Here is a 128160-nt window from a genome sequence, read left to right as displayed (position 1 = left end):
GCTTCCTGCTGGGAACTGGCCAGAATGGGCTCCATCAATTGGGCTCCTGTGGCCTCTGGCTTCCCAGAAGGTTCAGAGAAGGGGAAGAGAGGGAGGTCAGGCTGTATGTTCTACGTGTAAGGTTGCCATTGACTGGCTGCATCCTTCCATCAAAGGCCTCAGCTGGCAACATCGAAATGGAGATATGGGGCCGGTGCTGTGGTGCAGCGGGTTAACACTCTGGCCTGAAGGGCCGGCATCCCATATGGGTGCCGCTCCAGTCCCGGCTGCCCCACTTCTGATCCAGCTCTCTGCTATGGCCTGAGAAAGCAGTAGAAGATGGCCCAAGTCTTTGGGCCCCTGTACCCATGTAGGAGACTTGGAGGAGGCTCTTGGCTCCTGGCTTCAGATCGGCGCAGCTCTGGCTGTTGCGGCCAGTTAGGGAGTGAACCATCCAATGGAGGACATCTCTTTGCCTCTCCTCTCTGTGTAACTCTGACTTTCAAATAAATAAATAAATTTTTTAAAAAAAGAAATGGATATATCAAACACACACACACACACACACACACACACCTTTCCTGGGATGAAATCAAATGAGTTTGGATTTCATACTCTTCACTTAGGTCTCTCTTTTCACCCCTTCAAAGCTCCAGATAGTTAAGTCCCCACTGTTACCTACCCTGTCCTCATGATTGCTCCAATCTGTGCCACACACTTCTCAAGACCCCTTTTATTAGACCCTCCTCAGATGTCTCCATTCAGGTCTTCCAGCTGTTTCCAGGATCCTCTGGGCTCTCATATGTCTGTCACCCCCCTGGATGGTGTCTCCATGTAACACAGAGTCACCCCCCTAGATGGTGTCTCCATGTAACACAGGGGGGATCTTTTAAAACCCAATTCAGCTTAAGCTGCTTTGTTGCCCAAGCCCTCCAATGGCTTCCCACCTGACTGCTTTAAAAACTAAATCCCTACCAAAAGCCTACAAGTTCCTATTTGACCCAAGGAAGCGGCTCAGTCCACTGATTCTTCATCCCAGCCCCTAAGAATCCTGCTCTCTGCTGTCCTCCCCTTCTTGGTGAGAAAATGAGTCTGTGCTTCAGCTAGTTACACAACCCCTTCCTCTCACACCCACCTCTGGCTTATCAGCAAATTCTATCAGCTCCACTATCACAGCACATCCAGGTGCAGGTCACTGCCTGCTATCTCCTACCACCCTGGTCCAGGCGTGACTGTGTCTCACACAGAGCCACTGCCGCGGCTGCCTCCCTGGGCTCCCTGACCCACCCCTGCCCCTCCAGGGGCATTTAAAAATATTTATTTATTTATTTGAAAGGCAGAGTTACAGAGAGGCAGAGGCAGAGAGAAAGAGAGAGGTCTTCCATCTACTGGTTCACTCCCCCAATGGCTGCAACAGCAGGAGCTGGGCCCATCTGAAGCCAGGAGCTTCTTCTCAGTCTCCCACATGGGTGCAGGGGCCCAAAGACTTGGGCCATCCTGTACTGCTTTCTCAGGCCATAGCAAGGAGCTGGATCGGCAGTGGAGCAGCCAGGACTTGAACAGGTGCCCTTATGGGATGCCTGCGCTGCAGGTGGAGGAGGCTTTACCCTCTAGGCTATAGGGCCAGCCCCCAGCAGGGATCTAAATCCCCACCAAGGTCCTACTTGACCCAAGTAAGCAGCTCAGTCCACTGAATCTGCATCTCAGTCCCTAAAGGGGATCCCTCCACTTTGTTCCAGCCCCTCCAAGGGCTTCCCATCCGGCTGGAGAAGCTCATCTCCTGTACCCCAAAAGTATACAAGGTCCTACGTAATAAGTCTTAACTCTTCACCGCCACCCCCCCCCCCCCCCGCACCAACCGCCCCACCCCCTTCCGCCATGCTTCCCTCGCCCATGCTGTGGACAGCCACTCCGGCCTCCGCTCCGCTCCCCCATATGCCAAGGAAAGTCTGGCCTCCCCCGCACGGTGCCCTCAGCCCTACAGACCTAAGTTCTCTCAGCTCCTGGTTTCTGCACGCATCTCAGGTTGTCCGAGGCAGCCCAGCCCTTGCTCTGCCTCCTTCTCCTCCACACACCCATCACCACCTGATGCCTTGTCCTAGTTGACCTGCCATCTCCCCAAACCTGCAGGAATCCGGACCTCTGCATTGTTTCCGGGCCACTTTGCAGAGGCTCCGTATGTTGTTGAATGAATATACACCTTACAGAAGTGACCCATCACCGAGGGGAGCACAGGCAGGCACTAGCACCGTGCTCCTGGCTTGGACACGGGGGCCGCTAACAGCCGCCTGCCTCTCTGCGGCAGCACCCAAAGGACCGAAGCACACGGTACCCGGTCATTTTAAAGACTACTTCTCTCCCAGTGGGTCCCAAGCTTTGGTGCTTCACCCAGCGCTGCCCCAGACCATCTTAGGCATTTCTGGTTGTTTGTGTCCCTAGGGTGCATCCCGTAGTACACACACATGAGGCTGTCAGGTCAAAGGGTGGCACGTTCGCTTATAACTCTGGGCGTTTTTCCGAGTTGTTTTACTGGCACGGTCAGCCGGTTCTCCTGCTAGCCCGTGCGCTCTGGCCCGCGTCCTGTCACTCCTCGCCACCCTGGCCAGCTGCGATGGCATCTCTGTGTCCAGCTGGCTTTTCTCTAATTGGCAGGGCGCAGCTTCGTTTCCTTGGGAACCTTGGCCCGGGTCAGACACGCCGGGACCCCCGCCCCCGCCCCCGCCCGACTCGGCTCCTTGTCCGCGTCTCCCTCCTCGCCCCCACCACGAGCCCCTGATTCCTGGAACCCGGCTCGGTGACCTCACGCCGGTGACTTCACATCCGGGACCTTCTGGGAATTCTCAGCAGCGCTTTTTCGTAAGAAATCTTAGCGGGGGAGAGGGGAGGGAGGAGCTTTTGGGGAAGGAGGGAGGGAGAGGAGCGGGCAGCGCCGGCTTCCTGCTTCCGACGCGGGCGGGTGGGGCTGGCAGGGGCGCGCGGCGCCGGGCGGCCGGCGGGGCCGAAGCGCCCGCGCCGGCCCGGGGTTCGTGTGCTCTGCCCAGGACCGCCAGAGAAGCCCTTCCCGACGGCTCTGGCTTACTGGAAGAGGTTACCTCAGAACTTAAGTCTTCCAGAAATGGCAGGATGGAAAACAGGCGGGGGGGCAGCACAAGCGAAAACTGGGGGTCCATGATGACCTGCGTGGGCTCCTTCTCCAGCAAGGAAAAGCTTTACAGTATTTTTACATCAATGGTGGCATAAAGATGCCTATGTTAAGGTTATACAGTAAAATATTTTCTTCTACCTAACATTTTTTTTTAAAGATCTATGTATTTATTTGAAAGAGTTAACAGAGAGAGGGAGACAGAGAATCTTCCGTCCGCTGGTTCACTTCCCACGTGGCCACAATGGCCAGAGCTGGGCAAGGCTGGAACCAGGAGCCAGGAGCTTCATCCGGGTCTCCACAGGGGCCCAAACACTTGGGTGCTCTCTGATTTCCCAGGCGCATTAGCAGGGAGCTGGATCAGAAGTGGAGCAGCTGGGACAGGAAGTGGCGCCTACCTGGGATGCTTAGGTGGCAGCTTTACCGCAACGTGGCTCCCTGCCTCAGAGTGACAGCGAAGGAGAGACCTTCCATCTGCTTGTTTCACTCCTCAGATGCCACCTGGGCTGGGCCAGCGTGAAGGCAGGAACTCCACCCCCACCTCCCACATGGGTGGCAGGGTCCCAAGCCCTTGGGCCATCTTCTGCTTTCCCAGGCGAATTAACACGGAGGTGGATCACAAGTGGAAGTGGAGCAGCCAGGATTCCAACCCGCGCTCCAGTATGGGTTGATGGTGTTGCACACGGCATGGCAGCTTAACCCACTGCACCACAACAGTAGCCCTGAGCTAAAGCATTTTTAGACTAGAAAAATAATAAACAGATGAGGAGATATTCAGGGAGAAGATATTGCAATGGAGAAGCCCCACTGTGGAGATGGCACTTCCGAGAGACAGCTCCGTGTTCTTCTAGAATTTTGTGCCTTCCCCATCAAAAGGCAATGTCTGACACCCCCCTTTCAATCTGGGCAGACCTGTCACTCACTTGTAAGCAACAGAATGCAGTAGATAGGATTTTAATTTTTTTGAAGGTTTATTTATTTGAGAGGCAGTTACAGAGATTTTCCATCCGCTGGTTCACTCCCCAAATGGTCTCAATGTCCAGAGCTGGGCCTATTCGAAGCCAGGAGCTTCTTCTGGGTCTCTCACGTGGGTACAGGGGCCCAAGGACTTGGGCCATCTTCTACTGCTTTCCCAGGCCCTAGCAGAGAGCTGGATTGGAAGAGGAGCAGCCGGGATCCCATATGGGATGGCAGCACCACAGGCAGAGGCTCAACCCGCTGTGCCACAGCCCTGGCCCCATTAGACAGGATTTGTTTGCGTGTGTAACTTCAACGCTGGGTCCTAAAAGGCCGTGCAGTTTCAGCCTTGTTAGTTGGATCACATGTCCTTGGAGCCCTGGAACTGCCATGCTCTGAGGGCGGCCAGGCCCTGGGGAGAGGCCTTGTGTGTCTGTTCTGGCCGACATCCCAGCTGAGATCCCAGACATCACAGCACAGAGACAAGCCAGCCCCACTGCGTCCAAATTCTGGACCCCCGGACATGGTAGAATGGTGGTTGTTTGGGGTGGTTGGTATGCAGGAATAATATTGAGAACTCACAGTAAATAAGCAAGTAAGCTAGCATGATAATTTCATGCTGTCACAGGTCCTCGGGAACATGGAGCCAGCCCTCTTCAGATAGACGCGTGGCTACTGATGTTGTAGGAGAGGTGACTGGTAGCTGGTACAGCAGCTACAAAGGCCCTGGGGCAACAATCAGTTTTCCACGTTTTATGTAGAGCAAGGGAGCCAGTGAGACCCGGATGTGAGTGAGGGGTCCGAGCCCTGGAGCTGGAGATGGTGGCAGAGGTAAGGAGGCATTCTGGCCCTACAGGCCACTGAGCAGAGTTTAGATTTTACACTGAGCTGGGAGGCCCATGCAGGTGACTTGATCTGGTCAACTCCTGATAGCAGTTCAGGAAGGAGGTGGCGCCCATGAGAGGCTAAGGCAGTGCCTCATTCCCCTGGAGAGCGGCCCGAGGTAGGGCGACAGTGGTGAAGATGGGGACTCGGCGGACACATTCCAGACACAGATGCAGGGACACGGAGTACCAAGGAGGGAGGAGGCGCCCTGCCCAGCAGGTCGGTCCCGGGCGGGGCCGAGACGTGGGTGAGGACCGGAACCCAGCATCCGTCTGGAATCCAGGAGGGAGGCTGGGAGCCAGGGCCGGCCAGGACGGCGCGTCCTGGCGTCCGGCGTCTGCAGCGTGGAGCCAGCCCCTGGCTGAGCGCCGGCTCGCCGTTTCCTGGCAACCGCCGCCGCCGCCGGACTGTTCGGAACGCGGCGGCCCTCGTGACGTCACCGTCACCCTGGCGACGGCGGTGGGGCCCCGCCCCGCGGCGCGCTCCGCCTCCGGTTCGAGCCCTCGTTCAGCCCCGCCCTCTTCCCCGGAGGGAGGGGGAGGAACGGGCCTGGCTCCGCGGCGGGGGCGGTGGCAGGTGTGCAGGGCGCGGGGAGGGGCGTCGCCGAGTGGGCGCTGCCCACCCGCCCGCTTCGCAGCCGCCCATCCTTCCAGGCTGCCACCTGCCGCATACAGGACCGGCTCCCCTGTCATTCAGGTCACCTTCCCGGGCCAGCCGAGCTAAAGTAACTGTCCACCCTCTGCTGGTGGACTGATTTTTTTTTTTTTAAATGTTCTTCACCGAATTCTCCCCGTCTTACGTGATCTGTTTACTATGCTGTCTTGCTGTTTTAAACCCGAGTCCCGTGAGGTCAAGGAGAAGTTCTGCCTTGTTCATTCTGTTCTCAGCCCTCTGAGCGGACTCTATGCATAAAGTGCTAATCAGTGTTGCTGGGATGAATTGGCAGATTTAGTCCCTCATCGCATTCGAGTTTGCATTCCTCCATTTCCCAGCTATAGAGTGCCTTCTGGGCACTAGTGATAAGCACCAGGGATACAGGAGGAATGAGACAGGGACCTCCCCCGGAGGTGAGAAAAGAGATATATTTTAAAAAGTCATTTCGATAACACATCAAGTGGACATCCTTGAGTTCCAGCCCCCAGCATAGCTTCAAGCCTGTTCGTTCAGCGTTCCCCGTAGTAGATGAAGACGAGAACTCAGGCACGACTGGAGCTATGCGCTGCTGGGCCTGGGTGACGTGTGGCGAGGGGCTCAGCCCAGTACCCGCAGGCAGATCTGGCATCTTGATTATGCAGGGACTCACACCTGCGTCTCCACCCCCACCCTCCTTCTGCTCTCTGTCTCTGTATCTGAGTGCAGATCGGATCTCTGTGGCTCCAGGGCAGTCCGCCCACATCCCCTGAGCAGGCCACGCCGGGCAAATGAAGGGTAGGTAGGGCTGAGCCCTGAGCAGGAGATGTGGTGGAATCCTGTCCGTTCACCTGAAGCAGAATAGAGGTGAGTTTCCATATACACGTGTGAAAGGCAATGCTAGTTGCTATCTTACTGTGAGTGGTATCTAGGAAACCCAGGAGCTATGTTTATGTCACTCCTAGGTTTTTGCAACTTCTGTTCCCTTTGCCTACCATACTTTTCCCTTGTGATTCACTAGCTGTTTTTTTTTTTTTTTTTTAAGATTTATTTATTTAATTTAAAGGCAGAGTAATAGAGAGAGAGGGTGAGACAGAGAGGTCTTCCATCCTCTGGTTCACTCCCCAGATGGCCACAATGGCTGGAGTTGGGCCAGGATGAAGCCAGGAGCCAGGAGCTTCTTCTGGGTCTCCCATGTGGGTGCAGGGTCCCAACCCCTTGGGCCATCTTCTGATGCTTTTCCTGACGCTTTAGCAGAGAGCTGGATCAGAATTGGAGCATCCAGGGTGCTTGTTTTGGATGCCAGCACTGCTGGCAGAGGTTTAGCCTAGCCACAGCACTGGCCCCTGAAGATTTATTTGAAAGGCAGAGTGAAAGGGAGACACAGGCACGCACACACGCACACACACATATCTTTTTGTTCACTCCCCCAATTGCCTGTAACAGCCAGAGCTGGGCCAAGACAAAGCTAGGAGCCTGGAACTCCATCTGGGTATCCTGTGCAGGTGGCAGGGTCCTTGCACTGCCTTCCCAGGCACGTTAGTAGGGAGCTGGATTGGAAGCGGAACAGCCGGAACTTGAACGGAACTCAGACGTAGAATGCTGGGGGAGGTGCTTAACAACACCGGCCCCTTGGTGGTTCTTCTTCATTCAGGCCTCAGCTGAAATGTTTTATTCTCGTGGAGCTCTCTGCCTTGGCCACCTTCTCTAAGGCAGTCACCTGTCATTTGTCAAGTGAACGCATGTTAAGACTCCTGTCCCAGAGTGTGAGGGTGGCTTACCCTGGCTCATTGCTCTATTCCGGATTTCCTGATCCAATTTTCCTTTTTTTTTTTTTTTTAAATTCACTTTTAATGCATTGTTTCTGTCTCCTCACTCTGAAAAGTCAGTTCCAGGGGGCAGGTGTTTGGCCCCACAGTTAGGACGCTGGCTAGGATACCTGAGTCCCATCTCAGCGAGGCAGGGTTCCTGTCCCAGCTCTGCTTTCCGACTCCAGCTTCCTGGTAATGCAGACTCCCTCCGGCAGGAGGTGCTGGGCCACATAGTAGAGATCCGGCCACCCACGTGGCAGGTTCTGGGGGAGGGAGGCCGCAGATGGGAGCTTTCTCTCGGACTTTGTCCCTTTCCTCTAGTGCCTACAACAGGCCTGGCACACAGCAGGTGTCCAGTGCTTTCTGCAAGGCAGAGAGGAAAGGGCCCTTCAAGTCATTCCAGTTTTTCAGGCCAGGATCTGGGCACTCCCCTTCCCAGGGGCCCTGTGCTTGGCCCACAGCACTTGGCCATCGCGGCACTGGGATTCTCCTGGTGTGAGATCCTCTCACTGTTCCAGGCCCATGTGGGCTGCTGTCCTGCTCTGGGACAGGGTCCAAGACCCCTCTCCTCTCAGGCTGACATCCAAGACATCCTGAGGTGTGTGTGTGTGTGTGTGTGTGTGTCGGGGGGACAACAGGGGAGTGGGCACGAGCCTTCTGGTTCTCAGCCAAGATGGCAGAGAAAGGGGTTTTTCCCCAGAGCCTTCTACCACTGCTGTTGCTACCAGAACGGGGTACCTGGAGGTTGTGGCTGTTTCCCCCGACGGAGGGAACACAGGCTCTGGAACAGATGCCCAGGCAGCCAGACATGCAGGGTGGAGAATAAAATGAGTTTATTCAGACTGTATCCTTCCATTTGGGGTGCAGAGTGGGAGGCAGTGAGGGGCACAGGCAGGCAGTGTGCACTGGGCTTCCGGGGATGCTGCTGATTGCTGACCCTTGTTGGGTGACCTTGGGGTAGCAGCTGAGTGATGGGGATGGAGGGGCTGGCAGCCAGGGCCTTGCGGAGCCCTCGGACCAATCCCAAACAGAGACTGGTGCTGTGTGCATTTGGCCCGGGTCCTCTCCAGGGACTGAGAGCAGATGGCTGAGAACAGTGAGACTCCTAACAGGAGAAGTAAAGGCTGAGTGTGGGGGCTTCTACTCTGGCAGCGGTGTGCAAACTCACGCGTGTCGGTGCATGGGCCAGGCCTGGGTGGGGTACGTGTGCGTGTCTGTACATAGCATACCCTCCACATGCAGCCTGCCCTGCTCAGTGGGCCTCTTCCCAGCCTTTCTTCCCCCTTTTGCAAGAATGGAAGCCACACGAGCAAGTGGCCCCCAGCAGTCCTTTCTCCTTGGCCTCACCCTGTGTGTGCTGGAGGTAGGCAGCTGCCTCAGTCCTTGGGCCCTGGACAGTGACACCCCATGACAAGCAGGAGGCTGTCATGGAAACAGGGGCTCATTGGGCAGCTGGCTGGGAGGGGCTGCGGGGCACCCAGGCCATGTCGGCCTCTGCCAGACCACTGCTGAACCCAGCAGGGCTGTGCAGGAAGTGCCGCAGCAGGGGGGAGGCGTGGCGCCCCGCATGGGAGCCTGGACCTCTGGGCGGCTCTGCCTGCTCCGTGACAGTGGTGGAGGAGGCGAGGACGGTGTTTCCAAACTGGTCCACCTCCTCATACTGCTCTGTCACGGTTCTCGTGGCTCCGTAGTGCTGGGAGCCGCCCGGCCCCGTCTGCAGCTCCAGCACGGTCTTCTGCCGCCCCGTGGACAGAGGGCTGGCTGAGGCCGGCGCAGGCCTGGGCTGTCCGGGGCACTGGCTGACCTCCTTCCTAGCCTCGGCCTGGCCCAAGTCCTGAGATGAGCGTGCGCTTTTCCCTGCGACATCAGGGCTGTCCTTAGGGTTGCAAGTGTCCGGAAGCTTCCTGGTGGCTGACTGGATGGAGATGAAGGTTGGGGAGGAGGGTGAATTTCTGCTGGAAGGCAGGACTCGAGGGAGGCCCGAATCGTCTCTCGATGTCTCCGGCCTCCTGGTAGGAGGGACGGTGGAGGCTGCTCGACCTCTGGCCTCTGTCTGATTTCTGAGCTCAGCTTGGCCCTTGGCCTCAGGGTGGCCTGCAACCCGTGCTTGGCTCTTTGTTACAATTTGACTCCCAGAGCCACTGGGCCTGGCTCTGCTGCTGGCCGTGACATTGACCTTGTGGGCACTGTGGCCCTCCTGGGGTCCCTGGGTATGGCCCGTAGAGTTAGCTTCTGGCTGGAGGCTTGACATGGAGCTAAGGGCCTTGTGCACAGCTTCTTCGATGTCCAGCAGCCTGGCCAAGGTCTGTTCTTTCAGCCGGGCAACCTCTGTGCTAACCCGTGTCAGCTCCCCGAAGGCCTGCTCCACCGAGGCCTCGGGCGTGCGGGGGGCGGCAGGAGCCTGCGGGGCGGTCCCTGCCAGCTGGGGCACAGCCTCAAAGAGCCTCCGCAGGGCCTGCACATCCACACTGCTTGCAGCCTCTTCCTCCAGGGCTTGCACCTGACTCAGGAGGCCTTGGAGCTCCTGCTGGCTTCCCCGTGGAGCCTCAGGGCTCTCAGGGGTCCCCAGGTTGGCGTCTCCGCGGGGCTGCCTTCCTGGGGGACTGGAGCCCTGTTGCGGTGGCTTGAGGTCACAGTTGAGAACGTTGAGCTTAGGGGGCTCAGGGCTCTGGGCGTTGCTTCTCACAGCCTGACTCTTGCTGGGCCTGGAGGCCATGGTGGGGAAGCCATGTACAGGGCTGGGCTGGCTGTGTCCCTGGGGGCATCCAGGGAGAGGCCTCCCGCCCTGGCCTGTCGTGGTCGCGGGAACCTGGGTCGCTGGGAGGATGGCTGTCCCCGGCTCACCTTGTCTGTTTCCTTGCTCTGGCTCTGAGGAGGAGCTGTGGGATGGAGCCGAGGGCATGGGCAGCCTCCGAGGGGGGTGCATCTGGGCCAGGTACGCAGGTTTGGGGGGCACCTGAGGCTTCTTCCGTGGAGGCTCCGGTCTGGGGGTCTCTGTCTGCGACCCCCCAGGGTCTCTCTGGCCGGCAGGGCTGCTGTGGGAGTGAAGAAGGGGGTCCGGCAGGGGCTCAGAGGCCTGCTGGATGGAGTCCTCCTCCGGACGGGCTCGGGCTGGGAAGGCAGGTCCTGTCACAGCAGCTGGGAGAGCAGGAGGGGGAGGAACAGAGGCATTATGGGAGTGCAGGCTGGCACCTGTAGCCTGGGGCCCAGAGGCCAGGGTGTGGCGGGCTAGAGGGGCAGTCTTCAGGGCGTTCTCTGGAGCTTGGAGGCCTCCCAGGGAAACTTGTGCCGTGACCTTCCCCGGAGGCCCCCTGGCCCTCTGTGTGTGGCCCTCTGGCTCCTCGTGCTGTGGCTCAAGAATCTGAGCTGGGCCTCTCTCGAGTGGGTTGGGAGGCTGGGCCCTGAGGGCAGTCTCCCTGACCCCGGGCTGGGGGTGCTCCTTGGGAGGCTGGACGACCCTGGGTGGCTCGCAGGTCCGCACAGGGTGAGCGGTGTAGATGCCATCCTGAATCCTTCCCCACCCCCCAGGCAGCCCTCTGGGCAGTGCTTTCTCTTCCCCACTGACCTTTCTGGGGGCTGCTGGGATCCTGGGGTCACCTCCAGCCACAGGCCTGGTGTTGCTGTGGGGAGCGCCAGTGGCGGAGGCTGGTGCTTGCAGGCCATCCTGGACGGGCATGGGAGTGGCTGTGGGGGCAGAGCCCTGCTTGTGCCTGTTCAGGACTTGCTGGTGCAGGCTTTGGGCCTCGGCTGTTGCCATCCGCAGGCTCTGCATGGCGGCCTGGAGGTCTGGGGCCCCAGGGCCTGGAGGAGTGGCCGTGGCTCCTTCTGCCTCTGCCACGGCTGCCACCCCCCTGTGCCCAGTGTGTCTGTTTCTCTGCTCTTCTGTGACCTTCGGTGAAGTTGGGGCTGCAGCCTTCCCAGCCAGAGGGGTGGTCTTCGCAGTGGCCTGAGGTGGGCTGGGGGTGGCCCCCGGGCCTCTCAGATGCCCCATCCCCATGCCAGGGTCCAGTGGGGGAACGTGGATGATGCTCTCTGTTGGGGGCGGCCCCTGGGCCCCCTCGCTGGCGGGCACCGCACTTGGGTCCGCTGGTGGCTCCCACCGCAGACTGTGCAGGCCACTGAGGTCTCCTTTGTCTATGCAGCTGGCCAGCAGCTGCACACTGCTCCTCTCGGGGGCCCTGCTGCTTAGCTGGGGCTGGAGGGAATAGGCGGTGAGTGCCACCAGGCCCTGCTCTGTCTCCTGTATCACCAGTCCCGTCCTCATCATGGAGGTGCCAAGGCTGCAAGCCAGCAGCTGCTGGAGCTTGGGGTCCATGTCTTCAGTACTCCCACTGCTGCCCGGAGCTGGCAACCTCAGTGGCTGGAGCTGCAGCTGCCCAGCTGGGTCCTCCTGCACCAGCAGCCCCTGCTGGTCCACGTCTGGCCGGCGTAGCACTTGGCGGACAATCCTGGGAAGCTCACCAGCCACCAGCTCCTCCTTCCGGATGTAGGGGCAGCCCTGCCCTGGGCCTGGGAGCACGTACTTGGCGAGGCAGAGCTCACCTGGGCCTCGAGACTCCATGAGGATCCCTCCATGGTGCAGGATGCCGGGCGTGGCGTGCAGAGCCCGCAGGGTCCCCTCGGCTGCAGTCTCCTGCCTCTCGGGCATCCCGTTGCCCGAGGGACTCGCGGGCTGCTCTTCCTGCAGGTTGCCCCCTCGGATGCTCTCAGCTGCCAGGGAGCCCATGGGGCAGTTCTCAAAGAGCCAGGTGAACTTGTGCACTGAACCTGCGGGGATGGGCTCAGCAGGGACCCGGGATGTTTGCTCGTCACCCTTGCCTGCCTCCAGCGCTTGGAAAACCTCCTTCTGCCGAGACACCTGCCCTGAAGGGATCTCCACCCGGCTGCAGTATCGCACGGGCCCCCTTCCGCAAGGACGGCCCGAGGCCGGCAGCGGCTCCGTCTCGAAGACGTGTCCGTCCGTGTGCCTCTCCCCAGCCTGGACCTGGCTGACCTGTAGATGCTGCTCCCTGGAGCCCTCTGCCTTGTCCAGGGGCTGGGGCTTGAACATCCAGGTGCAGGACCGTGCCTCAGCCTGGGCCGTGGGATCTGGGACTTCCAAGCCTTGCTTCTCCGCCAGCTCGCTCATGGGGCATGTCTCAAACAACCATCGGATGGTCTGCACGTCACCTTTCGGGGGAGCCTCGGGCCGGGGGCCTTCCTGCCTCTGCCCCTCCTCTTCCTGTCGCTCCTGGTGCTCCCGCTGGTGGATCATCTCCAAGGGCTGAGTCTCAAAGAGCCAGCGAGCCGTGCCGACGTCCCCGGCCACCACTTCCTGCCGGGTGATACCCCGCACCACGTCAACGGTGCTGGGGCTGCGGCCGAGTCGGTCCAGCGGCTGCGTCTCAAACATCCACCTGTAGCCTCGCACATCACCCCCGACTACCTGCTCCCTGCTGACAGAGGTGAGGGCGTGAAGGTGGCCCCTGCTGTCCTGCATGGCGTACACTGGGGACCCTGTGGCCTGGGACTGCCCAGTTTCGGCTCTGCTCTCATTGCCAAGGGTGGAAGGCTCGCCCTGCCCAATGCTATCCAAGGGAAGGGTCTCAAAAAGGTTCTTGAAGGTCTTCACGTCCCCCTTCACACCGTCCTCCAGGGGGGCTCTCTGAGAGGGGGGCTCATGCAGGAGCCCCTCCCCCTGCTGGGGCCCCACCCGCTGCAGGTGGCCCACTTGCACCTTGCCTCTGGGAGTGTCCAGGGGCTTCGTCTCAAATAGCCACAGGGTGGAGCGGACGTCGCCAGGGACCACTTCTTCCTTGGGCGGGGCCTCTGCTCCAGGCTCCTCCTCTCCCTTCAGGGTGTCCAGCGCTCGGGTCTCAAACAGATGCCGCTGCTGCTGCACATCTGGACCAGGGGGGACGAGGTCCGGGGATGGCTGGAAGTCCTTCTCATCTACCTCGATCTCCCGGATGGCATCCAGAGGCTGTGTCTCAAAGATCCAGCGCGTGGCACTGACGTCGGGCCGGGCCCCCTCCTCCAGGGAGATCCCCCGGATCACCCGCACCTGGCTGGGGTCCCGGTTGATGGCATCCAGCGGCCTGGTCTCAAAGAGCCAGCGGGCGGTCCTCACCGCGTTGCTTTGGATCTCCTCCCGGCACGCGGCCTTGACCTCGTGGATGGCGCCCTCGGAGTCCTGGATGGCACACAGCGGCTCTGTTTGGAACAGCTTCACCGTCTTCTTCACGTCGCCCTTCAGCTCCTGGATCTCTGAGCGCAGCTCCAAGGGGCTGTGTTCCTGGGTGGAGGGGCGGGAGCCCAGGCGGTCCAGCGGCCGGGTCTCAAAGAGCATCCTGGTGCCCTGCACGTCCCCGCTGGCCGCAGGCTGCCTCACGGCAGCCCCCAGGGCCTCGGCCTGGCCCAGCTCACCCAGCGGCTTTGTCTCAAACAGCCGGCGGGCTGCGCGCACGTCCCCTCCGGCCGGCCGGGGTTCGGCTGGCTCCCGGTCCGTGCTGTTGGCGAAGGAGCCTTCTTCAAACTTGCGGGAAGTGGCCTGGACGTCGCCGCCCTGCACGGGCTCCCTGGCAGCCGGCTTCTCATGCTCTCCGATGGCATCCAGCCGCCAGTTCTCAAAGATCCAGCGCATGCACTGGACGTCGCCCTCCGTGGGCTCCTCGGAACCGAGGACTTCGGCCAGATCCTCAGCCACGGCCTCGGCCAGGTTCTTGCGGAGCTCGGGGTGGATGTGCCGGTAGAGCCGGCGCAGTTCGCTCGCCTGCCGCTGCTGGTGGAACTTGGAGAAGGACTCCTTGGGAGGCGGCAGCGGCAGGTCCTCCGGGGCTGGGGGCGGGGGGAGGGGCAGGTCCTGTGCCGTCGCCGTGGGGATGACTGGGGAGGGAGCCAGCTGGGTCTGGGCGTCGGCCATCCTTCTGGGGAGAAGGGGGCAGAAGTGAGACTCGGGTTGGGGACAAGTGGCAGGGGACAGGGCCCAGGAGCAGCTTAGAGACTCCCTCGCCAGGTCAGCTGGGCCTGTACCTCACTTTGCCACCTGTATGGTTGGTGGGCAACAGATCTTGAAGTCAGACCTGTGGACCCATCCATCCAGGTGGGATTCTACTTCCCTGGGGTCACCTGGATTGCTAGGGAGCACTGCTGGCCACAAAGCTAGTTCCTTCAACCCCACAAAGGATGTCCAGGCCTCCGGCGGGAAAACCGAATATGTCTCATCCTCCCCTTTGGCAAACTCAGTTTTCCCTGGTAGATTCCCAAGGAAGTGGCCCCGGGGAATACTGACTTAAAGAGTCTTAGTCATGAAGAGGGAGTTCCCTAAACTGAGGTTTGGGCTTCCCCCACAGAGGTGAAATTCCCCTGGCAGAACACCAGAGGGCGCACTTGCCTCTTGGACCGGGAACTCTGCCCAACCTTGGCTCACAACTCCCTCCAACCTTTCCCAGACTCCGGGAGGCGGCAGCCCACGCCACAGCGGAAGCAGTGGAGGCCCAGAGAAGGGGATTGCTCACCAGATGTCCTGTGGTCAGACAGAGCCAAATTCTGAATCCCAGGTTAGGGTTTTTGTGCTGTACTCCCATGACTCAGACGATCTGGGCTTATGGGGGCTAACCAGGACCCTTTGTAATTACAGTTGGGGAAACTGGGGCCCAGAGTCGGATCCTAGTGAGTGAGTGACAGGTACTGCCGGCTCAGGGTCCCTAGACCCGATTAGGAACTGGTCCCCAAAAAGAAGGTGGGAGGTGGGAAACTTTCTAACTGGCGTGGTGCCCCTCTGTCCCCCAGCAGGTTCTCCCAGGAAAATGTGAAGGTGACACCCGAGGGGTGGGGGCCCAAGGCCCCACCCCTGGCGCGTGGAGACCCCTCCCCAGCCACGTACAAACAGGCAGCATTCTAAGGGCTCAGCTGAGACCTCTTCCTGCAGGCCTCCATCATCACTGGGCCTGCACCTGGCTCCTGGTCCTCCGCTTCCTTTCTTCCCACGTGAATCAGCTTCCACCAGGACGTGGCCTCTCCCTAGTTCTACCCCTCGGCCCTCAAACCCTCCCCTGCTCTCCATCCCACGTCTGTCTTATCAGTCCTGTGACAGGTGTCTTGATAGTTCCCAGAGGCCATTAGGGAAAGAATGTTCACCGCCCCCCCCCAACCGCCTCCCCCACTGACCCTGACCCACTGCTCCGTTCTACACTTGGTGCTAAATATAGCTGAGGTCCTGGCCTCAGAACAGCAGCCCAGGGCTCAGCCAGTGGGGACCTGGGCTGCTCGTGGTTCAGCCAATCCTCTTTGTCATCCTGGTCTCCCCAATCCTGCCTCCTGAGTGGGTGCCAGGCCATTGGCTTGCGAGTCAAGTAGTGACCTTCCCGTGGTGAAAGGGACTCGCAGGTGGAGCAGGTGCAGGGACACTGGCAGCAGGTGGGGGCGGGAGCTCCTTCTATGGCTGTCTCGGAAAGAGGAGAGGGGAAGCTGACCACTTGCCCAGCCGGCCAGCCGTGTCCAGCAGAGGTGTGGGAGCCCCTGGGGAGCGTGAGCTCTGGGACCTGCAGCTACAGTCCCACCTCAGTGTCTGCCCAAGGCAGACCTGCCCCTTCCTGTCACTCCAGTGTGGCCCGAGCAGCCACCAGCTCCACCCCGCCCCCACCCCCAGGAATCCCCAGAATGCAGGGGAGGGAGTCACACCGAGGGAACCTCAGAGGTCACTGACTCGACTCAGAGAGGGAAACAGGTCCCTGGAGGGGCAAGGAGCTGTCTGTGGGGGCTCAGGAAGGCAGAGGCAGCTTCCTGCCCCTCATCTCCTGCACCTTTGTCTGGCCTGAGGTTCCTAGGGCAGGGGAAGGGTGAGGGTGGAATTCAGATTTGGGACAAGACTTAGGGTGAGGTCGATCCCAAGAGCTATCCCAGGGAATGGGCTGCCAGGGCTCGGCTGGGCTCTCAGAACCACCCATCTCTGCCCCAGGCTTCCTCCTCCGCCCAGCCGGCCCCGGATAGCTTTACTTCTGGGCAGACTCAGAACTAGTCCCTGGCCCTGCCTCGAGCCCGCAGCTCGGCCCCCAGGGCTTTAGCACTGGGCAAGACGCTGGCTTGGGGCGGTCATCACGCCCAGGCTCTCGGCCACATCCGGGGGTTGCTGGGCTCAGTCCAGCCCAGGGAGTTATCCCTGGGGCCAAATATGCTAGGACTTTGACCCACGACAGCTGGCACAGGGCTTGTCTCAGCCCTGCACGCTGGGCCCACTTGCTGGGCCCTGTGGCCCACGCCCTCTTCCTCTCTGTCGCTGGTTCCTCCAGACCCTGGGCCCGCCTGGCACCTTCCTGCGAGGGAGTCTCGGAGGGGCTCCTGAAAAGCATTTGTGGACTGTGCCTGGCTGGTGAGGACCTATTTCTTCTGCTGGCCTGGGCCCGCGGCGGCCACTCAGAGGGTTCACGCCAGGCCCAGGTGGGCACAGCCTGATCAGAGACTCATCCGCTGCCCTACACCTACTGCCCATATGTGCCCCCCCCCACCCGAGCCACCCCTCTAACCCTATCCCGCAGGATCCACACGGGATTGCCATCTGGTAGCTGGTCCTGCCATGGAAGGACAGAGCGGGCAGCTTACTCACCGAGGGTCCTGTTTGGCTGGTGGGGGGCGTGGGGACTGTCGCAGGGTGGCCCGGGGGTCTGCCGTTGCTCTTGAGCTTCTTGGCCGGGGGCTGGTTCTGCTCCGTGGGCTCCGCCGTCAGGTGCCTTCTTGCAGCCCTGGCTCTGGGTCTGTGTCCCCTGGCAGCCCCGGCAGCTGCCTTTATCTCGCTGGCTGGGGGTGGGCCAGGGTGGGGCGGGCGGGCTATGTTCAGAGCATTAAGTGGTTCGGTTATTTTTAGGGCTGTGGAAGTCACTCTTGCATCCCGGGGAGTCAGTTACATGTCCTTCGGGCAGGGGAGGAGAAGGGGAGCTTCATTCATCCCCGGTCTTCCCCGGGGAAGGGGTCAGTGACTCAGCCTGCAGTGGGGTGGGGAGCGCCCCGGACTATTTTGAGGGAGTGAATAAGGAGGGCCGTCGGACCTGGGCAGCCTCGGTCCCTAATGCTGTGTCTCCATTGTCCTCTCTGGACTGGCCTTTGCCTCCTGCTGACTTGAGTGCCCGCTGTGCTGGGAGACCCGAGACCCCGCAAGGGGGCATCACCCTCTGTCACCCCCTGAGTGGGGCTCGGCTCTTGTTCTCCCGTTCCCTTGTGCCCCAAATCTTCTCTCCCCCACTCCTCCGTGGGCCCCACGGCTCAGCTCCTTGCAGCCCTGGGTCCAGCATGGCCTGCAGGAAGCACGTGGCGATGCCCAGGCCCCCGATCTATCCGAGAACTCCATGGAGTGGATCTGTGGCCTTGTCTCCTTCTGGACTGTTCTCTCTGACTCACGGCCCAGACTTTCTGGGAATGGAGGGGAGGGGAGGGGTGGCATTCGGGGGCTGACGGTGGGGTTATTTCTGACCCTCGAGTCATCCGCTTCCGAGTCATGGACGGAGTGTGCGTGGGGGGGAGGGGGCAGCTCCTTGCTGCCCGGAGCCCGAGGGGCCTGGCAGGCTCAAGGTCCCCGTACTCAGTCCAGGCTGGTGAGGACATCAGAGGGCCACGCACAGCGCACGTGACAGGGGCTTTTGTCCCGGATGGGAGGCCTGGCCCCAGCTCCGTGTCTAAGGGTTAGCAGGTGCCCTCTGTCACCTGGCAGGCACAGTCTTCCTTCAGTGTCGGGGGTGACACTTAGGCATGGCTCACTTTTTCCGTGCAGTCAGTAGCAGTCAGGTGGCGGCGGTGGCTGGGACATGTGGGAGCCCCGGCTCCCTGCTCTCCCCACCTCTTTCTTTCTTTCTGTCTTTCTGTCTTTCTGTCTTTCTGTCTTTCTGTCTTTCTGTCTTTCGACAGGCAGAGTGGACAGTGAGAGAGAGAGACAGAGAGAAAGGGCTTCCTTTGCCGTTGGTTCACCCTCCAATGGCCGCCGCGGCTGGCGCACCACGCTGATCCGAAGGCAGGAGCCAGGTGCTTCTCCTGGTCTCCCATGGGGTGCAGGGCCCAAGCACTTGGGCCATCCTCCACTGCACTCCCGGGCCACAGCAGAGAGCTGGCCTGCAAGACGGGCAACCGGGACAGAATCCGGCGCCCCAACCGGGACTAGAACCCGGTGTGCCGGCGCCGCAAGGAGGAGGATTAGCCTAGTGAGCCGCGGCGCTGGCCCCACCTCTCCTTTCTTCCCCGTGCTGTTGGCAGTCCTGTCCACCTGCTGCTCAGAATCCCAGGTCTCCCTCGGCGGGGCAGGGACATGGCCATTTGCCCTGTTTGATTCCAAGGGAAGGAGCCGGGCCCCTCCCGGAGCCTGGGGATATGGAGAGTGCTGCTTCCTTGGGTGGTTTGGAGAACGGTGCGAGTGAACGTGCGGCCGGGGTTTAGGATACGGCAGGACGGCAGGACGGTAGCAACACCTGTGCACAGGTTCTGATCAGGACGGTAGCAACACCTGTGCACAGGTTCTGATGAGAAGGGTGGTGTAGGCGGGCCTCACTCTCCCCTTTGCCTTCAGGGGAGAACGTTTTTCTGCCATACAGCCGTGCTGTCTAGAACACTCGTTACTAGCCACGTGGCTACTACAATTTAAATACAATAAAAAGAACTTCAGCTTGTTTGCTGTGCCCGCCACATTGTAAGTGTCACGCAGACACACGTGGCTAACCATGGCCATACTGGACAGTGCGGTCCGTTTCTACTTTTGTGGAAGGTTCTGCTGGACGGTGCTGTTGTGGACAGTAAACATCTCATTACATGCAGCATTCCCATCTTTGCCTTGGCAGCCAGGGAGCTCCAAGCGAAATTCTTAGTTTTCTTCTACTTTATGGCATAAGCCCTGTGGCCTCAGTCATCTGTTTCTGACGTCCCCCAGAACAAGGGGCTTTCAGTTTTAAAACTCAGAAAATTATTTAAAAAAAGAAAAAAAAACTCTTTATATTTACTCCCCTCCCCTGACACCAAAAAGCCTCAGAAAGTTCTGAGAAAGCCAGGACAAGTTGGCCTCTCCTTGTGTCACGTCATCATGATGTCAGCCACGAGGCTGTCACGGCACTGAGTCTGGCATTATTCACGGAGTGTCTCAGTGGTATCACAAAAGGTAAACCGAGGCACAATACATTCACAGTTTATTTATGCAAACAACATGTCGCAGATCAGCTCCCAGCTGGAAGTGTTCAGGAGCTCCACCAAGCACGTGCACACAGGAGGCTTTCATGGGCGGGACACAGAGGTTAAGGGGAGGCTGTGTGGCAGGTTGGTTAGACAGGAGCCTTATTTGGTCTGTCCCACAGGACAGCGTCCGGTTATAGGAGTTTGTTGGCCGCTTCCGATTGGTTACACTTAAGACCCAGCTTTCTTTCTTCTTCTTCTTCTTCTTCTTTTTTTTTTTTTTTTTTTTTTTTGACAGGCAGAGTGGACAGTGAGAGAGAGACAGAGAGAAAGGTCTTCCTTTGCCGTTGGTTCACCCTCCAATGGCCGCTGCGGCCCGCGCACCGCGCTGATCCAAAGGCGGAGCCAGGTGCTTCTCCTGGTCTCCCATGGGGTGCAGGGCCCAAGCACTTGGGCCATCCTTCACAGCACTCCCTGGCCAGAGTAGAGAGCTGGCCTGGAAGAGGGGCAACCGGGACAGAATCCGGCACCCCAACCGGGACTAGAACCTGGTGTGCCGGCGCCGCAAGGCGGAGGATTAGCCTAGTGAGCCGTGGCGCCGGCTACCCAGCTTTCTTTAATGTAGGCAATTTTACAAACAGGTCAGGCAGAGCCGGTGCTGTGGCTTAGTGGGTAAAGCTCATGCCTGCATTGCCCACATCCCATATGGGCGATGGTTCGAATCCTGGCTGCTCCACTTCCGATCCAGCTTCCTGCTATGGCCTGGAAAAGCAGTGGAAGATGGCCCAAATGCTTGGGCCCCCACACTCCATTTGGGGAGTGAACCAGCAGATAGAAGGACCCCCCACCCCAACACCTCTCTGTAACTCTGCCTTTCAAATAAATAAATAAATCTTTAAAAAACAAAAACAGGTCAAGTTCAGTGTCACCTGTGAGTGCAAATCAAGCCAGGATGAGGTCACTTAGGAGACCTTAACGGCTTTGTCTGCACTGGGGTTTTTCTATGTCAAACCATTTTGGGAATTAGTGCACACACTGAGGCTGATCGGTCGGTCTGAAGGAAAAGGCAGAGACTGAAGGGAGCTGTGTGCCGGGTGTGGCTTCCCAGGCACCCGGGCCCTCCTGGACCCCACTGCCTCCCCGTCTCCAGGGCGCCAGCCCTACCACACCCTCCCTCCAAGTGGGGATCCTCCAAAGTCGCAGCTCGTGCCTTCATCTCCCTCTGCTCTAAGGAGGAGGCGGCCGCCCTGTGGTTCTGGAGAGACAGCGTCCAGAGATGGTGTGAAGGCAGCCCACCTCGGTTCCAATCCACGTGCAACTGGCAAGCTTCTTTCTGTTTTAAATCGGAGGGTTATTATTTAAACTTTTTTTTTTCATTTTATTTGAAAGGCAGAGAGAAATTTCTTTTAAAAAATATTCTGTTTATTTATTTGAGAGACAGAGTTACAGACAGAAGAGACAGAGAGAAAGGTCTTCCATCTGCTGCTTCACTCCCCAGATGGCCACAATGGCTGGAGCTGGGCTCATCAGAAGCCAGGAGCCAGGAGCTTCTTCTGGGTCTCCAATGCCAGTTCAGGAGCCCTAGCACTTGGGCCGGGGCCATCTTCTACTGCCTTCCCAGGCCATCGCAGGGAGCTGGATCGGAAGTGGAGCAGCTTGGACTACAACTGACACCCAAACGCCACGCAGGTAGAGGCGTTAGCTCACTGTGCTGCAGCGCCGGTCCTGAGATGGAGAATTTGACATCCACTTTACATCCCCAAATGCGTGCACCAACCAGACTGGACCAGGCTGAAACCAGCAGTCTGTAGCTCTGCCCGGGTCTCCCATGTGTGTGGCAGGGAGCCAGCTGCTTGAGCCATCACCTGCTGTCTCCCACAGTAGGCATCAGCAGGGCGCTGGATGGGCAGTGGAGTTGCTGGGATGCCACCCAGGCACTGCGGCGCGGGATGCTGGGGTCCTGTGCAGCGACGTAAGCCACTGGGCCGAACGCCCACACTTGGCACATTTTGCAACCTGTCTGTTCCTCAGATGCCCCGTCAGTAACAAGGGAATGGTAATTGTGGCTACCGCAAAGCCTTGTTGCAAGAAACACACACAGGAGCTTCTTGCAACCCCTGGTGTCCGTCAACAGTCCTTCCAAAAGTTCCTGGAAAGGGCACATGACTTTAAATTTCTACGAATTTATTGAAACCTTCTCGTAAGATACAGAGCTTGGAGCAGGCCTGGCCCAGAGTAAACTCAATAAATGACTAACGCTGGGGCAGGCGCGTGGACTAGCAGCCGGGCCTTCCGCTTGGTGGGGCCCGTGTTCCACGCCCGTCTCCAGGTCCCGACGCCAGCTTCCCGCGGACGCGCACCCTGAGAAGCAGTGGTGCTTTTGATTGTCCACTCACGTGGGAGAGCGGGGTTGAGTTCCGGCTCCTGGCTTCCGCCGGGCCCTGGCCCCGCCCCTTACTTCCGGGTCCCAGGTGGCATCCGGGCTTCCCGCTGGCCCGCAGGTGGACGCGGGTGCCAGGGCAGGCCGGGCTGGGTCTGCTCAGCCTCTCGGTCCCCAGGGAGGCACTTGAATGCAGAGAAGGGGCTTCGTGCTCTGGGCTCAGCGCCAAGGCGAGCGCACGTGAGGGGAACGTGAGGCGGCCGCCGCCGAGGCCCCGTTTCCCAGGGGCAGCGAGTGGGGCCTGGTGTCAGCCTGCCTGGGATCCCGTTGCCCGTCTGTCCCTCGCTGTGTATCTGACCGCTGGGAGTCCGGCTTCGGGAGCAGGGTGTGGGGGGAGCCAGCGCGGTGACCTCCCCGGGAGGGGATCCCAGTGAGGGGAGGCTTGTCGCCTCTGGAAGCCGCTGCGGCTTCCTCTTCCTGGTTCCTTTCCGTTGTTTATTTATATTTTAAACATTTATTTATGGATTCGAGGGGCAGCGTTACAGAGGGGTCTGCAGTGGTTCACTCGGCTGGTTCAGGCCCTAAATGGCTGCCGCGGCTGGAGCTGGGCCGATCCGGAGCCAGGAGCCAGGAGCCTCCGCCGGGTCTCCCACGCAGGTGCAGGGGCCCAAGGACTTGGGCCATCCTCCACTGCTATCCCAGGCCATAGCGAAGAGCTGGATCAGAAGAGGAGCAGCTGGGACTAGAACCAGCGCCCAGAGGGGTGCTGGTGCCACGGGGCGGGTATTAACCTACTGCACTGCACTGCCAGCCTCCTCATTTTTTTTTTTAAAGAAATTTATCTAATTGAGCTGGCACAGTGGTGTAGTGGGAACACCCACTGCCGCCGTCCCATATGGGCACCAGTTCTAGTCCCAGCTGCTCCACTTCCTGTCCAGCTTCCTGCTAATGAGCCTGGGAAAGCAGTGGAAGAGGGCCTGGGTGCTTGGGCGTCTGCACCTCTGCCTCTCTGTAACTTTGCCTTTCAAATAAGTAAAATAATTTTTTTTTAAAAGAGCCCACCCACCCGCGCTCACTGCCCCATTTTACACCTGGGGAAACAGAGGTTGGGTGTGGCCCTGGGTGCCCAGGGTGGAGAACAAAGCTGTTTCAGGCAGGCTTCTCCCCAGTGTCACAGCTCCAGCTCCGTGAGCCTCGCTCTGTCCATCTGCACAATGGGCACAGGGCGCGTTGGCTACAAGCGGATGGGGGAGGGTGATTTAGGCAGAGGGTCGCAGGCACGACACGCGATGCATGGGACGTGGGAGCAGCTGGGAGGGCAGCAGGCTGGGCTAGGAGGGCTGAGTCCTTAGAGACAGGAGGCAGGGCCCAGAGCCTGTCGCTGCAGCCTGGTGCTGGGAGGGGTGGAGGGCAGATGAGGAGGAATTGGCCACACCTGGAAACACTAAAACCTGCACCATCTGAGTGGTGTGGCCCAGTGGGCGGGCCCGCAGGGCACGTCCCTGGCTGGCTGGCTTGGGGAAGGGGCTGGACAGTGGGAGTTGGGGGCTGGGGAGCAGGGTGACTGGTGGGGCAGGGACCGGACAGGTCGCTCTGGACGAGGTGAGCGTGAGATGCCAGGGTCTCCCAGGCGGAACTGGACTCCAGGTGGCCACCTCATCTGGAGCTAGGGGAGAAGACAGCGCTGGCGCCCTCTGTGTGCAGGTGAGAACTGAGGCTGGTAACGGGGTGTGGGCTTAGGGCCAGGCCTGGGAGAGGGGCTAGCAGCAGAGCAGCAGGAGCCAGAGAGGTGAGGAGAAAGCCTGGAGGGCTCGGGGTGAGCAACCCCACTGCTCCTCCGAGGCATCATGGGTCTAACAGGCGTCCACACAGAGGTCAGACAAATCAGCCCTTGAGGGTGTTCAGGTGGCTTGCAATGCCCACAGTGGCCAGAAGGCGGCAGCACCACACCGAGAGACATTTCATGTAGCTGCATTTCATAACACTTTGCACAGGGGCTGTGTGCTGGACTCTGGGGTGAGCACTGGAGATTTTACATTCGTACCCAAATTGTGTATCTATATATATTCTCACGGAGCCTACGTTTTAGCCAAAGAGGCAGTTAATTATTAATTAATCTCGCAACTGGCAGTGAAGTCTCCAGACTCCAAAACTTGATTGCTTTGGTTTAGAGAGGAGTCTTTCTGGAGTGTGTGACCCATGCCCCGTCCTCTTGCCCCGTCCTCCCTGAACAAGAGCTGACCTCGCATGGCAATGTGAGGAGCAGGCTGGAACTTGCGTCGCCCCTGTCAGGAAGTGCAGGGGTGGGAGGTGGTCCCTGAAGAACCTCCAAGACCTCCCCCGTGATAGAAGGAGTCAGCCTGGAACCCTGGAGGGGTCAGAGAAGTCACAAGGCGGGTCCATCAAGGGGGAGGTGGCAGCGGGCTGGGTGGGGACACGGAGGGCTGCGCTGGCCTGGCAACTCCCTGAGGAAGGGAGGTGTCCCCAGCTTCCTCTCTGTCTTCTCCCCAGGCCCCAGCACCCTGCGCTTACTCCTGTTGCCCCTGACTCATCTAGGGTGTAGACAGGGAAGCACTGCTGTGCTCGGGTGCCCTGGGGACACCACTCCCAGGCACCATCCCTTGATAAGGGTGACATAACCTCCAGCCAGCTGCTTACGGTGCTCCCGCCTGCACAGGTTCTTGTCTTGGTGGTGTCCTGTCCAGGACCCTTTAGCAGCTCTTGTCACTCTCGCATGAGAGCCAATGCTGGGGCTGCAGGCCAAGCTCTCCCCGTGAAGAGCCCCCCTTCAGACTTGGGAGAGGAGGAACAACTTTTCCCTTCTGGGATGCACGGTTAGCAGTTAAGATGCCCACATTTCCTGTCACAGGGCCTGGGTTTGGGTCCCAGCGCGGGCTCCTCACTCCAGCTTCCTGCTAGTGCAGTCCCTGGGAGGTGGTGGTGAGGACTCAACTACTGGGGTCCCTGCCACTTAGATGGGAGACCTGGATTGAGTTCCAGACCCCCGGCTTTGTCTGCTCCCAGCCCCGGCTTAAGTGGGTGTTCAGGGAGCAAACTAGCAGATGGGAACACACATTCTGTGTGTGTGTGTGTGTGTGTGTGTCTGTCTGTGTCTGTCCGTCCGTCCGTCCGTCCGTGTCCGTCCCTCTCTCCCTCCTGCCCCCCCCCAAAAAAAAAAAAAAAAAGAGAGCGGTCTTTGCAGATTCCCTCCGCGGCCTGTGCTTCCTCCATTTGCAGGTGCGTGGCAGAGATGGGCTGAAGGACTGGCTCCGGGTTGGCTGCTGGTGTGTCTGGAGTCTGCGCTTCCCTCCAGAGCTGGGGCACTTGACTGGGAGGCAGTCTCCTTGCCTCTGGGGCTCTGGCCCATTCTTTGAGGTTCTTTGAGACGGGAGAGCCTCTTGGAAAATCTCGTCCTGAAGAATGATTTTGCACTTGTGAGAATCCAGCATGCCCTTCAGGGCACCAAGCTTGTTTTAAGCTAAATAATGCAATGAATAGCGGCTGCAGGGGATCAACAGGCCCTCAGAACTGTGCCCATTTCCTTAGCGGGCTTAGCAGGACCTCCTGCCAAGTTACTGCTGCCAGAAATGCCCTTTCTGGGAGATTCACAGCCAGAAAAGAGGCCAGGTAACCTAAGACTCCATGACCTCCATTTGTTCTATGGAAGTTCTCTCCCTTCCCCCTTACCAAGTGGGTTTAGAAACCTCTGTTTTTGTTTCTGGGGAAGTTTCCTCATCTGAAATCTCCCTCACATTAATAAGTGTCGCCTTCTTGTCTGTTATCTCTCTGTCGGCAGTTAATTTGCATCTGCCCTGAACCTGCGTGGGTAGAGGAAAGACTTTTCCTCCCAACACCTCTTCCCTTTGCCACCCACGATTTTGAGTCTGGTGCTGCACTTGATCTTCCTGCCCTGCCAGCGATACTGCATGGCCAAGTTTCTTTCACTCTTTCCTTCCTTCTGGCTCATGCGTCAACTAGATCAGGAGAGACGGAAAACAGAGACCCTGTCGGAGACTTCACAGAGTTCTTACTGCAGGGTGGCGGAATAACGAGGGTACTTAAAAAGTTCGTGGGAAATGGAGTTACAAGGAAGCTTATTTTGCTGCAAAAGGTTTTGCAACCCGTGCGTGGTTTTTCACAATGGACGTTTTGAAGACGCTTCACGTGCCGTCCCGAGACGTGCCACTTTGGCACAAGGTCTGTGTTGAGCTGAAAGCAATGAAGAAGCAGCAGATGCAAGAAAGGCTGTCTGCTCTGCTCTGCTGTTTGCCTGAGAGCAGGACATAACTTGCTGAAGGTGTCCCTCCTCCCCTCTCCCCAGGAAAGACCAAGACCGAAGACTGCTTTAGACCCCTGTCAGCCTGGGAGGGCACCAGCTGAACCCGTGACTGACTCCCTCACCAGCCTCGTCTGTCGCATCTTCCCCACACAGGTGCCTTCCCACGTGTTGCCCCTGGAGGCTTGAGGTCCTTTTTCTGGTTTTGTCTTGTCACCTCTCTGGATGTGGGAACTCAATTCCAGTGTCCTGCATGGGTGGCCGAGATCCAGTCACTTGATCCTACACCTGTTGCCACCTGTGCACTTTAGCAAGAAGCTGGAATCAGAAGCAGAGCAGAACTCAGGCACTTCAGTGTGGGATATGGTCATTTTATTTTTACAGAGATTTATTTTATTTATTTGAGAGGCAGTTACAGACAGAGAGAGGGAGAGACAGAGAAAGGTGTTCCATTTCCTGGTTCACTCTCCAAATGGCTGCAATGGCAGAGCTGGGCAGGTCTGAAGTTAGGAGCCAGGAGCTTCTTCTGGGTCTCTCACGTGGGTACAGGGGCCCAAGGACTTGGGCCATCTTCCACTGCTTTCCTGGGCCATTAGCAGGGAACTGGCTTGGAAATGGAGCAGCCAGGACATGAACCGGTGCCCATATGGGATGCCGACGCTGAAGGTGGAGGCTTATCCCCAGGATGTGGTCATTTTAGTTTATGTCTTTATCACTAGGCCAGATGCCTGCGCCTAAGCCACCTCTATGAGTTACTCTTCACTTGAGTTTTCTCATATATGTGAATGCTGCAGAATTTAGAATGGTGGAGAGAAAATGATTTTTCCTTCCCTACATTACTTTTATTTTTTTAAATATTTATTTATTTGAAAGGCAGAGTAACTGAGAGGCAGAGGCAGAGAGAGAGGTCTTCCATCTGCTGGTTCACTCCCCAAATGGCGACAATGGCTGGAGCTGGGCCAATCTGAAGTCAGGAGCTGGGAGTTTCTTCCAGGTCTCCCATGTGGGTACAGGGGCCCAAGGACTGGGGCCATCTTCTGCTTTCCCAGGTCAAAGCAGGGGACTGGATTGGAAGTGGAGCATCTGGGACCCGAACTGGTGCCCACTGCACCTACGTAGGAGACCCGGAAGAAGCTCTTAGCTCCTAATTGGGGAGTGAACCAGAGGCTGGAAGACCTACCTCTTTCTCTCTCTCTCTCTCTCTCTCTCTCTGTGTGTGTGTGTGTGTCTCTCCTTCTCTCTCTGTGTAACTCTTTCAAATAAATAAATCTTTAAAAACAAAACAAAAAAACAAAGTTAATGGCCAGGATGGTGGCAGATGAGTTTGGCTTGTTTGCATTCTGTCTGGTGTAATTATATTTGAGTGCAATGTGACACAACAGGTGGCTGATTATGTAGTGACTGGAAAAAAATAAATCACTAGCCTGCCTGGGCTGCCGTAGGCAGATACCATGGATGGGTGGCTTAGACACCAGGCATTTCCTTCTCCCAGTTCTGGGGGCTGCAAGCCTCAGACCAGTGTGCCTGCTCATTCAGGCCGGGGAATCCACTGGCTCACGTGACCTCAGGAGGAGGGGTTGTTAACCCTTCTAAAGACTACCTGGAGAGGTGAGGTCACCCTTCCCCCTGTCTGCCAGCAGCTTTAAGCTGTGAGTGGGTGTCTGCTGTCCGAGCGTGAGAGAGCGCTCAAGTGCTGCTGACACTGGGGAAACCCAGCTTCCAGGCCTCTCCCCAGCACGGAACTCACACGTTCCCGCTGACCGCCGGCCTCTGCAGCTTTCACGTGGGCATAACCACCAAAGGGCCTGTCCTCGGTTTACAGGGGAGCCACTGTTCAGATGCTCAGTACTCACGGTGGACGGTGGCTGTGACATCGCATGGTGCGCTTCCAGCAGTAACTCAAACAGACACATTTCCCTGCCTGCGTGGAGCTTACATTCCTGTGGGGGAGAGAGGCAGCATGAGGCCTAGGGTTGTGCTCACAGTTTCCACTCACTGCTGGTAGCTTTTTTTTTTTTTTGGGGGGGGGGGTGCCAGAAGTTTTTTAAGATTCCTCGTGACTCCTGGTGTTCTGCAACTTGACCGTGAAGTGTGTACTTGTGTCTGTTTCCCACCCGGCCTGTTCAGCACTGGACAGGGTGTGTGGGGTCAGTTTCCCACGTGCACAGCGTGTCTTCAGTCACCTCCAGGAATGAACTGAGCCCTGCACTTGTAATCTGAGCGGGCCACTGCCAACCAGCAGACATTTCTGCAAAATTGACAGCGACAGTTGACAAGGACCAAGGTAAACAAAAAGAAAAAAAAATTCCCAGCTGGGATTGAGGGAACCGAAAGCTTTAAACTGCTGATGGGTCTCGCTCTAAATCAGTGACCACTGAAACCTCAAGTGGCCCTGAGTGCTGCCCAGCAGTCACCCTCCTCGTCTCCTCCCCGCTCCCCTAGACAATGGTTTCCGGTCCTGCTGCCCTTCTCAGGCCTCCAGCGAAGCCTCGTCCGTGAAGACTGCCTTCACTCCTTACTCCCGCGAGAAGCAGCAGGATCTGAAGGACCCTTCCATGAGTATGCACCCGCAGATCACCCAGGCTGACCCAGCGCCCACACTCTCTGTGGTCCTCACTGTCACGATGGAGTAACTATGTCCCCTCTTCCTTGAGGCTGGCTCCTGGCTCCTGGCTCCTCCTCAAGGAAGCGACCAGGTCGCTCTGCTGAGTCCTGCTTCCCTGCCCGCTGCGGCACCATTTCCATCAGCATGTAGACACAATACCGTTTTTCACATCTTAAAAAACAGCAACCCAGTGGAGGATGGCCCAAGTCCTTGGGCCCTGCACCTGCATGGGAGACCAGGAGAAGCACCTGGCTCCTGGCTTCGGATCAGCGCAGAGTGCCTGCTGGTCGCATTGCGCCGGCCATAGTGGCCATTGTGGGGTGAACCAATGGAAAAGGAAGACCTCTCTCTCTCTCTCTCTCTCTCTCTCTCTCACTGTCCACTCTGCCTGTCAAAAAACAAGACAAAACAAAACAAAGCAAAAAAAAAAAAAAAAAAACCAAAAACCAGCAACCCCACTCCAGCTACTGCCTTTGTGTCTTCAGCCTACGAAGAGGCTTCAAAACCTTCAGGGAAAATGTGTGTCATGAAAAAACTGTGCAAGGATTTCACAATGTTTTTACACCAAAAGAAACTCATCTTTTAATTCCATTTGAAATTGAAGTTCGCTTGTATTTATCTATCCTTGTTGCCTCCAATTTCTGATCCCCCCTTCTCTGTTTATCAGTGTTTTGCTCTCACAGTTCTGCAAAAGCAAATCGTGTCAAGATCCACAGTGAGCTCCTGATAAAGCCCAGAGTTACTGCTCAGGCTTAAGTTCATCTGGACACAGGAATCACTCTGCTTGGCTTGAGACTGTCCTCACTTGGCTTCTAGCTCCGCCTGCTCCCTTGGCTCCCTGTCTGCCCACTGCTGCCTCTCCGATGTTTACCCTCCCAGTAGTGGACTCTCCATTTAGCAGTTCTTGGGCCTCTTCTCCTTATCTTTGTGAGTTTTCTTTTTAAAGGTCATCTGTTCGTGGTGTCTTTGACCCTAACTCTTCTCCTCTTACCTCAGGATGCATGTGTTTGATTGCCTGTTGAATATCCTCTTCTCTCTCTCTCTCTCTCTTTTTTAAAATATTTATTTATTTATCTGAAAGGCAGAGAGGCAGAGAGAGAGCGAGAGAGAGAGGTCTTGCATCAGCTGGTTCACTCCCCAAATGGCCACAATGGCCGGAGCTAGGCCAATCCAAAGCCAGGTGCCAGGAGCTTCTTTCGGGTCTCCTATGCAAGTGCAGGTGCCCAAGGACTCAGGCTGTCTTCTACTGCTTTCCCAGGTCACAGTAGAGAGCTGGATTGGAAGTGGAGCAGTTGAGCCGGCGCCGCGGCTCACTAGGCTAATCCTCCACCTTGCGGCGCCGGCACACCGGGTTCTAGTCCCGGTCGGGGCGCTGGATTCTGTCCCAGTTGCCCCTCTTCCAGGCCAGCTCTCTGCTGTGGCCCGGGAGTGCAGTGGAGGATGGCCCAAGTGCTTGGGCCCTGCACCCCATGGGAGACCAGGATAAGTACCTGGCTCCTGCCATCGGATCAGCGCGATGCGCTGGCCGCGGCGGCCATTGGAGGGTGAACCAACGGCAAGAGGAAAGACCTTTCTCTCTGTCTCTCTCTCTCACTGTCCACTCTCTGCCTGTCAAAAAAAAAAAAAAAAAAGTGGAGCAGTTGGGACTTGAACTGGCACCCACATGAGATGCCTGCATTGCAGGCAACGGCTTTACCCACTACAGCACAGTGCCAGCCCCTGGATATCCCTTTTCATACTCATTGATGAGCACAGGAATCATATCTGTTCTTCACATGATGCATCCCATGCACTGTATGTTGTATAGTATGTCTGTTAGATATTCAGTACTTGAGGTCGAATAGTCACTTCACCTTGTTCAAGCTCTAATCATTTCACACCTGGCCCTCTGGAACAGCCCCTGCCTGCAGGAGGCAGCCTGTCCTGGCTTGCCTGATAGTCTCCTGGTCTCCTTATTTATTATTTTTGTTTGAAAAGAAGAGTTAGAGAGAGAGAGAGGAGAGAGCTCTTCCATCTGCTGGTTCATTCCCCAAATGGCCACAATGGCCTGGGCTGGACAAGGTTGAAGCGAGGAACCTGGGACTTCCTCCGGGTCTCCTATGTGGGTAGCTGGGGCCCAAGCACTTGGGCCAACTTCCCTGCTTTCGCAGATGCATTAGCAGGGAGCTGGATCGGAAGTGGAGCAGCTAGATTTGAGCTGCTGCTCTTACGGGATGCTGGCATCATGGGCAGTGCTGTAACCTGCTGTGCCCCAATGCTGGCCTCTGCTCTCCTGCTTTTCACACTAGAAGTCCAGTCTCAAGGAAATTTCTCAGCCCTGGGAAACCAGGAGACTTGGTCTCTTCAGATGATTCCTTATGTCTGGTCTCAGTGGATCCAGGGTTACCCTTTTAGAAAGCAAATTTTTATTAACTGCTTCTCTGCTCAAAACCCTTCAGTGGCTTCCCACCACCCTAATCAGAAAGAAAGCCTTCACTTTTAGGGGTCTACCAACTACAGGGTATGCAGGCTTGCAGGCAAACATTGTGTTACGGTTTGGATATTAGTTCAGGTGTCCCCCAAAAGCCATGTTAAAAGCTTGGTTGCCCCCAGACTTGTGCTTGATGGGTTAATGTTAATGGTGATGAATGAAGGTTGGAGACCTGATCCGATTATGGTGTTGTTTAGGAGGTGGGTCTAGGAGGAGGTCCTTAGGCCATTGAGGGCATGATCTCAGAAGGGTGTTCTTGCAAGATCTGGGTTCACTGTAGCCTCTCTGCTTCCTGCCTCACCATGTAACTGTTCCTCTGCACCTGCTCTGCCATCGCCAGCCTCCAGGTGGACTGCTCAGTTGTGAGCAGGCTGATACCGAGGTGTCTGTGGAACTTTCAACTGGCAATGTCCAGAACTGCAGAGAGAATCAAGCATGTCTTTTGTTTGTTAAACAAGAACAGATGGCCCTGGGAAACATTGCAAGAAAGAACTCTAAGAAATTAAAAATATTTGTTAAATTGGAAAAATTCAATGTTGGACAGAAAGATAAAATTATAGAATTAATTTCTGAGGACCCTAATGATAATGTTGTATAAAATTTAGAAATGTCTAAGTAAATATACAATGTATGTATTGCAGCCGTATGTCTCAAACACCCGAGATCCTCAGTGTGCATCTTCCTTACTGAGGACACTCCTCTGTATAACCAGTGTAGTCCTCACATCAGGAAATGAGGAATCAGCACTGGTATAACACTAATGTCTGAGCCAGGGATTACATTCATGGTTCACCAGCCGTCCCTGACATGTCTCTTTCCTGCCTGGGCCGGGATCACACTTTGCATTTTACAAATTTATGCATTTGGGAGGCAGATATAGAGCTCCCATCTGCTGGTCCACTCCTCAATGCCTGCAATAGCCAGGGCAGGGCTGGGACCCAAGCTAGGAGCCAGGAACCCAATCAGGTTTCCCACATGGGTAGCAGAAACCCTGTCACTTGAGCCCTTCATGGCTACTGCTTGGTGTCCTCAATGGCAGGAAGCTGAAGTCAAGAGCTGGAGACAGGTATGGAACCCAGGCACTCAGATATGGGTTGTGGGTTTCTTAGCCATTGTCTTAATTGCTAGACTAAACACCCATCCCACACTTTGCTCTTAACAGTCAAGTCTCTTTAGTTTTCTTCAGTCTGTAAGCATTCCTCATCTCTCCGTGTGTTTCACGACCTTAACAGTGTTAAAATTTGCAGGCCTTTCAGTCTGTAGGACAAAGCTGAGTCTGGTTCCACTGATGTTTCTGCAAGACAAGACTCAGACTTGCATTCCTGGGCAGAGCGTGCGGAGGGGACGCGGTCCTTCTCTCGCTGGGTCACATGAGCAGGCTCATGATACGCACCGTCCCACCACAGGGGATATTGGCTTTATCACCTGCTCAGTTTGGTGCCTGCCAGGTTTCTTCACATCAGCTCACTGTTTCCTGTCTGTGATTGATAAGTTGATGTTCCACATCTCATTAAACCTCTTTCCCTTGTCTTAGTATCCATTGGAAATGTTTGCCTGAAGTGATCATTGTTATAGTGGTTGCCAGAGGTGATTTTTCTATTTTTATCATTCCTACTAAATTATTAGTTGGCATTCTACTATTATTTGAATGATGCTTTTTGGCGCAAGAAAATGCTCCAGCATCATCACAAATTTCTCTGCCTTTGCCTTGGAATTAACTTTTTTCCCAAGGAATCCCAGAGTGGAGAACAATATTTGAAGACTAAAACATAGGTGCTTGGTTGCTTCTGGCTTCTGTTGTGTTGCTGATTCCAGGCCTTCTCAGTGTCCAAAGGTGGGACAAACACATGTACCTATGTGTGTGTGTGTGTACATGTGCGTGTATGTGTCACCCCCAGAGAACTGTAACTGTTCCTGTTTAGCTGTGTACATATATATAATATATATATTTAAAAAGATTTATTTGAAAGGCAGAGTTACAGAGAGGCAGAGGCAGAGAGAAAGGTCTTCCATTCACTGGTTCGCTCCCCAGATGGCTGCAACAGCTGGAGCTGGGCTTGATCCAAAGCCAGAAGTCAAGAGCTTCTTCCAGGTCTGCCACGTGGGTGCAGGGGCCCAAATACTTCGGTCATCTTCTGTTGCTTTCTCAGGCCATAGCAGAGATCTGGGTTGGAAATGGAACAGCTGGGACTGGAATGGGTGCCCATATAGAATGCTGGCACTGTAAGTGGCGGCTTTTACCCCTTATGCCACCGCAGCTGGCCACTTTATTTTTTTTTATTTTTTTAATTGTTTGACAGGCAGAGTGGACAGTGAGAGAGAGAGACAGAGAGAAAGGTCTTCCTTTGCCGTTGGTTCACCCTCCAATGGCCGGCGCACCACGCTGATCCGATGGCAGGAGCCAGGTACTTATCCTGGTCTCCCATGGGGTGCAGGGCCCAAGCACTTGGGCCATCCTCCACTGCACTCCCGGGCCACAGCAGAGAGCTGGCCTGGAGGAGGGGCAACCGGGACTAGAACCCGGTGTGCTGGCACCGCAAGGCGGAGGATTAGCCTAGTGAGCCGCGGCGCTGGCCACTTTTAATCTTTTAAATTAATTAACTTCCTCTGCTTGCACATGGCCCTGAAATAAGTCTGTCCTAACCACAGAGGTGCCCATTGTTGACTGTGGAGTCTCTGTGAGAGGGATCACCTGCTTGTCTGAGGGCAGACTACAGATCTTGGGCTGTGTCCCACCTTGGGTCTAGGTTTATTTTGGCCAAAATGGGGAGCACAGTTATAAGGGTGACTGGCGGGACTGGTGCTGTGGTGTAGTGGGTACAGCTGCTGCCTGCGGCACCAGCATCCCATATGGGTAACAGTTTGAGTCCCAGCTACTCTACTTTTTTTTTTTTTTTAAGATTTATTTTATTTGTTAGAGAGAGAGAGAGATTGAGATTGAGATTGAGATTGAGATTGAGATCTTCTATCTGCTGGTTCACTCCCCAGATGGCCGCAATAGTAGAGCTGAGCTGATTTGAAGCTAGGAGTCAGGAACTTCTTCCAGGTCTCCCACACGGGTGCAGGGGCCCAAGGACTTGGGCCATCTTCTGCTGCTTTCCCAGGCCATAGCAGAGAGCTGGATTGGAAATCTGAAAATTAAGCCTTCCTCTGGTTTCATGGGCCACTTCTTGGGAAACACTGACCCTAAATCTCACACGGTAATTTCTCTGATGAATTGACCGAGGTCTAGAGGCCACCCCAGACTTGTTCCCATCTCTGTGGCCTGTCAATGGCAGATCTGGAATTAGAAACCCGACTGGCACTAGGGTGAGACAGGCAAGATGCCAAAGATGCAGACTTCAGGAGGTCTTTGCCCTCAGGGTCACGGACATGCCCTGTGCACTCCCTTGCCTCACAGAGGCCCAGCCCAGATTAGAACTCTAGGGTCCTACTTACCAGGAGGGAGGGGGCACGTCTGGCTTGGGGAGCTCGGGTGAGGGGGACTTGCAGGGAGTTTTCTTATGCTGGTTCTCCCGAGGTGTGGGATTCCGTGGCCTGGGATGGTTACTCACCAGGGAAGCATGCATCGCACTGTACGCACAGGGCGCTGAGGGCCTCTGCAGTCTGGGTGCAGAGTTCCTTGCCTGGGTTATCTTTAACTGGTTGCTGAGGGTTGCAGTAGTAGATACTTCTCTCTTATAAGAATAGGCTTTCCCTCCAAACAGATCTGTCTCGTAGAGTTCAGATTTCTTTGTCTCTGGTCTGGTGTCTGCTTTCTTCATGTAGAACTGCTTACTAAGAATTAAGAAGGGAGAACTAGCTTTGTTGTTGGTTGGTTGAGGTAAGAAACAATCTCCAAGATGGCCAATATAAGACATAGAAGGAAGAAGGGCGAGAGGGACAAGAGACATGTCTTGAGCCACTTTGTGACTCTTCCAGTACTCTGGTAGAAAGTGCAGTCTTTTCTTAGTTGGCCTCTTGGCCCACTCTCACCCTGATCTGGTATATTTTCAACAAGGCAGCTGGAGAGATCCACTAAGTTATACACAAGGCAAGAAAATGAAAATGAATTAAAAGGCATTGGAAAGGAAGAGGTAAAACCATCTCTATTTTCAGATGACAAGATCTCGCACAGCAAACACTAAAAACTATTAGGAGTAACAAATGGACTCAGCAGAGTTTCAGGATATGTGGCCAATATATAAAAATTTATAGCAGCATCAATATGAGTAACACATTTAGGAATACAGTTAACAAAGGAAGTGTAGCACCTATATACTGAAAACTACAAAACATTACTGAAAGAAATGAAAGATGATGAAAAGAAATGGAATGGCATCCCTATTCCTACATCAGAAGAGTTAATGTTCAGATAGCAACATGTGCTCCTTGAATGATTTATAGATTCAGTATAGCCAGATAAGAATCCCACTTGATTTCTTTTAGAATTTCCAGTTGGTTTCTTTTACAAGCTAATTCCAAAATTTACATGGAAACTCAAGGAACCCAAAATATGCAAAATAATCTTGAAAAGAGTAAAAAGCTGGGTGTCTCACACTTTGCAATTTCAGAATAGCTATGAAGTGGTAGGACAGTATGGTACTGACATATGCATAGATGTATGCACCAATGGAATGGAATTGAGAGTTCAGAGATAAACCCGTGTATCTGTGGTTAGTTGATTATTTACAGGGATGCTAAGATCATTCAATAGGAAAAGAATAATCTCTGTGGAAAATGGCATTGAAACAATTGGGAAGCCACACCTAAGAGGATGAAGTTGGATCCTTATCTCAGACTATGTAGAAAAGTGAAATCAAAGTGGGCCAAAGACCTAAATATGAGAGCCTAAACCATAATCTCTTAAAAGAAAATGTAGGTGTAAATCTCCATGATCTTGGATTTGGCAGTGGGTTCTTAGACATGACATCAAAAGCACAAATTGGACTTTCATAAAAAAGACTTTTGTGTTTTGAAGGACACTATCAAGAAAGCAAAAAGACAACCTATAGAAAGGGAGAAAATATTGGCAAATCTAGAGTATTTGCTGAATGCTTACTGCTCAGTGATAAAAAGACAACCCAGTTAAGAAGACAGTGCTGCAAAGTACACAAACAGCCACTGAGCACACAAGAGGATACTAAACATCAGCAATTAGGGAATGCACATCAAAAGCACTGTGAGATAATACTTCAGATCTATTCAGGATGATTAGAATCAAAGAAAATCAGATAATAAGTGTTATCAAGGACATGAAGGAAGTGCTTTTACCCACTGCTGGTGGGAGTGTAAAATGGAAAACAGTCTGGCAATTCGACAAAAAATTAAACAGCATTACCTTTTAACCGTCCAGCAATTCCACCCTTATGTAGAAACCCAAGAAATAAAAAACGGCCACTCAAAAATTTGCATTTGAATGTTCACAGCAATATTATGCACAATAGCCCGGAGGTCTACCAACTGATGAATGGGTAAACAGGAAGTGGTATATTCATGCAATGAGATATTATTTGGCCATAAAAAGAAATGAAGTACGTGAATCATGCTACAACATGGATAAGCCTTGAAAACACACCTGGTGAAAAAAGAGTTACAAAATACTGCTGAATTCATCTACTCCCAAGGGAGTCTAAAAAGACGGCTGCTTTGGCTGCTGCTTCTTGAGGTTCAAGGTCTAGGGCCCTTGAGGTTGGAAGAGTCCCAAGATAGCAAGACAGTGCATAAGTCTGTGCCTGTGTCTGCATCTATGTGATTGCTCTCCTTAAAAAGCCACCAGGATTTCATCATGGATGCACCACCCTAAATACCGTAGTCGTCATTAACGTGCTTGTGTGACTTTGGGGATTAAATTCCTACAGGACTTTTGGAGGGCAATCTATATACCAACCACATGCTGTAAGACTTTGTTTACAGGAAATGCCCAGAATAGGCAAATATGTAGAAACATAGCAAGTCCATCAGTAGTTAGACACAGCAAGGGGAGGCGGTGCTGAGAAAATTGGGGAGTGATAACTAAGGGGTAGGGTGTTTCTTTTTGAAGTAGTGGAAAGGTTTGAAAAATGACTTTGGTGATGGTTATTCAACTTTGGAAATTACTGTAAAGCATTAAATTGTGCAATTTATGTGAGTGAGTTAGATGACATGTAAATTACATCTCATTAAATTCTGGTTCTATTTTCTGTTTGTCTACCTCTCTGTCTAATCTCATCCGTTTATCTAAACCGTTCCATGTCCTGCGCTACTGAGCACCCTTCAGGAGCTCCCATTTTATTCAGAAGAGTGCAATTCCAAGTCCTTATGATGACCTCCGAGGCCCACCAGCACCCGCAGCTAAACCTGCAGCTGTCATCTGGTTTCCTACTCCTGTGTGCCTCTTTGCTGTCCCTCTGGACTGCTTTTCTCCCCCGTGACAGCATGGTTCCTTCCTTTCCTTTCCCTTTCTCTCTCTCTCTCCCGTCTCCGCCTCCTACCTAGGTTTAATACCCAGTTTCTGACTTCAGATTCCTACTAATTTTACAAACCCTGGGAGATAGCAGGTGATGGCTCAAGAGGTTAAGTCCCTGCCACCCATGTGGGAGACCTGGATTATATTCATGCATCCCAGCTTTGGCTTGCCTCAGCTCTGGTCCTGGCAGGCATTTGTAATGTGAACCAGTGAACAGGAGCACTTGGTCTCTCTGCTTCTCAAATAAGTCCAAAAAATTTTTTTTTCTTTTTTAGCTGTAATGCTGTATTGTATGTTGAGAAGTTCTGGTGCTAATTGTACAAGACAAACAGCCTGGTTCTATCAGTCACTGAAAATGCCTAGACAAAGAGGAAAGGGAGCAGTTGCTGGTGTTAGAGGTAGGGAAGGAGTGGATTGGTCAAGACTTTGAGTTGCAAGTTACAAGCAGTCTTCATAAAGTTCAAGGAAAATGTATATTGTAAAAAAACTATACATGGATTTCAAAAATCTTTGCAACAAAATAAAGTTAGCTTTCAATCCCACTTTCATATTAATTAATTTTTTTTATTTCAGAAAGAGAGAGTGAGAGTGAGTACTCCTATCTTCTGGTTCACTCCTCAATTGCCTGTAATAACTGGAGCTGTGCTAGGCTGAAGCCAGGAGCCAAGGACTCCATCCAGGTCTTCATTTAAGTGGCAGGACCCAACTACTGGAACCCTAACCACTGTCGCCCAGATTTGGAGAGTCAGAGAAGGACACGAGTCTGGGGTGGTCCAAGGCTAGGGGTCTGGGCAGCCGAGAGGGTCAGGATGCCGTATGCTGAGTGCGAACATGGAGAAGGAGCACATTTTGGGTGGAAGTCAGGAGGTTAGCTATTGCCATGTTACCTTGAGGCATTTCTTAATGTGTAAGTAGAAGGAGATGTTAAGGGAAAAAATGGACATACAATTCACAATTAGGGGATATTTCCATGCTGGAAATTGACATTTGAAAGTCTACAGCAGACAGGTTATATTTAAGTTCATGAGCCTGAATGAGCACCTATGGAGTGGCCATAGATGGAGCCAAGGAAGGATGAAGAACTGAGCCCTGGGATGCAGGAACAGTAGAGAAAGAGGGATGAGGAGCCAGAAAACAAGGTTCAGAAAGAACAGCCAGCAGTGTCAGAGGAAAGCCAGCGGGACTGGGGAGCTCTGGAAACAGGGGAAATAGAGTATGTCCAGGAAGAGGGAGCAGATAACTGGTCCGAATACTATTTATAGGTTCAGTAAGGTAAGACCTAGGATTGACCTAGGGATTAGCAGTGTTGTAAGCAAGCTTGGTTGGGCCTGTTATGGGGATACTATATGGACAGATGTTTGGAGGGCATTTAAGACATAATGGAAAGAGAGGAACTGGACTCAATGAGTTGAGAAGGATTTGTTTTTAAAGACTTTCTATGAAGGAGAACAGAGAGGTTAGGTTGTGGTATAGAAGGGAAGTGGATATCAAGAGGTGTTTTAAAACAAGTGCTTTGTAACTATTTTCTGTCAGTTTTCTTTATTTTTTTAAACTATTTCTTAGCATTTTTATTTCAGGGTAATAGTAGTGAGAAACAATACAAGAGAGATCCCTTGTTCCTTTTACTGAGTTTTCCTAAATGGTAGCATCTTGCACACATGGGACAATATTACAGCCAGGGTTTTGACATCAGAAGTGTCAAGATACAGAACACTTTCATCACCACAGGGGTCCCTTGTGCCGTATGGACACTCCCCCATAACCCCTGGCAACTACTAACCTCTCACCCACTTCTGTAATTCTGTCACTTCAAGAATATTGTGTACATGGAATTACAGAGTCTATAGCCGTGTGGAATGGTTTTCTCTTCACTGACCATACTTTCTAGGATTCAACCAGATTGCTGCATGAATCCATAATTCATTTCTTTTATTGCTGAGTAGTATCCCATGGCACTGACACACCACATTCTGTTTAACCGTTCCTCTGCTGAAGAATAATATCTAGATAGTTTTCAGTTCTTGGCTATCACGCATGAAGCTTCTATAAACATTTGTGAATAGATTTTTTTTAAAAAAATTATTTTTACTTTACTTGAAAAGTAGACACACACACACACAAAGAGAGAAAAAGAGAGAGGGAAGATCAGAAAGAAGACAAGAGAGTTCTTCCATCCGTTGCTTTAGTGCCCAAATGCCTGTAACAGCCATAGCTTTGCTCATATCTGTTTCCTCTGGGGATTCTCTGTGTATTGTAGTCAATTTCTCCCAGCTTCCTAACACCTCCCCCATTATAAAATGAGCCCCCTGAGGACAAGAGCTAGGTCTGTTTTGTTTTTATAGCCTCAGCGCTTGGGACTACGCCTGACACAGCAGAAGTGCTTCGGAACTGCCTTTCATTGGGTGCCCTCTGAAACTGTTGCTCACCTCTGTAAAGCGCTGAAGCAGGTACCATGGACAGAGCACGGACGGACAAAGATGTGGAATTCATGTTGGAGCACAGGCTTGAGCTAGGGATGGGCTGTTTTCCTGACTCTGGCAAGAGAATATGCACAGGATCAAGCATGTCCATTCATTTTTCTTCTAGATTTCCAGAGAGAGAATGAGCCCCATGCAGTGTGGGAATTGTGCTCCTGGTCTACTTTCCCCTGATCTACACTGCTTGGATCTTCAGGTGTCACTGTGTGGACGGCCCTGAGTCGTGACTCTTCCTAGACGCTGTAAACCTGCCTCCTCTCTCCTGTTGTAGAGTTGGCACAGCCTTTGGCTGGTTTCCAGACAGCTCCCCTCTCCCCGCCTCCCCACTCCCCAAGACCATTTGGAGCAGAGAAAGGGCATACTAAGGCTGGAGGAGAGGAGAACAACTTTCCTTTTTTTTTTTTTTTTTTTTTTGCATTCTGTCCCTTGTATCTATAAACTTTGGACTCTCACTGCTTGGGTTGATCTGCCTGTGCTCCTCAATGAGATCGTACGTGACTTAGAATCTCCCTGTCAGTGTCATTTTTAGACCTTATATTACGAAGTCCCATCATCTACATCTGCCTCGATTCACCTTAAAATCCCCCTCTCTTCATTTCCCTCAATGTGGCTGCATAGAAGAGCCCTTCCCCAGTGTGGAGTTCCTCCCAACCCTGGAGAGGCTGCCTTGTTGTAACCTGCCTTGCACCAGGTCCTCCCTTGGATTCTGTGCCCTTTACTTTCTTTCCTGCCTTTGTTTCAGCGCTCACAAGATACTTGCTGGGGCAGCTTCCACAGGGAGATGCCCTGTCACCTCCTGCCCAAGGCCGCCTCCCAGTGAGGCTAGTGGGCATGTTCCCTGCCCTGTGCTTAGGACAGGACCCGCAGCAATGGAGAGCTCCTCAAAGGCAGTCTCTCACTAGCTCTTCCTCTGGATTCACACTGTGTGGAGCCTGAATGGAGGATCAGGTAAGGCAAATGCTTATTCTACCCCATCCTGCTGGTGAGAAACAGGCGGGACCTCAGGTGAGGCAGGAAGCTCTGGCTTAGGACTGGGAGAAGGGACAGAGCACTCGCTGCAGAGAGGGGGTCCTGCAGGGAGGAAGGTGGAGGACGCCTGTGTTCCCAGAGTTTTCCTCTCTCTCCAGGAAGCAATGTGATCTTTGCCAGGGAAGGGATGGGCAGGCAAGGACCACAGAGCTCTTGCTGGAGAAACTGAGCAAAAATAAATGGAAAACTCAAAACTCAGCATGTACCAAGACTAACTGAGTGATGCTGCAGGGCAGTGCTGCCTGCATTGAGACTTCTGGGGTTGTAGTTTCTTGTAAAGGGCTTGGGGGGGGGGGAGTGGTTCTATTTCCTGGCAAGGGTTACGGACCCACTGAGACCCTAGCCACAAGTGGGTGTGTCTGTCAGCTTCGAGGTGAGAACACACCCATGGCAAGAATTCTCTAGGAGCTGCTGCTCGCCCCTCGCATCCTGCGAGGGTGTGGTGAGCTGGGTGGGGTGGCCCTTGTTTGTGGGTGCCACGACTCCTGGCTGGAAGAGCTTGAGCCGCTACTCAAGCGATGGTCACAGACTTACCTTCCCGGATGAGGCTCTACCACGTAGGATAAAGGCATCAATAATGACTAATAAGTTAGGCCAAATTGACATGGAAGAATGATCTCAAGAGATGACTTCAGGGTTGTGGACTTGGAGCGTTAAAAGCATCGTCCCAGAGAAAGAATGAAGAACTGGCAGGAAGAGAGGATTGGGGCCAGAGTGGACGTTGATGGTGGCGGTGTTAGTGTGCCTGCTATGAGGAATGTGGCAGGCAGTAGGGAAGGTGGCACGGAAGTTGGGGATGGTGGTGTGTTCACAGATCCTGAGAGGAAAGATGAGGAGCTGCTCATGGAGCACTGCAGCCATCCTCAGAGACTACAGACACGAATGAGAGACGGATAAATTGTTCCCTGTTAGCACAGAGGGACCACCTATCAGCTGCTGTTTTACCTTTTTTTTTTTTTTAGCAAAAGTGAAGAAGGAGCTAACAGAGTTAGTAACTGACACATCATTTTATCTTGAAAATGTTTTGAAAACTTTATGGAAGATGGAACTAAAAGATAAGTTTTGCACAAAATGCAGAACATTTTGTGAAGTCCATGCATAGTTGGTCCATATTGCACTTTTAAAAAATATTTATGTTTTATTTATTTGAAAGGCAGAGTTACAGAGAGGCAGTGACAGAGAGAGAGAGAAAGGTCGTCCACCCACTGGTTCACTCCCCAAATGGCCGCAAAAGATTCGAGGCTGGAAATAATTCTTCCTCCTTCCCCTGCCCCACCCACCCAGTGCTCTGGCCAGAGGCTCCTCCAGTCACAGACTCTGCTGGTAAACATCCCAGCAGACAGTCAGCATCTAGGAGATTGTCATCTTTTTGTTGTTTGTCTCCTTTATCCAGAACTTTCTGTGGCTCTCTTACTGCTCTCTGAGTTGGCAGGGCATAGCAGGGCAGATCAAATCCTGAAGTCAGTCCAACACGTTCCTTCTTTAGTAGCACATCAGTGGCTTCTGCCGTGGAGAGGCAGTGGGATGTGCTGGGGAGCCCAGGGAGACCCTGCCAAGCCACACTCGGGAGTGCAGGGCCCCCAGTCCTTGTACCTCACATCACTCTGTCTCTCGGCCGTGAGTGTCCCAGCTCAGGGGTGTTGGGTTGAATTGCATTCCCTCCAAAAGATATGTTGAAGTCTTAAGCCCTGATACTTTACTTGGAAATAGGGATTTTGCAGAAATGATTAAGTCGAATGAAGTTACACTGGATTAGGGTGGCCCTATATCTGATGACTGATGTCCTTACGCAGAGGCTGTGTGAAGACTCAGAGACACAGACACACAGGGATAGCCCATGTGACAAGAGGCAGAGGTCGGAGTGACACATCAATGAGCTAAGGGACGCCAAGGATTGCGTGCAACTGCCAGATTCTGGGATAAAAGCCTGGGACCCCTTCTTCCTCCCCCAGGGCCCCAGGAAGATCCACCCCTGGTCTCTGACGCCGTGGTTTCTGCCTTCGAGCCTCCGAGGCTGTGAGAGGACAAATCACATGGTGTGGTCACTGGGTATGGCAGCTGTGAGAAGCTAATACCAGAGGTCTCCAGCTAGTTCCGGAAGAGTCCGTTCCTGCAACAGTAGCTGTGGGAGCCCCACCCAGATCTCTGCCTTTCCTTGAGCGGCCAGATGGCTGCTGACTGTTGTCACCTCTGTCCTTCTCTTGCTCTATGGAGGATGCAGCTCCAGCTGTGCCTGGCTGCTATGCCTCCTCCTCCCTCGTAGCCAGTGAGAGTCCAGTCCCTTTTCCTGGAGGCCAACAGACTGGGTGCTCTGTGTGGTGGAGAGCTCTCTGAGCCATCAGCCCGAGCGTGGACATCACTGACTCCGCATCCTAGCTTAGCTTCCTCCCCTGTCCCCGCCCTCCCCGAGCCCTTGCGAGATTCTCCTGCCAGCATCCCCAGCCCCACGTCGCCTGCACTGAGCCCTGTCTCAGACTGCTCCCAGAAGGCCTGACTTCAGATGCTTTCCAGGCCCTGCTCCTCCATCACTGGGCTCCTGGCTGTTGCAGGTGCTGTGCTGTGGGATGTCCACGTGGCATGCATTGAGAATCCCCGGGACTCTGCTGGGCACAAACACTGATGGGTGACTTGTTAGGGCAGGTGCTGATGAAGTGATGTCCTCATGAGGGCTGGTGGAGGGAGCACCATCAGTGTCAGGGTGTGGGTGATAGTGGGACCTTCCTTGGTGGAGCCATGGTGGCCTGCAGAAGGTTGACCCAGCACTCAGGGGCCCGTGGATGCCCCATTGACCTTGTGGCCCCTTGTCTTCTGAGGGGGCAACCTTCTTGGTCTCCTCTGAGGTCGTCAGAGTCTCTTCTCTCAACTCCCCCCACCCCCCGCTTCCCCTCTTATATATTTATTCACTCATCCAACAAATATTTATTGAGTATCAGCTTTGCATTAGGTCCTGTCCTAGGTACTGGGAATAGAACAGTGGGCAAAAAGACCAAGTACCTGCTCACGTGAAGCTTGGGGCCCAGAGGCAGGGACAGCTGGACAAATAGATGCGTAGGATCCTGTCCAGCCCTGGGAAAGCCCCTTCTCATTGCTGTGAAATCATTTCCTTTTCCTGTTTTTCTCAATGTGCAGCAAGTTCTCTTCTAGGGATTTAGACTATTGTGTAATGACAGCAGTAGTAATTATTATTACAACAGCCAGACTCTATGTAGGCTGTTTCTTTTTATCCTAATCATGCTACTCGATCATATGGGCAAGAGAGAAAGTGGAAAATAACAGGAAGAGAAAAGTAAAAGTTAGTATCCCAGGATATTATCTAGCAACCAATGTCATACCTATTAAATCATTGTTAGGTGTCATCTGACAGATCTCTTGAACAAGGGGGAGATGAGAGGCTATTTCTGGAACATTCCCATCTTCAGGGCTTTGGGAAGTTTACAAGAATACCTTGTATAATTGTTTTCCAGCCTCATCACTTAGAAGGTGTGTGACTTTGAGCAAGCTCCTTAGCCTCTGTGGGGCCTCAGTTTGACAAAGCTTAATTGAGTAAAGGCATAGGGATATGCCTGGCGTGCCCTAAACATCTGGGATCAGTGGAATCAGAGATGCAGATTTGGTTGGTATGTGGAGGACTCCCAGGAACCTGTATTTTTGAAGAACGTCTCAGAGTTCTGCACATTTGGGTTCCGGGATCCCTGCTGCATGGCTGCTCCTGCACTCAGTAAGTTTTGCTGAGTCACGGTGGATACTCATGGCACAGGGTTCACTATGACCTGTTTCCTGGCCTCAAGAGCACTTGGCCCAGTGGGGACAACAGACATGTAAACAAAGATGATGTCACAGGATGACCAGTGTTTTGATAGATACGTGGGTGAGACGCAGTGGAAGTACAGGGAAGGTTGTGGGTTAATGTATTTTAGGGGCGGAGTAATTAGAGTGGGCTTCCAGATGAAGGGAGAGTTCGGGTGGGTTCTGATGGAACAGGGTTGGCAGAGGTGTGAGTGGATAATTCCAGATAGAAGGAATGACACAGGCAAGTCGCAGAGGTGTTGGGTTCAGTTTCCAGGGCTGTCCTGACAAAGTACCCCAAATACTGTGGTTAAGACAGCAGAAATGTGTTCTGTCCATCTCGTGGAGGCTGGAAGTCTGAAGCCAAGGTGTCGGCATCGTTCGCTCCTCCTGAGCCTTTCCTCTTCCTCACTCCTGGGGGTCACTGGGGATCTTGGGCATTTCTTGGAGTGGGGCTGCATGACTCCTGTCTCTGCCTTCTTTCTGTGTCTCTCTTTTCATAAGCAGACGAGTCATTGGATATGGGATCCACCCTAGTGGAACCTAGTGGAACCTTACATATTACTTTAAAGATTTATTTATTTGAAAGGCAGAGTTTCAGAGAGGCAGAGGCAGAGAGAGAGGTCTTCCATCTGCTGGTTCACTCCCCAAATGGCAACAATGGCTGGAGCTGAGCCAATCTGAAGCCAGGAGCCAGGAGCTTCTTTTGGGTCTCCCACATGAGTGCAGGGGCCCAAGCACTTGGACCATCTTCTGCGTTCCCAGGCCATAGCAGAGAGCTGGATCGGAAGTGGAGGAGCTGGGACTGGAACCAATGACCAAATGGGATGCTGGCACTGCAGGCAGCGGCTTTACCCACTATGCCACAACACCAGCCCCTAGTGTGACCTTATATTAACTTGCATCTGCAAAGATCTTACTTCCAAACAAGGTCACATTCATAAGTGCTAGGGGTTAGGATTTGAGCATGTCTTTTTGGGAGACATAATTCAATCTATTGCTTTGTGAGACAATCTATTGTGAGATAACAAATATGCCATTTGTTCTACTTCTGTCATAGAGTGCGTTATAAATATTGAGTGCTGGAATAATTTAGAAACATGAATAGTAAGGCTAAGGTAACTGGGAAATTGTTTGGGAATTAGGCCTGAACTGGCTCATGCTGTTGGTTCAACCGGTTCAGCCTTTTGGGCAACACTCTTGGGCTAAACTGATCACTACACTGGCCAGAGCATGGATTGGTTGCTCTTGGCCAGTAACCCACCCATTGCTAGTTCAATCAGCTGTGGCTGGGCAGGTGGGATTCTCTGACACCTCTCTGAGAGCTTAATCACGTCCCTTGGGTTCCTCGGAACAGATATCTCTATGTCAAGTCCTAGATGATGGGCAGAGATGGCTCATAGGCAGAGAGAGCTGGAGTCTAGTGGCTATTTTAGGAGAATTGTAGGTATGCCTTCTGGCTCTCAGCTCTCTCTCCATACTGCCCAGCTGCTAGGAGCTTTGTGGAGTCATGGGCTGGGCAGGTGCCACTGGTCCCAGGAGTGGTGGGGGGTAAAGCATCCCTGGATTTTCCTTGAGCTCTGGTGGGGCAGTGAGCCGCTCCCCATTTACTTTGCCCATAAAGTTCCTACTTTGTACTCAACAAATAGAAAAATGCAACAATTCTTGCTTCCCTTGTCTTTTTTTTTTTAAAGATTTTATTTATTTATTTGAGAGGTAGAGTTACAGACAGTGAGAGGGAGAGACAGAGAGAAAGGTCTTCCTTCCATTGGTTCACTCCCCAAATGGCGCAACAGCCGGAGCTCTGCCAATCCGAAGCCAGGAGCCAGGTGCTTCTTCCTGGTCTCCCATGCGGCTGCAGGGGCCCAAAGACTTGGGCCATCTTCTACTGTTTTCCCAGGCCTTAGCAGAGAGCTGGACTGGAAGAGGAGCAACTAGGACTAGAACTGGCGCCCATATGGGATGCCAGCACCGCAGATGAAAGATTAACCTAGTGTGCCACGGCGCCGACTCCTCCCTTGTCTTTGATTGGACAGATCACATATGAGCGAAGCCAGGTGTGGCAGGGCCAGTTTTATTTTCTTATTTAACCATTGAACAGGAATATCTGAAAATGTGTTCTGTTTGGCCCTCATAGTGCGTTGTCTTAAATTTACATTTCATTTATGAGCGAGCGCTCGTGTGAGAGACCAGGCGAGCTGCCCTGCACTGGTCCACTCTGCTGTGATGCTGAGTTGGGCTGAGGCTGGCAGCCGGGAGCTCAATTCAAGTGTCCTTTGCGGTGGCAGGAACCCAGTCATTTGAATCATCGTCTGCTGCCTCTCAGGGTCTGCAGCCGCAGGAAGCTGGAACCAGGAGCCAAAGGTGAGTATCAGCATGTGGGACACAGACTCTGACCACAAGGTCACACACCTGCCCCAGTTATGTATTGTTGTGAGAACATTTATTTTTATTTTAAAAAAACTTTAATAAATATAAATTTTGAAAGCACAACTTTTGGATTATAGCAGTTTTTCCTTCCATAACCAGCCTCCTACCTGCAAACCATCCCATCTCCTACACCCTCTCCCATCCCATTGAGAACATTTAAGATCTATTGTCTCAGCAGTCTTCTAGTCTATGATACAAATCTTTTACTGTTAATCATAGTCACTGCTAGTCATAAAATTCCCTCACTTTTAAATTACTTTAATTAATTTTTGTTTCTTTTTTTAAAAGATTTATTTATTTGAAAGAGTTACAGAGAGGTAGAGACGGAGCGTGATCTTCCATCCACAGTTCACTCCCCAGTTGGCAGTCAGTTTTGAGGCCCCAAAGATGGTTTTTAAAATTTTTTCAGAATCTAAAGATGAAAAAACTTGACTATATATGTATTTTTTTCTGGAGACCTCAGCACTCTCTCTCTGTTCCTGAAGAGGGAATAATTCTTGTGCCTGAGGAGCAGAGCCGGGTGCTTTCAGCTCGTGCACACCCCAGGCAACTCCAGCCAGAGGGCTGAAAGGGAGGGCTGCCATGATGTAGAAGCACCTAGTAACACAACAGACGAGATGACTTCTCCTTTCAGTTCCTAATGTCTAGTTTTGGACCTTAAGGAATGGCAATTTCCAGATTAAAAACAGCTTCTTGGAAAGAGGGGGCTGGGTAGAACATTATGCTATGTGGACCACTCGCCACAACAGGGCAGTGAGGATCTGCAGAAGGTCCATGGAGAATGCACATTATCAAAAACTCTGCATGGCTTTAAAAAATTTTTGCAGCCTGATAAACTTTTTTTTTTGACTTTTATTAAATGAATATAAATTTCCAAAGTACAGCTTATGGATTACAATGGCTTTTGCCCCCCCCCCCATAACTTCCCTCCCACCTGCAACCCTCCCCTCTCCCGCTCCCTCTCCCATTCCATTCACATCAAGATTCATTTAAACTTGTTCTTTTTTATTTATTTATTTTTTTTAAGAGTTATTTATTGGCCGGTGCCGCGGCTTACTAGGCTAATCCTCCACCTGCAGCGCTGGCACCCCGGGTTCTAGTCCCGGTCGGGGCGCCGGATTCTGTCCCGGTTGGCCCTCTTCCAGGCCAGCTCTCTGCTGTGGCCTGGGAGTGCAGTGGAGGATGGCCCATGTGCTTGGGCCCTGCACCTGCATGGGAGACCAGGAGAAGCAGCTGGCTCCTGGCTTCGGATCAGCGTGGTGAACCAATGGCAAAGGAAGACCTTTCTCCCTGTCTCTCTCTCTCACTGTCCACTCTGCCTGTCAAAAAAAGAATTTATTTATTTATTTATTTATTTGAGAGGCAGAGTTACAGACAGAGATCTTCCATGTGCTGGTTCACTCCCCAAATGGCTGCAAGGGCCAGAGCTGGGCCAATTCGAAGCCAGGAGCCAGGAGCTTATTCCAGGTCTCCCACATGGCTATAGGGGCCCAAGTCCTCAGGCCATCTTCTACTGCTTTCCCAGGCCATAACAGAGAGCTGGATTAGAAGTGGAGTAGCCAGGTCTCAAACCAGTGCCCAGAGGCACACTGTGGCCGGTGCACCGCGCTGATCCGAAGCCAGGAGCCAGGTGCTTATCCTGGTCTCCCATGCGGGTGCAGGGCCCAAGCATTTGGGCCATCCTCCACTGCACTCCCGGGCCACAGCAGAGAGCTGGCCTGGAAGAGGGGCAACCGGGACTAGAATCCAGTGTGATGGCGCCGCAGGTGGAGGATTAGCCTAGTGAGCCGTGGCACCGGCCTAAACTTGTCTTTAATTCCATCTTTCTGCCAATTTTTGACATCCCTCATCCATAACAATGATGATGTCACAACCAATATTCATGGACTGTGTGCTGTGTGCCAGGTCCAAGCCTAAGAACTTCACAAATATAATACATTTAATTCTGGTGACACTGTGAGGTGAGCTGTAGTTCTCACCTTCACTTTGCAGAGGAAGAATTATATTGCCAAAAGTCTCATAGCTGATGGTGAACTAGCTGAGATTTGTACCAGGCAGGGACCTCTGGAGGTCTCCTGGGTCACTGCTACACTGTATTGTCCTTCAGGCTGATGTAGGTTGACCTTCCTGAATTGGAGTCTGATAGCTTGGTTCTACTATTAGAAGTCTTCCTGGATTTAGGATGCACCCAAGTCCAAGTTAGCCAGCATGGCCACACTATCAGGAAGAGTCATGATAGAAGGGAACTGGCTGGTGGTTGGGTTTTGAGGAGGGGATGATCATGTGCATGTTGACCATTGAACACACCCGACCTGAGTGTTAACTTACTTTAACAAGGTCATCTCCCTTATGATTGGGGATTCCAGATGAGATATCTACAAGGACAATCAAGTATTTGTTTATTGATATTTATCAACTTGAAAGAGAGAGAGGGAGAGATCTTCCATCTGCTGATTCACTCCCAAAATGTCTGAAATTGCAAGGGCTGAGCCAGGCTGAAGCCAGGAGTCTGGAACTCCATGTGGGTTTCCCAAGTCCTTGAGCCATCATCTGCTGCCACCCAGGATGCATTAGCGGGGAGCTGGATCAGGAGTAGGCAGGACATGGGCCAGTGCTTGTGACTTAACCCACTGTACCACAATGCCTGTCCCAGGGGCAACTCTTGAGGGAGCCAACCCTCCTGCCCAGTTGGGAGATCTTTGAGAAGTGATGAAATGAAATTCCATCAGATTCAGTTCTGGGAGGCAGATGGGTCAGCCTGTGCGTTCCAGTTTAGATTAGCTCTTTGAGGATTTGTGCCTGAAATTCCTCCTTGTGGAACTCTGATGCTCACTTAAACTCTTTTCCAAGCCCTCCTCCCCTCATCCATGGATAGCAGGAAGGGAACAACCAGAGTGGACACGATGGTCTCTCTGCTGGAAGGGGGCCGGTGCAGGGGCCAGTCACGTGGATACCGCGAGGGAATGAACTTGGAAAGGTCACACACCTGATTTTGTCAACCTGCAGTCAGACCCACAAACCTCGGTATTAGCCTCTTGCAGGTGAGAGCCACCACAGTGCTGGTTGCTGGGACTGGTTTCTCAGACTTTGGGGACTGCTCCAGGCTTGGGTACCTATCAGACCCAGAACTGAGGAAGGCTGCCCACAGCCTTGCCCACCACCTTGCACATATGCAGTAGACTCCATCAGTGGTAGCTCCATCCTTGGGTCAGTTTGTATAGGGCTACTGGCAGCTCCCTGGACCATGCCACCATTCTGAGTCTGCACCATTTCCTGGACTGTGTCACCCTAGGCCCAGCCCCTTAAATTACAAGTACAAGAGAGAGAAGAGTCAGCTCATCCTGCAGGGGGCCTGGCTTCCTGCTTGTCCCATCAGGCACAGAGATGCCCCCCACTGGAACAGCGCCTCTTAATCCTCTCCTCCTAGGGTCTTGGGAACTCACTTCAGGATAAGCCAGGGCTGCTTTTGTCCATTTTTAGAAAGGAGCTGTTTGGATTTTGCACATAGCTGCGAAAATAAAAACAGGACTTCCACTGCTGGGGCTTGAGGAAGAGTTTTGCAACTCAAACCCCAAAGGAGAAGTATGGGCTCGCCTCGCTTCCCCCTGACAATAGAGATTAATGTTTCCCTGACACAGGCAGTGGGAATTAAAATAGACCTTTGCCAGGCCCTCAGAGTGGGGTGGGGGATAGAGAGAAGCTGACTGGTGAAGGTGGACAAAGTCACCCTGGGCTCCTGTGGGAAATAAGACAACTCAGGGGCAGGTGCAGGCCCTTGAACCTGAATGTTGGTCCTGGCTCTGGAGGAAGCCTCCTGCTTGAGCCACACAGTGCTGGAGACCCAGTGTGGGAGGCAGAAGGCAGATAGGTGTCAGTCCCAGGCCTTGCCTTGCTCGCCCAAGCCCTCCCCCATCCCTCTCCCACCTGCCCCTCTGACGCCTTTCTCTCCCCTTCTTACCCTCTTCTAGGTGGGGGACTGTGGCTGGAGGGAGGATCTGGGAGAGAACTCAAGAGAGAAAGGGAAAAAGGAAGGAGAAGGAAAAAGATAAAGACAGGAGGACTTGGGAATCGAGAGTGGGGAGAAGAGAAGGTAGGCAGTCCCAGAGGGCTGGAAGTTGGGGGAACACGGATGTCAGTAGAAACCTGGTCTAAACACTTCCACCTGAATTAAGTAAATTCTTGTATTAGAATGGCAGCCCAGTGGCAGGCATGAGAAGGTGCCCTCAGAGCTCCAGCCATGGACAGAGAAGTTGACCCCTGTGCTCTTAATGAACTGAACGTAGGAACACCAACGCAGCTGCACCTGGGAGACGGCTCCATGACGCTCCAGTGGCTTTGTCCAAGTTTTCCTCACCTGTCTCCATGTCATGGTCTCTCGTTGCATTCCCGTTTCCCTTGCGGGTGTTGGGTTTTCCAATACCTCTGTCACATGTCACGTCCCTTCCCTGTTGGAGTATCAGAAACAGCAGAAACCCTTAAACCTGGCTACCATTGTGTTTGTATTACAGATGAGAAAGTCAAGGCACAGAGAGGTTAAGGAATGGCTTCAAATTTCATAATGTGGATATAGCAGAGCTAGGACTTAAACCCACACACCTGCCCTCACAGATCCGGGAGAAATGCTCAGAGGGCTACAAAGTCTGGGGTAGAGCCTGGGCAGGATGACATCTGCTTCTCTATTTCCACACCTTTGACATTGCTGGGCCCTGATACCTTTGCCCAGAGGCGGCTCCTTAGCTTCATGCCAATCACCCCCAAGGAGAATGTATCCTGCTGACCAGGGGACAGGGGTGCCTGGGTCCTGAGAGGCCTCAGTGGGCAACACCCTGCACAGTTGGGAACAGAAACTGCTGGGCTGAGATTCCAGCCTGGGTCTGTCTTGGTGCATAAAAATCCCGTTCTCCCAAGTACCAGAGGTGAAGAACCTGGAAGGGAGGGAGATCACAGAGGTGGTGATGGGGGTGGTGATGCTGTGGGATAAGGAGAGAGGGTGCACCTTGGAGACACCAGGCTGCTCCCAGGGGGGCCCTGCAGGTGACAGCAGGCCAGGAGGGCATTTGCGTGGCCCCTCTGGCAGTGGGAGCTGCGTGGGAAAGGTCCACCTGAGAGTGGGCGGGGCGGGGACTTGCCCACGGGTAAGCAGATGTCTCTAAGCCCGTAGATTGCTGCTCTGCCACGCAGTCACCAGCTTCTCACCTTGGCCACACCCCCCGGGGACTTGTGGCTCCCCGCCAGCAGCTCCCTGGGTTCCTGTGGGAGCTCCCTGCTTATTTCTCAGCAGACCGGAGCTTGCTCCCCAAGCTTGCCCTCTTGCTGCTCGGAGGAGAGTACGTGCGTGCATGTGCATATGTTCCCCTGTGCACCTGCCTATGGCCCCATTCCCTCCCCCATGGATGGATGAACAGCCCCCAGCACAGGAATCATGACAGTGTCACCATGGTGACGGTTGGGTTAAAGACCACCAGCCAGCACTTTGAGGCTTTTCAGGAGGTGACAGTCAGGGAAAGAGGCTCCAGCCAAGGCCATCCCCTTTTCCTCTCTGGGGCTGTGGCCTTGGACTGGGAAGGGCTGGGTGGGTGGGGAACAGGCTGTGAGGTCCAGGCTGGGAGGCTGAGCCATGAGAAGCTGAGGCAGGGGAGTGGGTTAGCAGGTGGTCCCCAGGCGGTGCTGGGGAACAGGAGGCTGACCTTGGTGGTGGCAGGGGTAGGGGCGGGGTGGGGTTGCTGAGGCAGTAGGTGGAGCTGTGCAGAGTGGGAGCTGGGAGGGGCTGTTTGTTGGAGGGTCTGGGCTGAAGGAGAACGGGGAGAGGCAACCGTGAGGGTTGACTGGGTAAAGTGGAGGGAGAAGAGGTCTTGAGGGACTACTTTTGGCCACCATTTCCTGTGTGTCTGTCACCTTGTCCACAGCTAACAGCACACCTGTGGGATCCAGGCCTGCCTGGCCACTAAGGCCACAGAATCACCATCCCTAATGCTTCCGCCTTCACTTTCTCCCTTTGACCTTGCATGGCCAGAGGCTGTGCCACACCCTGAGGCAAGCTGGCCCTCTTTCATTCCTTCTCTTCCAAATCCACTCTCATCTATCTGATACCTACGCTGTACTGAGGGGGTTGGAAAAGTCACAGGGAATTTGAACCTAGTCTTTTTTCTGGTCTACCTTTCAAACATCTGAAATCCATGGGCAATGGTAACAAGAAGAGTCCCCCTCTCCTTTCTTTCCAGATTCCTCAGATCCTTTTTGTAGGAGAACAGAGAGCGTGGGCAGTGTGGCCACGAATGTGCAGACTGTGGTGGGTCCCAGAGAACAAGGCTCAGCCCCTGCCCCCGGGGATGCTACAGGATCCTCCATCACTTGTAAGCTCCAGTGGCAAAGGGGGTCTGTGGGCAGGGTCCTGAGAAGGAGTGAGGCTTCCGAGAGTGAATGGATCTGGGCTGGCCATAGGCAGCATCCTGGAGTCCTGTAGTGTGGCATGGAGGCTGCAGAGTGAATTCCAGTCCTTGGTGTGGCAGGGAGGAGCGAGAAGATCAGCTGGACCCGATAGGGCCAAAGCAGACAGACACAGCAGCCAGGCCACATATACTCCCCCACTGAGGGTCGATGGGAAGGTGCCCATCTGGGTGGGCAAGGGGATTTACCAGCTGGTTACATTGAGCTGCAAGTAGTAGAAAACCCAGTAGAAGGGCGTGAATCAGTGAGAAGCTCTGAGTCTAGTGGTAGGAATTCCTTAGAGTGGGCAGCCCAAAGGGTTACAGCGCCAAGACGAGGTCTGCAGGATCCAAGCACCTGTCCCTTCCTTTACCATTTGCAATGGTTTGAGTTTCAGGTGTAGCCAATGTGTTGGTGTTAAGAGGTGGGGCCTTTAAGAGGTGATCAGGCCATCAAGGCTTCTCCCTTGCTGATGGAATTTAGGCCCTGATTCTCGGAGAGTTTCTCAGCTTGCCCTTCTGCTTTCTGCCATGTGAGAGCTATTGACCGATACACAGAGACTGGTTGGAAAATCAGTTACATTTCATTCATGGAGTCAAAATGAGCATTTAAACCCAGAAGTAGTTGCCTGAGCTGGCTGCTCTGCAAGCCTGAGTTTGGTTACCGTGTTTATTCTTTCCTTACAGGAGCAGTATGAGCACTGGATCAGATTTATACGGGACAGACTTAGGCATGGTTAGCAACCACAGTGAAAATCAGAGTACCTCACTGTACACCTCGCAGCAGCTGGGCCTGCACTGCTGAGGAAGAAGGGACATGACGTTCCCACTCTCATTCCCAGCCTGCATGCCAGCAATATGAAGGAGAGGCAAACAATGAGGTCATTAATCACCCTTCCTAAGAGGGCCCTGAGATGTAAAACTCACTCCTTAAAGCACCATAGAGGTTTTCTTGGTCAGGGTTAGAGTGGGTGCAAAGGTCATGGTAGCTGGGAACCGGTTGCCAGACATTTTCACAGCATCAGACAGATTGGCTGACTTGTGCCTCTGCAGTCGCCATTCCACTCTTGGGTCCGTAGGGTGCCTCGAGAAGGAGCTCAGCACAGCCAGGCCAGGGCCTTGATGGTGGCCTTCCCAGGCTCCGGAGCTGTGACGTGCATTTCTGCTGTCTGTCAATTAATCTGGGGATTCTGACATTCTGTTAGAGTAGCTCAGATGGTCTAAGACGTTGTTCTTTATTTAGAAAAAAAAGAGCAAATTTTGGGTTTCTGACTTAAGAAATAAATATGACCCATGAAAATGATTAATCTGAAATTGAGTCATGAATACAGAAGCAGTGCATCTTCTTTGAGCGCTTTTTGAAAATACAGCCTACACTGATCTTCTGTATATTAAGATAATCGAAAATGAATCTTGACGTGAATGGAGGGGGAGAGGGAGTGGGAAGGGGGGGGTTGTGGGTGGGAGGGATGGTATGGGGGGGGAAGCCATTGTAACACATGAGTCGTACTTTGGAAATTTATATTCATTAAATAAAAGATAAAAAAAAATAAAAAAATAAACAAATGGAAAAAAAATTCTATTTCAAAGCAACTGCTGTTAATACTATTATAATTTTTGTTTGAATTAGAAAATAAAATTACTACAAAATTGTTCAAAAAAAAAAAAAAAGAAAATACAGCCTACAGATATTGACGTGCTGCTAAGCATAGCTATTCCTACAACTTCAGGCTGCCTCCAACCCAGGCAGACGTCAAGATTCTATCACTAGAAACTCAATCACTGTGTTTCTTGCTGACTTAATTTTACCCCAGTAAACCTTCAGCACTTTAAAAATAAACATGGTGTGCAGTGTGAACAGCAGTGGCAGTCTTCAAGGGTGCACAGAGCAGAATGCCACCCCCACCTCCTCTGCTCCCCCTCTATTCATACGCTAGTAGGCAGAACAGTGACACAGTGGGGTTTCAGCCAACACCAGGCCAGGTATATGTCATCTTAATTTATGTCAATCCATGATACGATGTTGACCCCTTTACGAACCCATCTGACAATGCATTTCTCAGAACTCATCCTGTTGTTAAGCGACACATGACTGTACTTGGACATAGGACTTCAATCAAAATTAACTCATCTTTAATCCGACCTTTCATAAATTTTTTTGAAATATCCTTGTGTAACTTCAAGTCCCTCTTAGGCCCTGTGGTGGGTCCAGATCTACATGTGCAGCTTAGCACAGCTGGGGATACCTGCCTTTGTCTTTGAGGTCACACGCTACAAACCCTCACCCTGTTCTACTCCAGAAGATGGGGGAGAAGAGGGGCGTCTGGGGTGGGTTCCCAGATCCTGGAATTAAGGCCCTCATAGTTGTCTCATACACCAAGGAGGGGAAAAGGCATTGGGGCAGCATGATTCCTCCTTGAGATGGGGGGCAGTGAGGGACAGGGGTTGGGGGTCCAGGAGGCTTACAAATTTACTAGGATTTACCAGGCCATTCCTGCATGCTTGATGTCATCACACCGGCCTCTTAGCTCTCCCTGAAACAGGCTGAGTGGTTCCCACCACAGGCCAGGAGCACCTGCTCCTTCCTCTGCCTGGGAGTGCATCCCTTAACCTTGGTCTCTGCTTCAGCGTCCTCTCTACCGATGGATCCTTATAAATGTGGCGTGGAAAGTCCCCAAGAGCGAGGCTAACGTTGTGTGATATGTGGAAGGAATGTGAGAGAACAGGAGGGCCAGGGGGAGGTTTCCTTAACTTTGGGGAAGCTGGATTGTACCTTATGGGGCAACCGTCAGAGGAAGAGGGAAGTGAGGCCATGTTGGGCCCCTGCATTGGGCTGGGCACTGCCCTTTTCCCTGCCACTCCCTACTTTCTTCTCAGCACTGAGGTAGGTGTCAGCACCTGCTGTTTCTCACCAGTAAACTACAGTCCGAGGCAGGTAGGTGATTTCCAAAGACCAACAGCCTCAGAGGAGGGATGTCTAACATTCAAGTTCATGCTCGTCTGCATCAGGGATGGGAGACTGAGGAGGGACAAGGGCAGATGCTTATGGATGAGGGAGGACAAGGTGGCCTGGGGTTCCTGCTGGCCTCTCTGAAGCTCTGTGAAGGCAGAGATGCTGGGCCCCGGGGGAGCTCATCTGTGATCCTCAGAGAGCAATCGTGAGGCAGGTGCTCCCTGAGCCTGGGAGTGGCCCAGAGGGACCCGAGCTGATGGACTGGAACTCCCCCAAAGGCCCAGGTGTATAACCTGGGCTGTGCTGCTGGCATTGCGTTTAGGGTGTGTGCACACAGTGTTTTCAGTTCTCCTCTCTTGCTAGGAAGGGCACAGGAGATTTCAAAGGTTCTTTCAATCCCTGATTGCTGTGACTGTGCCACTCCTAGGGAGCGTGTCCCAAAGCCCTTTGTTGTATAAGGTTTTGGTCCTGTCTGGTTGGGTCATGCCCCTTCAGGTACAGTATCTGAATGCCTTTAGGAAGTAGCTGAATTGAGCGCCATAAAAACCCTAGAGAATTGCCTTGGCCTCAGCGGTGTGCACCGGGTAACGATGTACTAATGCGCTGTCACTTCTGCTGCCACTGACCATTCATGTGAGTGACCATGATCAACGTACTGCAGCCAAGAGCCCCTGCCTCGATGTGACGTCCAGACTTCATAACATCCAGCTAGCTGCTGGTGGGCAGTCCTTTCCCATATTTCATTAAAATGCTACCAAACACATGGGAGAAGGCAAAAGTGGCCAATAATGACACCGACAAAGACAGAAGACATCCAGGCTAGAATTGGGGAGGAATCTGTCTTTCCTGTGAGGCTGAGCTATTTTAAGAGAAACCACCACGGGTACTGCCTTACGAAACAGAAAAATAGAAAATGACAGAGCAGGGAAAATATTTGTGACATATGTCACAGCTGAAAAAGGTTATCATATTTCCTCTATAATGAGCTCGTAAAACCAATTCTGAAATGTCAGGCACACAAATAATAAATACGCCTCATGGTGCAAGAGACACCAAAAGGCAATTCACACACATATAAAATTTATTGATTTGTTGAATTATTGGGTGTTGAATTCCTGCCACGTGTCAGGCACCATTTGAGGCACCATGGGCCTGGCCTTTATGTCCCCATGTGGCAAACAAACAAGAAATAGACAAATATATAATATAACGTCAGGTAGTGATAAAGAGGGAGAAAACAGGCACAGTTAAGAAGAGGGACAGGGAGTGGTGGTGTGTGTGGGTGCCGTCTGTGTTATCCTGAAGGCAGAGGCAACAGTATCCGTATTTTGGGTGGGTGATTTGTGAGACTCCATTGGTAGAGAGGACGCTGAAGCAGAGACTAAGGTTAAGGGATGCACTCCCAGGAAGAGGAAGGAGCAGGTGCCAGTGGCCTGTGGTGGGAACCGGCTCCGCCTGTTTCAGGGAGAGCTAAGAGGCCGGTGTGATGACATCAAGCATGCCGGAATGGCTTGGGATATGAGTCTGGGAAAGTAGGCAGGAGGGGATGGCGCAGGGTCTCATGGATCCTAGTGGAGGGTCATTATACGCGAGGTGGGCACCATGGGTGGTCTCGAGTGAAGAAGTGACGAACCTGACTGTGGGATCCAGAGGACCCCCTCCCCGCCCTGGGGCCGTGCAGTGAATGCCCAGCTGGGTGGGAGCAGGGAGGCAGGTGTGGAGCTGTCCCAGGGAGATGGTGACGGGTGGGGTGGGGGACTGAGGTGGAGGCGGTGAGCCAGGATCTGCTTTGAGATACGTGGTTCTGAGTCTTGCGTGTTAGAAAGTAGAATGTCAAGGCAAAGAGGGGCGCCCAGGATGACTCTTAGGTTTTTCAGACCAGAGCAACTGCTTCTCTCACTTGAGCTACTGTGGGGTAGCTTAGAACGTGGTTGCCAAGTCAGCAAGTTAAGCAAACAGTGAGTCATGGGGAGACTGAGATGTCCCTGCGGGCGAGCGAGTGGGGCCCTCGTGGAGAAGGAAACTAGCTTCTGGGTCCGGCCAGACTGCCTCATTTGGAAGGCACTGATAGAACATTGGCCAGAAGCCAGACACCACCGTCCTTGCTATTTTTTTTTTTTTTCAGTGAACTTTTTCATCTTCTCTCATTCAGTCCCATTCAGCAAAATAAAGGAAGGACTGAAAATACAGGTTTCTCATGAAACAAATTTAATTTTCTTCCAGAAATGAAAAGGTTTATTATTTATTTGAAAGACAGAGAGGCAGAGGCAGAGGCAGTGGCAGAGAAAGAGAGAGCAGTCTTCCATCTGATGGTTCACTCCCAAAATGGCCACAACGGCTGGAGCTGGGCTGATCTGAAGCCAAGAGCCAGGAGCTTCTTCCAGGTCTCCTACGCAGTTTCAGGGGCCGAAGCACTTGGGCGATCTTCCTCTGCTTTCCCAGGCGCATTAGCAGGGAGCTGGATCGGAAGTGGGGCAGTCAGGACTCAAACTGATGCCCATATGCAATGCTGGCACTGCAGGCGGTGGCTTTACCCATTATGCCACATCACTGGCCCCAGCAGTTAAACTTTTAAGTTAAAAGTCTCACGATCCAGTTGTTGGAATGAGAATCAGAGAGCAGTGGAGCAACCTTATGGACACCTTGGGGAGATCTGCCCCTTCTGTTGTGAGCCAGTGCCTGTAGCTAACAGCCCTGGTTCTAGAAGTTTCTTTCCACCCATTCTGTTCCAAGTACCTTTCAATATTTGTATAAAGTTTTCTCACTCCCTAATCCATCAAGTCCCAAGTTTTCAACTCAGAGAATATTTCAGTGACATAATATTTATTTTGAAGTTATCCTAAGTGGTATATTTATTGCTCAATTTTTGTTTTTATAGGTAACCTGGACCTAGAATGATGGGGTGTAATGGTTTAAGGTGCTCATGTACAGCTCCTCAACACCAGTAGCTAAGGTATGGAATCAACCCAGATTCTATATATTCATCTATAAACTGATGACTGGATAGAGAAATTGTGGTGTATATATACAATGGAATACTACTCAGTGGTAAAAGAGAATGAAATCCTGTCTTTGGTGACTAAAGGGTTACAACTGGAGACTGTTATGCTTAGTGAAATAAACCAGTTTCCAAAAGACGAGTAACGAATATACAGAGTACAAAACCAGTAATGTATATGAACAAAATTGACATTTTGAGATTTGATTATTTTACAGCAGTATCCATACTCCTGAGGAACAGTGGGTTTTCATTGAATTCTTTATTTAGTAGAAGATTAAGCTTGTGATTATAAATAAATTGAAAGCACATCATGGTAAACATTAAAAGAAAAATAAGAAAGGAACGAGGGTAGGAGTGGGGGGGAGGGTAGGAAGTATCATAATGCTCATTTATTTATTTATTTTTTGACAGGCAGAGTGGACAGTGAGAGAGAGAGACAGAGAGAAAGGTCTTCCTTTGCCGTTGGTTCACCCTCCAATGGCTGCCGCGGCCGGCGTGCTGCGGCCAGCGCACCGCGCTGATCCGATGGCAGGAGCCAAGTACTTATCCTGGTCTCCCATGGGGTGCAGGGCCCAAGCACTTGGGCCATCCTCCACTGCACTCCCTGGCCAGAGCAGAGAGCTGGCCTGGAAGAGGGGCAACCGGGACAGAATCCGGCGCCCCGACCGGAACTAGAACCCGGTGTGCCAGCCCCGCAAGGGCAGAGGATTAGCCTAGTGAGCCGTGGCGCTGGCTTCATCATGCTCTTAAAACTGTATATATGAAATACATTAAATTTGTTTTCTTTATATAAATTTAAAAACATTTAAAAAATAAAAAACAAAATATGCTCATGCATGCTTCTTTTACCGTGCCATTCTCTTGGCCTCACACGTGACCCCTTCTTTGCCTAGAGAACACCTTACCCATTTTGGGTTGATGTTTGTGGAGGGGGACGGGTTAAGCCACTTTTGACACTGGCATCCTCTGTGAACATTTCTTCAAGTCCTGGCTGCTCTACTTCCAATCCAGCTCCCTGCTAATGTACCTGGAAAAGCAGTGGAAGATGGCTTAAGTGCTTGGAGCCCTGCCACCCACTGGGACACCCAAATGTAGCTCCTATCTCCTGGTTTTGGCCTGTCCCAGCCCTGGTCATCATGACCATTTGGGCAGTGAACCAGCAGATGGAAGATTCTCTTTCTCTCTCTATCTGTAACTCTGCCTTTCAAATAAATGAATCTCTAGAAACGAAAAGACTCAGCTCTGAAGTCATATCCCTGTGCTACTACTCAATGCAAAGCATGCATATTTATTCATTTCTCAATCTGCACATAAATATTGGATCGTTGAGAGCTGAGGGCTGGTCTCATCATCTTTGGAATAAGCTGTGGATCTGGGCCCACACATTCTATCTGCTACACGTTCAGTAAGTGTTTTTTTTTAATTTTTTTAATTTTTATTTCTTTTTGACAGGCAGAGTGGACAGTGAGAGAGAGAGACAGAGAGAAAGGTCTTCCTTTGCCGTTGGTTCACCCTCCCATGGCTGCCGCGGCCAGCATGCTGGGGCCGGCGCACCGCGCTGATCCGATGGCAGGAGCCAGGTACTTATCCTGGTCTCCCATGGGGTGCAGGGCCCAAGCACTTGGGCCATCCTCCACTGCACTCCCTGGCCAGAGCAGAGAGCTGGCCTGGAAGAGGGGCAACCGGGACAGAATCCGGCGCCCTGACCGGGACTAGAACCTGGTGTGCCAGCGCCGCAAGGCGGAGGATTAGCCTAGTGAGCCGCGGCGCCGGCCTCAGTAAGTGTTTTGTAATACACTGACTTCATATGTGTGTATCATAAGCTAAACAGTTCCCATACCCTTTGATGTGGTTATCTCCAGGTAGGGAATTCATGTAAAGGTAATAACTGGACAGGAGAAAGGAAATGACACAAATGAATGGGCTGAAAAACTATGTATTTGCTAAGTATTGGAAACAAGTTAAATGTTTATCAACAGAGTAACAGAAGTTATTGTACATGATCCCAAAGGACTATAACTCATTTTCTTGTTGATTAAACAAACATGCAGACTGCCAAGGAGATATAGATACACAGCAATGGATCAGTCACCTCACCTGCCTTCAATGAGTATGCAATCAAATGAGAGTTACAAAACTACATGGAAACAAAAGTTGTGGGGATCTAATGTTTAAAAGAAGCAGATCATAAAACTACACATTATGACTGCAACTCAGCATGTAGGGAGAATGAGCAAGGTCTGGATGGGCAAATGTAGGAATGAAAATATTTGCACAGTTAGATCATGAATTTTTTTTAAACGTTATTACATGGTTTTTGAGTTTTAAAGTTTTAGGCTATCCCAGATGTTTACTGAAAAAAGAAACCTGCTTCCATGGTCCTGGCTGTCCAGGTTGGCAATGTCATGAATAATGGAGAAATGGAGATTTTTTTTTTCCCCTCATGACCAGCCCCGTGAGGCACCTGAGAGGGTTGGGTCAGGGAAGGTTGTCAACCCACAGATGTAGAAGTGTCCACTGAGTGTCGCTGTAAAAACCAGTCCCCTCTGAGGCTGGCCTATGTCCTGTAGCAGAGCCTGCAGGCTCCTCTAGCTCCGTGAGTACCACCACTTGGGATGTGCAACTGTGCGAGGCTGGGGGAAAGATGAAGTAGACAAGAGGCTTGGAACCTGCACGAATTGGTGGCTGATTCCTTCTGTTGGAAAGGATGCTCTCTAGGTAACAGGTACCATTACCCCCCTTCTACAGATGAGGGAACGTTCCATAGGCAAGTGACAGAGTTGGAATTGGAATCCATTGCTTCTTATTTTGGGGCAGGGTTCTTTCTAGTTCTCCCCTCTGGGCCTGGGAGCAGGTGGAGATGCAGAGCTCATCTGGCAGGGACCTGGCTGACAGGGTGGGTAGAGTCTTTTGTGAAAGGGAGGCCGTGGGGAATCTGGGTGATGTACAGTGGGGGCTGGCTGACGGAGGGTCTCAGAGGTCAGGCTGGTAAGTTTGGACTTGATGCAGTGAGAAATGGAGAGCTCTTGTAAAGTTGAGGACGTGAAAGCAGGCAGGTTAAGGAAGACGAGGCTGGCAATGGTGTCTGCTGGTGCAATCAGGGGAGAGGCTGGGTCAGGCTGGTGGTAAGGATGTTGTGTAGCTCTGACTCTGGCCGATCAGAACAGTACCAGCCCTTCCAGCATCTTGGAAACCTGCCGTCCTGCACCTCAAACCATGAGGTCAGATGGAAGCTCCCTTTATCCCTGTTGGCCAATGAGAACCCTCTCTGGGAATTTTGTCTTTGGGACCAGGGAGGGATGAGGCCCCTCTCTGGAGATAAAGTGGTGAGAGTGGAAGACCTGTCACTACTCAGAGACCTGAGGACCTGGGGTGGGGGGGACCTACAGCTACATTCAAGCCACAGTTTCCCTTCATTCTCAGGGCTCAGCCACCGCTTTGCTGATGTCACGACGTGAACAACACTCACCACCCCCTTTTTAATGAAGCTAGTCTGGGTTTAATTTTCATCATTTATATTTTTTAAAGAAAGTCCTAACAATTGCGATAAGAGACATGTTTGACCTTAATCATTCCAAGTTCGAGCACAGTTCTCAGAAACACTCTGAGGTTGTTTTGTGAGCATCGGGGAACAATAAAAATCTGTTCGCAGTCTTCCATGTCAGACTTAGGAACTGTGAGCTCTGTAGAGACAAGACTTCGGGGATCCTTCAGAGAAGGAGGGACGCGTCTCCATCACTCGTGTAGTGAGTGAAATTGCTGCTGACAATGCTTTCCTGCCTGCTCCTCTGCGACTCAGATGGGGAGAAACTGACGTGGACTGGACGGCCGCACAGGACAGCCTGGCATTTCCTGGACAGGTGGCGAAGGTATCGTCTGAACTTCTGTCCAGCAAATGCATAGATAAGGGGATTGAGGCAACAGTGGCTAAATGCCACCGTCTCGGTCACACTGAGGGCCAACCTCAGGTCCCTCTTCATGTCACAGTTGGGAAAGAAGCCATAGAGCTTGAGTGTCTCCAGGAAAATCATAACATTGTAGGGTGTCCAGAAGAGGAAAAACACGATGACTACCAGTAGGATGAGTTTGATGGCTTTGGCTTTCTTGTGGTTCTTGCAGGAAAACAGGGTCTGGATGATTCGGAAGTAGCAGTAACTCATGATAAGTACGGGGAGCAGGAAGCCAAGGAAGTTGGCTTCTGTGTTCCGAAGCACAGGCCAGATGTCCTGCAGGACCTCAGGGTAGTCACCCAGACATTCGTTTCCTTTTTGCTTTGTGAACATGAACTGGGGAGCCGCCACCAGGATGGCTGCTGCCCAGACGCCGAGGCTGGTGGTGACGCCATGCTGCACAGTCCGGTTGTTAATGGAGTTGGCGGCCAAGACAATGGCCATGTACCTATCGATGCTGATGACAGTGATGAAGAATATGCCCCCAAAGAAGCCAATGAAGAACAGAGCCGTCGTGAGTTTGCACACGGCGTTGTGGAAGCCTTGTTCACTTATCACATAGTGAGTCCAGAAGGGCAGGGTGGCCACGAAGAGCAGGTCAGACAAGGCCAGGTTGAGGAGGTAAATGTCTGTGATGCTCTTGGGCTTCCGGCTGCTGGTGAGGGCACATACCACCAACAAGTTCCCCACCAGGCCAAAGGCAAAGACGAGGGAGTAGAATATGGACAGGAAGACGGTTCCAAAGGCCACGATGTCCCCTATGAAACAGGCTTCTGAAGACTCATCGTACTCAAAGCTTTCGGTAGCCCAGTCAGAGTAGAGGGTGGTCATGGTGAGGTCCTGGATCAGAAAGGGAAACAAGTCACAGCGTTAGTGCTCAGAGGGACACAGTGGGAATTCTGTCTGGCATCTTCCGAGGCAGGCAGGAAGCTGCAGGTGTTGGTTGGGTGTGCACAGCTGTTCCTGACTTCATGCTGCCACCTTTCGCCCCACCCCTTCCTGCCATGGGGACTGCATCAGACTCCACGGTCAGCAGAGGAAACAGGTCTCTGAGAGGTTCCGTGGCTTGGCCAGGGTCACACAGTACATGGCTTGGGAGCATTGAAACTTGAAACAGATCTGTGGGGAGCAAACCGGACTGGACTGAGTTACTGGAATTAAGACTTATTCTATGCATCTGCTCTCCCACAATATGGCGCTGGGAGAGAAGTAAACAGCTTCCGCACAGCTGCCTCCAGTTCAACCAATAAACTGTAGGACTTGTTCCTGATTGGAGAGCAGCGTACTCGGCGTGTGGGCAGCCGAGTTAGGATTGGCGGAGGAGGACTATAAAGGAGGAGAGAGACGGCATGCACCAGGAACATCTACGGGGAACATCTACGGGGAACACCTGTGCAGCCCCCCGAGAGAGCCGGCCGGCGGTGTGCCGCTCCCCTGCGGAAGTGGGGAATGTGGCCAGGGGGAACTGCCCTTCCACGGAGGTGGAAGGGATAGTAGCCGACCCGGGAGGAACCAGCAGCAAACCCGGGGAGGGCCGAGCAGACGAAAGAACAGCGCAGGGTCCTGTGTCGTTCCTCCACGAAGAGGGGGAGCGACACAGATCTTTTTTTGTTTTGACTATCGAAAGTGTCTTTAAAAGGGAGGTGGCTAGACTGGTGGGTGGATGGAGCAGAGAGGACCTGGGCGGGAGTTGAGAGGTGGGGTGGAGTGGGATAATGGGGGTGCAGCCATAACTCACCCCCGGTCCTCGCTTCCCCAAAGCAGTCCTCTGTCTCTTCCTGCATTTCTGCCTTCTCCACCCCCAGCCCCTCAATTCTCCTTCTTGAACTTGGGGCTGGAAGGAGAGGTCTCAGACACAATCCCTGAACCTCAAGCAGACCAACATCCGGATACCCTCATCTTTGTTTCTTAACTTTTTTTTTTTTTTGATTTTTTGACAGGCAGAGTGGACAGTGAGAGAGAGAGAGACAGAGAGAAAGGTCTTCCTTTGCCGTTGGTTCACCTTCCAATGGCCGCCACGGCTGGCACGCTGCGGCCAGCGCACCGCACTGATCCGATGGCAGGAGCCAGGTGCTTCTCCTGGTCTCCCATGGGGTGCAGGGCCCAAGCACTTGGGCCATCCTGCACTGCAGTCCCGGTCCACAGCAGAGAGCTGGCCTGGAAGAGGGGCAACCGGGACAGAATCCGGCGCCCCAACCGGGACTAGAACCCGGTGTGCTGGCGCCTCAAGGTGGAGGATTAGCCTAGTGAGCCGCGGCGCCGGCCCTGTTTCTTAACTTCTTTTTACAGATTTTAAATTGACATGTAATCATTGTGCGTATTTGTGGGGTACAATGTGACGCTTTATGGGTATACATGTATACAATGTGTAATGATCAGGGTAATTGGTATTCACTTCAGACAGCTGTCATTTCTTTGTGTTGGGAGCATTGAAAACCTTCTTTCCTAGCGATTTTGATATATATATATGCTAACGGTTGTCAACCATTAGGAGTGATTTCCCCTCTTTCCCTGCACCCACTAACAATTCTCTCTTTGTGGGACCCCACCTTTGTGTTTTGAGAACCGCTTCTCCTTTCTTTTGGAACTAGCAAGTCTTTCTCTTCCTTAGCAGGGATCAGAGAGTCATGCAAAGGTGCTTCAGAAAGTTCTTGGGGGGGGGGGGTGGGCAGTTAGTCTAGCAGTTAAGATACCAGTTCATATGCCCACACTTCACGTCGGAGTACCTGGGTTAATAACTGGCTCCAGCTCCTGACTCCAGCTCCCTGCTAAATGCAGACCTGAGAAGCAGCAGTGATGGCTCAAGGGATCGAGCTCCTGACACCCATGAGAGAGACTTTGATCATGTTCCTTGTTTCTGGCTTTGGTCCAGCCCAATCCGGGCCTTTGTGAGCATTTGGGGGAATGAACAGCAAACGGAGGCACATGTGCTCACTCTCTTTCTGTCTCTCTGCATCTCAAATACATTAAAACTATTGTAAGTTCATAGAAAAATGAAAAGACCATTTTAAAAAAATATTTATTTATTTGAAAGGCAGTGTTACATACAGACAGAGAGGTCCTCCATCCTCTCATTTACTCCCCAAAAGGCTGCAATGTCCAGAGCTAAGCCAATGCAAAGCCCGGAGGCAGGAGCTTCTTCTGGGCCTCCCACGTGGGTGCAGGGATCCAAGCACTTAGACTATCTTCTGCTGCTTTCCCAGGTACATTAGCAGGGAGCTGGACAGGAAGTGGAGTAGCAGGGACTTGAACTGGTACCCATGTAGGATGTAGGCACCACAGGCGGAGGCTTAATCTATTATGCCCCAAGATCCATTTATTTCAATGCAAATGTTTGAAATCCACGCAGTTTTTTCACAACAGGAATTTTCCATGAACTTTTTGAAGACCTCTCATATGCATGGAGTTCAATATTTTTTGAACCAAAATAAACGTATTTAATTCCATTTATCCAAGAATGTTTTGAAGCCCCGTTGTGCACGCCAGGGTAACTCACTTGTTCTGGGTTGCCTAGGACTCTGCTGGTGAGAACCCACCAGTCCCAACAGACCAGGATGGTTGGGCATCCTACAGCCCCCAGTGAGGAGCAAGTGTTGCTGTGATCTGGGCTGTGTGATGGTTCCAAGGTGGTGGATGGGATTCCACTAGCCTGCTGGGTGGGGTCCCAAGTGGCTGACTGCCCAAGCATTACTGACCTTGGCCTTCCCCACTGGTCTTATCTCCTGTTTCCTTCTGAGCTAGAACTGAAAAAGGAGACACTTCTGCACTGGTTGGGTTAGGGTTCCACTCTCCCTCTCTTCCCAGCCACAGCTGGTCCTTCACTCCAGAGCTGGTAGACAAGGCAGTCTTGTCACCTTGCCCATCTGGGTGCCACCTCCTCTTCATTGCAGACAGGTCCCTCAGGAACTCCCAGGGTCCCTCTGATTGTCACCTGCCACACTTTTCACCACAACTGAAAGCAAAGCTCGCAGTTCTGTAACCAAGGGAGTTTCCACACCCGCTGTGCCCTGCTTGTGATGGTTTTACCCAAGCGGTGTCTCTGCCACAGTGAGGACCCACCCAGCCCGTGGGTCGCTTCTCCCTCCCCGCCTCTGCTGTGGGTCCTGCATCCACCCAGGCCCTTCCAGCATGAGCTGGGCTAACACCTTCCACCCTGGGCCGTCTCAGGCCGGGATGGGGTTCTCAACCCCAGGGAAGGTGTATGCTTCCTTCTCTTCAGGCTGCAGTACCCTTTTCTCAGAGAGGAATCTCTGGCTGTGAGCTTAATCGGAGCTATTTAAGTGGAAGAGTATTAAATGGCTGACAGGAAGCTGTTACTGAGACCACGCGCATGTTGGGTCCATATGACTCAAGCCTGTGGAATTGCTGCTCGTGCATGCCCTTGCTGCACAGCGCTCTCTTCCCAGGCTGGCTGCTGCCTAAGGACAGAAGCAGTGAAGTCCTGGGGCGAGGGAGGGCGTGCGTCAGAGACCCCAGGGCTGTTCACCCTCTCCTTCTCGTGACAGAGCTGCAGAGCTGACCGCGAGAGAAAGCCAAAGTCCTTAGAGATCATCGTCGATCTCTCTGTGCCTGTGGTCATTCCTTCCGCCCAGGAACTCCTCCTTCTGGGCTCTCTGGCTGAGTGATGGGCCAGTTTGGACTCTCTGGGCCTGGCGTTGCTCATCTCCAAGACTGGGGTTCATTCTCATGCCTGACCACATTTGCTAAGTGCAGGGGAGCACCTGTTCTATGTGTCGCATACTGCAGGCACTTAATAAATGCCAGCACCGCTTTCTGGGGTAGGTGGGGAAGCAGATGTCTGTGACTTGTGGAGTCATCCAGGCTGCCTGTGGATACTCATGTTTCACCCCCTCCTTGGGTATCTGGGGAACTGGGTCTTTAAAATTTATTTTAATTTTCCCCACTGAAATAAAAAAAATCGCTTTACTTTCAGATTATTTTGGCAGGGGTAGGGAGCAAGCTACCCTTGGTTGAAACTGTCAGACTCATGGCTAAACACTCCATGTGCATAATTATCTATTGAGTTCACTGCAATTCTGAAAGTCCCAGATAAATTCACTGCCCTGCCGAATGGTTCCAGGATCGTGTGACACAAATAAGAGGCTAGCTGGGACCCAAGTGTGTAGAAGGCAGTGGTAGCAGAGTGGCAAAGGGTCCCAAACCCCACCCCTCTTCTTGCTGGGTGCCAGGGTCAGGGCTACCACACACACAGGGCCCCTTTCTCTGTCCTGCACTGAGACTTAAGTAAAGCCAGAGATGCTGGTTAAAGAGGTTCAATGCCCATTCAGCAAATGTGTTTGTAGCCCCAGTGGGCTCAGCTGAGTTGTGGCTCCCAGAAATGTCAGTGAACGCATCATAGCCAGGAGGTTCGTCATCTCAGTGGAGAAAATGCACACAAGCAAAGACTTTGACAGAATGGAGGAAACTGGTCAATTTATGCTGTGCAGATGAGATGCAATTACAGATAATGCACGGGAGGGATGGCTGTGCCTGACCTGCGGTCGTGTTCTTTTTTGAGAGCCAGACAGCTGGTTACCGGGTACCAGTGTGGCTTGGGCCCACTCCCTGCCATGCAGTGATCAGCTTAGAGGACAGAGCAGCCTTCATCATGGCTTCTTATTGGCTCCCAGTCCCTAGCATAGGCCCCAGATCTGTCCCAGTTCCCACAGGTGATCCCCTGCTGAGCAATGGCACAGTCCTGTGCATACAGTAGGTGCATACTCAGCACAGTGTGACACCTGCCAATCTGTTCCATGCGATGGAGGAAAGAATGGCAGGAACATTGCTTCCAAAAAGCCCCCATGGCTGGGGAATTGCCGTAGTCTCCAGGGCGCCTGGCTTTGTTCTGTTGCAGGCATCTGGGGGTAAACCAGCAGATGAGAGCTCTCTCTTTGTTTCTGTTTGTCTCTCTGTGTGTCTGTTTCTCAAATAAATAAATACATATTTTTTTTTTTTTTGACAGGCAGATTTAGACAGTGAGAGAGACAGAGAAAGGTCTTCTTTTTTTCTGTTGGTTCACCCCCCAAATGGCTGCTACGGCCGGTGTGCTGCGCCGATCCAAAGCCAGGAGCCAGGTGCTTCCTCCTGGTCTCCCATGCGGGTGCAGGGCCCAAGCACTTGGGCCATCCTCCACTGCCTTCCGGGGCCACAGCAGAGAGTTGGACTGGAAGAGGGGCAACCGGGACAGAATCCGGCACCCCGACCGGGACTAGAACCCGGGGTGCCAGCGCCGCAGGCGGAGGATTAACCTAGTGAGCCGTGGCGCCAGCCAATAAATACATAATTTTTAAAGGTCATGAAAAATTTATATTATGAAAAAAATGCATGGTTTTCAAAAAAGTTTTTGCACCCAAATAAATCTCTTGTAATTTAATTTGCAGTTTTTTTGAAGTCATGTGTTCTGTTATGCTCAATGAGGTACCCTGGGTATGGCATGCTGACTGACATATGCGGAAGAGAATGCCATGGTATATTTTGTACAAGGTTTGACTATCTCTGAAGCGATACACTAGTGGAGTAACTAGCAGTTTACCCCTGGAGAGAGGTTCTGGGGAGGAGAGAAGGTAGGAAGGAGATTTAATTTTCACTGTAAACTTTTGGAATTTTAAAAATCATGTAAAATGTACAACCCATTTATTTTGGAAAATATTTTAATTAGTTGACTAGGAACTTTAAAAATAATCATACCCTAGGCCGACGCTGCGGCTCACTAGGCTAATCCTCCGCCTAGCGGCGCTGGCACACCGGGTTCTAGTCCCGGTCGGGGCGCCGGATTCTGTCCGGGTTGCCCCTCTTCCAGGCCAGCTCTCTGCTGTGGCCAGGGAGTGCAGTGGAGGATGGCCCAAGTGCTTGGGCCCTGCACCCCATGGGAGACCAGGAGAAGCACCTGGCTCCTGCCATCGGATCAGCGCGGTGTGCCGGCTGCAGTGCGCCAGCCGTGGCGGCCATTGGAGGGTGAACCAACGGCAAAGGAAGACCTTTCTCTCTGTCTCTCTCTCTCTCACTATCCACTCTGCCTGTCAAAAAAAAATAATTAAAAATAATCATACCCTAGACCTTCATCCAAAAGAATTCCTGAGCATGGTGAGGACAGCATCCTAGTGAGTGCCCTGTTCCTGGGGTTGCTCACAGGGCACACAGGGGTCTCTTCTGTTCAGGGACCTGGAGGCTTGAACTCTTGAGATTTTAGAAGGTGCCTAGTGTGTCAAGTGAGTGAGTGAATGAATGAAAGGCCTGGAGGAACAAGAAACGAGACGCATCAGCCTCACAACATGGAGCCCCAGGAGATAAGCACAGGCCCACCAGCCCTCCACAGGCGGGCCACACTTGGAGAATACAGCTTCTCTTCTTAACGTGCTCCTTTGGCACGTGGCTACTGAGCACGAAAGATACTGACGTCAGCAATTTCAGCTCTGTCTGCTATGCAGCCAGCCACTGCCTCAACTGCATGAGTCATGGTTGACACATTTTTTTATCAGGTCGGGAAAGGACTTGTCTGTGTGCTCAAGCAAGTTCAAACCCACCTGTGAGAGACAGGCGCTGCTGAGTGAGAGCACCATTTACGTCAGATATGACGTCATTAAGGACATCTGCCCTGCACTGTTCCACTGAACCTGGTAGTCTTAGGAAGTCCTCTTTACAGGGATGACGGGTCTGAGCTGGATCACCTTGACCATTATTGCTGGATCATCTGAAATGTTCAAGGCTTGGGAGATGAGCCTAAGGAAAGGGCCTCCTTGAAGCTGGAGAGAGTGGCCAGTCCTTGGGGTGGCCTTCAGGAGAGCTCAGAGGCCTGCCAAGGGCATGATGGACTTTCATCTTTCATGGGACAATGGCCTTTGCTCCTGAGGCCACCAGACACCAAGAGTAAGAATCGTCAGGCTAAGCCTTTGCGGCATCTACTCTGCTGGGCTTCCCATGGAGCAGGGTTGCCAGGAGAAACAGGATGCCAGCGTGCGGCACTGGTGAAGGCGCGGCCTGGGGAGAGGCTGTGCTTTGTAACTGAGAGCAGTAGCCAGCCAGGACGGGAACCCTTCCACGCTGTTCTCTGAGCTCCTCACCCTCCATTCAGCCAAGCCAAGGTTTTACCCCCTTGGTGTTGACCTGGGGAAGTCTGGGCTCAACCTAGAAGCGGAGATTTGCACATGTGTGTGTTTCATATCCAGGCAGAAATGGATTTTGTATGCCCTTCCTTAAAACTTAATTGCTTTCCCCCACTGATCTTAGCCTACTTCCTCTGCTCCACTTCCTTTTCTCATGCCTGCTCATTTATTTTTTTTAACTTTTGGGGAGGCATCTTTACCCATTATTTCCAATCAGCTTCCCTTTTCTATACTTCCTTTCTCTTTCAGGTGGCTTAAATCCATTTTCTTTTTCTGTCAGGCTTGTTTTTGTCTTGCTTTTCCCCTTCTCTTTGGCTTCACATCCTGCTCACTTTTTTTTTTTTCTAAATCCAGCATATCTGCTTTTAGTTTTTTACCTGCCTTAGTCTCTGCTTATGGTGGCTTAGGAAACCCTGGGTGAAGACTGAGCTTCAGGTTCAGTCCAGTGCCAAAAAAAAAAAAAAAAAAAAAGAAAAAATTGTGACACCATGTGTTCCCCTGTTTGGAACAAATGCAACTAGAGAAGTCCTTGAGCCTCAGCCCAGACTTTCGCCATGGAGAGGTCCTTGTTCTGGTAGATCCCAGGGGCAGGAGCTACTCTCAGAAAGTCCAGTTCAGAAAGAGAAGGCAGCCGTGCTGGGGTTTGGATCCTGCCGCACTCTCTCTACAGCCCTGCACGAGAAACAGTTATCCCCATCGCGCAGATGAACCAGCGAAGTTCAGAGGCTTGATTAACTTGTCCAGGGTGTCACCAAGCCAAGATTGCCACTCCAGGTGCGTCTCCCCACAAGGCCTGGGCTGCCTGAGCTGCACGATGCTTTTCTCTCAGAGGGAACATCTGCAGGATAGGGGCTGCTTCTGTAGAACTGGGAGTGGAAGGCGGGAGCCATCACCATCACCCTGAGAAGAAGCCAGCCCACGAGTTGGTTGAGCTTCTCTCTTCTATACTGCAGACCACCGGGACTGACCCTTGGGGAGCGAGTGGCAGGTGGCAGGGGGGGATGTCATTTGCCCCCCCCAGCCACTACCACGTGGTCTCATTGCCAGGCCCCCAGAACCCACCTGCCGTCGGTGGTAGTGCAGAAGAACTTGGGCTCATTTTCCCTGGAAAGGATAGGGCTGAGTGTTCAGCCTTTTTCCTGCCTTCAACTCTCCCATGGTACTCTCAAGACCACACACTCCACAGGGGCCCCCACACCCCACAAGCGTGTGGCTGAGAGACCCTGGGAGGGTCCTCGCAGCCCTGCCACGGTTTCCTGATGGTGGCATCGGACTTGCCTACTCTCAGGGCCCTGCCAGCTCTGACGTGCCCAGTTTGCAAGAATCCAACACGAGGAAGGAGTCTTAAGGAGCAGCAGGCGCTCCATGTCAGGGAAAGTGTGGTCGGTCCCGTGTCAACAGGATGGCTGCGGGCAGCCTCCCAGGGAATATAGCACTCTGGGGTCACAGCCCGCAAGCATTCAGATGAGGCTCTAGAGACCCCTGCTTTATAACTTTAAAAAAATGAGACAGGCTTGTTAGTTATTTTGTTATTAATTAGGCCAATATTTATTGAGCGTCTCTTACATAGGCTAGTGCAAGGACGTGTATAAATTAAAAATACGAGACGGTTCTTCTTAATGAATATAAGGAAAGAAATCCTCCTCACTGCATTTTTTCTCAGAGCATTTACTTTAAGAAACTTAGCATTCTCGGCATTTTCTCATCTCTTTAAATATATTTCAAACTTCACAGGCCTTTTGTCAGCCAATAACCTAGGACTTTCCTAAGGACCCAGCATCCTCTCCTTGAAATGCAAGTCTTAGTCTGGGAAAGCAACAGAAGATGGCGCAAGTGCTTGGTCCCCATACACTGCATAGGAGACCTGGAAGAAGCTCCTGGCTCCTGACTTCAGATCAGCCGAGCTGTAGCCATTGCAGCCATTTGGAGAGTGAACCAGGGGATGGAAGACCTCTCTCTCTGTCTCTCCCTCTGTAACTCAGCCTCACAAATAAATAAATCTTTAAAAACAAAAAAAAAAGAAATCCAAGCCTTAGGTGACGAGTGCCCCTATCTGCCAGTTGCTATGGGAGGGTAGGAGCTTAATTTTAGAGCCTTGCTCCAAATTGCTAAACAATCTCTTGTCATAAAGAGAAGTGTGTTTCTCCTCTGGGTAGAGTCAACTGGCTAACACAGTTACCAAGTAGAGGTAGAATGAACTTGACAAATGGTGCTGCCCAGGCCTCTTGGGGAGAGTCACTGCTTATCTTGAGAGCACACATGGAATGGTTTGTGCCTGCCTGGCTACTAAGATGTTAAGATTTTTTTCTCCATAGATTGCCTATGACACATATCACATTCTGGCTTACTGATTCCACAACAGAACTGTTTTCTCTCTCTGCCCCCTTTTGTGGACAGGATTTCTGCATTTGGAGTAAATTCTATCTTTGATTATACAAAGGAGCTGCAAACGGGTTGTGCAAAAGTAGAATTAAAAGGTAAGTTTGGCCGGCACCGCGGCTCACTAGGCTAATCCTCCGCCTAGCGGCGCTGGCACACCGGGTTCTAGTCCCGGTCGGGGCGCCGGATTCTGTCCCGGTTGCCCCTCTTCCAGGCCAGCTCTCTGCTGTGGCCAGGGAGTGCAGTGGAGGATGGCCCAGGTGCTTGGGCCCTGCACCCCATGGGAGACCAGGAAAAGCACCTGGCTCCTGGCTCCTGCCATCGGATCAGCGCGGTGTGCCGGCCGCAGCGCGCTGGCCGTGGCGGCCATTGGAGGGTGAACCAACGGCAAAGGAAGACCTTTCTCTCTGTCTCTCTCTCTCACTGTCCACTCTGCCTGTCCAAAAAAAAAAATAAATAAAATAAATAAAAAATAAAATAAAATAAAGAAATTTGGACAAGTAAGAGATGGTTCCTCTCTTTATAAAAAAAAAAGGTAAGTTTATTTTGTTTGATGCAAAACTTATTTAAAAAAAAAAAAAGGGTTTCAAAATGTCTGCAGAAGTGCATAGTATAAACATAGACTATGTGAATTTTCAAAGTTGTTTTGCACCAGAATGAACTGAACTCTATCTTTTCCCATGAGTTCTTGAAGTACCATTGTTCTGCCCCCAACACTAGGTATGGAGTACTAAGTTCTGCAGAGATAAGAATGTTTAAGATGCACTTTCCATGAATGTTATCATTTATTAAGAGAACGTAAGCAAAGGTGGGTGAACCCAAGAACGGGACCTCTTTGTTGGGGGAGGGGGATCAGGAAAGGCTCATTTACGCTGAGAGTCAAGCTGGGAAGGAGTCCTCCAGGTGGGTGGAGATGGAGGAAGCAGAGGGTAGGGTGAGGCTGGGCTTTAAAGCCGAGGCACAGAGAGTCTGAGCCTAGAAGTTTCCAGAGGGCCAGGGCTTGGCAGATAGAGTAAGAGGGAATGTTCTAGAAACTGAGGGTAGGGTTAGTGGTGCCAATGGAGGGGTTTACCTGTTTGCGGAACAGCTAGGGAAGCTCATTTTAGGATGAGAGGAGGCCCAGTGAAGGACAGAGAGCCCAGGGTGAGAAGGCAGAATGGGGGGCCAGCACTGTAGCGTAGCAGGTAAAGCCGATGCCTGCAGTACCAGCATCCCATGTGGGCACTGGTTCGAGACCCGGCTGCTCCACTTCCCATTCAGTTCTCTACTATGGCCTGGGAAAGCAGTGGAAGATGGCCCAAGTCATTGGGCCCCTGCACCCACATGGGAAGACCTGGAGGAAGCTCCTGGCTTCTGGCTTCGGATTGGTGTAGCTCTGACCGTTGTGGCCAACAGGGGAGTGAACCAGCAGATGGAAGACCTCTCTGTCTCTGCCTCTCCTTCTCTCTGTGTATGTAACTCTGACTTTCAAATAAATAAATAAAATCTTTTAAAAAAATAAAGAAGGCAGAATGGGGGTAAAGAGGGGGCCATGGATTCTACCCTAGGGGAAAGTCATTAGAGACTGCAGGAGGACACACACACACACAACTACTGGGCCGTCTCTCTAGCACAGCCTTTGGGGCCGTCTTCCTTTTGTCGTCTGAGCAAATTTACAACCCATAAACCATAGAAACCCGCCAGCTGTGCAGATAGTTCTTGGTCATAGAAACACCAGCCGTGTCTGGCTGGAGATGCCCGGGGCTAGTGGATGTGGACTGGTCTTTGTGTTTACCTGGACACGCGTCTCAGCATTTCTGGAACCACCTCACCCATGCTGCCGTGGCTGCCGTCCCTTCATGCTCACTGCTGTGTGGATATCTACCTCCCAGCTCGTCATCACTCCACTGCTGGTGCTCGTGTGGGTGGTGTTCAGTTTGGACAATGCTGCCATGAAAATGGCTGTGCCTGTGCCTCTCCTACAACACGAAGCACCAGAAAAGCTCGGGTGTGCAGTGCTGAACAGGTTGTTTAAAGATATCTGTTTAGATTGGGTCCAAACAACAGGGAAAAGCAAAGATTTGATCACCCTAAAGTCAGGATTTTGCTCTCTTGCGGGGAAGGCTGCAGTGAGGGAGGGACGGACAGAGGGCTTTGGGTGCTGGCAAGGCCCCCTTTTTTGGTCTGGATTGTGCTTATGTGGGATTTTCTTTTAACCTGGAAGCTTAATTCAGTGTGTTATATTTCACAACAAGCATAGGTTTAAGGAAAAGTCTAAAGGTGATGTGGAAAAATATTTAAAGAGATATAATACAGGTTTTTTTCCCCTCCTACAAAGACTCACATTCCAAAATGATCACACTCTGGCCACACAAGAAGATGACGTGGTTGAAATGTCGACTGCAGCCAGAGTTCCGTGAGAATTCTGCCGCACGGGGCGGCCAGCCGGCTCTGAGCCCCCAGGGAGAGCACGCAGCACCGAGGTTCAGCTGGAAGCCTCCACCTCCGCTTGGCTCTCCTGGGCAGGGTGAGTGTTGCACGAGACCCCGGCTGCTGTGATTCCCGGGCCATGCTGCTGGGACTCAGAACGGGTCCTTGGCATGGGCATCTATGATCTGGACTCTGCCGTCCTGGCTCCACAGCCTCGTGGGACTGCTGTGGGGCACCACGAGTTCTCCTTCCTGTCCAGCTCATCCACTGCAGGTACTGCTTCCAGACAGCTCTGGGCGGGGGAGGAGCTGCTAGGTGCCCTGCAAGCTGGGAGGGAGGTTGTTTGAGGCCAGGGCCTCTGGTTTGGGAGGACCATACCCAACACCGCTGCTTCCCCAGAGCCGACCCCCGGTGGGGACAGAAGGAGGAGGAGGTGCTGAAGTGGTCTGCTTTAACGTTCTTTCCTTTCTTGCTCCCATGACTCTGGATCCCTCACCACCTCATTTGAAAGGGTTGTAAGGAACCCAGATTCTCTTTAACTTCTTTTTTTTCCAAGAGGAAAAGAAAGCAAGAGAATATTCCATCCACTGGTTAACTCCCCAAATGTTCACGACACCTAGAACTAGGGCTCAAGCCAGGAGCTGAGTTCCCGGCCAGGTCTCCCAGGCGAGTGGCAGGAACCCAGGGGTTGGAGCCATCACTGCTGCCTCTGAGCCTGCATTAGCAGGATGCTGGAATCAGGAGCTGGAGTCAGGTCTTGAACCCAGGTACTTCAGTGTGGGACACAGGCTTCTAAACTAACATCCTAACTGCAAGGCTTACTGCCTGCCCCAGTACTCAAACCTTCTGAGCCTCGGTTTCCCCAGGGTAACAATATACATGGTTTCTGGAACACCAAAAACTGGCCAAGCAGTTTGCTTGGGACTTTATATCCCCTTGCCCTTGATCATTGTGAAAGGTGGACACACGTCCATTTCTGGTGCCAAGTCTCCAGTGCAAGAGAGCACACGGCCGGCACACACTTACCAAGGGCAGAGCCAGGACTATGCTCCAAAGCCGGCAGGCTTCCCTGCCCTGTGTGTGAGGTGGGACGGTTGTGGAGCAAGGATGGGAGCAGATTATATGGGAACCAGCATGCGGTAGCATATGGTAGATACTCCCTTCCAGGGCTGTGGGAAGAACCAGGGCAGTCTGAGAGGAATGCTCTGGTTTGGGCTGAGCCTATTTCCTACCCTGTAGCCCTTTATAGAAATAAACGCCCAACAGGACCTGGCGTTGTGTGGTGGGTTGAGATTCAGCTTGCGACACCAGCATCTCATTACTAGAGTGCTGGTTTGAGCCCCAGCTGATGTGCCTGGGAGGGCAGTGGAGGATGGCCCTGGTGCTTGGGCCCCTGCCACCTATGTGGCAGATCAGGATGGAGTTCATGGCTCCTGAATTTGGCCAGGCCTGGCCTGGGCTACCGCAGCCATTTGGAGAGTAGACTGGTGGTTGGAATCTATCTGTCTGTCTGTCTGTCTGTCTATCCATCCCTATCCCTCTCCCTCTCCCTCCTTTCCTCCCTCCCTTCCTCCCTCCTTCCCTTTTTGTCACTCTGCCTTTCAAATAAATAAATAAATCTTAAAGTCAAAAAAGGAGGTGAAAGATCAGAATCCACCCTGGCCATCCTGAGTCCATTTCTTTTTCCCAGGGGTCCTGGCACCAGTCATCACCTCCATCTAGACTCACAGTGGCCACCGGCTGCCTCTCCCACCCAGAGCCAAGCACAGCAAGGAAGCTTTCCTGCCTGCTGTGACATGGGTCACTTTTCTTTCCTTTTGGTTCATTCTTTTTTTATCTAAAGTTTCCTATCTCAAATAGTTGAAAATGAAGAACAAAACAAAACAAATTACTTTGGGGAGTAGAGGAGGAGGAACCCTAAAATTCTGGTGTCTTTCTGGATGTGCTGTAAAGTCGCAAAGTGGGAGGGTAGGTCTCTGGCTCTGATCGCCAGATGCAAGGCAAGCACCAGGAATTAACAGACTGCAGCCAGTCCTGCACTGGGGACCCCCCCCCCATGCATTTCCTGCAGTCCTGCTCTCATAATTTCTTTCCCAAGACTTTTTCCGAGGACACAAACCTTCTGGGTCTGAGCATGTTTGCAATGATTCTAACAGCATTTATCAAAACTGAACATTGCATTTGTGCCAGCAATTTACTAATTAAAACCACTTTCATTAGAAAGGCAATATATAGGGCCTGTGCTGTGGCATAGTGGGTAAAGCTGATGCCTGTAGTGCCAGCATCCCATGTGGGCACTGGTTCAAGTCTTGGCTGCTTCACTTCTGATCCAGCTCTCTGCTGTGGCCTGGGAAAGCAGTAGAAGATGTCCCAAGTCCTTGGACTCTTATACCCACATGGGAGACCTGGAGGAAGCTCCAGGCTCTTGGCCTCAGATCAGCCCATTTGGGGAGTGAACCAGTGGATGGAAGGCCTTTCTCTGTGTATCCCTCTCTCTCTCTGGAACTCTACCTTTCAAATAAATAAATAAAATCATTTAAAAAAAAAAGGGCAATATATGCTCATGATAAAAAAAGCAAGGAAGAAAAAGGAAAAGAAAAACCCAAAGAACTATCCACAGTCCACCATCCTAGAATCAACCACAACATTCTTCAAGCTTTATGTATATTTTCTATTTATGTTGATATTTAAAATGCAAATGCCATTTAAAGAAGTCTTTAATATTAAAATTTCAAACATGTATAAAAGCATTGAGAACCATCTTGCACCCATTACTCTGCTTCAACAATTAGCAACTCATGATCAATAGTTCCATCTATTTCTCATTTTATAGTCCTGCTGGATTATTTAATTTTACCTGTAAACACTTAAACATGAGTTTCTGAAAGACAAAGACACACACATAGGAAACTTCAATACTATTTCTCATCTTTTAAAACTTTATCTAAAGGCAATTTTGTGTTTTCATTTAATGTCAAACTACTGGTTTTACTCCATGTCCCTGAAATGTAATTATTCCCGTTTCTAATCATATTCTGTCATGTTGGGCCGGTCACACATGATCTAATCACTGCTCCCCACTCCTCCACCCCTTGGACATGTGGAGGCTGCAGCACCCTCAAGAACGCACCTTGCATTGTGAGCATGCAAAGCAAGCCAGCATCATTAGCCTATCTGTGCCTACCTGGGCGGAGGAGAAGCTCTGGACGTGCCAATCAGCTGCTCTGTCTCACGCAGGCTCCACCAGAAGTGTTTCCCCTTCCCTCCCTCTGAGGGCATCTTTATTTGCAAAGTTAGCCAATAGTATCTGGTTTCCTGTGAGGAGACTATCTTTAGAATCTGCTGCAGGCAAACTCAGAAACTCCCAGCTGGAGGCCATCTGACCACAGGGAGTCTGAATTGACCAGCCTGGGTGGCTGGAGCCCAGACAGACCTGGAGGGGGTGTGATAATGAGGGGCTGTGCACCTGGGGAGAGGGGCCGGCAGCAGGCTCTGTGGTCCCCTCAGCACAGCACAGCACAGCACAGCACAGCACAGCACAGCACAGCACGGTTCAGCTCTTGTTAACAGAAGACCCCAGGCAAGCTGGGGAAGTTGAGAGAGCCTCAGCTTTCCTGCCCAGGAAAGGCAGTTAAAAACCCAGCAGACAGCACTGGGATGGACCTTAAGGAGCTGCAGCCTTTCTCCTCAAAGCGTGGGCCCTGGCAGCAGGAGCTTGTTAACCACACAGCGCCTGAGGACCCCCTCAACCTGTGTGTGAACGCAGTTCCTAGGTGAGCATGGGGAAGGAGTGCGTCCAGGAGCTCCTCCTCGCAGGCGTGGTGGCCACTCCCGATTGAGGAAGCCCTCTGTCCGCTTCCCTGCTTCCCTGCCTTTCCTCCCGGCCTCGCGGCTTCCCTACCTTTCCCTCCCCTTTGACCAGAAAGCTCCGGGCTGCTCCCACCCTCTCTCGGACCCTGGCCTTTTCTCGGTCCACGGTCCACGCGTTCCTACGATCTGGCCGAGATGGTCCTCTCTTCCAACAATCTCATCTGCTCCGGGACAAGCCACCACCTGCGGGACCACAGCTCCACGTCACCATCGCCCCGTCTCTCCCCTCACCATGTCCCCCCTAGGAGTCAGCAAGCTCTTTGTAAAATCTAAATCCGCCACATTAAAACCTCCTGAGGGCTCTCCTCTCTCCTAGGGGAAGACCCTGGCTTGTAGTGTGGCCTCAGCAGGGTCCGTTCCTTGTTACTTCTGGCTCACACGTCCTATGGCCACATCTCCTGCCTGTGCACAGGCCCTGGGCTCTTCCCTTTGGGACTCTGTGTCACCCTCCTTTGAAACTAACGAGTAAACTTTTCTCATCCCATAGATGCTGGCAGAATACAGACTTCCAGCGCAGCGGGCAGCGTTTGCCGCCCAAATTCCACAGGGTGATGCCCTGTGCCCAGAGGGATTGCTGCACACAGGAGAGGAGCACTGCGCTGGGGAGTGCGCCACGTCGTAGAACCAGCAAGCTAGCCCGCTCTTCAGCCCGGAGCGGGTGGCACCTCATCCTTCTAGGCTGCTCGTGGCGAGCACAACCTGGAGACGTGGGCCAAGTGAACTGCAGTGGGCTTTGCGTTCTTGGCACACCCAGCAAGATGAGAAGCACTTGGCAGTTGTCAGTCCCTGCACACCTCCGTGGGCCTTTGTGCAGGGGTCCTGGGCTCTACGCTGGGGACTCTGCTCCCAGGGCTCTGTTCACCCCTCCCCCAGGGCTCCCACTCTGGATGCAGCCTCTTTTGCCAGGCCCAGTCCCCACCCAGTAACTTCTGCTTGTCCATCCGTGTGAGCTGTGCCTTGTGTGCAAGTTCATCATCGCCCCAGCTTCCAAAGGGGTGAATACTGGAGAGTTCCTGGGCTTTATGTACAGTGCACAGATGTCCATACAATACAGAAACAGATGGACGGCGTCTCCCTACAGGCTTAAACTTTCATGATGGGTAAGTGGGAACACAACGTCTCCAAATACCTCTTATGGAGGAGATAATAATGAAAAGAAGGTTGGGAAAGTCTCATCTAAGGTGTTACACAGGCCACTGTGCTGCGTCTCGTGTTCAGAGTCTGGGGTTAGGGAGTCACAGGACAAGAGCGATCTTTGCAGAAAAAAGAACTGGTGGTTGGCTGTGAGGGATAAGAGGGGAGGAACTGCTGCATGAACAGTGCTTCTCGGAGCCAGGCACCGTGCTGGGCCCGGTGTCTGCAGTGCCTCCTTGCGGTCATATTTTCATTTTCAGATGATGAAATGAGGAGGAAAAAGCCACAAGCCTTGCACTGCATAGCTGGAAAAGGGTCAAATTGGGATTTTTTTTTAAGATTTATTTATGTATTTGAAAGGCAGAATTACACACACACACAGAGAGAGAGAGGGTAGGAGAGACAGAGAAAGAGTTCATCCATCTGCTGATTCACTCCCCAAATGGCTGCAGCAGCCAGGGCTGGGCCAAGCCAAAGCCAGAGCCAGGAGCTGCTTCCCATGTGTTGCAGGATCCCGAGCATTTGGGCCATCCGCTGCTTTCTCAGGCCATTAGCAGGGAGCTGAATTGGAAGTGGGGCAGTCAGGACTCGAACCAGTGCCCATATGGGCTTCGAGCCTACTCACTCTAAAGCTGAATATCCGTATTCCTGCAGGAACCACCTGCCAGACAGGCGTGTTCTGAGTGAATCACGGTGACCTCCCTGCCTACGTCTGATGCCTGTATGTGGCTGTCGAAGACACGTATCTGGCTGTTTACCGTCCCCTGGACATAGCTGGTAGAGTGACAGTTCTCCAATGACAGCTTGGCCGGGAGGGAGGGTGCGGTGTCCAGGCAGCAGTGCTGAGTCATGGAGCTCGGTCAGTGTGCCTGTTTTGATGGAACCCACAGGGACTCTTCAGCTTAGAAAGAGCCATCGAGTGCCCAGCTGTGTCTAGTTTCTGACACCCTGCCTCCTCAGTAGAACTCACATTATTTCAGTGCCTTCAGCAGTTCGCTTCTGGCAAGTTAGGAATAGCCCTGAAAGTGAATCTGGCGTGCCTTTCAATATGGTTGAGTGGCTTACATAGAAAAGTCCCCCTTTCCCAAAGTGTCTTAGACCAGTGATGAAGATGTTGTGAAGCTGCAATGTCAAGTTCACTTGTGTAATAAACAGGATAAAAGATCTAGTTCCTGGCAGCCAGTACGTACCCCATAGCTTAAGTGTATTTTGGGGTTCCATTAAGAAGTCAGTGGTTGAAATCATACAATGGGCAGCATGTCTTTACTTCCTGGGTTGTGGCATCTCTCCGCTAAGGCCTGAGGCTGACCCCCAAGGATTCATGTGGTGGAAGCTGTGTCCCCAGGGTGTTGATGTTAAGAGATGGTGGAATGTTTAAGAGGCCAGTTCTCCTGGGAGGTGACTGGGGTGGTGGGGCCATCATCCTCCAAAAAGACTAAGTAACTCTCAAGGGATCTCTGTTGGCTCCCACGATACTGGGTTGTTAGAAAAAGAGCGAAACTGATCCCTTCCTGGTCCCTGACCTCCTGTCTTGCCTTGCGATCTCTCCCTCGTGCACATGCGTTTGCCGTGGTGCCATCTGCCACATTGAGATGCAGCCTAGGGAGCCCTCGCCAGGAGCCAAACCCATGAGTCCACCCAGTCTTGGACTTTCTGACTTCAGAACTGTGGGCTAAATAAACCTCCTCTCTTTGTACAGTACCCGGGGTCAGGAGTCTTGTTACAGCAACAGAAAACAGATTAATACACTCGCCATGGGGAATAATTTAAGCTTTTAATTAGAAGACGTGTTGTCATATTCCAGTGCCTACATGTGCGTGTGTGTGATGGTTGGTGTGTGTTTATAAAGTAAATGAAATCCATCTGTGATTCCTACACAAAAAACACATCTGTCTTTCTCCGGGAGCCTCATGTGGGTTGGATTGTTTTCAGATCTCAAGACATTGAGGCAGAAGTCCTAAAGTCTCATTATAAATGGAAGCAAAAAAAAAAAAGGCCGGCGCCGCAGTTCAATAGGCTAATCCTCCGCCTTGTGGCACCGGCACACCGGGTTCTAGTCCCGGTCGGGGCGCCGGATTCTGTCCTGGTTGCCCCTCTTCCAGGCCAGCTCTCTGCTGTGGCCCGGGAGTGCAGTGGAGGATGGCCCAAGTCCTTGGGCCCTGCACCCCATGGGAGACCAGGAGAAGTACCTGGCTCCTGCCTTCGGATCAGCGCAATGCGCCGGCTGCAGCGGCCATTGGAGGGTGAACCAACGGCAAAAAGGAAGACCTTTCTCTTTGTCTCTCTCTCTCACTATCCACTCTGCCTGTCAAAAAAAAAAAAAAAAAAAAAAAAAGCCTCTTTAACTCAGACGATGTCATCGTGTGCCTCATGGCTGTTGGTAACCAGCAGCGTAGGCACTGCACTTTCGCACTTGTGCCATGAACCACCAATCTCGCCCATTTGTTCACTCATGAGCCCCTGTTAAGTGCCCTGCCTTGTGCTCAGGGCTGGCTGCAGGGGTACAGAAATGAACAGGCTGGATCTCTTCTCTTAACCCTGACATTCTCGGTTTGGCTTGCACTCTTCTGGCTGCGAGAAGAGACGGCTGTGGGAACTGGAGGTGGCAGAAAGGTCCTGGCTTGCCCTGCCTTGCCTCTGTGCAGGGAGCTCTGTCTCCCTCTCCTGGTCCCTCTGCTTCTCCCCGTCACCCCCGCAGTCAGGAGCATACAGCTGTACACCCAGAAGATGTGGCCCCTGCCTCTAGTGGACAGTCTGGCTTCAGGACTCACCTCTGGTTCATGGACTTGGCTCAAAGCACGTGGCTTTGCTGACAGAAACATCTGTGGCAGCTGCATTTCCTAGGACGGAGCTGTGTGTGCGTGTGTGTGGCGGGGGCCGGGGCAGCAGACTGGTGTTTAGTGTAGTTTTGTGATGAACCGGCAGACTCACTATGATCTACGGTCAGTGTCCTGGCTCGAATTCTGACCTGCTGCTCTCAAGTTGTGTGGCCCTGGGCAGGCTAGTAGGAGTCTTCAAAAAACAGTTAATGGAAAGATCATGTTATAAAACAACTCTGCCGGGCTGGTGCTGTGGTGTAGCTGGTAAAGCCACTGCCTGCCGTGCCAGCATCCCATATGGAGCACCAGTTCAAGTCCCAGCTGCTCTACTTCCTATCCAACTCTCTGCTAATGTGCCTGGGAAAGCAGAGGAGGACGGCCCAAGTGCTTGGGCCTCTGCACCCATGTGGGAGATCAGGAAGAAGCTCCTGGCTCCTGGCTTTGGCCTGGCCCAGCCCTGCAGCCATTTGGAGAGTGAAACAGCAGATGGAAGATCTCTCTCTCTCTGCCTCTCTGTAACTGTGCCCTCAAATAAATAAATAAATCTTTTAAAAAAAGATTAATTTGTCTATGTCCCACATATGATTTAGGCCGATACCCAGAATAATGTCAAGATTGTAATCAGAACTATTAAGATTGCAATTGGTGTTGTCAAGGTTGAAATTGATAGTAATTTCACATATGTTTTAGGTTAAGATTATAATTGCTATTGTCAAGATTATAATTGATATTAGTTTCCCAAAGGCCTTGGGTCAGGTTGACGCTGGTAACCATGTATTCCCCCTCCATCCTTGTGGTTTTTGCCTTTTTAAACCCTGTTACTTTGGGCTTCAGAGTCCAGTTCTTTAGGACATGAGCCCGCTCTCGATAGCTGGCAATAAAGGACTCCAAAATTTCTCAGTGGGTGGCGCTCCTCTGTCCCCACTCACTCAGGCACAACAGTAGGACATGCCAGGAGAGGGACTGTGCTCCATGAAAGGTAGGTGAAGGGACTTCACTCACCCAAAAGCAGCCCCTTCTCCTGGGCTCTCTGGGGTTTGCTGATAGGCAGTGTCCCAGTAAAACTCTGCTCAACATTTGTGGTCCTGTTCCCACACCGCTCCCGGGCAAGGATTCCTGGACTTGGTGACCTTTCCCAAGTCTACCTTTTGGGCAGTCTTCTCACTCTCTGCTCCTGAATGGCCTTTGTACTACGCTTAGAAGAAAATGAAGGACTCTCTCTCTGCCTCTCCTTCTCTCTATGTAACTCTGACTTTCAAATAAAATAAATCATTCTTGTTTTTTTTGTTTTTATTTTATTTTATTTTATTTTATTTTATTTTATTTTATTTTATTTTTGACAGGCAGAGTGGACAGTGAGAGAGAGAGACAGAGAGAAAGGGCTTCCTTTGCCATTGGTTCACCCTCCAATGGCCGCCGCTGCAGCCGGCGCACCGCGCTGATCCGATGGCAGGAGCCAGGTACTTATCCTGGTCTCCCATGGGGTGCAGGGCCCAAGGACTTGGGCCATCCTCCACTGCACTCCCGGGCCACAGCAGAGAGCTGGCCTGGAAGAGGGGCAACCGGGACAGAATCCGGCGCCCCGACCGGGACTAGAACCCGGTGTGCCGGCGCCGCAAGGTGGAGGATCAGCCTATTGAGCCACGGCGCCGGCCTTAAAATAAATCATTCTTAAAAAAAAAAAAAGAAGAAGAAGAAGAAAATGAAGAGGCTGGCACTGTGGCATAGTGGGCTAAGCCTCCAGCTGTGGCACTGGCATCCTATATGGGCACCGGTTCGTGTCCCAGCTGCTCTACTTCCTAACCAGATCCCTGCTAGTGTGCCTGAGAAAGCAGTAGAAGATGGCCCAAGTGCTTGGGCCCCTGCACCCACATGGGAGACCCAGAGGAAGCTCTTGGCTCCTGGCCTCAGTTTGGCCCAGCTCTGGCCATTGCAGCCATTTGGGGAGTGAACCAGTGGATGGAAGATCTTTACCTCGATCTCTCCCTCTCTGTTGGTAACTCTAGCTCTCAAATAAGTAAATACATCTTTAAAAAAGAAGAAGAAGAAAATGAAAACCCAGCTGTTATGGACTGAAAAATGTCCCTCCCCATTCCACATGCTTAAGTCCTAACTCCCTACATGAGAGTGTTTGGAAATAGAGCCTTTAAGGATGTAATTAAGGTTAAGTGAGGTTAATGGGGCCAGCGCTGTGGTACAGTGGATTAAAGCTGTGCTGGCATCTCATATGGGCACCGGTTCGAGTCCCAGCTGCTCCCCTTCCAATCCAACTCTCTGCTATGGCCTGGGAAAGCAATAGAAGATGGCCCAAGTCTTTGGGCCCCTGCACCCATGTGGGAGACCCAGAGGAACCTCCTATCTCCTGGCTTCAGATCAACGCAGCTCCGGCCATTGCGGCCACTTTGGGGAGTGAACCTGTGGATGGAATACCTCTCTCTCTGTCTCTACCTCGCTCTGTAACTCTGTCTTTCAAATAAATAAAATAAATCTTTAAAAAAAAAAGGTAAGTGAGGTTAAATGAGTGGGGTCCTTATCCAATGGGCTGCTGTCCTTGTAAGAGAGAGCAGGGGTGTGCACGCGTAGAGAAGGATCCCGTGGGGACTCAGGAAGAGGTGGCCATCTGCAAACCAAGGGGAGAGGTCTCACAAGAAACCAAACCCACTGACACCTTGATCTTGGACTTTCAGCCAAGAAGAAATACTGCAGGAAACACGCACTGTTGCTGAAGTCACTCAACTATGGTGTTTGGTTCTGGCAGCCCAAACTGACTGGGACAGCAAGGTAGGTATCATCCAGGGGAGAATTCTTTTTCTTAGTCCCTGGGCTGGAGGCCATGAGGCACATGGGGAAGCTGAGGTTTGTTTGGCTCGCTGCAGCAAGTGTGGCCAAAGGCACCCTGGGAGATCCGCCTTAGGGATCTGGGCTTAGTGCAGGGCGAGCTTCAGGACGGATCCAGGAGGCTGACTCAGCTCTGGCTCAGGTGCTTTCAAGGAGCAGGGGCAGCATGTGAGTGGCTGCCTCAGGGTCCATCGTCTGGGAGATGGAGGCTGGAAGCAGGCTGGAGTCATCCCTTGTACAGGAGCAACCAGGCTCACATCGGTCAGGTGTGTCTGCTGTGCGCTGTGCACTGGGTTCGCAGTGTGTCCTTGTGTGACCTTGCTGATGGGTGGGAACCCCACAGCCTCGCAGCCGGAAGGCAAGTCTACACTTATTTTCCTACCTAGGAAATCGCAGGTGGTACCACCCACCAATGGGAACGAGCACGGGGCCAGTTCTGATGCACGGGTGGCCACTCAAGCCATGGTTTACGAAGCACCCTTGGTTACGGGCGTCCGGAGTCCTCGTTGTCAGCTCTCCCTTCAGGTGAGGAAACAGGTGTGAGGAGGAGTCACTCGGGCTGTTAGGCTGGCAGGGAGGGCCACCCAGGTCTGAAACTCACCAGCATGCCAGGGCTGCTTCTCCAGGGGCTGCTGAACCCAGAGCAGGTGCCTTTAGGGCACACAGATCCACAGTGCAGGGCCACTGCCCAGAGGACTTTTTGCTCCTGGCCCTGAGAAAAACTGAGTGTGGAACAGCAGAAGCCCTGGGAGGAGTGGGCCATGAACCATTTCCCCGAGGGAACCCCTAGGGCTCCCTCTTATGGTTATTACATGAACTGCTGCCCCAGACGCAGACCTCCAAGAGCAAGTGCCAGGGGCTGAGCACCCACCCTGAGTCAGGGACTCATTAACCCTCCGCCCGTCAGCCTGCGAGCTGGGTGGACATTCTGTCTGCGCTGGAGATTAGAGAACAGGGATGCAGTTGGAATTGAAGCAGGAAGAGTGTTCATCACTGGGCTTTGAGATCTGGTCCAGGGATGGAGCCCCTTGTCTTCCAGAGTCGTCTTCCCACTGTGAAGTGGTTTTTTTTTTTTTAAGATTTTTTTATTTATTTGAAAGGCAGAGTTACAGGGCTGCGGGGAGGATAGGGGGAATGTTCCATCTGCCAGTTTGCTCTCCAGACTGATGCCAGGAGCCTGGATCTCCATCCAGGTCTCCCATGTGGGTGCAGGGACCCAAGCACTTAGGCCATCCTCTGCTGCTTTCCCAGGCACATGGGCGGGGATCTGGATGGGAAGTGGAGCAGCTGGGACTTGCTGACGCTCATATGGGATGCTGGTGTTGCAGATAGCAGCTTAACCAAACTGCAACGCCGGCGCACTCACTGAGGTTTTTTTGTTTTGTTTTTTAGATTTATTTATTTATTTGAAAGGCAGAGTTACAGAGAGGCAGAGAGAAAGAAAGAGAGAGAGGTCTTCCATCCACTGGTTCACTCCCGAAGTGGCAGCAATGGCTGGAGCTGGGCTGATCTGAAGCCAGGAGCTCTTTCCAGGTCTCCCACGCGGGTGCAGGGGCCCAAGGACTTGGGCCATCTTTGACGGCTTTCCCAGGCCATAGCAGAGAGCTGGATCGGAAGTGGAGCAGCTGGGACTTGAACCGGCGCCCATATGGGGTGCCAGCACCACAGGCTGGGGCCCCTAACTAAAAGCTTAATAACGTTTCACAGTCAGCTCTCCCGCTGCACTGGGGAATTGTTTTTAAATTATCAAGGATGCCCCAGTTTTACAGGTGTATTCTCATACAGCATCTCTCTAAAGCCTCACGCAACCTCGTATGCCGGCTGTAGTAGGCCTGTCTCCACTTTAAAACCAAGAAAACAGAGGCCCGGGGACAGTAACAGGTCAGACAGAGTAGCGGCCACTGATGGTAAATGCCTGCCATGTGCCGGGCGTCAGTGCTCGCTCTTTGTTACCTTGTTCAATTCTCCAGCAACACTAGCAGTGCCCCATTTTGCAGGTGAGGACCCCGAGGGAAAAGCTCCGGGCCTGGCGTGGCCGTCTGGCTCTCACTCAGCACATGACCCTGAGGCGTGGCGTCTGTCTACCAGTGCTTCACCATCTGCAGGCAATGATCCAGGTGGAAACAGAAAAAGTAGGCCGGTTAGAGCCAATTCTGAAGACAGGAAAAAAGCAAAGTTGGAAAGATTACTTGAGGCCCCTGGGGAGGGTGTGCACCCACTGTGTGTGAGAGCGAACTCGGGGTGAGGCCAAGCTCCGGGCCAGCCCGGGACCGAGCCTGGCTGGAATCCCGCACAGAGTTGCAGTAAGTTCCAGCTGCTTCCCTGTGTGTGTTCCCTGTGCCAGTAGATGGCTCTCTCCTGGGAGTAACAGCTGGAATGTTACAGTGTCTGGAGTTGCACTGGCCGAGATGGTAGTCGTCTGCTTCGTGCATGTGGCTGATGAGCCATGGAAATACAGGGAAGCGCGGTAGAAGTGTAAAACACGTGATGGAAGTGTAAAACACGCACCAGGTTTTTAAAGGCACAGTACGCAAAACACTGTAAAATACCTCATTAACCATTGGATGTTAATTACATGTGGAGATCATAGTATTTTGGATGTGTTAGGTTTTAATTAAAAATTATTTTTCAGTATTTAATTATACATATCTCTGTTTGCAAAATCCGTATCTTGGGCAGCTCTGAGCTCGAGCACGGGGTCCCAGTGGATTTGCTTGTGGCATATACAGACGGTCCTTGACTAGGGGCGGTTTAATGTCCGAGGTTTTCACCCCACAGCGGCTTTATCAGGAAGGCAGGCAGCATCTGTCCTGGAAGCAAGGCGCTCCTTGGAGACGACTCGCAAGACAGGCCGGCTTGTCCCACTATGCGGCGGAGCCTGGAGGTGGTCAGATGTGTGGTTGGGGACAAATGACAATTAAGGTCTGCCCCCCGCCCCCGCCCCAGATGGGAGAACTGAAAAGTTCCTGTGGCTGATGACAGGGAAGCAGAGGAGTAGTGTGCTTTATTTATTTATTGAAAATGATTTGTTCGAGAGGCAGAGAGACAGAGACAAATGCACAAATGCATGCACTGGCTGGCTTGGACCGGGCTGAAGCCAGGGCCCCCTGCCGCTTCTCTTCCCCTTCCCTTGGCTAGCTCTCCGGGTGGTTAAGCTGTCCTTTACATAGATCGCCCATGACCCTCTAAATAGGAGTCAGTCCCCTGCCCCATCAAACCTCTCAGTCCAGTGTTTCTTCCCTGTGGGACTGACGACGTGTGCTAACACCTTCCTGTGCATCGGTGTGTGTTTAATGTCCATCTTCCCCACCAAGATGATGCCACCATGGGACAGGGGTCACATCTGTCTCCTCATGGCTGTGTCCCAGGGGCCAGCAGTAAGCCCTCTGCAGGGTTTGTTGGTGATTTCTTGTAGTTCGGGGACAAGTCCTACCTGCCTGCACCTGTTCTGGGCTGGGCACGTGGTAGGTCTCATCCTCAGTGCATCACAACCCTAGAGGGAGCCACACTGCCACACCTTGGTTGCAGGGCAGGTCACCAGCTTGGGAGAAGAAGCTACTGGCCCAGAGTCCCCCTGGGGGCGAATGCCCACGCAGGATCTCTGTGCTGTGCCTCAGTTTTCCGCTCTGCACAGTGAGACTGTGTCCTCCTCTAGAATGTCTGCAGCCTTATGCCATGGGTGTGCTTGCCAAATTCCCATTTCGGTAGATTTAAAAAGTCACTTGTAGATAAACCATGGGGAATACTGAGCTGGATGCGTGGGTCTGGTGCACATCCTTGAATTCTAGAGATTCCATTCCGATGTCTCTGGCAGACACATCAATGCCATATTCTGGGAGGAATGGGAGACCATGGCTCAGACCATGGTACAGAACACTGAACATGTTGAATAATTATTTTTAATTAATTGATTTGAAAGGCAGAGAGAGATGGACCAACAAGAAGTTCCTGTTCGTTGGTTCATCCCTCAAAAGTGGGCAACAGCTGGGGCTTGGGCCAGGAACCCAGTCTGGGTCTTCCATGTGGGTGGCAGAGACTCAAGCACTTGAACCATCACCTGCCGCCTCCCAGGGTGCGCGTTGGAACTGGGAGTGGAACTGGGACTTGGAACCAGGCTCTCCCATGTGTGTGAGGCAGGCATCCCGAGCAGTGTCTGATTAACTGTTAGGACAATGCCTCTGACTATTTTCTTTTTTAAAGATTTTTTAATTTATTTATTTGAAAGTCAGAGTTACACAGAGAGAGGAGAGGCAGAGAGAGAGAGAGAGAGAGAGGTCTTTCATCTGCTGGTTCACTCCCCAATTGGCCACAATGGCCAGAGCTGCGCAGATCCGAAGCTAGGAGCCAGGAGCTTTTTAAGGGTCTCCCACGTGGGTGCAGGGACCCACAGACTTGGGCCATGTTTACTGCTTTCCCAGGCCATAGCAGAGAGCTGGATTGGAAGAGGAGCAGCCAGGACTAGAACGGCACCCATATGGGATGCTGGTGGTTCAGGCCAGGGCGTTAACGCGCTGCGTCACAGCGCTAGCCTCGACCTCTGACTATTTTCAACATCTTATAAAATGAATGGTTGTTCTGGAGGGCAGGGAATGGATTTCTCAGCCTGGAATGCAAACCAGGAGAGGAACGGAGGCCTGGAAGCTCCCATTGGCCCTGTGCCCTCTGTGAACCTAGGGCAGGGAGTCTGGTCTTCATAGGGGGTGCAGCTGCAAGATAGAAGTTGGGTGGGTTGAGAGTTCTGTCCAAGATCCATACAGAGCAGTCCACCTAAAGGGCAGGCTTTCAGTGGGTGAGCCGAGAACCACACCCGCACAGAGGGGAGTTGTGTGACACCTGCATTGGCCTTGACCTCAGGGAAAAGACACACAAAAAAATTTCCCCAACTCCAAACCTGGATCCATGAGTGTTAACAGGAGTTGGGATTTACACAATCTGTGGAGCCCCAGTCCAAACACTCGGGCAAACAAGTGAAGCAGAATTGGCCCCAAGTTGGTGGTGCCCCAGGACACAGGTTGGAGGAGAGGTGAGCTCCGTGAGAGCAGGGCACTTGAAAGGTAGCCCCCCTGGGGCCGGCCTTGTAGCGTAGCGGGTAAAGCCACCGCTTGCAGTGCTGGCGTCCCATATGGGTGCCGGTTCGAGTCCTGGCTTCTCCACCTCCCATCCAGCTCTCCGTTATGGCCTGAGAAAGCAGTAGAAGATGACTCAAATACTTGGGCCCCTGCACCCGTGTAGGAGAACTGGAAGAAGCTCCTGGTTCTTGGCTTCAAACTGGCCCAGTTTTGGCCATTGCAGCCATGTGGAGAGTGAACCAGCGGATGGAAAACTCTCCCCCTCTGCCTCTCTGTAACTCTGCCTTTCAAACAAACAAACAAACAAAAAAAGCATACTGTTTAGAAATTTTGATGGTGGGGCCAGTGCCGTGGCTCACTTGGTTAATCCTGTGCCTGTGGCACCGGCATCGCATATGGGCGCTGGGTTCTAATCCTAGTTGCTCCTCTTCCAGTCCAGCTCTCTGCTGTGGCCCAGGACGGCAGTGGAGGATAGCCCAAGTGCTTGGGCCCCTGAACCCGCGTGGGAGACCAGGAGGAAGTACCTGGCTCCTGGCCTCGGATCGGCGTAGCTCCGGCCGTTGTGGCCATTTTGGGGGTGAACCAACAGAAGGAAGACCTTTCTCTCTGTTTCTCTCTCTCTCTCTCATTGTCTAACTCTATCTGTCAAATAAATAAATTAAAAAAAAAAAAAGAAAAAATTTTGATGGTACATTCCAGAGGGGAAACACCGGCTAAGTATTATCAGTGATATTTTCTGGAGTATAGGAATAGTGTAGCAGTTGATGACATGGGACAGCTATTAAAAAAAAAAAAATTAGCACTGTTTCATTTTATGCATACATTACTTAGAAAAAATATAAATAAATAATAAAAATTAAAATTAATTGAAATAAAAATTAATAAAATGTAGAAATCCCCAGCACACTACTCCTGCCCACATCCCCGCCCAGACAAAGCATAAGAACTAACCTTTGCGAGTTGCATAGGTCAGAGAGCCGTTTTTGTCTCTGTTCTGATGTTTATCTGAATTAAACCCGTTTGGTGCTCTCCCTGAACTCTGACTCATTCTTGGGGAGGTGCTAGTATTTGTGACCCCAGAGGCTTCTGGATCCTTCCTGCTCATGTGGAGGACTTTGTGGTCCTCTTCTCCCTCCGGAGTCCTCCGCCTCTGGCAGTTCCCATGGCCAGAGATGGAGCACTCACTCCATAGCGGAGAGCGGGCGTAGTGTTCTGGTTCACAGCGCTGGGGTTTGACAGCTGTGAGAGGCTTGGTTGGGGTGAGGGCTCTGGTCGGCAGCAGGTCCTCCAGGGCTCCTGGAAACGGAACTTTCCCATTGAGTTTACCGCAGGGGAAGCTGGGTTTGAGCTGATCGCACCATTTATTTACAGATTTTCTTGACCACAGACACGTAACTGCTTTACTAAAGCTTCTGCGTTCTCATTAACAGAATGTTAATATCTGTCAGATAAAGGACGCAGAACAGGAAGGAGACAGAATACAAACTCGCAGCCAGGCAGAATTAAAGCATCAAAGAAAGTAAACTACAGAGGTCGACCAACTGCCTGCGTGCACACAGACTGAACCCGTGGCAGAGGCCCAGAGCCCAGGGGCTGGGCTTCTCTGTATCTTAGGTGGGCTAGCGGTGGGGCGCAGTAGGCAGAGGTAAGCTTCTTGGACAGGTTCTTCAAGTTTGGCTGCTGGCTTCCAAACCTGGAGAAGAATGCAGGGTGTGGGGTGGAGAATGATGGGGTCTAAGACTGAGTTGAGATTTCAGTGCAAGGGCTATATTCTGATTTTATCTGTCTTTTGGGCCATGAGCTAGAATGGCTGAGGCTTATGTCCTTGTTACATCAATATCTTCTTAAAATTTTAATGAAGATTACATGCGACAGTGTATGTTATGGCGAATGTAGTATACCTATCTGGAATGGCCAGTATATTAGCTATGAACAGTGTCATTTTTTTTAAAAGATTTTTTTAATTCGTATGAGAGACAGAGATACAGACAGAAAAAGGGAGAGACAGAGAGATCTTCCATCCACTGGTTCACTACCCAAATGGCCGCAACGGCTGGAGCTTGGCTGATCTGAAGCCAGGAACTTCTCCCAGGACTCCCAGGGGCACAAGCATCTGGGCCATCCTCCACTGCCTTCCCAGGCCATAAGCAGAGATATAGGTTGGAAGAGGAGTGGCTGGGACATGAACTGGCGCCCACTGGGATACTGCCAAAGGCAGAGGCTTAGCTCAGTATGCCACAGTGCGGGCCCCTCAGCGGTATCATTTTTAAGAATGGTGTTGATCATATGCAGATTACACACACACACACATATATATGTATATATATACACATACGGGTAGCATATGTGGCATGGAAGATAATGTAGTATAATAGTTAACTAGTATAAAGTGGGCTGGGAGTTCAGCTGGGGGCTCGGTTACTGACCTTCTATTGATTCAGAGTGAGCGAACCTGGGTAAGGCGCTCGAGGCATTGCTTGCATCTTGCATCAGCTGTGTTTAGGATGGCCTGCTCAAAGCTCACCTGCTCAGATTTTTAAAAATTTGATTAATAGAATTTGAAAGGTAGCTGTCATCTTAGAGCCATATGAATAACATGTACTGGGTAGTAATGTCCATTGCACTCATATATAAAGAGTTCTTACATATCAATAAGAAAAAGGTAGCTAAGTAGAAAACTGGGCAAGGGGGTAAGTAAGAAGAAATAAAACAAAATGATATCTATTTGAAAATGCTTCCACACTGGCATATTCAAATCAATAGAAATAAAAAGTGATATAACAGGTATAACTGGTATAGAGCAAACAGACTTATATTGGTGTATTTGTTATTTTTATTTTAACTAACCATAGATTCACATGGAGTTAAATGAGGGATCTTCAGAAATTCCATGGAAAATGTGTATTATAAAAAACTATGTGTATTTCAAAAAAAAATTTTACGCCAAAATAAATGTATGTTTTAACTCCATTTCCCATGAACTTTTTGAAGTACCCTCCTAGCTATAACATCATAGTCTCGTGCTATCAGCATTTTACCTGTCCAGTGAGGGGTAGGACCTTTGTCTCCCTTTCCCTGCTTATTATTGCCTTACACAGTTCTTCTGTGTACATTTAGAACCACGTCCAAGGATGTTGTAATCTTGTTTCAGTGAGCAAACATCTTAGGAAATTCAAGAGGGGAGAAAAATGTTTTTATCCATATTTTTACATTATCTCTTTTTCTTTCCTCCTTCTTAATGCCTCGAGTTTCTGTCTTTATATTTCCCTTTCTTTTTAGAGTATTTGCTTTCGCCATTCTTTTAGAGTAGGTCTGCTATGACAAATTCTCCTAATTTTCCTTCATTTAAAAATGTCTTGATTTCAGCACTTGAAAAACATGCCACTTTTTTCTGGTCCCTATGGTTTTAATGAGAAATCTGCTATTCTTTTTCCATTGGTAAGGTATGATGTCTCTCATACTGCATACAAGATTTTTTCTTTCCTTTTTGTTTCAGAAGAGGCAGAGCTGGGGATCAGTGCTGTGGCATAGCGGGTAAAGCCGCCACCTGTGACGCATGCATCCCACATGGGCGCTGGTTCGAATCCTGGCTGCTCCACTTCCACTCCAGCTCCCTACTAATGCACCTAGGAAAGCAGCAGAAGATGGCCCAGGTACTTGGGCCCTGCCACCTACGTGGGAGACCTGGATGAAGCCCCTGGGTCCCGGCTTCAGCCTGGCCCCACTGTAGCCATTTGGGGAGTGAACCAGTAAATGGAACACCTCTCTCTCTCTCTCTATCTATCTATCTAGATATGTATGTATATCTTCATATATATATAAATACATATCTTCCTCTGTGTGTAATTACTTTCAAAAGTAAATCTTTTAAAAAAAAATAAGATGCAGCTGGGAATTGAACTGGTACTCATATGGGATGCTGGTGTTGTAGGTTGTGGCTTAACCTATTTTGCCATAAAGCCAGCCCCTGGGCTTTTTCTAAAAACTGTTAATATTTTTTACCTAGTTGAAAGGAAGAGAGGGGGAGGAGAGGGAGAGGAGAGAGATATAGAGAGAGGGATCGATTTTCTATTGGCTGGTTCACTCCCCACATGCCCACAACAGCCGATGCTGGGCTAGGCTGAAGCCAGGAGCCTGAAATTCAGTCCAGGTCTCCCAGGTGGGTGCCATGAACCCAAGCACTTGAACCGTTGGCCACTGCCTCCCAGCAAGGACCTCAGCAGGGAGCTGGAATGGAGAGTGGAGCCAGGACTCCAACCCATGGTTCTGATGTGGGATGCAGATGTCCTAAGCAGCATCTTAACTATGGTGCCACACCTACACTTTTTAATGCCAATAAAAGACTAGAGAAAAGGAGTGTCAACAGCCGAGTGTGACACAGAGTGGGATGGGTCTGCCTGAGAAGTCATGTATGTAGGGAAGAATGAGCTGGCGGAGCTCACGGTGCCATTTGAGGGGACAGTGGTCAGGAAAGCAGTCATTTTCTGCTAGAACCCTGTAGAGTGCACTCAGTCAGTAGCTCCGTGGCCTGTGTTCCAGCTTTTCGCAATGTGCTCAAGCAGCACTCTTTAGATTCTGTACGAGTTTCTCACCTTGCCCAGAACTTGAAGAGAGGAGGGGTGTGATTATTTGGCACCCAAAGATCCCCAGCAGCTACTGGGGTCTGCATCCAAGAGAGGGGGAGGGGGCACCAAGGACCGGCACATGCGTAGCAAATCCAGTGTTGACATTTGGTCAGAGCACAGAGGTGCTGCCATCCTGGTTGTCTCTGGCCAGCATCTATTTGTTAAGTAACTTGAACATCATCTCTGAGAAAAGGTGGACTCTGTAGGGTTGTTGAGAGTACTGTGATGGGTAGCCAGGAGTTCTTCTTCACAAGGCAATAGCCCAGGGCTCCAAGGATGCTATACATATGCAATGACCTAGGTCCCCTGAAAACTGCAGGGTCTGGCTCTTCAGGTCTGGGGCACAGGATTCTGCTTATCTAACAAGTCCCTAGGAGATAAAATACTTTGGGCCACAGACCTTATGATAGTAGCCAAGATTCAGAAAAGAACAGGGGTTCTCAATCTTAGCTGGGCACTAGAATCATGGTGGGGGGTGGTATTTGCAGAAAACTCGGGGCAGTTGCATTTTATTGATCTGCAGTGGGGATATTTTAAAAACTGCTCTGTGATTCTACAAACTGATAGGATTGATAAATGCCGATTCAGAATGTCTAAGAATCATAATTGTTACTTGTTTATGAGAGATAAATGTGGTTGAAGGATTAATACCTATGTGAACAAAGCATTATGGTCAATCTAATTATGTACTGAAAAAAAAATAAACCGTGGACTAGTACCATTTCCCATTTGCACCTCTGTACCTCCTGCTAGTACGTGAGATGCCTGCTGATAAAAGCACCTTCCATGCTAACCACTGTCCAGGTGCAGATACCACTACCCTTGTACAGAGCTTAGAACTGGCCCCGCTTGATGGATTGTGGTTGCTTTGAGCTGTGTGCAGGAGGAAGGAAGGAAGGATATGTGTGTGTGTGTGTGTATGCACCAGAGATAAACACTCACCGCACTGTGTTAGATTACAGGGTTGGTGCTTGCCACACTTTTTACAGAAGGTCCACAGCGTTTTAGGAATATACGCCATGTTTGCTGGTGCTCTGTTGGCACAGACAACTGATGGTTATTCCTTGAAAACGTGAACATGACATCATGTACATATAAAGTTGTACAGTTTCCTCTATAGAAAGTTCTTGCTCATTTTTATTATGTTAATACCTGGATACTTCATATTTGTTGATGCAATTATAAAATAAATCTTATTTTTAAAAATTACATTTTAAATGTTTGTTCTATAGAAATACAACCTAACCAAGTGAACATTTGCATATCATGACATTTTCATTCAGCAATATTTTCTGTAAGTTTTTTCTTGGAGTTGGGGGGAGAGAGAGATCCAGCTAGAGCTCTGATCCACTGGGTCACTTCCCAGATGCCTGTAATGGCCAGGGCCAGGGCCAGAGCTGGGATCCAGGAGTCTATCCCAGGCTCCCACGTGGGTGACAGGAATCCAGTCACTTGAGTCCTCACTGCTGCTTCTCAGAATCTGTGTTAACAGGAAGCTGGAGTCCGGAGTCAGAGCCCAGGACTGAACCCAGGAACACTGATGGGGGACATGGACATCACTGGTGTTTTAACCACTAGACTGCATGGCCACCACTCACTCAATAACCCTAATAAATGTTCTTGCTACTTGAATATTTTGTCTATAGGTTCTTCTGTATCTTCTATAGTATGTGGGATTCCTTCATCCTGTTTTGCATGGTTGTAGGTCATTCATTCTCATTGCTGTCATGTACAGTGTTGTGTGAGTATCCCAGAATCCATTTATTTATCCTGCCATTGATGGACGTTTGGATGGTTTCCAGGAGCCGATGATGAATGGAGCTGCAATGTCTTTTGTGAAATGTATGTATTTGTGTTGGATATGCACTTCAGAGCAGAACTGATAAGCCATAGGCTGTGCAGATGTTCCTCTGCAGTAGATAATACGTGATTTTCCAAAGTGGCTGCATGAACTTACAGTCCAAGAACTGGAGAGTTTCACTCGTTCCACATGCATGCTGAATTCTATCAAAATTTTCCTGCATCAGTGAAGACGATCTTGTAATCGTCTGGTATTTTCCCACTAACCTTCTAACATGGTGAATTAGAATGATAGATTTTTCTAATGAAGTTAATCTTTCATTCCTGAGATAAAGCCAAACTGATCAAGATGCACATTTTTGAATGCTGATTGGTTCAGTGTGTTCCAGTTTTGTTCAGGGCTTTTACCTCTGTCTGTTTCAATGAGTTTGGCCTGTATTTTCTTTTTTTTGGTAATGACCCTGACCTCCTAAAGGTTATGAAAGCTAAGATTAACTCTTTGCACTCTCCATCCCTAACACTCTTTGATTCCCGGAATATCCCAGTTTGGAAAACTGCAGATTTGTCCTCTTCCCTGTAGAGATGAGAGATGCTTAGCCCAGGCACTCCCTAGGCAGAAGAACATGGTGCGACTCCTCCATCCATCCTCACAGGGACCTTTGAGGATGTGTGCAAGTGTACCAGCGTCCCCAAGTGAGCTGAGACCTCACACTGTCACAAGAAAGGGATGATAAAAGCAAGCTTGCAGGGGTGAATGTGCAGAACCCTAGTTCGTGAGCCTGAGGCCTGCTCTGCCGTCTAAAACTCTCCCCAGTGCCTGCCCCCCCCCCCCCGCCCCTGCCGGCGCTGAGTTTGCTGCTGGGAGCTCCTGTAGCTCCGCCCCCGCTAGCCCTGGTGCTGGTTGCATGACAGTGAGCTCCTGGTCTACAGCTTCCAAACGCCCCCTCTTCCCTCCCTGCTTGCACTAACCACACCGCCCCGACACAGGAAACCGGTGAAAAGCAGAATTCACGTCTCCTCAGCCAGCAACGCAGACATTCTTCAGTTTTGCATCTTTAGGAGAACTTCTTCCAGAGCAGCGCCCCTGAGAGTTTAACAGGGAGTGGGGTATGTGCATGGTCTCAAAGTCTCTTTCCACAAAGGACCTACTAGTTGCAAACGGAAGAACAGTAACTCTAGCACTGGCAGGCATCCTAACCAAGCAGACAAGGTTAACGTCGCAGGCACAGGGCCTAACCGATCATGTGTTCTCTGAGGCGAAAACACCACTTCTATGGTGTTTCTCCAAAATTCTTAACCTATTCCCAAGGCAACATCAGACCCTCACAGACTGAAGGGCATTCTGTGAAAGATCTGGCCTGATCAAAGGCAAATAAAGGCACTTAATGAAATGGAAGGCGTGAGCTTGCGTCAGACCTTAGACCAAGAAACCAAAAATGCTCTATGGAACACTACTAAAGCAACTAGTGAGCTTGTAGAATGGACTTACTAAGGTAATACTATTATGTCAGTGTTAAATGTCTTGATTGTGATTACAGTACAGGTTATGTAAGAGAATACCCTTGTTTGGGGGATATTCCCACTGAAGCATTTAGTTAAAAAATGCAGGTGTGTAGATGTCACATACAGAGAAAATGGTAGTGTCAAAATGCTAACACTTGGTGAAGCCAGGAGAAGAATGTAACAGGGCTCTTTCTATGTTCCTGCAGTGTTTCTTTTCTGTTATTCCAAAATAACAAGTTTAAAAAGAACAGGTGTACTCCTAGCCCTTGGGAAACCACAGAGCTGGAATAATAAGGGCCATGCTGGGGGCTTGGAATATGAAGGGCAGTTAGAGCATAGTTGATTTTAGAGTTCTCGGGAGGAAATGTGTTATCTCCTTAACAAACCCTTTAGTTGGAGACCACCAGCCCCTTGTTTCAGTCTCTGCCCCGTACCTTCTGGGCATGTCCACATGCGTCCATGCATGGCAGAGAGACAGTTACAGCCTAGGCACAACCTTAGTCTCTTTTCTGATCTTGAGGATTTCTCTGGGTTTCCACCTAGTTTTCACAATGATGTTTTTACCTTTCATTATTTGTCATTCCTCAAAAGACTGTCACCTCCTGGGATTCCTGTGAAGAAAAGTGCCATGGTTGCTAAGTTTCTTAAGGGTGGGGAATCATAAAACTTCAGCTTTTTTTTTTTTTTAATGTCTTCTAATAGGGAAAGCAATGCTGAAAATGTGCTGTGCGCTTAATAGGTGTTGGTAGCCTTAAGAGGGGCAGGCGAGGTGTTAGTCAAAGGTAAATTCTGTGAATAAATGAAGCTTAAGAGATCTAATCAGTTTTTCTTGCACACAAAGTGGCATAAATTTCCTGAAATACAACTGAAAATACAAATCCGCTGTTAACTGTGTGTTTCTCCATCTTCAACCCTTCAAAGCAATAGTGTGGTTATACTTTTGATGGTAGGCAGGCAACAATCCTGACAACACTTAGAGAGGAAATAAACAGTAGAAATAAAAAGTATTTATTGCAATTTTGGCAATCTATGCATAATCGTTTTTGTATCTATTATATAGATAGTAAGACTTTTCTGATACACTAGTTTTACGATGAAAAACACCTAAATTTTTACTAGGCTCCAGCTTCTTGTTTAGCATTTTTATTTATTTGTTTGAGAGAGGCAAAGGTAGACAGGGAGATGATACATAAAGACAGACAGAGGGGTCTCCCATCCACTTGTTCGCTTGCCAAGTGCCTGCAACAGCTGCGGCTGGGCCAGGCTGACGCCAAGAGATGGGAGCTCCACCTGGGTCTCCCACGTGGGTAGCAGGGCCCCGTCTCCCAGGGTCTGCATCAGCAGATGCACGCTGCTTCCACGAAGCTGCAGCTGGCAGGGGAGCCAAGACGCGAGCACAGGCGCTGTCATAGAAACGTGGGCGCCATAACCTGCAGCTTCCTCACTAGGCCAAATGCCGGACCCAAACCAGGGCTTTTTTCTACCACCTTTTGTTAAGCAAATGTTTTCTTTCTTAAAGATTTACTGAGAGTGGGCTGGGCGCTGCGGCTCACTAGGCTAATCCTCCGCCTTGCGGTGCCGGCACACCGGGTTCTAGTCCCAGTCGGGGCGCCGGACTCTGTCCCGGTTGCCTCTCTTCCAGGCCAGCTCTCTGCTGTGGCCCGGGAGTGCAGTGGAGGATGGCCCAGGTGCTTGGGCCCTGCACTCCATGGGAGACCAGGAGAAGCACCTGGCTCCTGCCATCGGATCAGCGCGGTGCACCGGCCACAGCGCCCTGGCCGCGGCGGCCATTGGAGGGTGAACCAATGGCAAAGGAAGACCTTTCTCTCTGTCTCTCTCTCTCACTGTGCACTCTGCCCGTCAAAAAAAAAAAAAAAAAAGATTTACTGAGAGTGTCAAACCTCAGCTCCCCTCCCCAACACCTGCATTCCCATGACACAGCCCCACTCCAAACTGCTTTTCCAGACTGCCGGGTGTGCCTTCATCCAGTCAAGGTGACACCTAAGGTTAACCATCACAGTGGAGGAAGGGTCACCCACAGATGTCAAGTCTCACCCCCTCGCAGGTGGATTAAGTCAAGAGTCTCTGGGTGGGGGAGTTGTCAGGGATTATCCCGGTGGATCTAAACGCAATCACAAATGCCCTAGTGAATTAAAGGCAGTGGGAGGTCTGGCGTGGGCACCAGGGAAGGGGAGTGCTGGAATGCGCAGACGCTAGAATGATGTGGCCACAACCCCAGGATGGCAGAAGCATCCGCCGAGAGCTGGAAGGCTTTTCCCTGAGAGCCTCCGGAGGGAGGGCCGTCCTGGTGGATTACAGCTGTTTGGCTCTGAACCATGAGAGGATAAATTTTTGTTGTTTGAAGTCATTGAGTTTGTGGCCATTTGTTCCAGTAGCCTTGGGAAACCAATACACAGGGCAAGGGCAGATGGGTGTTCAGTCCTGTAGGGACCCACACAGCCCTCTCATCCGTCCTGGGAACCCCAGAAAGAGGGTCGCCCTCAGTCCTGGATGCGTAGTTCTGTTCACTCACCCTTAACCCGCAGATGGGTGTTCAGTCCTGTAGGGACCCACACAGCCCTCTCATCCGTCCTGGGAACCCCAGAAAGAGGGTCGCCCTCAGTCCTGGATGCGTAGTTCTGTCCACTCACCCTTAACCCAACTCCCACGTTCTCTATTCAATTAGTCATTAAGAAGTTGCTGTGTGTCGAGTACGAAAGAACACCAGATAAATGCATCTTAAGGAACTCAGAAGAGACTTCTTTGGAAGTGACTGTTTTGGCTTAGTTGGGGTACCTGGGTTCAATTTCCTGCGCTGGCCCCTGACTCCAGCTTCCGGCTAACGCAGACTCTGGGAGGTAAAAGTGATGGTTTAACTGCTTGGGTCCCTGCCACCCCTGTGGAAGACCTGGACTGAGTTCTTGACTCCTGGATTTGGCTGTGGACTAGCCTTAGCCTTTCAGGCATTTGGAGAATGAATCAGTGAATGTTAGCTTGTGTGCTCTCTCTCTCTCTTTCTCTCTCTCTCTCTCTCTCTCTCTCTCACACACACACACACACACACACACATACACACAAGACTCTTTGGGATTTAAATAGGTCCCAGAACCCCCTGCTTTGGCTAATTTTGGTTCTAACCAAGTCAAGTTGCTTAGCAGAGTTCCCTCCCTAGTGCCCGACTCTGTTGAGTTCAGGAAATGTGTGCATGGAAGTCAGTCCACCATCCCTGGCCTCCTGCCATCCCACAGTCAATTACCATGCACCCCTGTGCTTTAGGTGCTGTCTTCTGGCCCAGCCTGGATTTGGGGCTCAGGGGAATTCTGCCTTCGTCCCCTGTGCCTTGCTTAGCTGGGCGGCAGCGGCGAACATCGCATCTCCACCTCCACCTCCACAGTCGATGAGGCAGATAACACAGTTTCCACTGTGATGACATGGAGCAACAGTACCTGAGAGCCCCAAGTTCACCGACAGCTCACCACTGATACTTGTTTATCACACACATCACTCTCGTAAAGGAGCTAGGGGTTCCCCGTAAGATTCATCAGAACATGAATGATGTAGTGGGGAGTTACCCAGCTATGAATTCAGCCACCAGCAGTTATTTCTCTCTCTCTGTCTCTTTTTTCTTAAACAAAGCATTTTATTTGAAAGGCAGAGTTACAGAGAGAGAGAGAGAGACAGAGACAGAGACAGAGACAGAGAGATCTTCTACCTGTTGATTTACTCCCAAAATGGCTGCAACGGCTAGAACTGGGTTGGGCAAAGCCAGAAACCAGAAGCTTCATCTGGGTCTTGCATGTGGCTGCAGGGGCCCAAGCACTTGGGCCATCTTCTGTTGCTTCTCCAGGCCATAGCAGAGAGTGAGATCAAAAGTGGAGCAGCCAGGACTCAAACCGGCGCCCATATGGGATGCTGGCACTGCAGGGGTGGCTTAACCTGCTGGCACCACAGTGCCAGTCCTGCCAGCAGGTATTTCTAGGAGATGAAATTTTCAGGAAAAAGGATTGGATTCAGGGGTCACAAATCAAGAACTGAGAGGAGCAGAGAGCCATTCTGCATTTATAGCTAAGGTGTAACAGTTGAATTTGTGGCATCTGCTATGTTTGTGTAAATGCTCCCCGTGATGTTTGCACCATGACAAAGTCATCTAGAGATGCATTTCTCAAGACGTATCCCTGTCATTAGGCAACATGTTGACTGTGTTTCAGATATACCTGTATATGTGTACACATATGCACATACATGTGTATGTCACATGATATGGAGAGAAATCAGTGTGTACATTATATAGCTTCCAAATAATGATGATTTTTTCTTTTTATTATTCATTGTTAAAAATTGAGGTGTCATATGATATTTTGATACATATATATGTGTATAATTTTCAAATCAGGGTGAACACATCCATCTTCTCAAATATTTATCATTGATTTGTGGCAAAACATTCAGAATCCTTCTCCTAGCCTTTTTTTTTTTTTTAAGATTCATTTATTTATTTGAAAGACAAAGTTGCAGAGAGGGAAATGCAGAGGGAGAGAGAGAGAGAGAGAGAGGTCTTTCAGCTGCGGGGTCACTCCCCAAATGGGCTCCAATGGCTGGAGCTGCACCCATTCAAAGCCAAGAGCCAGGAGCTTCTTCTAGGTTTCCCACATGGGTGCAGGGGCCCAAGGACCTGGGTCATCTTCTACTGCTTTCCCAGGTCATAGCAGACAGCTGGATCAGAAGTGGAGCAGCTGGGACTTGAACCAGCGCCCATATGGGGTGCTGGCACTGCAGGCGGTGGCTTTACCTGCTATACCACAGTGATGGCCCTCTCTCCTAGCTTTTTTGAAATACACAGCACATTGTTGTTATCTGTAGTTGTCCTGCTGTGCAACAGAACACTCAAACTCATTTCTCCTACCTAACTGTAACTTGGTACCCACTAACCAGCCTCTCCCTTTCTCTCCCTCCTCCCACTTTCTTTGACCTCTGGGGACCACTATTCTATTCTTAACTTCATAAAATAAATGCTTTTGGATTCTATGAAGGAGATCGTGTGATACTTGTTTTTCTGTACCGGGCTCATTTTACTTAACATAATGTCCTCCAGTTTCATTCATGTTGTTGCAAACAATGGGATTTTATCCTTTTTATGGCCAAATAGTATTCCGTTGATGTACCACTTTATGTTTTTAAAACTGCCTACCTCTTAACGTACATTAATGTCATCATTCACTATTAACTATGAATATCATTGTTGTAATTGTTTTGTTGTTCAGTCTTCACAATGAAGATGTAAATAATCCAAGCAGCCTGCTGACAGTAGAATCGTGGGTTTCCTTGGCCCAGCACTGTGTCCCAAGGCAATGTCCTGTGCTGGCGTTCTTCCCGGCTCCCCAGCTGCTGGAGGCCTTCTCCCCACTGTCTACCTGAGGTGGAGGAAGGATGGGGGAGGCGCCTCTTGCCAGGCGAAGGTGTGTGCAGAGGCGTCAGCAGCGGGTGCTGAGCTGGGGGCAGAGGCTGGGGAGCACTGTCAGGTCCTGGGTTCCGGCTTGACCTAAAGGCTCTACTTAATTCCTTCTCTCTCCTCCAGGGCTCTGTCTGTCTCCACAGCGCACAGCTTGGGGCTGGGGAAGAGGTGCTGCAGGCAGTTCTTGCCTTTCTGCCTTCCTCAATGCATCTCTTCTTATTTATTTATTTATTTTTTGACAGGCAGAGTGGACAGTGAGAGAGAGAGACAGAGAGAAAGGTCTTCCTTTGCCATTGGTTCACCCTCCAATGGCCGCCGTGGCAGGCACGCTGCGGCCGGCGCACCGCGCTGATCCGAAGGCAGGAGCCAGGTGCTTGCTTCTCCTGGTCTCCCATGGGGTGCAGGGCCCAAGCACTTGGGCCATCCTCCACTGCTATCCCAGGCCACAGCAGAGAGCTGGATTGGAAGAGGAGCAGCTGGGACTTGAACTGGCGCCCATATGGGATGCTGGTGCTGCAGGCGGAGGATTAACCTACCGCGTCACAGCGCCAACCCCAATTATTTAAGTTTTAATGGCTGTTAAGAACGTTTTGATACGCTTCATTTTGACTTGACGGAACCTCCTTGTGAGCAATACAGATAGCCCCACAGAGCTCCTGGACTTTGGTCTGTTGGGGCTGAGCAGCTTAAACAGCAGAAACTTACTTTCTCACAGTCTGGAGGCTGGGAGGGCCATGATCCTGGCTCTGGCAGGGTCGGCCTCATTCCAAGGCCTCTTCTGCTGGCTGGCCGATGGCTGCCTCTCTGTGTGCCCTCACGTGGCCTTTTCTCTGTGCCTCTGCTCTGTGGGCTGTTGCAGCCACATGGGGAGTGAACCAGCAGATTTAAGATCTCTGTAAGTCGGCATGGAAAGCCAAGACACTCTGGCAAAAAGATCTCTGTGAGTGAGATCCCAGTGGAAAGAACAGGTCTTCAAAGAAGGAGGTACCTTTCTCTGAAGGGAGGAGAGAACCTCCACTTTGACTATGACCTTGTCTAAACAAGATAAGAGTCGGAGAACTCAGAGGGCTTCCATAGCCTTGGAAACTCATGACTGGAGCATAGGGAGATTACTGATGCCATAGACAGGAGTGTCAATTTGTAGAGTCAACAACAGGAGTCACTGTGCACTTACTCCTCATGTAGGATCTTTGTCCTTAGTGTGCTGTACATTGAGATTTAATACTATAACGAGTACTCAAACAATATATTTCACTTTGTGTTTCTATGGGGGTGCAAACTGTTGAAATCTTTACTTAATGCATACTAAACTGATCTGCTGTAAAAAAAAAAAAAAAAAAAAAGAAATTATCAATTCCCAACTTGACTCTCACTGGGATTAAACATGACAATAGGTCTGCTCTGATTTCATCATCATTTAAAAAAATCATCTATTATTTTTCACTTTATGTTTCTGTGTGGGAGCAAACTGTTGAAATCCTTACTTAATGTATACTAACCTGATCTTCTGTATATTAAGATAATCGAAAATGAATCTTGATGTGAATGGAAGGGGAGATGGAGTGGGAAAGGGGAGGGTTGCGGGTGGGAGGGACGGTATGGGGGAGAAGCCATTGTAATCCATAAGTCGTACTTTGGAAATTTATATTCATTAAATAAAAGTTAAAAAAAAAAGAAAAAAAAAGATCTCTGTAAGTCTATAAATAAATCTTAAAAAAAAAAAAAAAAAGGCTCAGAGCTGGCTTCCTCCCTCTCTGCTGTTGGACGCGTGAGAACACCTCCAGAGGAGCTGCTGCTGGCACATTGGGGTGGAGACTCTGAGAGGAACAAATTAGCGACACTGACACCTCCAGCACCAAGCCTCAAAGCAAGGTATGTTGATAAGCTGCCCTGGGGAAAAAGGGTAGGAGTAGACAGGGAGAGTCAAAAGGAAGGTGAATATTTTAGGGTCTGGCACAAAAGGCAAACGGTTTTTAATCTTTGTCTTGCCTCTGTCTTAGTGTCCTCGGCTCTGGCTCAAGTCGTACCTTTTTCTCTGCACGTTGCTAGCAGGGAGACAGAGCTCTTAGGGAAATAGTAAGAAAACACTCCTCCTATCACCGGGCTTCTAGGGTTGTCTGTCCTGGTGCTGGCTCCGGAGTTCCGTCAGATAACTGAAGGACACCTGGCATCATTCTTAAGGGAAGAACCTAGCAGATTTACTCGGCTACAAAGTCGTCTAAAACTTGGGAATCAGGTAAACTGGGCTACAAAAGGTCAGAGCTTTTTACTCTGCCTGCAGAAGGTAGAAGTATGATAAAGAACAGGCTCTGGGATAGATAGGTGGGACTGCAGGTCGAGACCCGTGCCTCACCCTCTATGTGAATTCAGGCACTGTAGTGCGCTCTCTGAGACTCGGTTAAGATTGCAACGCGAGAAATAGCAAGGGATTGGCACCGGCTTCACAGAGGTCCATGAGGGAAAAGCACAGTGACACACCTGAAACTGTTGCCTCCCCTTAACAAGAGGTGGGTGTTGTTAACACTCTCTGGAGGTTTTATTTATTTATGTTTTATAATACAACTTATAACTATAATTCATAAATATAATATTTCATTATTTTATAAATATAATTTTAATAATATTTTTATACTGTGGAACCTGGTCATGCAGTTATTTTCATTATTTTCTTACTATTGCTCTTTAAAGTGGCTGTCTTTTTAAAAAAAATTGATACATGCATTGCACATAATTATGGGAAACAGGAAGATAATTTGATGCTTATCTACATGCAGCGATCAAACCAACATAAATAGCATTTCCATCTCTGCCTTTCAAATAATAAATAAATAAATCTTAAAAAAAAAAAGAATAAAGAAAAAGAAAGAGATCTTCCATGCCCTGGTTTATTTTCCAAATGGCCTCAATGGCTGGGGCTGGACCAGGCCAGGCCAAAACCGGGATCCCAGAACTCTATCCAAGTCTCCTGTGTGGGTGGCGGGAGCCAAAGCACCTGGGCCGTCTTCTGCTGCTTTCCCAGGCACATTAGCAGGGAGCTGGATTGGAAGCCGAGCAGCTGGGACTCGAACTGGTGGTCATATGGGATGCTGGCATCACAGAGGGTGGCTTAACTTGCTGTGCCACAAGGCCAGTCCAAAACATTTTGTCATTTCTTTGTGTTAGGAGCTTTTGTATTCTTCTTTTCTAGTTATTTTGAAATGCATACAAAATTGCTGTAGACGACAATCACTCTACTGTGCTAAGGAACACTAGGACTAATACCTCCTATATAATTGTGGTGGTTATGTATCTTGGTTATATATGGTTATATATGGTTAATATCTAATATCTGTCTATCCCTCACACCCTTATGCTTCCCGGTCTGGAACAACCACTGTTCTACTTTTTGCTATGAGATTAACTTTTTGAGCTTCGACAAATGAGTGAGAGCAAGTGCTATTGGTCTTTCTGTGCCTGGTTTATCTCACTTGACTTGGTGCCTTGTAGTTCCATTCATGTTGCTGCAAGTGATAGGATTCCATTATTTTCAAGGCTGCGCGATATTTCACTGTATATATTATATAGCACATTTTCTTATGTTCTGATGGATGCTTTGACTCCGTATCTTGGCTATTGTGGGACTGCGGGACTGCAGGCATGTCTTCGATATACAGGGATTTCATTGACCCAATAGTGGGAGAGCTGGGTTAGGTTCTCTTTTCAGTTTTTTGAGGAGTCTCCATTCGATTTTTCATAATAGCTGCACTAATGGAGTTCATACTCCTTCATAATGGAGTCCCTGCTTCCTCTGTACTCTTGCCAGCATTTTTTCTTTGGTTGGTTTTGTGTGTGTGATGCCTAGTCTGACTAGGGAGCGAGGTGCTATCTCATTGTGGCTTGATTTGCATTTTCTTGATGTTTCCTGATACTGAGCATTCTTTCATGTGCTTGTTGGTAATCTATCTGTCTGCTTTTGAGAAACATCTGTTCAGGTCATTTGCCCTTTTTTGAACTGGTTTGCTTTTTGTTTGTTTGTTGCTGTTGAGTTGTTCTGAGTTGCTCATGTTCTGGGTGGTGATCCTTTGTCAGGTGAGTGGCTGGCAGACATGTCCTCCGTCCTGCAGGTTGTCTCCACGTTGTTGATTGCTTCCGTGGCTGTTCAGAAGCTTTTTAGTTTGATTTAATCTTGTCTGTCTACTGTTTGCTGTTGTTTCATGTGGTTTGAGTTCTTGTGCAAACAAGTTCTTGCCGAGTCCCTTCCATGACTACACATACATATGTCTCATTTTAATCATATCCTTAAACATTTTAAGTTTAACTGACATATAAAAATTATATATAAATTTATGAGGTACCATGTGATGTCTTGGTTTATGTGTTATGTTCTGCAGGGTTCAGTTTAGGGTAAACATAACTATCTCAAGCACTTATAACTCTTTTTTATGAAAACATCCAAAATTCTCTCACATATAAGTATAAATACATAAAAAAATTAGCTGTTATTTACAGTCAGCATACTGTGCAGTAGAACACAATAGACCCTCCTTCTCCTGTTTCTAACTTAGTACCCGTTAATCAGTCCTTCCCCATCCATCCCTACCCTCTTGTGTCCCCAGCATTCTGTTCTCAACCTCTGTGAGGTTGATTGTTGCTTTGGATTCCATGTGTGAGTGAAACCATGTAGCACTTGTCTTTTTTTGCTGTGTTTACTTCACTTAATGTAATTACCTCCATGTTGCCACAAACGGCAGTGTTTCATCCTTTTAATGGCTAAATAATACTCTCTCGTATATCATATCACATCTTATTTATCTAGTCATCAATTGATGGACACTTAGTTTGCTTCCATTTCTTGGATGTTGTGAATAGTGCTGCGTTAAATGCACAGTAACGTGCAGACGTCTCTTTGACAGATTCATTTCATTCCCTTTGGATGTATATACCCAGTAACGGAGTTGCTGGATCATGCATAGTTCTATTTTTAAATTTTTGGGGAGCTGCCTCACTAATGTCCACAGTGGTTATTCAAATTTACATTCCTACCAAGAGTGTTTAAGGATTCCCTTCTCTCCACATCTTCGCCAGAATTTGTTATTTCTTTTCTTTCTTTCTTTTTTTTTTTTTTTTGATAATAGCCATCTACCTGGAGTGAGGTGTGGTTTTTATTTACATTTTAATTTATATTCTATTTGCATTTTCCTGAAGATTAGTGATGTTGATCATTTTTTAATGTGCCTCTTGTTCTTTTATGTCTTCTTTTGAAAAATAGCGATTTAGGGGCCGGCACCGTGGCTCACTTAGTTAATCCTCCTCCTTCGTCACCGGCATCCCATGTGGGCACCGGCTTCTGGTCCCGGTTGCTCCTCTTCCAGTCCAGCCCTCTGCTGTGGCCCGGGAGTGCAGTGGAGGATGGCCCAAGTCCTTGGGGTCCTGCGCCCACATGGGAGACCAGGAAGAGGCGCCTGGCTCCTGGCTTTGGATCGGTGCAGCGCCGGCCGTAGCGGCCATTTGGGGGGGTGAACCAATGGAGGGAAGACCTTTCTTTCTGTCTCTGTGTCTCACTGTCTAACTCTGCCTGTGAAAGGAAGGAAGGAAGGAAGGAAGGAAGGAAGGAAGGATGGAAGGAAGGAAGGAAGGAAGGAAGCTATTTAGATCTACTGCCTATTTTTTTTTAAGATTTTATTTATTTATTTGAAAGGTAGTTACAGACAGTGTGAAAGACAGAGAGAAAGGTCTTCCTTCCACTTGACTCACTCCCTAAATGGCCACAACTGCTGGAGCTGCACGGATCCAAAGCCAGGAGCCAGGTGCTTCCTCCAGGTCTCCCATGTGAGTACAGGAGCCCAAGGATTTGGGCCATCTTCTATTGCTTTTCCAGGCCATAGCAGAGAGCTGGATCAAAAGTGGAGCAGCCCGGACTAGAACCAGAACCCATAGGGGATGCCAGCGGTGCAGGTGGAGAATTAACCTACTGTGCCACAGTGCCGGCCCCACTACTACCTATTTTTTTTTAAGATGTATTTATTTATTTGAATGTCAGAGTTACACAGAGAGAGGAGAGGCAGAGAGAGAGAGAGAGAGAGAGAGAGAGAGAGAGAAGTCTTCGATCTGCTGGTTCACTCCCCAGATGGCCGCAATGGCTGGAATTGTGCCGATCTGAAGCCAGGAGCCAGGAGCTTCTTCCGGGTCTCCCACACAGGTGCAGGGGCCCAAGGCCTTGGGCCATCTTTTACTGCTTTCCCAGGCCATAGCAGAGAGCTGGATCGGAAGTGGAGCAGCCGGGTCTCGAACTGGCACCCATATGGGATGCTGGCACTTCAGGCCAGGGCATTAACCAGCTGCACCATAGTGCCGGCCCCTACTACCTATTTTTAGATTGATTTATTTGTTCCTGTCCTAATGAGTTGAGTTCCATATATGTTAATTTTTAACCCCCTGTCATATGTATAATTCGAAAATATTTTCTCCCATTATGTAAGTTGTCTCTTTACTTCTTTGTTTCCTGTCCTATGAAAATCCTTTGTAATGTAATGAAATTCCATATATTTTTTACCTTTGTTTCCTGTGTTTTCAGAGTCTTTTCCATAAAATCCTTACACTTCCTGATGGCCTGCGGTGTTTTCCTCTAAGATTTTTTTATAATTTCAGGTTACATTTAAGTATTTAATTCTTTTTTAAGTTAATTTTTGTACATGGTGAAAGGTAGGGAGTGTCCAGTTCCGTTTTTCCATGTGTGAATATCAAAATTCCCCGCACCACATACTGAAAAGACGGTTGTTTCTGTGCTGTGTGTTTTTGCATCTTTGCTGGGGATCAGTTGTAGACTTCTGAGCTTACTTCCAGGCCCTCTATTCAGTGGATCTGCTGCCTTCTGATACTTCTGTCTTTACTTGCTGGCATCTCTCCCTTTCAGTTTGAAGAGCTCTAGCACGTCTTGTGGACACACCTGGTGTCGATACATTCTCTCAGCTTTTGTTCGGGAACGTCTTTGAACTCTCCTTCATATCTGAAGTTTGCTTGGTGCGCTGTTCCTGGTCGGCAGTATTTTTCCTTCAGTACATTCTTTTCTGACTTGAAAAGCTTCTGCTGAGGGGCCGGCGCTGTGGCACAGCGGGTTAAGGCCCTGGCTGAAGCGCCGGCATCCCATATGGGCACCAGTTCTAGTCCCCGCTGCTCCACTTCTGATCCAGCTCTCTGCTATGGCCTGGGAAAGCAGTAGAAGATGGCCCAAGGCCTTGGGCCCCTGCACCAGCATGGGAGACCCAGAAAAAGCTCCAGGCTCCTGGCTTTGGATTGGCCCAGCTCCGGCCATTGTGACCATCTGGAGAGTGAACCAGCGGATGGAAAACCTTTCTCTCAGTCTCTACTTCTCTCTGTAACTCTGTCTTTCAAATAAATAAAATAAATCTTTAAAAAAAAAAAAAAGAAAAAGACAAGCTTCTGCTGAGAATTCTGGGACACCTTCATGTGGTGTTTCCTGCTGTTTGCAGTTTTTGAGAATTCTCTGTCTTAGCCTTGCAGAACTGGCTTGTAGTATGTTCTGGCATAGACTTAGAGAAGTTGAGTCTGATGAGTAACCTTTGACCTTCCTGTTCTGGAAAGTTACATCTATCTCCAGGCTTAGGAAATTTTCTGTTATTGTCTACTTGAATATGCTTTCTGTCCCCATGACCATCTCAAACTCCTCTTGAACCCCAATAACTTGGATATTTCTTCTTTGAATGCCCTCCCGAAGTTCCCATAGGATTCCTTCATCCCTCTTCATTCTTTCTTTCTCCTCTGATTGTATATTTTCAAATAGATGGTCTTTGAGCTCACCAGTTCTCTTTTCTGTCTAATCTGTCCTGCTGTTGGTGCCTTCTATCAAATTTTAAATTTTGTTATGTTTATTTTTCAGCTCAGTGTTTTCTGTTCCATTTTAAAAAAAAAACTTACATGTCTGTTAAGTTTGTCTCTTAGAGTATGGACTAATTTCTCTGACCATTAAGTTTCCAAAAACAGCTATTTTATTTATTTTTATTTTTATTTTTTATTTTTTTGACAGGCAGAGTGGACAGTGAGAGAGAGAGACAGAGAGAAAGGTCTTCCTTTGCCGTTGGTTCACCTTCCAATGGCCGCTGCGGCCGGCACACCGCGCTGATCCGAAGGCAGGAGCCAGGTGCTTCTCCTGGTCTCCCATGGGGTGCAGGGCCCAAGAACTTGGGCCGTCCTCCACTGCACTCCCGGGCCACAGCAGAGAGCTGGCCTGGAAGAGGGGCAACAGGGACAGAATCCAGCGCCCTGACCGGGACTAGAACCCGGTGTGCCAGTGCCTCAAGCCGGAGGATTAGCCTAGTGAGCTGCGGCGCCGGCCCTATTTTATTTTAAAGATGTATTTATTTATTTGAAAGGCAGAGTTAACAGAGAGGCAGAGACAGAGAGAGAGAGAAAGAGAGGTCTTCCAGTCAGTGGTTCACTCCCCAGATTACCGCAACTGCCAGAGCTGTGCCGGTCTGATGCCAGGAGCCAGGAGCTTCTGGGTCTCCCATGTGGGTGCAGGGGCCCAAGGACTTGGGCCGTCTTCCACTGCTTTCCCAGGCCATAGCAGAGAGTTGTATCAGAAGTGGAGCAGCCAAGATTAAAGCCAGCACACATATGGAATGCCGGCACTGCAGACGGCGGCTTTACCTACTATGCCACAATGCTGACCACAAAACAGCTATTTTTAATTCTTCAGCAGATAACTTTCATAAAGTTATTGCTATCTGGTCAGTTCTGATACCTTATTTTGCTTGTTAGATGAGGTCATGGTTCCCTAAAAATTCTTTTTTTTTTTTTAAATCAATTAATTTATTTGAAATGCAGAGTCACAGAGAGGCAGAGAGAGAGAAAGGGGAGGGTGTCTTCCATCTGCTGGTTCACTGCCCGAATGGCTGCAATGACTGGAGCTGGGCCAATCCAAAGCCAGGAGCCAGGAGCTTCTTCCAGGTCTCCCATCCAGGTGCAGGGGCCCAAGGACTTGGGCCATCTTCCACTGCTTTCCTAGGCCACAGCAGAGAGCTGGATCGGAAGTGGAGTATCCGGGACTCGAACCAGCGCCCATATGGGATGCCAGCACTGCATCGGCAGCTTTACCTGCTACGCCACAGCACTGACCCCTGAAAATTCTTGATGCTTGTTGGTGTATGACTTCATCTGCACTTTGAAGGATCAGTCTTAACTTCCTGCTTTTTCCAGTCTTAACAAAGTGGCTTTGCTTCTGCCTGCCTTCCAGAAATTCTAAGCAGTCTGCTTGCTTTCTCTGAACCCACAGACACTTGTATTTCAGCGTTACATAGCACCGTGTGTTCCCGCTTACCACAAACCTATTGTGGATGTACTGCCACCCACATTTGTCCAACTCTGCTGTTGATAGGTTGTACAAAATAAAATGCAGAGTGTCTCAAAGTGTCTGGCAGAGTTCCTCCCGCCTCTTCCTGCGATCACACGGGCTGGAGATCCTGTCCACAGTCATTGCCTCTGGTCATGCACCGCAGGATCCCGCCTGGTCCTGAGCCTGACTGTGAAAGAACAAAGCCATAGGTCCCTATGCAGTGTCCTTCCTTTTCCTCCCTCAAGGGGAAAATCACTGTCTGTCTGTGTTCTGCTGCCTAGGGTTGTAGGGGAAAATGGGGTTGGTCTGCATATGACCACCAGTGTTTCTCACATCTGGATCCCACGGTCCACCAAATTCATTTGGAGCATGGGAGTGGGATCAAGGCCCACGCTGCTGCCAGCTTCCTGGTGCTGAGTTGTATTCACATCCAAGGCCTATCCATCTGCCATAGGTGATGCTGGCCAGGATGCAGTGCGCTGACTGGGCCATGGGTCTCCACTTGGCACTAGGGGAGATGCAGAGGCTCCCCCTGTAGGCACTGGACTGGTGATGGGACTATTAGCGTCTGCCCTGTCTCGGGGTTTACCATTCTGGCACTGAGTCCCAAAACCAAGCCCTGTGCTGAGTTTCGGGACCTGCTCCTCGGTGGCTGGGGTCTTGCCTCCTGGTGTCTACTCAAGGGGTGGTGATGGCAGTCCCTTGGCCACAGAGGCTGACATTAAGCTAGGATGTGCCCGAGTCTCGCAGCTGCAGGGCCCTGAACGGTCCCCCAGGAATGCACCAGGCCTTTGAAGGCAGTGGTAACACAAGCCCAAAGGAGTCTTTCTTTTTTTCTTTTTCTTTTTTTATTTTTTGACAGGCAGAGTGGACAGTGAGAGAGATAGAGAGAAAGGTCTTCCTTTGCCGTTGGTTCACCCTCCAATGGCCGCCGCGGCTGGTGCGCTGCGACCAGCGCACCGTGCTGATCCGATGGCAGGAGCCAGGTACTTATCCTGGTCTCCCATGGGTGCAGGGCCCAAGCACTTGGGCCATCCTCCACTGTACTCCCTGGCCACAGCAGAGAGCTGGCCTGGAAGAAGGGCGACCGGGACAGAATCCGGCGCCCTGACTGGGACTAGAACCCGGTGTGCCGGCGCCACAAGGCGGAGGATTAGCCTAGTGAGCCGCGGCGCCAGCCCAGGAGTCTTTCTTAGCAGGGTCCACTTCACCTGATGCTGAGGATCTGAGTCTTCATTGAGTTGTCGGCTTAGCAGTTGAGATCTTTGAATCTTTTCTGGTGCTGGGTCTTAATGCAGCAGGCTCGGCCCTGAGCTGTAAGGAAAGCTCCTGTACCTGCTTTCTCATTCTACTCCTCAACATCTGAAGTCTGGCTGTGCTGTTTGCTGGCGGTTAGGGGAGGGGTGGTGGAATCTGTCCTTGGGCTGCTTGGCCAACGAGGGTCCACAGGCTCAGTCCCAGGCACTGGCCAGAGGCACGGGTTGTGGGACCCTGTCTAGCAGTGGGTTTTTGCAATGGAGAGCCTGGTACTGGATTTCAGGTCTAAGAGCTGGACTTTTTTTTTTTTTTAAGATTTATTTATTTATTTGAGAGGTAGAGTTACAACAGTGAGAGGGAGAGACAGAGAGAAAGGTTTTCCATTTGCTGGTTCACTCCCCAAATGGCCACAACTGCCAGGGCTGAGCTGATCTGAAGCCAGGAGCCAGGAGCTTCTTCCGGGTCTCCCATGTGGGTGCAGGGGCCCAAGGACTTGGGCCATCCTCCACTGCTTTCCCAGGCCACAGCAGAGAGCTGGACTGGAAGTGGAGCAGCCGAGACTAGAACTGGTGCCCATATGGGATGCCACAGTGCCAGCCCCGAGAGCTGGACTTCATTCCCTCTCCCTCCTCCAGGTGGGAGGTGTCTATCTCCAGGCAGTGCTGCTTGGAGCTAAGGGAGGGGTGATGTGGGCCACTTCCTCCTTCCTGCCTTCACAGAGGTGTGTCTCGTCACTATTATACTAAAACCAGACACTGTCGTTTCCCAGTTGGCTTCCTTAGCTCCTGGGAAGGTGGCTTGATGTGTGATCCAATAGGTGGCTCTACAGAGAGAGGCACGCCAGAGCATCTTACTCAGCCGCCATCTCACTCTACTTCCAACCGTGTCTCCTTTTATGTCCCTCAGAAGAGTATTTAATTGTTTACATAACTGAATTTCACCTTTATTAGGCTTAGGAATGTCCCTAGTGATTGCAGTACTTTTCATTTTTCGTATAATTAGAATAATGTATTTCATATTTTAAAATTAGCTGGTTTCTGGTGCTTAGAAGAGCAATTAAAGGATAAACTAAAGAGTCATTCAAGTGCACATACAAAATAACAAGCAGAGCACAAAATGAGAAACAGGATATTGTATCGTTTATGTAAGTTAAAACTGAATGGCCGGCGCCGCGGCTCAACAGGCTAATCCTCTGCCTAGCGGCACCCGCACACCGGGTTCTAGTCCTGGTCGGGGCACCGGATTCTGTCCCGGTTGCCCCTCTTCCAGGCCAGCTCTCTGCTCTGGCCAGGGAGTGCAGTGGAGGATGGCCCAGGTGCTTGGGCCCTGCACCCCATGGGAGACCAGGAGAAGCACCTGGCTCCTGCCATCGGATCAGCGCGGTGCGCCAGCCGTGGCGGCCATTGGAGGGTGAACCAACGGCAAAGGAAGACCTTTCTCTCTGTCTCTCTCTCTCTCACTGTCCACTCTGCCTGTCAAAAAAAAAAAAAAAAAAAAGTTAAAACTGAACACAAAACAGTAGTCCATAGTTTTATGGATACGTATGGAAAGGAAAGGAAGAGAAGGGGAGGGATCGGGGACCCATGTTCATGACTCAGTTTACTTTAGTTACCTCTCCAAGGCTCAGGGTCCAAACTGACTCACACCGCGAGTGACGGCTTCCGCGTCTGCATGTGAGGGATTCACAGTGTATTCCACAGCATTTCCCAGTGTCTTAGATTTTTAAAAAGATTTTATTTATTTATTTGTTTATTGACAGGCAGAGTTAGACAGTGAGAGAGAGAGAGAGAGAGAGAGAGAGAGAGAGAGAGAGAGAAAGGTCTTCCTTCCGTTGGTTCACCCCCGAAATGGCCACTATGGCTTGTGCACCGCACTGATCCGAAGGCAAGAGCCAGGTGCTTCCTCCTGGTCTCCCATGTGGGTGCAGGGGCCCAAGCACTTGGGCCATCCTCCACTGCACTCCTGGGCCACAGCAGAGAGCTGGCCTGGAAGAGGAGCAACCGGGACAGAATCCGACGCCCCAACCGGGGCTAGAACCCGGAGTGCTGGTGCCACAGGCGGAGGATTAGCCTAGTGAGCCATGGTGCCTGCAGATTTTATTTATTTATTTGAAAGGCAGAGTTACAGAGAGGCAGAGAGAGAGAGGGAGAGAGAGAGAGAGAGAGAGAGAGCGCGATAAAGAGGTCTTCCATCTGCTGGTTCACTCCTCAAATGGCCGCAACAGCCGGAGCTGCACTGATCTGAAGCCAGGAGCCAGGAGCTTCTTCTGGGTCTCCCACACAGGTGCAGGGGCCCAAGGGCCTGGGCCATCTTTACTGCTTTCCCAGGCCATAGCAGAGAGCTGGATCGGAATTGGAGCAGCTGGGACTCAAACAGGTGCCCACTTGGGATGCTGGCACTGCAGGCAGCGGCTTTAACCGCTACACCACAGTACCAGCCCCCATTGTTTCAAATTTTTAAAAAATATTTTATTTATTTATCTGAGAGACATACCTCTCACCCACTGATACACACACACACATACACACACACACACTCCCCAGTCCAGTAGAAGCCAGGAGCTGAGAACTCAGTCAAGGTCCTCAACATGGGTGGCAAGGAGCGAGTGACCTGAGCCATCCCTGCTGCCTCCCAGGGTCTGCATGAGCAAGAAGCTGGAGCCAGGCGCTGGGGCTGGCAGTCCGGCTCAGGTGCTCTGATGTGGAATGCAGGCATCCTACGCAGCGCCTTAACTGCCAGGCCAAATGTCCGGTGTGGGGAATGACCCTCTCTCCTGGGTTTCTATAAGCAGGTCCCCTCGCCTTGATGGATTACACCCTCGAGCCCAACGTGACAGCAGTGACTGACTACTATTACCCTGATATCTTCTCGAGCCCCTGTGATGGAGAACTTACCCAGAGACGCAGCAAGTTGCCGCTTGCCATCTTCTACTGCCTCCTGTTCGTGTCAGGCCTGCTGGGAAACGGTCTGGTCATCCTGGTGCTTGTGGCCTACAAGAAGCTGCAGAGCATCACGGACATCTACCTCTTGAACTTGGCCCTGTCGGACCTGCTCTTCGTCTTCTCCTTCCCCTTTCTGACCCACTATCAGCTGGACCAGTGGGTGTTCGGGACTCCGATGTGCAAGCTGGTGTCTGGCCTCTATTACATCGGCTTCTTCAGCAGCATGTTCTTCATCACCCTCATGAGCGTGGACAGGTACCTGGCTGTCGTCCATGCTGTGTGTGCCCTCAGAGTGAGGACGGCCAGGACGGGCGTGGCTCTGAGCCTGGCCGTGTGGCTGACCGCCATCATGGCCACCAGCCCGTTGCTGGTGTTTTATCAGGTGGTCCCTGAAGACGGCATTCTGCAGTGTTACTTGTCCTACAACCAGCAGACTCTGAGGTGGAAGATCTTCACCCACTTGGAAATGAACGTCTTGGGCCTGCTGATCCCCTTCGCCGTCCTCATGTTCTGCTATGTCCGCATCCTGCAGCAGCTGAGACATTGCCAAAACCACAACAAGACCAAGGCCATCAAGCTGGTGCTCATTGTGGTCCTTGCGTCCTTGCTCTTCTGGGTCCCCTTCAACGTGGTCCTCTTCCTCACCTCCCTGCACAACATGCACGTCTTGGACGGCTGTGTCATAAACCAGCGGCTGATTTACGCCACCCACGTCACGGAGGCCATTTCCTTCACGCACTGCTGTGTGAACCCTGTCATCTATGCCTTCATGGGAGAGAAGTTCAAGAAATACCTCTCCGACATATTTCAGAAGAGCTGCAGCCACGTCGTCTTCTACATAGGCAGGAACGTGTCCCGGCAGGGCTACGAGAGGTCATCTTCCTTCCCCCCGTCTTCCTCGCGTTCCTCCACCATGGACCACATCTTGTGAGGAGGGGCCCTCAAAGCAGGTGTCTGCTTTCGTCACCACTCTTCTCTAAAGAGGCAACAGTGACTTATATAGGAATCGAAGGTCACACGAAGAAAAACTCTCAGAACTTTGGTTATGGATCTGAAACATATCATATGATATTCAATGAATTCCTATTATTGCAGGTCAATCTCAACTTTCAAAAACTGTGTCACTCTTTTCAGTAGTCTGCTGTTAAGTAAGATGTTAGTGGTAGGGTATTTTTAAAATCATAATCTTAAAGAAGTTACCTTCTTTTTTTTTTTTTTTTTGACAGGCAGAGTGGACAGTGAGAGAGAGAGACAGAGAGAAAGGTCTTCCTTTGCCGTTGGTTCACCCTCCAATGGCCGCCGCGGCCGGCGCGCTGCGGCTGGCGCACCGCGCTGATCCGATGGCAGGAGCCAGTAGCCAGGTGCTTTTCCTGGTCTCCCATGGGGTGCAGGGCCCAAGCACCTGGGCCATCCTCCACTGTACTCCCTGGCCAGAGCAGAGAGCTGGCCTGGAAGAGGGGCAACCGGGACAGAATCCGGCGCCCCGACCGGGACTAGAACCCGGTGTGCCGGCGCCGCTAGGCGGAGGATTAGCCTAGTGAGCCGCGGCGCCGGCCAGAAGTTACCTTCTGTTCTTAACTTTCTGAATGTCTGTATCATACATGAATTTAAATTTTATCAAATACCTTTTCCTTATATTGGGATTGTCCTAGAGTTTCCCCCCGTTATTCTACTAATTTGGTATACTACACTAATTTCCTACCCTAAATCAACCTATATTTTCCCTGAAAAAAAAATAAAAAGACCTCTTGGTCATAGTAATTTTTAAACATATTTTTCTTTTCTTTCTTTCTTTCTTTCTTTCTTTCTTTCTTTCTTTCTTTCTTTCTTTCTTTCTTTCTTTCTTTCTTTTTTGACAGGCAGAGTGGACAGTGAGAGAGAGAGAGAAAGGTCTTCCTTTGCCATTGGTTCACCCTCTGATGGCCGCCGTAGCCAGTGTGCTCTGGCCGGCGCACCGCGCTGATCCGATGGCAGGAGCCAGGTGCTTCTCCTGGTCTCCCATGGGGTGCAGGGTCCAAGCACTTGGACCATCCTCCACTGCCTTCCCGGGCCACAGCAGAGAGCTGGCCTGGAAGAGGAGCAACTGGAACAGAATCTGGCACCCCGACCGGTACTAGAACCTGGTGTGCCAGCGCCGCAGGCGGAAGATTAGCCTAGTGAGCCGCGGCGCCGGCCAACAAAATTTTCTTTTTAATTGACTCATAGAACCTGTACATTTATTTCTGCTGTTCAGTGTATGGCCACGCCTGTGTGCAATGGGTAATGATTAAATCATGCTGACTGGCGTATTCACCCCCTCAGACAGTTATTCTATCTTTGGGTCATGGTCATTTTAATAAAGAATTTTATTCTCTGAGGAGTTTTGCATCTGTGTTCATGAGAGATACTGCCCTGTAATTTGTCTTTTCTATGATATCCTACTTGCTGGTTCTCTCCCCAAATGTCTGCAACAGCCAAGGCTTGGCCAGGTTGAAGCCGGAAGCCAGGAACTCAATTCAGGTCTCCCGTGTGGGTAGGTAGCAGGGACCCCCCTGCTTGAGCCGTCACCCGCTGTCTCCTAGGGTGCACATCAGCAGGAAGCTGGTATCAGGAATGTTACTGGAGCTCAAATCCAGGCCCTTTGCTATGGGATGTGGGCATCCCAAGTGGTGTTTTAACTGCTGTGTCAAATGCCTGTACCCCGTAGTCTTTTTAATGCAAAAAGATGTGAGTTCGTCTCCCTTTTTCGGTCCTGCTTTGTGATCAGTCATACCAGAAGAGGAACTCTCTTCACTCGGAATTTCCAGAGTCTGAAATCCATGTAGCAATGTCCTTATACTCTGCCTCTCTGGAGCTGTCACTGAACTCTTCGCTGTCATCTCTGGGCTGAAGGCCTCTGTTCTCTGGGTGTGATCTCTTCTACTGACGGCACTGAGCGTGTCGAGACATGGAAAGTTCTGATTGTAAATGCCCAAAGTGTTTCTTAGGTCTTTGGCAGACTCTTATCATTCAGAATAGATGATTTGGGGCTCTGGAGAGCTCTCGCACGTACTGGTCTGAGGATTGAGATGTCTGTGTCCAAGCCAAAGGTTTTGGTCCACTAGGGTTCCCAGCAGGAGTGCTGACCGCTACTGGCTGTGTAGCCTCCCTAGTAACTCCCTGGTGCTTCCTGCTCCTCCGGTGGCACTCTGAACCAGACCATGCTCTGAGCTCTGGGCATCTCCTGGACTTGCGGGAGAGCTGCAGTAAGGACACGGGTGTCCATGACCCCGTACTTGGAACTCCACCGTTACAGAGTATTGCAGGGTCATTTATGTCCCTGTGTGTGTCGCCATAGTTGTCTATGAGAAGTCCCTAAGCGCGGGGAGAGTCGGTTCATTCAAACCCAGAGCGAAGAGGGCTGCTGCCTGAATTTCTAATATCCAGTTCGTGATCTTCCTCTTCTAATCGGCACGTGTGGTCCATTCGCGTTTGTTGGAAACACACGAAGCAACAGCACAAGAGGCAGTAGAGGCTCGGTGGAGGAATAAATAGAATAAAACATTTATGTTGTTTTTCATTCCTCCAGGAGCTTCGAAATCCTACGTTAAGAATAACTGCAATAAGTAACTTGTCTCTATAAATATTGTCATTTCCAGAGTAACTGGTGAAAAAAAGTATAAGAGCATATAACTAAAAGTCTAATAAAGGGAAACAGAATTAGGACAATACTTGGTTAATTCAAAAGAAGCCAGGAAAATAACCAGAAGCAGGTATAACCAACAGAAAACAAATAGCAATACAGTAGAATTAAATCCAACCCTATCAATAACAGATATCAATCCAAGGCTCTCATTGAGTTGTTTGACCAACCTGGAAAGCTCCTGCTGCTAACACTCCTTTTTAAAAAATTGCGGTAAAACGCACGTACCCTTCTGAAGTGGACATTTCAGCAGCATTTAGTGCACTCACGATGTTTAGTGGGTTCACCACTGTCGAGTTCCAGAACTTTCATCATCCCGAGTGGAAGCGCAGATCATTAAGCGACCACTCCCTGTTCCTTTTCCCCTATACCCTGTCAGCTCTACACTGCTTTCTGTCTCTGGATTTCATATTAGCAGAAGCCTACCATATGTGGCCTTGTGTCTGGCTCCTTTCATTTAGAAAGATATTTTCAAGTCTAGACTCCTTCATATGTGAGAAAAATGAGCGCTCATTTCTACCCTTGGTAGTGTCTGCCTAGGTCTGTCAGACCGAGCCTGCCATTGAAGAAAAGGGAAAAACTGGAGGAAAACTGAAACGTGCTTGTCTATAGTTGCTTGAAAGCTAATGCATAATTATAAGATTTTGGAAAAGACGTAATTCCAAAGAGGTAAGCTCAGCATTTGGGTCTATTTTTTCTCCTGGAGATATTTGGCTACATCTGAGAACAGGAGTTAGATTTTTAATTGGCTCACGGGAGAAACAAATTAAAGTTGGACCCCAGGACCTTCCAAAGACAGATGCAGTTAAGTCCTCTTTTAGGTTGGGTTTGGTTAGGCGATTTCTCAGGGTTAGGACAAACCAGAAAGACAGTGACCCTTGGAGAAACTTACTCCCAGTTATCTCAATTCCGAGGAATTGATTGGAGAGAATCTCATAGGAACCAGACAGAATCAAACATTAACCCCCTTTGGAAAAATCTAGTATTCTACACTTGGATCATTTCTACAGTTTTCCAAATAGTTTTGAAAATGTATACTGTGTGTGGCACACGGGCACATGAAGAGACATGGAAACATAAGACTAGAATCTGCCCGATGACCACAGGCCCTTCTAGTCAATAAATTCTCGAATGAATGAGTCCTAATGGGGTTGTGGTAGGCAGAGTCCACAGCCTTTTTGGACTTTCAGGTCTTAAGCAGGAGTCTTCTCTAGTCAGATATGAAGGACTGTCCCCTCCCCAGTGCTGGCTGGAGCTGGGTCATGGAGGAGAGTGTGGGTGGGTCACGGATAAGACTTCTGGTCACTGGTGCTTTGTGCAGCTCCTTAAAGAAGCAGTTCTTGCTAGGATTGCTACAGCTGTTCCTGGTAAGTTCAAACCCCTGCACCAGGAGTGCGCAACCTGAGGGGGCCTCTAAATAGTACAGCACGCATCTGCAAAACTCCGTGTGCCTTGTCCGCCAGGCCGTCGGCTCTGTCTCCTGTGTGGCCTACATTACGCTGAGAGTCGAGACACAGGCTCTGGACAGGCTAATGATGGACTAATAAAATGTTCAGCCAGAGAAGAACCTGGGGCCCACTTGGTTCAGTCCCCGAAGGCTACCAGTGAAGAAACAGAGGCTAGAGGGGTGACACAGTGAGCTTCTGGCAGGCTGGGTGAGCCTCGGTAACTCCTGATTCTTGGTCCATGGCTCTCTTGCTCCTGTCTGCAGTCACTCCTGGCTTCTCTTAGCACCTGCTCGCCCCACCCGGTCTTCGTAGACTGAATGTGTGAGTTGAGAAGGGGCAGGACTTCACCCCAGTGTCCTCCCTCACTGCAGGGAGTGGGGGGTGGGGTGGGGGGGGTGGAGTATCATCAGGTATCCCACTGACATTTGAGGCCAGGCGCCAGGACCTTTTGGGGCAGGGTGCGTGCTCCCTCTCGTGGTCAATTTGAGCAGATCTTCTGAGCAGGTGAAAGGGAAAGGATGGCAAAGAACAGAAGACACTGGAACACAGTCCGTAAGAAACAAGAGGGACCAGTGCAAACCTCCCCGCTTTACAAACCTCATCAGCCGCGGGGAATTCTGCTTTGTGATTCTGGCAAACATTGCAGGTGTTTTGTGGTGTTTTGTAAGTATTTGGGTTTTATAGATTGGCGTCTTCACTCTGGACCGCTGATTAAGACCCCGATACCCTCCCATTTCTCTTGGAGGTCATACTGTATAAACAAAGTTCCTTTAAGCAAATCCCAGACCTGTGGAGGTTAGCGGAAGGGGTGCAATTGTTCCTTTTACGGAAAAGAGTTTTCTCTCCTGCTTGTTCCTAGAGCCGCCCAAGTTAGTGCATTTCGGGTTAGTTTGAGAGTTCTTCAGTCAGTTCATTGAAAGAGCTGTATCCCAATTTCCCAGTGATGCATTCTCCTTCCAGGCCCTCACACTGAAAATCTCTCTCCCTCCCCGGAAGCTGCTCTCCCGGCCTCCAGTCAGTTGTGCAGGGCCATTCTAGAAGGCCCAGAGAAGACACTAAGAGCAGTGGGCTGTCCCGAGGACTTCGTCTGGTCAAGCGTCCTCCCTGGAGTTCTGCACCTGCCTGAGGCCAGACTGCACTGTGCCGTCCCTCGCACTGGCCTGACTCTTCCCTTTAGTCCGAATGATAGGAGACATGGCGTCTTTTCCGGGATCACGGCGGCAGAGAGACTTGGCTTTGATTATGTCGTCTTCCACGGTGACGGAGTAGAAGGGTGTGTTTGTTGCAGGCTGCGCGCCTCTTGGAGGGGCTGCCTGGGTACAGCATGGACGCCCATCCCAAGCAGCAGCTCAGATGGGGGAGCTTCTACCTGGTCAAGGAGTAGGCAGCAGGGGGAGAGGCCAGTTGGGAGGGTGTGGGTGCCTTCTGCAGAATCTTGCTTCCTGGGCAGGGAGGTTCCTCCAGGCACCCACTCAAGGCGTAGTCCGCTTCTGTTAGGGAATTCGTCCTTGTCAATGTTGATGTCCTCAGGTGCCGGTGAGTAAGCAGTGGCTGTCAAAAGTGAGAAGGGGCTGGCACCACGGCTCACTAGGCAAATCCTCCACCTTGCGGCGCCGGCACACCGGGTTCTAGTCCCGGTTGGGGCGCCGGATTCTGTCCCGGTTGCCCCTCTTCCAGGCCAGCTCTCTGCTGTGGCCCGGGAGTGCAGTGGAGGATGGCCCAGGTGCTTGGGCCCTGCACCCCATGGGAGACCAGGAGAAGTACCTGGCTCCTGGCTTCGGATCAGCGCGGTGCTCTGGCCGCGGCGACCATTGGAGGGTGAACCAACAGCAAAGGAAGACCTTTCTCTCTGTCTCTCTCTCTCACTGTCCACTCTGCCTGTCAAAAAAAAAAAAAAAATTTTAAAAAAAAGTGAGAAGGGTGAGGGCTGGGATATGTTAGACCCTGCACCGAGAGCTTTGGCAATGTTAATGTGCACCAAATGTCTTAAGCAGGAGATAATAGTTTTCCTATTTTATAGATGTGGAAATGCCCCCGCAGGGTCGGCTGGCTGGGAACATGGGTCTTGAGTTATGTTTTCCTGTCTGCAAAGAAAAGCAGCTCCTGAGGGAACACAGGACTGAGGAGAACCTGAGGTGGAGGCAGGGACTGTCCCTTCCTTTGTCACCGCCTCCGGCCCTGCAGGACTGCCCATAGCAGTGCACTGGGGACCATGGCAGAGGCCAGGTTTTCCCATGACGGTGTGCTGCAGTGCTGCTGTGGCCTTCACAGGGACAAGGGCCATCACGTTCCAGAGGCTGGTTGCTTTGCCTGGTTCAAGTTAGGAGTAGGCTGGTGTGGGGTGGGTGGTTCCGTGTCTTACGATGAGGAATTGAGGTTTGCTCCTAGAAGGGACAGCTGCTTTTGGTTTGTAAGCAGAGCAATCCAAGTGTTTCTATCATTCCTTCTTCATCCAAGGACAAAGTAGGAAATTTGGAGATGATCTATGTTGTTGCAACACAAATATATTCTTTTTTTTAATTTTTATTTATTTGACAGGCAGAGTTAGACAGTGAGAGAGAGAGAGTCAGAGAGAAAGGTCTTCCTTCCGTTGGTTCACCCCCCAAATGGCAGCTATGGCCGGCGCTGCGCTGATCCGAAGCCAGGAACCAGGTGCTTCCTCCTGGTCTCCCATGCGGGTGCAGGGCCCAAGCCTTGGGCCATCCTCCACTGCACTCCCGGGCCACAGCAGAGAGCTGGACTGGAAGAGGGGCAACCGGGACAGAACCGGCGCCTCAACTGGGACTAGAACCTGGAGTGCCGGCGCCGCAAGGCAGAGGATTAGCCTAGTGAGCCATGGTGCCAGCCCTCAACACAATCATATTCTACATGAAATGACAATGAACTATTTCTGGCCACCTATAATTTAGAGAGAGCTGACCAAGGGGCCTGCTAATATTTAACTGAGGCCTCAGATAATTACTGAGTCCCTCCCAGAAGAATAATTCTTTATATTTGATTAAGTCTTTGCAGAACACTTCTATATGCATTATGTCATTAGATCATCAGGATAACCTTGGGAGGTAGATAATGTTATCTCCAAGCTGACAGATAAGGAAGCTGGGTGACACACAGCTAGCGGTGGCAAAGCCAGGATCAAATGTCAGAACTGCTACCTGATTCCAAAGTCCACTTACTTTGCACAGTGCTACGCAGCCTCCTGTGGGGCCTCAAGGACTCACAGCCAAGAGCAAGGCACAACAGCTCATATACTCTGCGCTCCCAAGGAGGGGAGCAAGGTGCTATCCGCCAGGGTTACGTGTGTGTGTGTGTGTGTGTGTGTGTGTGTCCTATGTGTAATGTTATCTATGGAGCAGGGGGTCCAGCTGGAAGCCCCTGGCCAGCTGCTGCTGCCGCCTCCAGGTGGAATCCCTTCCTCTGGAACACTTGTTTTGTTCTCAAGGTTTTTCGACTGATTGGATGAAGCCCACCCAGATTATTATTTTTTTAAACATTATTTATTTATCCGAAAGCCAGACGTACAGGGAGGTCTTCCATCTGCTGGTTGACTCCCCACATGGCTGCAATGGCCAGGGCTGGTCCAAGCCGCAGCCAGGAGCTTCTGCCAGGTCTCTCACGTGAGTGGCAGGGGCCCAAACACTTGGACCGTATTCCGCTGCTCTTCTCAGGCCACTAGCAGAGAACTGGATAGGAAGTGGAGCAGCCAAGACTCAACCAGGTGGCACAGCCTGAGCCATTGCGTGGCGGCTGGGCGACCCACAGGGCTGTAGACAGAGTCCAGAAGAGGC

The 128160-nt window shown here is 51.1% G+C and overlaps 3 protein-coding genes and 2 long non-coding RNA genes across 15 annotated transcripts; 3 read left to right on the top strand and 2 right to left on the bottom strand.

Annotated features, from left to right (window-relative positions):
• Positions 1 to 8220: 8220 nt before the first annotated feature.
• XIRP1 (xin actin binding repeat containing 1) lies at positions 8221 to 17147 on the bottom strand. Of its 4 annotated transcripts, none has more exons than XM_017343685.3 (3): positions 16988 to 17147; positions 10970 to 14309; positions 8221 to 10542 (listed from the first exon to the last, which is right to left on the bottom strand). In XM_017343685.3, the coding sequence occupies exons 2-3, from the start codon at positions 14303 to 14305 to the stop codon at positions 10534 to 10536; spliced, it is 3345 nt and encodes a 1114-aa protein (XP_017199174.3). In that variant the 5' UTR covers positions 14306 to 14309; positions 16988 to 17147; the 3' UTR covers positions 8221 to 10533. The 4 variants fall into 4 exon arrangements, with proteins under 4 accessions (XP_017199174.3, XP_069907105.1, XP_008258498.3 ...); XM_070051004.1 differs by having other exon boundaries at positions 10970 to 14306; positions 16988 to 17145; XM_008260276.4 differs by having other exon boundaries at positions 8221 to 14309.
• Positions 17148 to 46035: 28888 nt separating this feature from the next.
• LOC138844125 (uncharacterized) lies at positions 46036 to 61193 on the top strand. Of its 2 annotated transcripts, XR_011379608.1 has the most exons (5): positions 46036 to 47338; positions 50280 to 50445; positions 51373 to 51494; positions 53626 to 53757; positions 59661 to 61193. It is a non-coding gene; the product is annotated as an uncharacterized lncRNA (long non-coding RNA). The 2 variants fall into 2 exon arrangements; XR_011379607.1 differs by lacking the exon at positions 46036 to 47338 and having other exon boundaries at positions 48686 to 50445.
• Positions 61194 to 61703: 510 nt separating this feature from the next.
• CX3CR1 (C-X3-C motif chemokine receptor 1) lies at positions 61704 to 79938 on the bottom strand. Of its 2 annotated transcripts, XM_008260200.3 has the most exons (2): positions 79808 to 79938; positions 61704 to 64573 (listed from the first exon to the last, which is right to left on the bottom strand). In XM_008260200.3, exon 2 carries the CDS (start codon positions 64562 to 64564, stop codon positions 63494 to 63496), a length of 1071 nt encoding a protein of 356 aa, XP_008258422.2. In that variant the 5' UTR covers positions 64565 to 64573; positions 79808 to 79938; the 3' UTR covers positions 61704 to 63493.
• Positions 74230 to 101100, top strand: LOC103349152 (uncharacterized). Of its 6 annotated transcripts, XR_011379606.1 has the most exons (8): positions 74230 to 74312; positions 74935 to 75022; positions 76532 to 80396; positions 80981 to 81593; positions 82282 to 82409; positions 87134 to 87227; positions 87671 to 87809; positions 98781 to 101100. It is a non-coding gene; the product is annotated as an uncharacterized lncRNA (long non-coding RNA). The 6 variants fall into 6 exon arrangements; XR_011379603.1 differs by lacking the exons at positions 82282 to 82409; positions 98781 to 101100 and adding an exon at positions 89282 to 98184; XR_011379605.1 differs by lacking the exon at positions 98781 to 101100 and having other exon boundaries at positions 87671 to 98184.
• A 6356-nt stretch (positions 101101 to 107456) lies between these two features.
• Positions 107457 to 121576, top strand: CCR8 (C-C motif chemokine receptor 8). The gene is made up of 2 exons (XM_017344287.3): positions 107457 to 107605; positions 119113 to 121576. Exon 2 carries the CDS (start codon positions 119127 to 119129, stop codon positions 120192 to 120194), a length of 1068 nt encoding a protein of 355 aa, XP_017199776.3. The 5' UTR covers positions 107457 to 107605; positions 119113 to 119126; the 3' UTR covers positions 120195 to 121576.
• Positions 121577 to 128160: the final 6584 nt, after the last annotated feature.

Source organism: Oryctolagus cuniculus, chromosome 10 (assembly GCF_964237555.1).
Source record: "Oryctolagus cuniculus chromosome 10, mOryCun1.1, whole genome shotgun sequence".
Lineage (NCBI taxonomy): Eukaryota > Metazoa > Chordata > Mammalia > Lagomorpha > Leporidae > Oryctolagus > Oryctolagus cuniculus.
This window is presented reverse-complemented; position numbering and strand designations above follow the sequence as displayed.

Coding starts and splice junctions, on each gene's coding strand:
- XIRP1 (XM_008260276.4), bottom strand. CDS start 14,305: ATGGCCGACGCCCAGACCCAGCTGGCTCCCTCCCCAGTCATCCCCACG.
- CX3CR1 (XM_008260200.3), bottom strand. CDS start 64,564: ATGACCACCCTCTACTCTGACTGGGCTACCGAAAGCTTTGAGTACGAT.
- CCR8 (XM_017344287.3), top strand. CDS start 119,127: ATGGATTACACCCTCGAGCCCAACGTGACAGCAGTGACTGACTACTAT.